This window comes from Vicugna pacos, chromosome 1 (assembly GCF_048564905.1).
Source record: "Vicugna pacos chromosome 1, VicPac4, whole genome shotgun sequence".
Lineage (NCBI taxonomy): Eukaryota > Metazoa > Chordata > Mammalia > Artiodactyla > Camelidae > Vicugna > Vicugna pacos.
In genome coordinates this window covers 25,819,679-25,928,519 of record NC_132987.1, presented here as the reverse complement: position 1 = coordinate 25,928,519, position 108,841 = coordinate 25,819,679, and the positions used below count along the sequence as shown (strand labels likewise).

General features: G+C 37.0%; 2 protein-coding genes and 1 pseudogene across 3 annotated transcripts; all 3 read right to left on the bottom strand.

Moving 5' to 3' along the window:
- Window positions 1–348: 348 nt before the first annotated feature.
- Window positions 349–18,429, bottom strand: LOC102525431 (methionine aminopeptidase 1D, mitochondrial pseudogene; annotated as a pseudogene).
- Window positions 18,430–22,654: 4,225 nt separating this feature from the next.
- CPA3 (carboxypeptidase A3) lies at window positions 22,655–47,964 on the bottom strand. Of its 2 annotated transcripts, XM_006202786.3 has the most exons (11): window positions 47,876–47,964; window positions 47,703–47,778; window positions 44,902–45,026; window positions 37,189–37,291; window positions 36,974–37,075; window positions 35,841–35,942; window positions 34,579–34,689; window positions 33,543–33,633; window positions 31,814–32,016; window positions 29,999–30,083; window positions 22,655–23,207 (listed from the first exon to the last, which is right to left on the bottom strand). In XM_006202786.3, the coding sequence occupies exons 1-11, from the start codon at window positions 47,941–47,943 to the stop codon at window positions 23,020–23,022; spliced, it is 1,254 nt and encodes a 417-aa protein (XP_006202848.1). In that variant the 5' UTR covers window positions 47,944–47,964; the 3' UTR covers window positions 22,655–23,019. The 2 variants fall into 2 exon arrangements, with proteins under 2 accessions (XP_006202848.1, XP_072815041.1); XM_072958940.1 differs by lacking the exon at window positions 36,974–37,075.
- Window positions 47,965–54,699: 6,735 nt separating this feature from the next.
- CPB1 (carboxypeptidase B1) lies at window positions 54,700–85,626 on the bottom strand. The gene is made up of 11 exons (XM_006202785.3): window positions 85,556–85,626; window positions 85,369–85,444; window positions 78,974–79,098; window positions 73,054–73,153; window positions 72,864–72,965; window positions 71,913–72,014; window positions 69,358–69,468; window positions 69,179–69,269; window positions 68,308–68,510; window positions 56,764–56,848; window positions 54,700–55,062 (listed from the first exon to the last, which is right to left on the bottom strand). The coding sequence occupies exons 1-11, from the start codon at window positions 85,624–85,626 to the stop codon at window positions 54,875–54,877; spliced, it is 1,254 nt and encodes a 417-aa protein (XP_006202847.1). The 3' UTR covers window positions 54,700–54,874.
- Window positions 85,627–108,841: the final 23,215 nt, after the last annotated feature.

Sequence of the window (108,841 nt, the reverse complement as noted above, 5' to 3'; positions counted from 1 at the left end):
CCTGAGGAGGCCGTGGCCCTGCAGAGGTGGCCTTCTCGGTCACTGAGTTTGGGCTCCTCTGCATTTCAGACATGAATCTCTTCCTGGCCGCCCTCCTAGTGTGTCTGGCCCTTAGACTGCAGAAGCCCTGTCACTGTAAGGTAACGACCTGTTGATCCCTGGCCTCAGATGGGTGTGTGTGGCCGAAATGGATTTGGGGCCACTGCGGGGTCTGTCAGGCTTCCCGACCTTACCCCTCCTCGTGGGCCTCTGGTAACACCATATCTGCTTCAGCGTATTCCAACGATGGGGTTGAGAGGTGGCCGGGCCGTGGGCCCTGCGGGTCCCGACATGCACGGCCGCCCCTCTCTAGGCTGCCACCCTCACGGTGGGACCGGTCCCGCAGCTGGGTGCGGAGGGCCTGGCCCTGTCCAGCATTAGAGGCAAAGGAAAGGTGTCGCTGCCCATGTCCATAAAATGTGGGCACATTTGCAAACCTCTCTGATGAGTTCCGTGGCTGATTATGTTTCCAGTTAAAGAGATGGGGATGCACTTTGCAGGCTTCAGTTGTTTCATCTCTACTCCTCTTGGTAACCTCCACTAACTTTTTACCACATTTATCTACATTGCCCACCAAAAATGTTTCAGAGGTGTCTCCACAGTGCTCATTGTGATAGACCATGACATCAAAGTTCATAATATCTCTCCAATCCTAAAGATGCCAACTGCCAGGAATATCATAACCCCTTGTTTACAGAGGGGCAAAGAGATTTTGGAAAACCTCATCATGATTGATGATTGCTCGATGAAAAGAGCATCTCTCTCTTCAGTTGTCATGTCAACCTTTAAAGTCTTCCCAGCCAGGAGGAGGACATGACCAGTCCAGCCAAGGACCCCGACAGAGCCCTTGAATCTGATCTTCATTCTTCTATGCTGTCTCTGTAGTCAGGTACAATGCCTATCATCACATAGTCTGGCTTCTTTATGTGCTTAGGGGCAGGATGAGCTGAAGAAATTGCATCCTTCATACTATACTGTGAAATATCTCTTTGTCTCTGGTAAAAGAAATTTCTTCATTATTGACTGCCTGAACTGCTTGTGTAAGTAGATATGATTGAGTAGTGAAGAGAAAATTCTGACAACCTTTGAGAGATGAGCAGGTGGATGCCACTGGCTGCTGCCTGTATTAGCACTGGTCACCAGTATTCCAGACATTCAGGATTTGGGGAGGGGGGTAAATGAGTGAAGAGGTCAAAAGGTACAGACTTCCAGTTATAAAATAAATGTCATGGGGATGTGATATACAGCATGATGTTAGTCTTATATATTATATTCAGGATTTGTAGTTGTATTTAGTTGGAAGATTTGGAAAAAATACATCTATTCTATCTTCCTAGAAGTGGAAGCTGCTTTCCTTTTTATGTAAATTATTTGTAATTCTACTTATTTCTATTTAGATTTTATTTTATGTATTTTTAACTTTACAGAAAGAGTCTCATGTTGAACCTATTCTTGAGGGACTTTTTCACATTAATACTACAATATTAGTGGTCATCCATAAGGCAACATGTCCCCGTGTAGTTTATTAGTTCTGACTGCTCTGTATGTATACTATGGTATATTCATCCAGTCACCTGTGGGTGGATGTTTGTGGTATTTCCAGGTTTATGCTAATGTGAATCATGCTGGTGTGAATAACCTTTTACATGCATCCTGTCTTACATGTGCTAGAGTTTCTCTTGAAATATACCTAGGAGTGGAATTGCTAGACTACAGGCTATGTAAATCTTCAAGTATAGAAGATAATGCTAAATTCTTTTTTAAAGTGGTTGCACTAATTTATGTTACCACTAGCAATGTGTTAAGAGATAACTATAGATACTTACTGAGTGGCAGCCTGAAAACTTTCTTCAGGTAGTAAGCTGGGGGTAATTATGGGGCTCACTTCAAATCTTCCCCTCTCAGGCATCACTCACTGTCACTTGTTGCCTAATAACCAATATATAAAAATTACTGTTCCATATTTTTGTCTTTTTTTTTTTTTTAGTTGTTTTTGGCAGGTGAGTCACTCGGGTGCCTGATTTACTATCTTGCTTGGAAGTAGAAGCCTTTTAAAATCATTTTAGCCTCTACTTTTTGTGTAGTAATTGTCTCAGTTTTTGTTTATAAGATCATTTGTGTCTTCTCTCTACTTTTCATGATTAATTTTGCTAAAGTTTTTTTGTTTTGTTAGTTTTTCCAAATAGCCATTCTTTGGCTTTGTTAGTCTTCTCTACTTTATCTTTGTTTTTGCTTATCCCTTATCTTGTATTTTTTAAAAGTTTTATCTGTTCTTTTTCTAATCTCTTAATTTGGGCAATTAGTTTGTTAATTTTGGGGCTTTCATTTCTTTCCTTAATATTCATGTTTAAAGCTGTAACTTTCCTTCAGATCACTGTTTTTACTGTATCATATAAATTTTGATATATAGTTTTAAAATTTTTAAATCAGTTCTAGATATTTTAAAATTTCTCATTATGTCCTCATTTTAATCCATAGGTTATTTATCAGGGTTTTTTAAAAAACTCAAATAAGTGGGGATCAAAAATTTATATATGTACTATTAATGTCCAACTTAGTTGTATACTTATTTTTGTAAAATTGTTGAGGCTTTCTTTATGACCTAATTTATGATAAATTTTTGTAAATAGTCATATGTACTTGAGAACAATATTTTTATTCTAATTATTGGGTGCAGAATTCAATGTATGTTCATTAGGTTAAGTTTTTTAGTTCTGTCTTAAATGTTCTTGCTGATTTTTTTGTCTATTTGACTACTCAAGAATTGAGACAGGTGTGCTGAAATCTCTCACTATGATGGTGGATTTATTACTCTGTCCCTGCAATTCCAATAAGTTTACTTCATGTGCTTTAATGAAATTTTATTGATAACTGCATGTTTAAAATTACTTCATCTTCTTGGAGAATTGGATTAAGTAGGGAATTGAATTATCTGTCTCTAATAATACATTTTACTTTAACATTTATTTTATCTGTTATTAGTATAGCTACAGCAATTTTGTTTTAGTTGTATTTACGTTATATTTCATTTTCTATCCTTTTACTTTTAACCTTTGTGTTTTCTTATGGTTTAGGTATATCTTATAAATAGCATATTTTAGATTTTATAAAATCCAAAACTATGACTTTTATCTTTTAAAGTTCATATTTATTTATGCTGATTACTAATGTATTTGAGCCAGTTTTAAATATCTCAGCTTATTATTTCTGTTTTTTTCCCCTATTTTTATTTCTTTTCACCCATTTCATCTCCCTCCCTCCTTAAATTGATAGCTATATGTTCTCAAAATACTGATCTGGAAATTGTTTGTTACTGATCCATAAGGAGATAAGGACCTCATGGCAGAACGTAGATTAAAATGCTGCTCCCTTCATTGAGAAAATATGTAAAAATCACGTCAGCTGAACTAAGCAGTGTGGTTGGTGAGGTTCTCTTGTCAAGAGCTAATGAACAGTTCACAGACCAGTTTGGTGGACTGCACTTTGTGAGATACTGTTTAGCTTGTTTTCACATCCCTTGTGAGATCCAACTTTCAACATACTGATAGTATCTAAGATTTTAAATAGGATTTTTTTTTGTGAATATGTTTCTTTTTTTACTTTGATAATAGATTTCCTTTTCACCTTCTCTTTAAGATAGCAACCAACTTAAGGTAACAACCAAGATATTGGATCTCTTTTATTCATATATCACTTACAGCATCTCCTGTGTTTGTTTGTTCTCTTATTTGAGACAATCTCCACCCTGTTTTCAGCATAGATCTTTGCATGGTAAACCTTCTGGCCTTATCTGTCTGACAATATGTTTAGCAAGCCTTTACATTTGACTGATATTGGGGATATAAACTTCTAATTTCTAAGTTCTTTTCCTTCAATCTTTCGGAAATTCTGCTTCCATAGTCTTCTTATAGTCAGTGTTGCTCTTGGATAATTTGATTCGTATTCCTTTGATGTGGATATGCTTTTTTTTTGCTAGCTTTGAGACTTTATCTTTCTTATTCTTAGATTTTTATAATGTGTGGATTTTTCTTTCTCCTCTTTGACACTCTAGAGGTTTTTTTAATCTTAGTTCTCTTATTAAAAAATCTGAGACATTTATGTACATTATTTACTACTCTTTTAAAATTTCTTCCTGTGATTTATATTATTTGGATTTTAGCACTTGTTTCTTTTCTTTATACCTATTGACTTTTATATTTTTCATTTCTTTGCCTTTTCTTTCTTTTCTCAGCATTGTCCTTTTTAAAATGTATCTTATCTTTCTGTTCTTTATTACAACTATTGCAGTCTTACCTTTAAAATATCTGCTTGATTCTTTTTAATGTGTTTTTTCTTTTTTTCACATTGAGACATTCTTCCCTTTTTGAAAAAAATATTTTATTAAGCTGATTTAACATTATTAGTTTAGATATTTTTGCTTCTGATGGAATTTAGAATCCAGATAGTTGTACTCCTCAAATATCTTATCCTCTAGGTTTGTGGGCTTGTTTTTCCTGGGGTGTTTTTGACTCTATCAAGCCATACATATAGGGGAAGGTCAGACCCTTGTCGCTGTCACTACAGTCAGATCAGGAGGTGAAAGTAGGGTGTGTGCATAAGGGCTAGTGTGGACAGGCCTAGGCAGTGAAAAATTGAATCAGTCACTCTTCACTACAAAAAAAGAAATTAAAGCAGGGCTTTGCTCATTGCCCCTCAGGAAAGAGCAGCTTTAGATGGGGAGTCTTCCTCCAGCATAGCAACTTCCTAAAGTCATGACCTTGTTTTTTATACCATATCACAGCGGTTTCTGCCGTGGGGTCTCCTTTTTTATTTTTTTTCTTTTGTGATCACTTGGACCAAGTCTGAGTTACTGTAGGTGTGGGGTTTGTATTCTTTGTCCCAACAGTACCTTTTCTGTTTTATTCTGGGCTGCCTCTTGTGCTGGCTGAAGCCACTCCTCTTTCACAGCAGTTCGGAACAGCTCTCTGTCATCGTTTCAAGGATTTCTCATATCTTGGTGTCTTTGGTTGATCTTGGGCGTGAGAACCAACAGTAATGCCTGTTCACCTTCCTAGTAGAATCTGGAAATGGATCTACCTCCCTTTGCTACTATTTTTAGGGACCAACTTTTTTTTTTTCTACTTTTAGTTTTTTTTTGCTAGTAACATATAGTTTTGTATTATAGTTTTATTTTTACAAAGAATGTTTAGAATGTAAATGTAAGTGTAGAATTTAGAATACTATATGCAAGCTCTTTGTGTTCCATTTCCAATCCTTAGCCGTACACAGTCACATTATTTTATGCTACAAGTTTTTTTCACCTTGCATTATTTTGAGTGTACTTCTTTTGGGTTATTCTTTTTGTTTATTTTAATGGTTCTACACTGTTTATTTTTAATACATTGCATGATATTCTAAAAAAATTACACAGAATTTATCAAAGCTCTCTGATGTTTAGGTTATTTTTATATCTCACTACTAGAGACAAGTATAACATCTTTAAAAATATATCTTTTTCTTTTGATTTATTGGTTTACATTTATTTTAAGAATGAGATTTCAAGGTTCATGGATGTAAAAATTTTATGGCTCTTGATAAGTATTGCCAAATTGCCCCTCAAAGAATGATGCTGTTCTTTGAATGGTTTTCTATACACTTATTCTGATGTATACTTAATTGCATATGCACAAACTTGTCGTATATCACTTGAAACAAATCCTCTTCTGACTTTTTACACTACTCTGATTACATTTTTAAGGATACATTAAATTAAAATGGTGATAGACCATCTTCTTTTTTTTTAAAGCCACTATTACTTCCAAATAGCCCTGTAAAATCCTCTTAATTCTAATTCTAATTTAAGTAATTAGGAATATAAATATAAATTAAGACAATGGGTGACATTTACTCCCTCAGATTCTAACAACATAGACAGCATGCATTACTTATACAGTTTGAAGTCTTAGATGTCCCAGAAAGGTATGAAATATTTTTTGAAATCACTGTTACTTCCAGAAATTTTCTAAAAAGTGTGGCCTTCCCCCTCTGTTTGGAACTAAGTAAGTCTTGGGGTTTTGTATCGTAGAAGAGAGGGATGGGGATTGAAAAAGGACAGCTATTAGCTCTCTTGCTAGCCCTAATGCCTGGTAATCAAACTAGATTTAATTTGATCTAGAAAAATGCAAAGAGGTAACATTTTTTAACTATTGAAGACCTGCTATTCATATTTGTTATTATCTTTAAACAAAGACTCTAAATATATTACTTATATTTTTATTGTTCAGTATAATTTATAAGATTCCTGAAAGAATTGTGGTTAATTAGTGCCAAGCACCATTTTACATACTGTATGTTTAATCCTACATTAATTTTTGCTGCATAATAAATAATGTCAAACTCTTGGGATTTACAATAATAAACATTTATTTTCTCCTCCACAGATCTGTGAGTTGTCTGTGGCTCGGCTCGGCTCTGGGATTGGCTAGCCTTGGCTCCAGGCTGTGAATCAGGTTCCTGTCTGCTTCACTGGTGCCAGCGTCTCTCCAGGGGCATGCTCTCCTTACTGCAGACCACAGAAATGTAAGTCAGTGGGCCAAAGCACACAAACATATTTAAAACTTCTGCTTGTATCACATCTGCTAAAATTCCATCATCCCATGCAGATCACATGCCAAGCCCAACTGCATAGGCTGAGATAGATACTCTGCCCACAGTGGGAAGCACTGATAAGTCACGTGGGAAAGAATACAGAGGTGCCACTTTATTGGGGAGTGAGTTAAGAATTGAGAATAATAGTCCTAAGCCTCAGAATCTTCAAAGCAATGGTGCAGGTTGTCTGTTGTTAACTTAACCATCATCTGCATCCCCTATATTATATTAAAGGTACTGATTGCGTTGCATTTTAGGGGAGAAGCCTAGTGTATTAGTCAGCTATACGGACTTTTGCTCCCCTAGACCTTCCCATGATTTGGTAAGCACTTGCCATATTTTATTGAAGTTGAGATGCCATCAAATTGTGTCACTAAGAAAGAAAAAAGTTACTAATTAGATTAAAACTTTTTTAATACTTAGGATTTTTATTCCATACTTTAAAATCTTTTAGACAGGTTTTAGAAAACATACATTACAATAGTACATACATAAAAATACAAATATGAGCACAATAAATTTGCTGTTGTTCTTGAAATAACTTCACATTCTGAATTTTGCTTTGGTGAATCATTTTTTTTTCCACTTGGAGGCCTCAGTGTGTGTGTTTTCCACTCATCAGGAGGCATCAGGAGCATTGGTGACAGATCATTTCTTAAAAGAGTGCTCTGTCATTATCTCCTGTCTTTTTTCTTCCAAGCTGATAACAACTATTCTGCCAGTTTGATTGGAGTTATCTTGATTTTGTCTACTCATATTGTGTTCTCAAAGAGTACTTAAATGGTCTATGGATTCAAAGTGTGAGGATTTGCAGTGGCTCAGCTATGCTACTGGGAATGACCGTGAGGTTCCGCCCTTCTCAGTGAGCTTGTTCTTTACTTGTCTGAATATATATTTCTGCCATGTGTCAAGAACTGACCTAACTGGTGTGTTGTGTAGGATTCCTGGGTATCTATTCTGAGGACTTTTAGCTAGCTCACTGGCAATCCACCTGTTTTTTTTTTTTTGAGCACATACTATAACATTTTGAGGGAAGGTCTCATTTTTGTGTATCATTTTGCAATTTAAAATTAAATATAAAACCCATGGACTGTACAACAGCAAGAGTGAACTTTAAATAAGGGCTTTGAGTGACAGAGATGTGTCAGTGTTGGTTCATTGATTGTATTAAATGTATATCCTTGTGCAAGATGTTGATGAGGGAGGCTCTGCATGTGAAGGGGCAGGAGTTATATGGGAACTCTCTGTCCTTTCTGCTCAATTTTGCTGTGAACCTAACATAGCTCTAAAAAATAAAGTCAATTAAAAATTAAATATAACAGCAACAGTTACTGGCAATTATGCATAGCTTTACAGGCTTAGGCTGTTTTTTATAAGCTTTGTCATGATCTCCATCTCTTTAGCACCTTAGCAGTGATAATATCATCATTGGTGTTTCTTTGGTGTTTTCTATTTGACTAAACCAATTGTTTTATTAATTTCCTCAAGTGAATCACATATCGCTGGAAATTTGGTAACTTCTGTTCACAGTCAGAAAAAGTTTCTGATAAATTGATACTTAAGGCCTTAAGAATAATCCTGGATGCTGTATGAATTATCCACATAAGCCTGTCTTTCATCTCTTCTGGATGATTTGGCCATTTCTCCTGCCTTCATTTCCCTCTTAATTTGTGTTCCTCTAAAAGCAGAGGCTGAGACAAGGACGTAGGAGCATAAAGAACATATTTAGAAAGTGATCTTTGGAGGCAGGTGACCCTCTAGGGGCACTAACTTCACCCCTGGGGGTGGTACTGTCCCCTACACCCCAATTTCCAGGCTTCTCTGAGGTAGGAAAGCAGAGACATCTGTATTGTTTTGAACAAAAGGTAAGAATGGCGATGATGACAGAGATGGCTGCTGGGAAGCACTGTGCTGGCTTGGTTTTTTCCATGATACTTGCTAGGCCAACATGCATAAAGTTGAGACTTAGCATGATCTTACGACGTTTGTTTTCCCAGCCTGTTTGCATTTTTGCCTCTTTAACAACTTCTTGGGTTGGATGCCACCTGTCTATCCCAAGTGTATCTACTCTGCGTTCTCCAGTTCACCCCAACCCCATAAGCCTACATTAAGTTAATAATTTGGCATTCTCGTTGTAGAAGTCAGACCATGGTGAGCTGATTGACACACATTCATTTACCAGAGCCTGTTCACGCCTAATCACATTTTTGCATGTTGGATTCTGGACAGTGGTCACCCCACCTAGGCATTGTTATCCCAGGAGGCCCTGCTGAAGCAGCTTGCCAGCATTGGTCTTATTCTTTACTATGTTATAGATGTGTTAGGTGCTCTGAGGAATAAAAAATAAGTCCATGCAATAGTGGCTGATTTCCAGGAGTACAGATGCATGCTCAGGAGTAACCCTACACAAATAATTTACCAAAGTCAGCGGCTCAAACTCTGGGAGCAACTGAGAGGGAGGAGGCTCGCTTAGACTGGAACCTTTTAGAAAGGCTCTGTGAGGGTCTGAGCAGTGAATTTGAATTGAGGAAGCAATATTGATAAAGGCTGCTAGGACACACTCTTTTTGGGACCTGGGTCTCCCAAGCAAGTGCCATTTTAAAATTCGATCTTACTGCTCTCTGGTCACCAAATTGTCTTGTAAGTTAGTTGAAGTCTATGGACTCTGAGAGCAGGCAACTTGACTGTGGGATTGAGGTTTGAATGTAGGGCCAGATGCTATGTTTGCTGAGGAGATGGGTGGCTGGCATTTAGCAGTCCTTGTAGAGGCTTGTGTACGGGAAACTTAGTTTCTGAACGCCTGGCAGCTCTGTATAAGAGCTGTAGATACAGTGGGATGCATGAAGGGGAGAACCTGGTGGCTTTCTCTTTGGGGAAGCCAGACGAACTATGGTCCACACACCAGGGTTCAAGCCATGGTGTCACGTCTGCTGGATTGTTGGGAGAATTACTGTCCCTGGCTTGTTGGATGACATTGACTAGCTCCTGGATGAACCTGCACCCTATGGAACAGTGCCCCCATTTTCTTCATTACTAGGGGAGAGCTGTAACCCTTTGCCTTTTCGTGGGCTCTAGTGGGATGGAGACATGGATCTAAGGTGGCTGGAAGGAACATCATTTCCTCATTCCTTGTGAGTCTGTGATGTAAACTTTCCCTTGTTAGACAGGAAACAGTTCGCTTTCAACTCCAGAGGCCTTGAATGATGGACCACAAGAACTTACGGTCACTTTTGGAAGCCATCGTGTTTGGGTCTCAAACCTGGGTTCAAATACTAACGCTGCCCCTCTGGTGAAACCCATGGGTGAATCTCTTAGATTCTTTGAGTCTTAGTTTTCTCCTTTATATGGTGGTTATTTATACCTGTCACATAGCATTGTTGGGAGATTAAATAAAATGATGTGAAGCGTCTGGCATGGCGCTCCAGAAATGTCAGTTCCCTTCGAATATAGCCTAATATGTCACTTGTGATACCTGAAGCTAAAGCCTTAAAAATCCAACTTAAATTTAATGAAAAAATAAGATATTTATGCATTATTTAAAAAAAGAAACACTATGAAAAAAATCTTTAGATATAAACTGAGGAATTTTGAATATGGAATTATAGTCTTATTTTCTAAATGCAGTTGTTTTCAGTGACTATTTTAGTCAGTTTATATGGAAAAAATATGTCATATAGTAGAGATAGCCTTGGTATAAAGGCATCTGATGAAATGCAGCTAATTAAACACATAATTTGGTACAGACTGTGTACCCAACATATTTTGGCACAGAAAATATTTACTCTGATAGACTGAAGCTGTTACTCTGAACTGGGTCTGAGTTGTTATTGAGACTGAGTGTTTTTAATCTAGCAAACGATAATGACTTCATCACTTCTGACTTTGTGTGTCTGGTTTCAGCCTGAAATGAGATTTTATTGCCATGCTTTCAGCTTTCGATAAGAGTGCTTGATAGACTGTCTCTGCTAAGATCTTGGTTTTGAAAAGAACATTAAATACTTGCTAATTTATATTTGTATTCAAAACTCTAAATCTGTGCTAAACATAAGCAAGTCTCCTAATTATGAATTTTGTTCCTGTTTTCAGTTTTATATAAAAGCCAAGAACTTGCATGGCACAAAAAGTAGATCAGCTCAAGGTTTCTTTTCAAAATGCTTAGATGTTTTGGTTTCTGCTTGCCCCACTTCCTGATACATTTGTATTAGAAGAAAGGCATAGTTTTGGTCATGTTCTGAGTAGGTGCATTTTGAGGGGAAAAAACTCCAAACCTGAATTTTAAGAAAGCGCTGCTTGGGTTTATTTCAGTTTCAAGAGTGCTCAGTGTAGCTGAGTCTCTTGCAGAGATGCAAGTTCTATTTTAGTTCAACTTCAGTTTCCTTCACTAAGTCTCTGTGTGGCTTTTAGAGGTTCTGGGCTTCAGATCTGTGACCTCTCAAATTAGGGGCATGGAATGAGAATTTGCTCGTGTTATCTAAAGCTCAAAATTCAGAATTCTTTCCAGCTGTAGATGTCTCAGGCGCTGTAGCACAGTGTCTCAGCACAGATGGTGGGTCATTTAGTCCGGGGTGGGTGTGGTGCTGAGAGTCTGCGTTTTTAACAGGCTCCGAGGTGATCTGAGGCTGCTGGTCTGAGGACCACACTGAGTGGAAGGAGTTCAGTGCACACATTTTAAAATTTGACTGCTAGGGTTTGAATGGCTGTTGTTCCGTTTATTAGGTCTACGACCTTGAGCAGGGCATTTAGCTGCCATGTGCCTCCATTTTGACATCTGTCAAAATGGGAGTGATTAAAATGGCATTTAGCCCTAAGGGTTCATTTAAAGAGTAACTGATACAATCCATGTAACGTATTTAACACCTAATAGCAAAATGATAACTACTAATAAATATTAATATATATTTTATCAGGTGAAATAGTTTTTAAAAAATTGGAAGGGGAGAGAAAGGAGTCCTAATATTTATTTACTTTTGCTGGAGAGACATTTCAGTGTAATTCAGTGGCCAGCTGTCCCAGTTTTCCTGGGACTGTCTCTGTTTTAGCACTGAAAGTCTCACGTCCTGGGAAACCTCTCACTTCTGGGCAAACTAGAACAATTGGTCACCCTTTTGTTTTATATAGTTATTTAAAAATCTTCACAGTAACCTTGTGATATAGGTGCTATTATCTGAATTTCACAGATGGGCCATGACTAGTAAGTGATGAAGCCTCCCTTCAAACTGGCCTTGGAGCGACTTCAGGGTCCTTATCTGCTCTTTTGCATCTGTTGTACATTCAAATGTTGTTCCTGTATTTTTCATCCTTCAAAATGTATATCAGACGCATATTTGGTTTAGAATAAGATAAAGTAATAACAGATCTTTAACTTCCATAAGGTTATTTTGATAAAAAAATCAGTAAGTAGTAAATAGGAATATACTGGACACGCCAGAATCATGGGGCTGCCCTTGTCCACAGTCTGAAGAAAGCTGACATCTCAAAGCCTTACTCTTTGTAGACTGAGTGGAATGGATGAAATGGACAGTGAGGTTAAAATGAAGCTTAGAGGCAGAATATTTAAATAATTTTGGAAGAGGGTGGAGGTTTGGGGCAGTGGCTAAGGAAAATCTGATTATACTACTTTTTTCTTCCTGACTCTTTTTCTTTCTAGTCTTCTGCCAAAATGACCAGACATGTGTTCTTTACCTTTCTTCATTTCTCTGCCTTTGTGAAAGATTAATTGTAGCAGATTCAATTGAGTTTTGTCAAGTGACAGCATCAAGGGATGCATGAGCAGAAGAAAGTTCTCAGATTATCCCATCACCCCATCGAGCTTTCTATGTGTCAGCCAAAGAACTGTATCGGCTGGGATTCTCCCACTAGTCTTCACTGAGCCAAATGCTGTTAACTCCAAAAAAGGCTTCTGCAGATACTTCTCATAGAATTCGCGCAGTTTCACTATTAAGAAAGCTCCTGCTCATTGCTGAAGAAATTTTTCCTCCAAACCAAACCGGGGTTTCCTCAGTTGGATGTAGCTGTAGTGAACCCGAGCCTTGGCAGAAGTCACATTTTTTTGGTTCTAAAAATGAATTTGTATATGACATTTAACATAAAAACTTCAAACATTTAAAAATTCAATAAATTGGTAAATAAAAATATGATATAATTATAAATAATAGAAATACATTAATGCCCATTATCTTAAAATCTGTAGAATCAACATTTCAAAGGAGGGACCCTTTATTATATTTATTTATGTGCATTTTAAATTGTTTTAATGTGTAATGGATTTGAAATATGTAAATCTTTGTTTAAACACTTGGGTTTTGTTATTTACAAACGTTATTTATAGTAGATAGAAATTGAAAGGAAGTATTATCCCTATTTCATCTATTTGATTTATCTATAATTTTAATTGAAAATAAAACTTGTGGGTAAATTACTTTTGCAAATAAGCCACACACACCACACACTTCAATAAAGATCACTAAAATTATTTAAAAAATCATTGAAAAGTAGAATTATTTTTACTTTAGAACATTTAGAATTATTCTATGTCAGTTTTTCTCAAAATGTGGTTACTGGACCAGCAGCCATAGCATGATCTGAGCATTTCACTTGTTAAAAGTGAAAATTCTTGTGCTCCACCCCAGATCTATTGTTTCAGAATCTCTGGGGGAGGGCCCCGCAATCTGTATTTTAATAAGCTCCTCAGGTGATTCTGATACACATTCAAATCTAGACCATTCAGATGAATGTCCGATGGGTCATTAAAATGATACACCTTTGGCAACGTTTGAGAATTAGAACCTAAATTGGTGACTCACAAATTAGATAACCTCTTTATCTCTCTGCCTTCCAGGAAAGTGATAACCATTGGACATGTAGTATAAGGAAAATAATTTGACTTTTTAAGTGCCAAGATCTAATTTCAAGTTGCAACTTTACATATACAGGTCACTTAAGTAATTTGAGCCATGGTTTCTAATACATAAAATGGGGTTAGTACTAGCCTTCCCCCAACTCAGTCTCATCGAGTTGTGATCAAATGCAGACATGCAAGTGAGGGCAATTTTTATATTATCCAGTGCGATGCAAATGTTACTTTTCATATGATCATTACAGTATGATTGCAATTCCCAAAACTTTTCCTTCTCACCTCCCTGCTCTTTGCCCCATTTAAATTTGATTACCTCTTGAAATTTGTTTTGCAAAGCAGAGATTTAAGAAAAAAAGGAATTGGAGACTTTTTTAATAATAAAAAAACCAGTGTTCTTGCAATTTCTTTTATATGTGACATGATACATACGGGTTTTTTTCTTTGTTTCACTAACAGTCTTTTAAGCCTTTAATCCACAATGTAAAATGAATCACACTTCAGGGATACCATGGCAATAATAATGCATTTGGAACGTTAGGTGTCAGATTTCCCTCACATATTTCAAAAATTGTTTTACGTTTTTCTGGTTTAACCTCTCTTGACATCAGTGAACTTAAGGCTTGTAATTGAAGGATAAGTGAGCAAAAAAGCAGTTCAAGTGTAATATATCCATTTCAATTCCTATTTTCTGGACGGAGACCTTTTATGCTAAGTTCATGTGAGAGTAAATTTTTATGACAAAATTATAACCCTCAGATAGATGTTACTCAGGCAGCCTGAGATCTGTCCTGATATAATGGATTTTGTGACAATGAAATGCAAGATAGTCTCCCAAAAGCTTTGCCTTAGGAATTTCTGACAGTAGCCTATATGCTGCCAAAATTTTCAAGATGCTATTATGACTCATTATAGAAAAATGGCTTGGTATTTTAATCATGAAATACAATTGTGTTGAAAAGGGGAAAGAAGTATAAAGGATAATCTGAAAAAAATGCCATGTATTTATTAACTGCACTACTTAATAAATGTTGTTTCTTTTGATGTGGTTTTATGTAATAAAACCTTCAAATTTGGAAGGTTGGATGTATTTGTTACTCCTAATTTGAGTTTCACTAATAATTTTGTGTATGTCACTAGATGAATGAAAAGAAGGTGTCCCCTGCAACCAGAGTTAATTTGAACTTCCTGTAATTTTCTGTAAGATCTTTCTTTCCTGAGTGATAGAATACTGCCTCTTCTCCCATTTCAGTGGATTAATTTTTTTGAGGAAAATATGTAAAGTTATCTCAAAATATTGTAATATATGCAGTTAAAAATATCACAGCATCAATAAGGGCCAAGTATTTTTTCATTTTCTCCCCCTAGGTTTTTTTTAAATTGAAGTATAGTCAGTTACAATGTGTCAATTTCTTGTGTACAGCATAATGTTTCAGTCATACATGTACATACATATATTTGTTTTTATGTTCTTTTTATTATAGCACAGGGAACTATATTCAATATCTTGTAGTATCCTCCTAGTTATATTGAAATATAATTGATGTTACACTGCATAAGTTTAAGGTACAACCTGCTGATTTAATATGCATATATATTGTGAAATGATTACCATAATAGGCTAGTTAGCACCTTCATTGCTTCACATAATTAGCTTTTTTTTTTTTGTGGTGAAACATTTTAAGATTTACTCTTTTAGCAGCTTTCAAGTATATGACACAGTATTGTTAACTGTTGTCATCACGCAGTCCGTTAGATACCCAGAAATTACTTATCTTATAGCCGGACGTTTGTACTGTTTGACCAGCGTTTCTGCATTCCCCCAACCCTCAGTGGCTGGCAACTACTCACTCTTCTACTCTATTTCTATGAGTTTGGCTTTTTAAAATTCCGCAAGTAAGTGATATCTACAGTATTTGCCTTTCTCTGTCTGACTTATTTCACTTAGCATAATGTTCTCAGGGACCATCCATGTTGTTACAAATGGCAGGATTTCCTTTTTTCTCATGAATAATATTCTTCTTTATCCATTCATCTATAGTTGGACACTTAGGTTGTTTCCACTTCTTGGCTATTGTGAATAATGCTGCAGTGAACATGGGAGTGCAGGTATCTTCAAGATCTTGTACAGAGAAGGGGATATGTACAGAGAAGGGGAATCATATGGTAGTTCTATTCTTAATATTTGAAGGAACCTTCATACTATTTTCCACAGTTGCTGCACTGATTTATGTCCCTACCAACAGTGCCCAAGGGTTCCCTTTTTTTCACATCCTCTACAACACTTACCTATTGTCTTTTTTGTAATGGCCATCTAACAGGTGTGAGGTGATAGCTCATTGTGGTTCTGATTCGCATTTCCGTAATGGTTAGAGATGCTAAATGTTTTTTCATGTACCTGCTGGCCGTTTGTATGTCTTCTTTGGAAATGTCTGTCCATTTTTAAGTTTGATTGAGTTGTACAATTCCTCATATATTTTTGATATTAACCCACTATCAGAGAGATGGTTTGCATATATTTTCTCCAATTCCACAGGTTGCCTTTTCATTTTGTTGATTGTTTCTTTTGATGTACAGAAGGTTTTTAGTTTGATGTAGTCCTTCTTAGTTATTTTTGCTTTTATTGTTTGTGCTTTTGGTGTCATATCCCCAAAATCATTGCCAAGACCAATGTCAAGAAGCCTTTTTTCTAAGTTTTCTTCTAGGAGTTTTACGGTTTCAGGTCTTATATTTAAGACCATTTTTTCCATTCCTTCACTTTGAACCTGTGGGTGACCTTAAAGCCGAAGTGAGTCTCTTGTAGGCAGCATATTGTTGAGTCTTGTTTTTTTAATTCCTTCTATTTTTGACTGGAGAATTTAATTCATTTACATTTAAAGTAATTATTAATAGATAAGTACTTACAAAGCCAAATTATTTTTTTCTGGCTGTGTTGTAGTTCCCTTGTTCCTTTGTTTCTCTCTTGCTGTCTTCCTTTGTGAATTGATGATTTTCCATCATGGTGTGCTTTGATTTCCTTCATTATCCTTTGTGTACCTACTGTAGGTTTTTGCTTTGTGGTTACCATGAGGCTTACATAAAATATCTTACAGATGAAACAGTCTGTTTTATGCGAGTAACAACTTAACTTCAATTGCATACAAAAACTCTTATCTTTTTACTTCCCATATTTTGTTTTCAGTGTCACAGTTTACTTCTTTTATGTTATGTATTCATTAAAACATTATTGTAACTATAGTTGTTTTTTCTTCTTTCATTTTACCTTTTTTTTTTTTTAACTAGAGTTAAGTAGGTTAATATGCCACCATTTTAGAGAGAGTATTCTGAACTTGACTGTGTATTTACCTCTGCCAGGGTGTTGTATATTTTCATATGTTTTCCTGTTACTAATAGTGTCCTTTTATTTTAATTTGAAGAACTCCTTTCATCATTTCTTATAAGTCAGTCTAGTGGTGATGAATTCCCTTAGCTTTTGTTTGTCTGGAGAAGTCTTTATCTCTCTTTCATTTCTGAAGGAAAACTTTGCTGGATGAAGTGGTTGTGGTTGGCAGTTTTTTCCTTTCAGCAAATTGAATATATCATTCTGTTCTCTCCTGGACTATAAGTCTTCTGTGAAGAAATTACCTTAATAGACTTAGGGAGGATTCCCTTGTAAATGACAAACTTCTTTCTTCTTACCGCTTTTAAGATTCTGTGTTTGTCTTTGATATTTGACAGTTTTATTATACTGTGTCTTGGATTCCTGAATAAGGTCTTTTTGAGTTGAATTTGTCTGGGGACTTATGAGCTTCATAAACCTGGGTGGGCAAAACTCTCCCCAGATTTTGAAGTTCTCAGTCATTATTTTTTTAAATTAGCTTTCTGCCTCTTTCACCCTCTTTTCTCCTTCTGTGACTCCAATAATTTGCGTATTGCTTCTCTTAATGGTATTTCATAATTTATTCTTTCTTCTTAATTCTTTTCTGGCCATATAATTTCAAAATTCCTGTCTTCTACTTTACAGATTCTTTTTTCTGCTTGATCGGTTTTGATGTTGATGATCTCCATTGCATTTTTCATTTAATTCATTGTATTCTCTAGCTCCAGAATTTCTGTTGGGTTCTTTTTATGATTTCTATCTCTGTTAAACTTCTTATTTTGTTTGTGTATTGTTTTCCTAATTTCATTGGATTTTTTTTGTATTTTCTTGTAGTTCATTAAGCTTCCTTAAAACAGCTATTTTGAATTCTTTATCAGATAAATTGCAGATCTTTATGTCTTTGGGGTGAATTACTGGAGTATTATTGTTTTCCTTTGGTGGTGTCATGTTTCGTTGGTTTTCCATGTTCCTTAAAGTTCCTTGTTTCCATGTTCCTTGCAGTTTTGTGTTGCTCTCTTCACATGTGAAGTAACAGTCACTTCCTCCCATCTTCACTGACTGACTTCAATAGAGAAATGACCTTCCTTTAGCCCTTCTAGGGATTCTGAGACTTTCTGTAGATACACCTGCTCCACACTTTTTGCTCCCTCTGTGGCAGAATTATTAAGCTTTATATGCCTTCTCTTGATCCTGCAGTTCACTGGGCTGGGTTCTGGCAGCCTCCCTTTTGTTTCCCAAAGGAAGTGCTTGAAGTTTCCCTTTGGCCCACAGACTCAGGCCTGCTCTGAGTGTGTGTTTGCTACCTGTCTGCCAAAGCTTGCTCTCGTTACTACTAAGCACACATGGGGAGCCGACCATGAGTGTGGCAGTGCATATGTGAAGAGTTCGAAGCAGCTGGGCTGGCTGGGGGGATCTGCAGGGAAGGCATCCCAGCAACTCTTGGGCAGGCCTTCACGATGGAGTCAGTGATACAGTTAGTAGCATTCGTGCCACTTCGATATGTTCCAAGCCCTGGCTGTTCTTCTCCCAGATGCTCGCTACTCCCATTCATGCAGCTCGTGACTTGGTACTCTGGATGAGATGAGAGGGAAGTGAGCCTCTGTGGTGGTGTCCCACACACCTGGGGAAGACATTCTCTCCCTTTCCTCCGTGGGAGAAACTGCAGGCCAAGAAGAGCTCTCTTAAGCTGAGCTCTGCCATCTTGGGGGAGAGGTGATATGGATAAAGTCGAACTATTCCTCTTACCCTCTGCAGTGTGTCCGGTCTTGGACTTTTTTTGCTCCGGTAGTGTGCTAGAACTTCTCCATTGAACTCTTGGACTTCACAAAGTAAGTGTTTAGCTGTTTAAGTCAGTATTCTCCAGGGGCTTCCAGACTGTGGCCAAGAGGGGCTAGAGCCAGTTCATGGGACCCTTCAGGGTCCGCAGCTGAGACTGAGGTCTGTATTTCTGTTACCCAATATGTGGGTCTCTTGGCATTTGGATTCCACAGCTCCCACAGAGACACTTTTGTCCACCTATGGATGCCAAATTGTTGTTGAGGGAATACTAGTGAGGGACATCTTATTTGGCCGTCTTGTTCACATCACTTTCTATATACTATATTTGGACAAGCACCAGCTGAGAGTCAGAACAACTAGGGAAACTGTAGGTGGCCCTATAGAGCAGGGAAACATTCAGGCCATGTATTATAACAAATAGGTTGGCATGCTTTAATCATTTTGTAAAATTTTAGGATACCTAATTTTCTTGTTTTTGATAATTGAAAATATTCTTTATTTTCCAGCTATCTAATAGACATTTTATGTATTTTTTCTGAATATTGTTAAAAAACAGGAAATCAATAGTAATACAACAACAAAAAAGAAGCTATACAAACTCTGAGATCCCTGAATTGGAGTTAATTTTTACTTTTATGTGTGCAGATATTTTTCAGATTATGTTGGAGTTTGTTTTTGGTTGTGCTTATAAACTTTTGAGGATCAATAACCCTTAGACTGTAACAATCTGTTGAAAACTTTACATTCAGGAAAATGTCATATGCACACATCACTTTGTACCCCTCATCATAGCAATGCCTTGAGTGAAGAACCACACTTGAGAGAAGCAATTGTGCCATTGTTTCTGAACCACCCAAAACCTATCTCAGTTGTGAACTACCTGAGCCAACTCTCTTTAAGATAGGTGTACTTTGTCTCAATTATACACAAAATGGAAATCAGTGGCTTACTGTGGTGAGCATCTATTATCTCAAATACTAACAAAAATCTAGGTGATAACCAGGGCAGGCAAAATGTGATTGTGTCTTGCTGGATATCTTTCAGTGGATTCAGGATTCTAATCCAACCTCCTGATTTCTAGTTTTGCAATTTTGTATAACACCCTCCAAGGATTTTCATCCAGATCACACCTGGAACTGTTATGATACCTCCTCTTACCATATTTTTTGCTGCAGTAGTCAAGAGCATTTTATGGTCCAAGATGATTGCTCAGCCTCAGTCATCACAATTGTATTCCAGCCAAAAAGAAAGAGAAGGTTAGAGAAGAAGGACCAAAGTGTATATGCCAGAGGTCTTTGAATTTAGCTTTGTACACTTTGCCACATGATGTTTCTCTTGCAATGCACTGGCCAGAACAGTCCAAGAGCCACCTCTATTTGAAAGGAAAGCTTGGAAATTGAGTCCTTATTTGAGTGGCTATGTGCCCAGTTTAAAATTGGGAGGCCTATTACTAGGGAAAGGGGAGAATAGATTTTAGGGAACAACAAGCAGTTTATAAGGTTGGGCACGGTTTCTAGATGCCACTGCTTCTTAAAGACATTTGTATAAATGAGTGTTCAACTAAGATTGCTTACTGCTACTGCTTTTTATTTTATCCTGGGAAATCAACATCAATTTAATACTATTATATTTCATTGTAGATATTTGGAATCAATGCATATTCCCTTTTAGAAATACTCCCATTTACATTTTCTATGTTCAAGGTTAAGGATTAGTTTATAGTACTGAGTACCACATGGTGGAATCAAGAAGTAGGTCTCTTTCTTTGATCTTTTCTTATGTCCACAAAAGCCCAACCTTCATCCTTTTGGAATGATCAAAATATTTTAAACACTTTTGTGAGAACAAGTCAATGGGGAGAACCTGAAAAGAGAGAGAACTTGTTTATTTTCAGTGATCTGTTGCAAGTTTCTCTGGGAATTACTTGTTTATTTTTTCATCTAAAGAAAATCAGATGTTTGTTTGTCTTAAATGGGAAACCTAATGTTTGTCATTATCCTAATGTTTACTTAGCCAAGGAACACTTACATAGTTATAGAACATATCCAATATGTAGGATGTGGAGAGGGCACCTATGATACGACATTTTAAAATCGGTTTGGGGTCATAATGCCCACTGGAAACTCAAATTTATTTACATTACTAAAATTTTTTAGTAAGAGGTTTCATTTTCTTACATAATGGAGATGTATGTCTCAGCCACTAGATCATTGCCAAAAAAAAAAATTCAAAATGTGAAACAATGTCCCTTGAGTGAATTTTATAGTATGAAAACTAGAAAGGAATGATGATTTAGAAGATTTTTTTAAATGAGACATGTTGTCAAGAATATTTTATGAGCCAGCACTGCTTGTAACTTGGTACAAAGTCCTTTTGCTGATAAACGAGAAATGACAAGGGAAGACTCAGGCACTGATCTCTTAAACTTTTCCATAAGCACAATGAAGTTTTAGTTTTTTATATTTTAATATAGATATTTTTCTTCACAAGTTTATTTTCATAATTCATATGAAGGCAAGCAAAATACCCTGAGATGCTATGCAAAAGCTAGTCAATTATGATAAGGAATGATCTTGTTGGGAATTTTGATTTTTAGCCACTCACATGTGTTTTCTTTGATTGGTAAAAGAAATATTAAGCTACACAAAAGCTCAAATAAAATGGTGAGTAAAACTTTTGTGTTTTTTTATAAACGGATGAACACTGGATGATATGTAGCAATGGGGATTATCCCTCTTACCTCCTCTACCTGAAGACCTAATGGAATTAGAAATATTTATGTAAATTTTGAGGTTATAATTTCTTCCAGTCCTTTGTGTAGGTAAGTATGAATGAGTGTATAATTCCTATATGGCATTTTTGTTTGTTTGTTTGTTTGGGGGGATGGGGAAATAATTAGATTTATTTATTTATTTTAACAGAGGTGCTGGGGATTGAACCCAAACCCATATGGCATTTGTAATGGAACACATTTACACTCCCATGTTCTGAGCCAGTTTTGAAATATTTACATACAGTTATTATATTTTTTATAAGGGACAGTTTAACTTCCTAATTAGAGTTTTATCTTTTACTTTTTTGCCTCTGTCACCTTTCCCTCCCCCACCTTTAAAGTAATGTTACTAGTTTATAATGGTTTCCACTAGACAATTTTGCAAGGAAAACTTTTACCTACCTCATAACTATCAGAAGTACCATCACCTTGTAGATTTGATGGCACTCTTCCTTTTATGGGCCCCTAAAGCAGTCATGAGGAATCGCCCACATTATTTGTTAACCTGCTTTCTGAGGCTTTTTTGAGATCCTCAGAAATTTTATCCAGATTGTTCTGAAAAGTAAGTTTATAGAAAGTCAAGGACTCTCTACTTGTCCCTCAAATTCTCGTCAGGCATCTGTGTTCTGGATTTCTAGAGTGTAGATACCATTGTTGTCACATGATGAAGTACTGAAAAATCAAGTTTGGGGAAAAGATATTTTGTAACACTATCTTCTGCAATAGGATTATAGAGAGTATAAAGGTAATAAGTTACTCTGATTACCCTTGTTCAACATGACTTTCTCTCTTCAACTTGTACTCTATTTCCAGACTTCTTTTCTACCCTTTATGAGGGCAGGGTGCACAGTTCACCAGGTGTCCTGGCCATGTCTGTAACTGCCAAGAGAAGTTTTGGCAGGTAGTTCCCTCTGATTATGTCATGTTAAATTACAGTATTTTCAATTTAATGTACACTATATTGATGAGAACTGGGTTGGTTGTTTAAAGCACTGAGATTCATCTCTAAATAAACTACTTTATTTCCTGATAGGACATCCTTTTGCTATTGTGAAGATATAAACAATGTCTACTTGTATTAAAGATATAAATATAAGCAAAATATGTTTTTAAAAATAGATGATATTCTTTTTTATAAACAGAATGCATTAGAAGCATTAATGCATGATTATTAATGCTAATGGAAGAATGTAGAGAATATAATTTATAAAAACCAGAAGGTACATTTTGAAATATGTCTTATTTTTATTATATTAGCACATGAAATGATGAAGATACACGGTGAAAATCTGATTCTGGAGAAGGTGAAAGTTCTCATTTCTTTCCTGTGATCCACTGCATATCACCTTTCAAAATACTCCATACTTTGTGCCAGGTTCTAACTTGGTTAAAACTTTCACTGAAAGCTATTTGTTAAGGTGGTTTTGAGAGTAAATAAAACAAAAAGAAATAACATAGGACTTAAGTGAGCAAGAGAGGGACCTATTTGGGTGATAGGGAAACTACATCTAAGGACAAAGTGAAGATTGACTTTCTAGTGGAAAACAAGGGGAAGGATTAATTGGCTTATCCCAGACAGAGGGCAGTTCTTTAGGAAGAATGCTTGAGGATATGCTTGGCAATAAATGTGACAGCTAGCATGGTCTCTTTACAAGTTGACTTTATCTGAGATTCTGGAAGGAGAAAACCAAATTTGCCTTTATCTCCGAGCCCAAAGGCAAATGCATGTTTGATGCCCAAGCTGTAAGCCCAGTCTACAGAAGAGCCTGATGTCGGGTCTGTAAAACATAAGCAGTAAATATTTAATTATAAACAAATGCTAACATTTTTCTTGAAATGGAAATTCACTGGTATAAAATTAGCAATAAAAATAATTATGTGTATGGCTAATTGCAGTAATGAATGGGAGTAGTGGTCTGCATAGTAGAGTGTGGAGTAAAAACAATCATGACTTTGGAATCCACCACACATTTTAAATATGTGCTGCATTTTCAAAATTCCATTTTTCTTGGGCCATTTTGAGTCTAAGTTCAGTTTGTCTCCTGGGTGCACATTGTCATAGATGGAGGTGGTCTGAGCAAGTGCAAGCAACCGAGGAAACCAGCTGAGGGGGGTCACTGGTCACTGAAAACCTATCAAGGAAACCTATACATACAAATGATGCAAAATTACATTCTTTTTAATAGTTCAGGCCTCTTTCCATTCATGTTGCTAGGGTAAACTATTTTATAGTTAAAAGACCAAGAAAGAGTAAACCAGTTATTTAAAGGGTATATTTAATCCCCTAATCCAACTTCTGCATGTTCATTTTTAAGAATGTTATTTGTTAAAAAGATTGAAAATATAAACACCTAGAGATTATATATATATATAAGGTTTGTACAAGTGTACATAATACTATAAACATATTTATGTATATTTTGCTTTACATAATAGAAAAACTATTTTTGTACATAAAATTATTTATGTTTTAGAAAAATTAATGAATTTAACTGATAATAACATTTTAGGTTTGAAAGACAAGAATTCAAAGCTGTAGTGAAGACAGAGAGAAGGAATATTTTGGTAGAAAGAGATAGGGTTGGCTCTAAAATTATTCAACAAATCTTTATTAAACCTTTAATATGCATAGTGCACATTCCTTGGCACTGTGGAGGGTGGGTGGTGCAGGTTGCAATGATGAAGATGCTAGTTGTGTCTTTGGGAACTTACAGTTGGGGAGAGAAAAGTCAAATATGCAAATCAATAGAGATATGGCAGAATATAAAAGTACCATAGAAAAGGTGTAATATCTTATGAAAATTTAAAGGAAGGAGGAGATTATGCCTGGTGAGGAGGATGGCATTTCATGCTCAGTACTTGCTGAAATACCACCTTCCTGATGGAGTATGTATTTGAGTATTTTTCCAGATGGAGTTTGAAGAAAGGCATTCTGGCCAGTGAACTACAAGGACAGAAAAGCATGGAGGCATTTTTAGAGACCAGTGAGATCCAATTGGACTGGAACAAATGGAGCAGTAAGAGTTTGTGGGCAAAGCTCAGAAAACCTGATAAGTCAGGAAAGATGTTTTGTTTGGGAAGCAGTTATAGCCATTTCAGTGCTGTACTTAGGACAGGTTATCTGAACTGGAAAGAGTAGAGACCAGTTAGCAAGTATTGTGAAGTGAAAGCCTGAACTAGTGTAGATACACAACATTGGGAGTAGAATTGATTGGGCTCTATGTAAAAAACTTTGGAATGGAACAGTTAGAAATTTGATGCAAATGATTGAGATTTCAATCTGGGTGACTGAAAAGAAAGCCCACAGATTATTAACAGAAACAGGAACTCAGAATAGTGATGGGGAAAAGAAAGGGTAAAGGAAGGAAGACAAAAGGATATATTCAGCATCAATGAGACATTCAGGAAAGAGCTTGGGAGAATGGATTTTGAAATTATTAGCATCGTAGGTGAAATTGGCTTGCACACATCCAGGATCATTATGTCTTCTTGGTGGATTGATCCTTTTACCATTAATGTTCCTCTTTGTTTTTAGCAAATTTCTTTGTTCTGAAATTTATTCCATCTTGCATGGTGATTTAGAGTGTGCTAGACATTTCAGTAAATGTGGCCAGTTTCTAGCTGTATCTATCAGCTTTCCATTTGACATTAAGTAAATTGCTGTGATTTCAAAGAATTAAAGAATACGGGTATTTTATTTTGATAAATTTACTTAATGTGAAATTTCTCATTATGATTAATAGTGGTAATTGAGAATATATGTAATTTGTGATTTTTCATAATTGTGTGATGTTTTTGAATGTAATACATTTTCCTTTATGATACCATTTTTGTATCTTTGAAACCTTAAATTTGCAAACAAAACCTATATTAAGACAAAATAAATACAACATTGAAAGCTTTTTACTTGTAAGAATATGTTATTGTACAACTTAATTTATTGAACATACTGCTTAGCTTTTTGTTTATCTCCATCTGTACCCTCTAAAATATGTGTATGTATTTATAAAATATAATAATAATCACTTGCTAAATGCCAGGCACCCTTCTCAGTGCTCTATGTATGCTAACTCATTTCACTAATTCCTGTCACAGTCTTATGATTTAAGTACCAATTGCTGTTTTACAGGAGAGAAATTTTCGTACAGAGAGATGAAGCAATTTACTCAGACACATAGCTAGATGTATAAAATAGATAATGAGGATATACTGTATAGCACAGGGAATTATAGCCATTATCTTATAATAACCTATAATGGAGTAAAATCTCTAAAAATATTGAATCACTATGCTGCACACCTGTAAGCTAATATACTTCAGTTTTAAAAAAAGGGCACATAGCTAGAAGTGGTTGAGTCAGGAATCAAATCCAGGCTGCCTATCTTTGGAGTTTGTGCTGCTAATCATTGTACTGTACTGCCTACCATATGTCAATCTGTAGTCCTCTCAGTAAAAACTTTTCATTGAGTTTTACAAGATAATTTTTTTGTTGACATCTTCTTAAAATATTAAAAATAGGAAAAAAATCTGCCACTCTTTTCAAGGCACATTAAGTGCAGGGAACTCACTGTAATATAGTCAAAATAAGTCAAAATAAAACTGAACTGATTAACAATCTGGTTTCATCCCAAAGAAATCCACGTCAAGTGACACTGGTGACTTAACTTGTGTGTTTTTAAAAAAAGTGTTATTGCTATGCATTAAACATAGTAACCTGCACTTTTATATCAACACTAAGTGAAAATTCTATTTAAAGCAAGAACAGGAGCTAGAGATATATGGGCATAAACTGAAATATTCTCTTTGCACTTCTGCTGCCCTTAGTATAATCTAAACTTGAACGTCTTTTAGTGGATACATATTGGATGTTGTGAGCTACAAATTCAAGGGCTTGATTTTCTCCTTTTCAAAACGTAAAGTGGTACAGAGTATAGAAAACAGTATGGAGTTGACAAGGGAGAGCAGAGCTAGCAGTTCTGATATGTGGGGAAGGCAACAAGAAAGCACATTAAAATTAACTTTTTAATTCATGATGTGACGCATATATGGATGACATTAATGATGTAAGCTCCCTGGTCCCTATCAGTTCAGTGAGCTATTCTTGCTAACTAGATACTATGTTCAGTTATTTCTAAGATGGTAAAGGATTGGATATGCTGCCAATGTGCAAATATAAGCATTTCACAATCTTTTAATATCAATTTTTGCTCCATCTTAATATTGCTGCTTTGTGGCAAAGTAGTTGGTATACAATTTGTGGCCGGAAATGCTGATGTTTGTTCCTGCTCTGCCTCAAAGTGATAAAATCTTTCTGTGTCTCAACTGTACAGTCTATAAATGCGGGGTTTAGCTCAGATCAGTGGTTCTCATGCCTGGTTTCATCTTAGAATCACTTTGACTACTTTAAAAAAATTCAAGTGCCTGGGCCCCCACAGACTAATGAAAGCTGAAACTCTTGGTTTGGGACCTGATTGTGTGCATATTTTAAAAGCGCTTCAGATGATGCTAATGGGAAGTCAGGCTTAAGAACTATGAACTAGATCATCTCCTAGGAAACTCTTTGGTTCAGATTTTATGGTTTTAACTTATTTGATTATTACATTCAAATTGCAAACATACTTATATTTTCTGGAGGTCAGAGATCTCTCCACAATCTGGGTTTTAAAAATGCTCCCCCAGTCATTTTCTTTTGTCTCCATTAAATCAAAGAGATAAAAATATCTGTAAGTGCTCGATGGTTTCCCCAAATCCTGGAGCTTGTTAAGTGACACTTAGGATATTGGAATGACTAAACTTTAATCGTGAGGTGCTCCTATTTTTTTCTGTTCTTAGCAAGTCAACCACTTTGCTACCCTCTGCCTCTCGTGAATGTTTGATTAACATTTAATCAGCTTTATTAAAGCAGTCACTCCTAAAATTTTTGAACATCTATCAATCTGCTGCAGGCCCATATGGAAGAGGCAATTCTAAATCTGAATTGCTTGAAAAAAATCTTTAATATAATATAGTAAAGAAGTTTAAAATACGACTACACAGTTATGTGGAATACTAATTCCTCTTCACCTGTCCTCCCATTGTGAAAGTGACCCATGATAGCATGGAGCTGTGTCATCTTTGCTTGTTTGTTCCTCCCAGTTACAGTGTAGCCCTTTGAGAGCAGTTATTGTGTCTTTACTCTTCTCCCTTGTCTCTCAAAGCTCCAAGTGCTGGACTGTTTATTAGGTAGATGCTCCATAAATTCCTGCTCATTAAATGACTATGATGCAGTGCCAATGCGTAGCTCTACTATGCACATAATTTGCATTATATGCAAATATACATCATATATATAGCCATACATACATATATAGATAGAAAGTGTGAGAGTAATAATCCTTTGATGCCCTAGCTACCATTGCAAAGCTTGTTCCTGTTTGGATCCCTTTGTTCTTTGCTGCCAAGAATATCTGTGTGTTTTTCCTGCTTATGGTATAGAAGTTGCTCTTACCCCATATTGGGGTGGCTTATCTGGCCCTGCTATTTCTCAGTATCCACTAAGTAGGGTGCCATTTTAAACTAGTGTTCTAGTCTGTCCTCTGGTTTTTTTACTTTGCTTGTGTTTTTGTTTTTTGGTCCACTCCTGTAGCTGGGTATATCATCTTTTTTGAAATCGTGTCACCCACTTGTATGTGTAATGAATCTCTGGCATGGCTATGTTGCAGCAAGATCTATTTGGATGCTGGAGATTAGCTGTGTCACTGTACTTTCTCTTCAGCCCTTTAAAGCACACAACTGGTTGACAGGTGATTGCTGTTAAAGTTCTCTGGGAATGGGACTTCTCTGTTTTTTTAAGTCATTTTTCCAATTCCACCATGGGAACCTCCAGTAAATGGGCTCCGGAAGTTGTTTGTGATGAGTAAAGCTTTTTCAAATTCCATAGCAATTGTTGAGGGTGTAGACTTTTAGTTACAGTTTATACTTTCAGATTGGATTAGGGAAGTGATTTATAAGGTTTGGCCAAGTAGAGTTACTGCAAGAAATCCACAGATTCATGTGCGCATATTTATTTTTTCAATCCACACATTCTAAAAGTATAATGGAAAATAATCGTGTGTGTTTTGTGGTGGTGAGTTGTCCATGAAATGTTTAATAGTTAAACAGCAGTCTTCGTGCTAAAATTTTTGAATATTATGGCTCTAGAGAGTGATACCGGTTAAGTCAGTCTAGTTCTATTGTGGCTTTAATCCATGTTCACTCCTTCTGGGTGAGTTAGAACACCATTTTCACTGAGCAGGTTTATGGGAATTAATTCTGCTGTTCTTCCCTGACCTGTACTAGACAGTGTATGGTCTGAGAGGAGATCTGAAGTGTTATCCTTGCTTTTGAGGAATTAAATTTTGTTAGGAAGTTGATGTTTTATAAGCAGTTTCATTGGAATTTTCTGTAAAGTCTGGGCTTGAGAACAGAAGCTTGGAAATGGTTTGGAGAAAAGACGAATTTTACTGAAGTATTTCCAAACTAAATTCAGTGAGATCTGAGCAGAAATGATCCCATTTCCCAGGGTCTGCATTAATGGTCTTTGGTGAAAACCAAATGAACTTCTTTGTATTAATTGTAAATAGAAAGTCCTGGTTATTTCAGCCACAAAAACCAAACGGGAAAGCAGTATGCACAGTAGCAAAGATCGTGGACTTTGGTTTTGTTAAAACCTGGGATTGAATCTCAGTTAAGCTAGTTACAAGTGCTGCCCACCTCATAAAGTGTGGTGAGGATTAACTGAGGTTGTGAAAATCAAGCTAAGCATAGGGTCTGACTTGTAAGGAATCTTAATCAATAGCTGAAAATGCAAAGACAGTTTAAAAACAGTGAAGAATAAGAAATGGTGCTGAGACACTAAAGCAAAAGAACCCAAACTAGAACCTTGTGACCTCCTTTCTTAATCCACCATGTAGATTTCAGCTGAACCCAACAGGAAAGGGCTGAAGAGAGGGACAGGAGACTGGTTTTACATAATCAAAGTGGCTGAAACTGTTGGCCTGACCGTTTTCCCACCAGGAGCTAAGGAAAAGACTGCATTGCAGTGGGAACGAGGCCAAGGGAGAAGGAGTCCAGTTAAAGTTAATGGTTAAAAAAATATATTGACTCTGCCCCAACTAATTCTTGTTAGTTCCTGTGAGGATAAAATGTTAGTGGTGGTGGTGAAAACAGGCGGGTGGAAGAAATAAACTGTAAATCTGTCTTGGTATAATTACTTCCATTGACCTTGTAATTTCAATGTATAATTTGTTTCTAGAAAAATCTTATCCTCCCAAAAGGGTTGAACCTCTCCCCTAGATTCACACAATCTCTTGTTTGTTTGTTTGTTTATTTATATTGAGTTGTAGTCAGTTTACAATGTTGTGTCATTTTCTGGTGTACAGCACAATTTTTCAATCATATATGGATATACATGTATTCATCCTGTTAAAACTGAAGTTTAAATTAGCAATTCTGGATGTTCTAATCCTAATTTACAAATTCTATAATTTTCTTAAATATCTATAAAAAAGAATTAGGCAAAATGACGTAGCAAATAATAGGAGAAACTTACAAATTGTTGATGCTGTTGGGCCAGAGGTGTAGTTTGTTTCATATGGAATTGATAGCACATTGATGCCGACCTTTGCAATTTTGGCCTGGAGAGAAACAGAAGTTAGAGTGGAGTAACAGGGTACTATGTAATGCCATTAAATTACTGGGGATTAAAAAAGCCAGCTTTACTGGTTACTTGTCATTTGAAGATCAAAATAAAATAAATGATTAAATGAGGAATTTACTTTCAGTAAGAGATACCTATTGTTATTGTGAAGCCCTCTAAATGGGAAATCAGTTATATACAATAATGTCCTATCTCATTTTGTGTTTCTGCCCTTTCTTTACACTCTCTCCTTTTTCCTCCCTCTTTCCCTCCTTTTCTTCCTTTTTGTCTTCTGACTTTCCTTCTCAAAAAACATATTCTTCCTCTCACATTTTTTTTGGCTTCAGATATTTTTCTCTTCCAGGCCCCTCCTTCCTTGGTTGTCATAGGTTCCACACTGCCACAGGTCTTTCTCCACATAGGATTTTAGAAGAAATGCAGAGGGATGAAAGGTGGTTGACTCCTCTTTAAAGTTGTTCTGTTAAATTAGAGTTTCTCTTCTAGAGTGGCATCTCATCACCTTTAATACACATTAGTGTTCTGTGCTGTGAGAATGATTATTTGAATTCGTTTTAATGGAGTATAGTAACTAACATATTTGTACTCTAAGTGAAGATTTCTTTTTGTCTATATGTATTATGTATATAACCAAAAAAAGTTATTTTCTTAATTAATTTAGCTGCTGTGTAAGGACACTTACTTTACTCAGAGTTGTTTGTTTTGTATATTTGAATTTTTTAATCTGTAATATCATTTTCCTAGTGATAGATTGAAATTGCATTGCTGTACCTTTGCATATACTAATCAGATTCATGGGTTCAGATTCTTAACTAGATTAATTAAATAAATGACTCTATAGGCCACATATTACTTGTGTTTTTCTTTGTTGTATACACAGAAGATTTTAATGACTGAATCAAATCTCTGCTCAAACTTAAAACTGAATGCTGGAAACAGTTGACTGAAGTCAAAATGATAATTGTGACCTCTTAAAAGATTAGAAAAAAGTCTGTGAGACAGTATTTGAATTACAGCTGTCCCTGCATGTTATATTTGCCAGCCTCCATGGGATCTGGGACACTGAACATTACCTGCTTTATTTCTTCTACAGCAATTACAAATGTTTATCTGCCATATGCAGACTTTTTTTTTTTAAAGTTAACTTGATCAAATTAGTTTTCATAGAAAGGAAAAGGATGTTTAGTGGATCGTAGTTTTATTAAGAGTGTACTTTTAGTGCAGAAGCTTCACGTTCATGATATCTTTTGTTGGTTAGTAAAAGAATTAATAGAATTTCCAAGTTCATCAGGAGGAGAAAAATACAATGGATCTCCTTAAATCTGGTGTTTCGGGGGTAGAATAGCAGATGTCTTTGCTGTTGTCTTAGGCTTTTGCGGTGTATGGTTTTTTGCTATGACCCATGTTAACTGTTTAACTGCACAACCATCTGGATAGTAATGGAATTCTACTCTGGATAGCCTAGACATTTCTTCCTACTGGCTTTATCTTGGAATCACATCGATAAAGGAATATACACCTTATTATCCATATACTTTTATCACATGAAAAATTAATCTAAGGTTATGATTTTAACTCTAAGGTAAACTTCATTAGTTCTCTTCTTTAGTTTTAAAAAGTGAAATTCTTTCAAGATAACCCAAGTTGTTAATGACAAACAGACTTCAGTAATAGTGTCAATGCATAAACCACAGGCTTTTTCCTACATACCAGGTCCTCGTAGTTAGGTGGCAGTTCTGATGTATATACGTAGGGAAACAATAGCATCTGGGAGTAAGAATGGAAGGTAATATAGGCCTTGATTGATTTTAGGTGGCTTCGAATGAAGTCGGTGACAGCTTTGGTCTCTTTCTCGGACTCTGGTGCGGGGCCCCGATAGGTCTCCTCACATGGGTCTTTGGTGTAAGGGAAAGCTGCAGAGGACATGGATGGATGAGATCACAATCTGCTCCCCCATCAGTACAGCCCCCTACCTCTTTTTTTTGTATATATATATTTTTATTGAAGTATACTCAGTTTAAAATGTTGTGTCAATTTCTGGTGTACAGTATAATGCTTCAGTCATATATGAACATACATATTCGTTTTCATATTCTTTTTCACCATAAGTTACAATAAAATATTGAATGTATAGTTCCTTGTGCTAAATAGTATGAACTTGTTGTTTATCTAATTTATATATATTAGTTAGTATCTGCAAGTCTTGAACTCCCAATTTATCCCTTCCCATCCCCTTCCCCACCTGGTAACCATAAGTTTGTTTTCTATGTCTGTGAGTCTGTTTTTGTTTTATAAATAAGGTCATGTCTTTTTTTTTAGATTCCATGTATGAGTGATCTCATACAGTATTTTGCTTTCTCTTTCTGGCTTATTTCACTTAGAATGACAATCTCCAGGTCCATCATGTTGCTGCAAATGGCATAGTTTTATTGTTTTTTATGGCAGAGTAGTATTCCATTGTATAAATATATCACAGCTTCTTTATCCAGTCTACCTCTTTTGACATAGATTCACAAAATGTTTATAACATTTTAGTCTCCCAGGTTTACAGGGCTGCCTCTATGTCCCTGGTGTCACAGTCACTGCGGACTAACTTTGTACACATAACTCAAAGTATAACAGACTTAGCCCACTTGAATATTCTTATTCTTAGCCTTGTTTAGTTTCCCTCCATTTCCCGGGGTCACAGGAATAATACATCAGAAGCAGCCCAGGGACTGGAGCCAGTTCCAATTCAACCCCAGCTTGAACTTGCTGGATTTGGTATAAATTACCTGCTTTGAACATGGGTTTCTTCAATCTGTTTCAGTAGGCAGCTCTCACTTAGGGATATATGCAATTATATTCATTATGGTAGAATAGAATTAGATGCTGAGATGGTATTTTTGACACATTAGATGAAGAAGAAATTTATGAATTGGGGTAGTGGTAATTTCTCCTTGAATGTAAATAATGATAAAGTCATATTTGTGTAGCAACTGCAGTATCATCTGATGTAGCAGTTCTCTCTTATCATTGCATTTCCATTAAACCTTTTCACTTTCTTTCCCCCAGTTGTTTTTTTTCATTAAACATCTGAAGAACTACCTATATGTTGGTTCTAACCACTAGTATTTCTCAGATTTTATCAGATCAGAAAGAGGAGGGACCTGAGACCTCTGTTCAGATTACCTGAATTTCTGGGTTGTGCCTGATTTTTAGCAAGCTAGATATATTAAGTAAGAGATGATTTGATAAACAGCCCTACCTCCACTTCCTCCTATTCAACCAAACATTCATAATACTTCTGTAGGAGTGATGATTGTCTTTCATTTTTTAGATTAGAAAATTAACACTTAGGCTATACCTATCTTCACTGAAGTAAGTAGGTGGTTTAACTAAATACAGTGTGTAAACACTCTTTATAGCTGTTTCCCTTGGGCTCTAGTCTGCTACTCACAGTTCCATGAGACGTTAAAGTTCCTGTTGAGGTCAGTTCCAACGCAATTGGAGTTTTGGTTCTTGGAACGATTTTTCTTCCACATGCGGTTCTGCAGGATTGAATGATGAAAGTATTTACACAAGATCAGTTTGTGTTTTTCAGTTTGGTCATTTCAGACTCTCTCTGCAGGTATCTACAGCTTTGTTTGAAATTTATCTAGTTAACCTGAGGCTCATGATTATAAAGAAAAAAAAATCTCTTTTTCCTGTAACTTGTCATATTTTCAGAAACATTCTTTTTTGGGTGGGTTGTTTTTTTTTTCAGAAACATTGATTTTAATATTAATATTCTAAGGCTTTGATAAAAAATTCAGTTAGCTTTAAAAACTTGATTAACTCTCAATATTAGAGAATGATGAATGATGTTCTCAAATTACCTGTAATTTAATTTTAACTGCATTACATCTTTCGCCATTTACAGACTCAGGTATAATACGTGTCAGGTTGTGGCTGTTGGAGCATAATTTTCAGTAAAGAACTTTTTGTGATAGTGTCTGTCTGAAATCTCAAAGTTAATCGTATTTAGCAATAGCAGGACATAAAGGATTCTCTTTAAAGACAGATGTATATGTGTCACTGTTAGTTACTTTTTGATGCAATTTTTCCATCCACAATTCTATCCCAAGTTGATGGAACACAATGACTTTTGTTATGAAGTCAATATATTTGTAATGTCTCTAAACGACTTCTATTCTTAGCTGGAATATACTTTTGCCATATCGTGTAACATACATCTCCTTTATAATTACTGTTTCATTTCATTTTTCCACATTTCTAGCTTCAGCAGCAAAAATTTCATGTTATTTCAAGGACTCTATGTAACTAGGAAATCATGCTTTCCTTAGTCAGAAATTGAAATTTAAAAATATATATACTTTTCTGAGTTAAATTAACTGCTTAACCAAATGTCAAACTTAATTCATAACAATCAATGTGCATTAAACTCAGTAGATAATACATTATTTAAATGCAAATAAGAGATTACAGAGCAGTACCTGTGTCCATGACCAAATATATCCATCAACATTGAACACGGGAAGAACATAAAAATTCATTCGGTCCAGGAGTTTGGTCATAATTTTGTTTTTACCGTAAGTTTTGGTTGCCTGTAGGGGTAGGAAAAGAATTAAGCTGTTGGTGTAAAGTTCAGCTACTGTCTGGAAAACTGTAGTTATAAGCTACTGTGGGGAGAATTCATGAATTAATTATAAGTAGGATTAAAGATAACCTGTAATAAAAAGAATATGAAAAAGAATATATATATATGTATATGGATGATGGAATCACTATGCTGTACACCAGAAACTAATGCAACGTTATAAATCAACTATATTTCAATGAAAAAATTTAAAAAATTAAAAAATGAATAAGGTTAAAGAAAAAATACCCTATTAAAAAATTAAATTATTTAGAATGACCAACTTTTTTCCTCACATTGGATTGACATTTCTCTAATTATCAGGACTTTCTATGGCTACCTAAAATCTCTCATTATTCTTGGAAAATCTCTTCCAGGTATATCCGTACTGGAGCCAAGATATTTCCTGTAGCCCTGTCTTGTGTGTGCCTTTATGGCCTGAGAAGGCAGAGCTCCAGGCCCTCAGCTGGAAGAACTCAAACAACTGCGGGGATAAGTCAGTTCTGCTGGCAGATACATTCCTAGTGGAAGTATCCTTGCCCTGAAAGGGATTGTGATGTTCCCGCAGCATGTTGTATACAAAAACTGGCAGAAAAGAAAGTTAAAAGATAGTAGGCGTCAGAATATAATAGAAACAGAGCGAGAGAAACAACAAACTTATAAGATTGGTTTAATTTTTTTTTTAAAAGTGAGTTATTTTTCTCTTGGAAAAGAATCTTAAGTATGAAAATTCCAAGTGTGTGTGTAGCCAATTCAACATCTAAACAGGAATTAAAGTTCTGTGCTTTGGGCTCATTGAAGAAAGGCCAAATTTGTAGGTTGTAATATATAGATAGTTTCAGATTTCCATTAATAACTAGAGGAAAAACCATATTGTAGGGAATTTTTTTCCTTAGTTTTATGAACTGTCAACTGGAGTTCAAGAAGTTAGAAGGAAGGTGTCAATTTTATAAAAACTTCAATGGTGAATAAAATCCAGAGTGTTTATTTCCTGACAGCACCAAATGTGGGCTCTTCTAGTTAAGTGGAACTGTACTCATTTGTAAAGGGGTGTTGCCACTTGGAATAGTGCTGGAGCTTGACAATCAAAGAAGTGTGTGAATGTTCTGATTGACTTACCTGATGGACAAACCACTGACAGAATGCTGGGGAGATCCATTCTCGTGCATGAATGCCACAATCCATAAAAATAGCTTTTCTTCTTTCATCCTTTTCCCCAATCTTTAAAAAAATAAATTCGATGTATTATTTTACATGAACTCATGCACTGATCCTTTGTTGTCCAATAACTCATTCATAGTCTCAAAGCAATTCTTTCACCTGTCTCCTATTGCATGAGTAACTGTGTATGCACATATTATTCTCAGGGAGGACCATGGTGCATATCCTTAAAATAAATAATTCATAATATATTTCATAATCTATTTTTAAAAAAATTTTCTTAGTGTCGGAGTTGCTTTTAGGGTTAAAAGTCACAATATATTGTTTGTCTTATTTCATTGCTAACATCCTTTGGTCTGAGAAATAGATTATAAAGTTGCTTGTTTCTGCCATTTCCTTTTGTTTTTATTACTTTGTAAACATGGTGTTTAGTCTGGAGTGGAAAAGATTTTGTATTGGTCTTTGCAGTGAGGAGGAGGAATAGTGGCTGGATGTTTGAAGGGCTGTCATTCTGAAGAGAATTTAGATTTGTTTTGGGTGGTTGGAGAGAATGAATGGATGGGGCTTGGGTAAGGAAGGGCTTCTCAGTTATTAAGGGGATGCTTCAGGGAGCAGTGTCTTTGGATGTACAAAAATCCAGCAGTAGCTGAATGGCAATTGTTAGCTCGGTTATAGAAGGAAATTCCCTCTCAATACAGGGTTGAAATGCCTCACTCACTGTATGGGGATCCTATAGTTATATAATATTTAATTTCTCTTTTCTTCCTGACATTTAGTCATCAGTTTCACTGGATTTTAGTAGATGGAAAGCTGTTTTATACACCAGGGACAACATAAACTCTTCTAATAAAGATACGGGATGAGAAACTTCTCAGAATTTGTCCACTGTGTCTGTCAAATGGCTTATTCAGGGGTTTTCTTGGTTCTACCTAAAACCACGTGCTGCTTCTGTTCTTGAATGGATGTCTAGAGCTTATATATTCTTCAAAAGGTTAAGACTTTTTATTGTCTAAAAATTAGCTAGTTTTGTAACTTTTAAATTCATATTTTTCAACAATAGTAAGAATCAGTAGTTCTTGGATTCTTTCTACCTTGAGAACATACAGTGGATTGTTTTCAGCAGTAGTTCCAATTTTAATTCGAGACACCATTTTAGGATTCTTACGCACCATTTTTTCAGTCCAAGCAACAATCTTAAGAAAAAAAAAAACAATGTTTGAGGGATTAGAATAAAAGAAAACTAAGTGACATCGAATGTTTTGGGTGACATTTTTCTTTTTGGAAGCACTGGCATTTTATACTGTACCTTGTCCCAGTTATTGTATTTTGCATAGCTGTGCCTGCCTGGGAAATCTTCTTTAACATCAAACTGTTTCTTAACCTCTTCTTGTACATCATGCATCAAAATTCTGTTTGACAGGGGGATGATAAAACACACATTTACCAGAGAAAGAAAGAAAAACAGTTATCTTCCCTTTGCAGAAATTTCCTCTTCCTTCCTGTCTATCTTAGATTGTTTGCTCTGTTTCTTCATCATTCTCTAACCATCTCTTTTAAACATGTCTTGTGCCTGGCTTTGGATCTTCCCGTTTATCTAGAACTGTGCTGTTCTCACTGACTGACTGACCAGAGTTTAGAGGAAAAGCATAAATGAGGTATATACTAGGTATACTGTATTCAGAGCTTATTTAGCATTGAGACCAAGTACTGCTCATGAATATTGATTCCCGTTAGCATCGCTGAGAAGCACATTATTATGCATATTTTATCTAACTCACTATATGCTTGGTTTTGACTTGTGATGAATCTGGGATTTCTAAGAAAAAAACTGTAACAATGAATTTGGAGTCAGATGGGGCATGTTGCACTGAAACTCACATGGAGTTTGAGAAGTTGGAAATTATACTTTGGTTTGTCCCTACAGAGATAATTAATTGTTTTAGGCTCTAAAGAGGGCATGTGGCTTTTGCTCCACCTGCATTAATAGAAGTAGAGGACAGGCAAAAGATAGATTTTATGGTCTCGGAGGTTGATTCGTAACATAAGGCAGTATTAATTAGTCACAGGAAGCGCCTATCTAAGAATATTTTTAGACTTACACGTATCAATTTAGCTCTTGTGATAACAGCAGCAAAAGAAAGTCGTGTGAGCTGAAATACGACCTTTCCACAAGTACAGCTGCTTGAGGACATCAGAATAGTGCCAGATTGTTGCTGATAGGGACTTGAAATTAAGCCTAAGGCTGGAAATTAAGAACCACTGCCAGATGTTATTTTCATGAGCCTTTCCACTAACTAGCAGTCATATTTAAGTAGACGAGACCGAATTATTTTCTCTCAGATATTATTTTGGCACTTCAAGATTTGCTTAATTTGTTTAAAAAAGTTCCTAGATATAGATAAAAGGATAAATAATAATTATCACTGAGGATTTAATTTTATAAATGGCTAATGTTTATTGAGTTTTTCTTATGTTGCAGGCACTCTGTTCAGCATGACAGTTACATTTTATCATTTAATCTTTACATCAACACTATTAATTGAGTACCATTATAACTCTCATTCTTATAGAGGTTAGGTAGATTTCCAACATTGACACAACTGGTAAAATACAGGAACTGGGATTTGAACCCAGAAATGTATGACCTTCAGTGCTCTATCTGTGAACCATTACACAACAGTGCCTCCAACACAAGGAATGAAATCCCTGGGTGCTGCCATCAGACCCATAGTCTTCTTAATCTCCTGAAGTTTGTGCAAAGTTTGCCCAGTTGACCAGCTCTCCTGGAAGCCTTAGTCCCAAGATCAGGAAGAGGTAAACTCAGAGAAGAGGCAAAATGAATTCTGTTTTGACAACTTAAAGCCTTCCTCCTTCTGCTGCTTTTAGAGAGTAATAAAGAAGGGATGGAGATTGCTTTGGCAATTTGGGGTCTTTTGTGGGTCCATATAAATTTTAGGATAATTTGTTCTAGTTCTGTGAAAAACGTCATGGGTATTTTGATAGGAATTGCATTAAATCTGTAGACTGCTTTGTGTGTTATGGCCATGTTAACAATAGTAGCACTTCCAGCCCAAGAGCGTGGGTTTTGTGTCGCCCTCAGTCTCCGTCATCACTGCTTCATAGGTTTTGGTGTGTAGGTCTTTCACCTCCTTGGTTAAGTTTATTCTCAGGTATTTTATTCTTTTTGATGTGATTTTAAAACAGAATTTTTTTTTCTTTCCGATAGTTCATCATTAGTGTATAGAAAAGCAACAGATTTCTGTATATTAATCTTGTATCCTGCAACTTTGCTGAATTTATTTATTAGTTTCAATAGGTTTTGGGTAGAGACTTTGGGGTTTTCTATATAAAGTATCATGTCCTCTGCAAATAGTGATAATTTTACCTCTTCCCTTCCAATTTGGATGGCTTTTATTTCTTACTCTTGTCTGATTGCTGTGCCTAGAGTTGCCAATACTACGCTAAATAGAATTGCCAAGGGTGGGCATCTGTGTCTTGTTCCTCAATTTAGAGGAAAGGCTTTCAACATTTTACCATTGAGTATGATGATAGCTGTGGGTTTGTCATAAATTGCTTTATTATGTTGAGATATATTCCATTTCTACCCACTTTGATGAGAATTTTTATCATGAATGGATGCTGAATTTTGTCAAATACTCTTTCTGTGTCTATTGAGTTGATCATGTGATTTTTATCCTTCCTTTTCTTAATGTAGTATATCACATTGATTGACTTGCAAATATTGAACCATCCTTGCACCCCTGGAATAAATCTCACTTGATCATGGTATAAGATCTTTTTATGTATTGTTGGATTCAGTAAGCCAGAGGCTAACTGAACTTCCCTGACTTCAGACTATACTACAAAGCTACAGTCATCAAAGAACATAGTACTGGCACGAAAACAGATGCATGGACCAATGGAGCAGAATAGACAGCCCAGAAATACACCTATGCACCTACGGTCATTAATCTATGACAAAGGAGGCAAGAATGTATGATGGAGAAAAGACAATCTCTTTAATAAGTGGCACTGGGAAAACTGGACAGCTGCATGTAAAACAGTGAGATTAGAACATTTTCTCACACTATATACAAAAATAAATTCAAAATGTATTAATGACCTAAGTGTAAGACCTAAAACCATAAAACTCCTAGAAGAAAACACAGGCAGAACACTCTTTGACTCTAGTAATATTTTTTGGATCTGTCTCCTAAAGCAAAAGAAGGCAAAAATAAACAAATGGAACCTAATTAAACTTAAAGCCATTTGCACAGCAAAGGAAACTATTGAAAAAACAAAAGACAACCTACTGAATGGGAGAAAATATTTGCAAATGATATGCCTGATAAGGTGTTAATATCAAAAAAATGTGTAAACAACTCATACAGCTCAACATCAGAAAAAACACATAACCCAGTCAAAAAAGGGGCAGAAGACCTAAGTAGACATTCTTCCAAAGAAGACATTTGGATGGCTAACAGGCACATGAAAAGATGCTCAACATTGCTAGTTATTAGAGAAATGAAAATCAAAAGAACAATGAGATATCACCTCACATCTGTCAAAATGGCCATCATCAAAAAGAACATAAAGAACAAATTTTGGTAAGGATGTGGAGAAAAGGGAACCCTCCTACACTATTGGTAGGAATGTAAATTGGTGCAGCCACTGTGGAAAATAGTATGGAGGCTCCTCAAAAAACTGAAAATAGAATGACCATATGATCCAGCAATTCCACTCCTGGATATATATCCAGGAAAAAAAGATAAACACTAATTTGAAAAGATACATGCACCCCCAGTGTTCATAGTAGCACTATTAACAATAGACAAAATATAGAAGCAACCCAAGTGTCCATCAACAGACAAATGGGTAAAGAAGATGCAGTATATGTATACAATGGAATATTTCTTGCCATAAAAAAGATTCTGCCATTTGAGACAATGTGGATGGACCTAGATAGTATTATGCTACGTGAAATAGACAGAGAAAGACAAATACTGTATGATATCATTTATTTGTGGAATCTGAAAAATAAAACAAATGAATATGTATATAGCAAAACAGAAACAGACTCACAGATTTAGAAAACAAAGTACTGGTTACCAGTGGGGAGCGGGAAGTGGAGTGGGGCAAGATAGGCATTTGGCATTAGGAGGTGCAAACTACTATGTATAACATAGATAAGCAACAAGGATATATTTATAGTGCAGGGAATTATAGCCATTATTTTGTGATGACTTTTAATGGAGTATAACCTATAAAAATACTGAATCACTAAGCTATACTCCTGAAACTAATATATAATATTTTAATTCAACTATACTTCAGTTAAAAAAAGAAGGAACTGTGGGCCAGTGTATGTGATTGCTAAGGGCTTTGAGTGTGTGTGTGTGTGTGTGTGTGTGTGTGTCTAAGTGGGGAGGTGATGTTGCAGGAAGGCAGAGTCATTGTTGTGGTGCCTTATAAACTGGTCTGAACTGCCCTTCCCTAATGCTCACATTCCTGCAGGATAGGAGCTATTCACAAAGCATGATTTCAGGTTTCCACAAGATCTCATTTGTCTCCAGTAACTCCCTAACTGGTTTACTTTGTATCAAACTTGGCACAGACATGGATTTCTGACTATTTGAGGCATACCTCTGTGTTGGATAATAAACTTTAAGGCACTAAATGTATTCACCAGGAGAGAAAGGGAGCATCTGATGATAGTCTCTAGTTATCCTGTTGCACAGTGTGTGTGTGCACCACTCATGTAAGCACATGTATAAGTGGTCTTTCCTCCACTTGCATTAACAACAGTAGTAAAGGAACCAGGCAAAGAACAATTTTATGGTCCCAGCCAATCTTCATGGAACCCCTATGAAACATCATCTTAAAAATGAAGAAAATGAGATGAAGAGAAGTTAAATAAATTGTCAATGTTAAATAATGCATGGTTTAAATGGGACTAGACTCAGACACCCTCACTCCAGAATCCACATTCTTATCTACCACACTCTTCTGCTTTCCACTGTGACCAACATCTCTTCGATATTTGTAGCAAGTATTAATTTACCCATTTTATTCTTGGGTAAGGGATGTATAAAAATGTGGAGTAGAAGGAAAAATGAATAAGATGAAACATTAGAATGATTTATTTGCTTGAAACACTTATTTGATAGGACCATGAATATACTTGGAATATGAATTTGTATCTAACTGAACATTATTAGGTAATTAGACATTATTATGAAGTGTTGATGATCAGTTTGGTATAGATCTCTGTGTTTCTCACATAATCTTTATGTGAATCTCGGTAAGATTTTACTTAATTGTATCATTTGAATTTTACTATTAATAGTTATTTTCTGAATTACCTTTAATTAATAATTATTTTCTAATTTTAACTTTTGGTCAAAGAAAAGATAATCTAAAATATATCTAAAATACAAATATCTACAAATGTAAAAAATTAGTTAAAACACTGGTTTTCAACTGCTGACTCTAAATATGGCATCTGCTCCTTAAGGCTCAATCCAATAGGTGCTCATTCCTTTAGACGTTTATTAAGCCAGTCTATTCAGGTTTGTTAGTGTATACATTTTATTTGTTTTTTGGACTTGGCCTTTTGTGATTCTGTAAAAGTATAAATAAAAAAGGGAGCAACACGCAACTTTAAAATCAAATGTCTTAGTAATTTAATTTTCTGAAAATTATTAAAAAATCACACAGATGCTTTAAACTAAGTAGTGGTTTATATGCACTGTGTAATGAAGCTGTCTAAGTAAATCATTGTGTCAAGCCAGTCTCTAAATGTGGCTTTATTCAGACTGGTGCCTGGGTCCAACCAGATGTTTCTGTTCTTAGAACCCTCTTCTGTTACTGACACCAAGTAGCACGTGTAATTAATATGCAAATAAAATTATCTTATAATTAGTACTTGGAGACAAGATTTTAAATAGTTCTTATCTGTGCAGACAACTTTACATATTTATATTTCTGAGGAAGGTAACTACGTAATTATGTGGCTTTCCCACGACTGTGGCTAATTTGGGCCAATTTCTAGAAATCATGTTCTAATTAGATAAAACTAATTTTTATAGGTAGTTTAACGCTTTGGTTCTTGATGTAGGTAGCAAGGAAGTATTTGGCAAAAGACAAAGTGAAAAACACTATTTGTTAGGATCTCGATTTAGACCTCTGTCTGAGTCAGAATTGTTTCAAACTAGGAGAGGACCAAATAGAAGGGCTGATGTGAGCTATTTGATAAAATGGAAGGATGGTAGCCCCTCACCTAGGTGTCTTCTGTCACAGTGATTTATTCTGCTATCTACACTCAATGTCGGGCAACTAGCTTCTTGTCTACCTAACCAAGACATTAAGGAAAATGTACTACATTTTTACCCTGCCGTTCAAACCAGATTATATGAAGTTGACCAGCTAAAATTTATTTTAGCTTGTGCTAGATACTTTGTAAGAATTACTTAATCATAGGAATCTGGGCCAGGTTTATAGTAATGAAGGAAAGTGAAGATTGTAGTAATCGAGGCATACATTTGAGAAGTCTGCTGTGAAGTGAATCAAGAGACACAGTCATCAGGGAGTATGTAGGGAAGAGGAGTGATTTCTTTTCAGATGAAGGAATCAGACATCAATGTTAGCATAAGCATAGAGTCCACAGTGCACTACTAATTTCTGCAGTCTTGGAGGCAGAGTTACAAAGTGTCTATTTCTGATTTTAGTGGTGTAATTTATAAAATCATACAAAAGAACATATTGATACATTAATCAAAAAGGCTTAAGTGCTGGTATAAATTAATTTTGAATATGTTCTCCCCATTTATTCACTTCTGCATTTGTTTCACAACCCCCTTGAAACAACAACAAAAACAAAGATAGTCAGCAACAGCAATCACTTTTTAAGCCATTAAACCACAGTCAAGAACATTGTTTATTTACTTGTCTCATGTATGTGTTTCCTTCGTTTCAACATTGTTTATATGTATTAGGGATACTGTAGCAATGTAATAAATACAGTCAAGTCGTATGAGCATCAGTAAGCCCCACTCTGTAATATGACATAGGATCCTTGAGCCATGTGAGTGACAACACTAGGTTAGGTGGCAGAGGCATGAAATAGCAAATCTAAAAGATAGAACTAGTGTTTAGCAGTGTTTTGAGTGGTGGGGGGCTCAGTAAAGGGGACTGCTGGAATAACAAGGACTGGGGGATTTAAAACAGGACCCCTCAGTATATCTAACTGCTACATGTTTTAAAGTATAAAAGCACATGTTGTTTTCTGTATTGTGTGCTGATTTGTGATGCTCATCTCTGGGCTCCCTTCTTATTCGTTGGCCCAGGGCCCAGACTATGTGTGCATGACCTGTAATTGGTGCTCAGTAAGTTCTAATTTCCCCTTATTTCTCTGTGGGACCACAACGACTCATTTCTGCATCTCTGGCCATTCGAGAAATCTCTTCTCTTAGATTTAAGTCTTATTTTTATTGCATTGTTTTTGTTTTCTCTGAGGAAGAATTTCTTTCATAAAGAATTATTTATTTTGTTATATATTTTACATTCTTGCATCTCTGACTCAAAGATAAACACTGTTATTTGGGTCTCCTTTTATGTGTCAGGAGAATTCAAATACAAGAGTGTGGTGCTGCCAGTCATCAGCAGTGCTGAGCGCTGCGCTGATTACCTGTAGGGGGCGTTGAATGTGCCCAAACCATCCATGCCTGCTTACGTGCACTCTGTCCTTACTAGGGGCTGGTTTTTGGAGATGGAAGATGAAGGTAATTGTCATTCTTGCAGATCGCAGCAAACATATGATGGGAGTTGAGTGGCCAAGTTTGAACTCATCACTTTTAAAAGCAGGCTTCCATAGTTTGTCTGGAAGTAACTTTAAATTTTATTTCATAGATAGAGCTTTCATTCTGGGGGGGCCCAATTTAAAAATAGTACTTCCCTCTCAATTTCAAGACTCCTCAAACTTTGAGTATCCAATACATTTGAATATTTGCATGGGACTTACTCGTAGTGCACTTTATTTTGATCCAAAGCAGACTGAATGAGCTGGGATTCCTTTTCACTAACTCGGAAATCCACTGTCATGTTAGCAGCTACATGGTAGGTGGCGTCTGGATACCAGAAGTCAAGCTGTGGAGATAAGTTCAGTGTCAGTCACAGCTGTTTATTTGCTCATCCAACACATTTATTAAGAACTGACTATGTGTCATATGCCATGAAAGGAATTTCAGTGTGACTAAAGTACGGACCCTTCTCTGAATAAGCGTATGAGATCTTAAATATATTTAAGAACTGTTGAATATTAGGGAGTGGGGAAAAAAACCCACTGTATTGATCACTTTTTTTAGGTCATGGTACCTACAAATACAAAAAGAATGAGCCGCTTTTGGTTAATCTGTTTGCTTCCGCCACCTTGGGGTTGGTTGGTGTTGTTTCACAATTGATTTAGCCACAGCAGCTGTTTCCCCCTCCCCAGTGCCCACTCCTGAAGCAGACCTCAGAACCAGATGTCCCTGTGAACTCTGGAATTCTTAGAAGGTTTGTGTCCAATGAAGGCATAACTCCAGCCCTGTCATTTTTCTAGCAGTGTGTCTTAGGGCAAATTACTAAAACTATTTGAATTTCAGCTCTCTCCCCTAAAAACTGGGACTAACAGTGCTCTACTGGGAATGTTGTGAAATAGCTGTGACGTCTGGGCCATGCAGGCATTTAGCAACTGCTGGTTCCCTTCTCTTCCTCTGGCTCAGAATTTCAGAAATTTGGTGAATGGGACTATAAAGATAGCATTCAGATTAAAACAATTCGAGAAGATTCCAATGCTTCAAAATCGGATTCTTCAAAATCGTACCCAATTGTGAGACCAAATGAAGTACAACTTCCCAACCTAGGAAATGTGTAGAAAATGCCCACTTTCCACCCATTATGCCAAACTTGTGGACACATCTAAGTCTATCTGGCTGTTTTGTAGTTGAATCCCACTCTACCTCTAGGTCAGTCAGTTATATGCCAGTATGAAGCTGTGATGAACCAACTGATATTTATTGGTTTATTTTGATGAAAAAGAACAGCATGAATTAGACATATGAAAGATAGAAGTGTGATTTAAAGGTGAGTTATATAGGGCCATCTAATCACAATAGCAATTTCTCTGACAGGGTAAATTGGGCTAACAGTTTAGGGCTCAGTGAACTTTCGTGAGCATTTATTAAGCACCAGGCGCAGAGCTGGGTGCCAGGATTGTAGAGACTAATAGAAGAGAAGCAAGAAGTTTAGTGTGGGAGACAGAGCCGTGTATGCATTTCCTGTATGCTGACCAAATGCCAGGGGCAAGCACAGGTGTTCTAGGAGCCAGCTATCCAAACTGGCTCAGGAGAGTGGATGAACAGAGAAGGACTTCCTTCAGGAGACACTGCCTGAGCTGGGTCTTGAAGAATAAATAGCAGTTAGCCAAGTAAAGAAGGAAATGCATTCCTCCTGAGAAAAAGTGAATAGGGCCAGAGTGGGTGAGTTTTTGGTGTTTATGATGATTGAAGGGTGAGAAAGAGGGTGGGGGGTGCAGAGGTTGGCAGATTATGGAATTCTTGGAATGCCACACCAATATGAATCGAAAATACTTCTACAGTGCTTGTTATGGCTAGGCCCCCTTCTGAAGCTTACTCAAATGTTAGTGCATTTAGTCTTTACAGCAGCTTTAGGAAGTAGGTATGATTATTACCCCCACTTTACAGAGGAGGAAATTGAGACCCACAGAGGTTAAGGAACTTGCCTGAGGACACAGAGCTAGTGTAGAGCTAGGGTTTCAACCTCTGAAGACCATGCTTTTTCTGTACGAGGCCACCTCTTGCTAAAAAGCTTCAAATGGAGGAATGTAATTGTCCGGTTTTAGAGAGAGCAATCTGGTTACAGTGTGGACTTGGCTTTGTGGGAGGCAGGATGAGAACCCAGAACACCAGAGAAATCGAAATTGTCTATTGAAATTGTCCCTGTAAAAGACAGGGCACACATGAATTTGGCACTGACAAGGGGATGAAGAGGAAAGAATGGATTTGAAAAACATCTGAGAATTAGTATAGGCAGAACTTTTGATTGATTTGATGTGACTAGAATAAATCCCAGATTTGGTTCTGGGTTTAAATCTGATGTATCATCTTGGTTATTTAATTTACTGTCTTTGAATTTCAGTTCTGTTTTAAACAAGTTAAATTATGACAGTGACACTAAAAATCTGATGGAGAATTTGAAATGATGTATGTAAGGTGGCTGGCATATGTGTCTTGTGTGTCCAGGAGCAGCTGAACAAATGATAAAATGTTTATTTTAATCCGTTGGATTTTAAAAGACTGATCTAACTTTAAGAGTTTACTTTTAAAATGGACCTACTCTTGGAAGGGGGTCACATCTTGATATTATCAACTAGTGCATTGATGTCATCAGTCACCCAGTACCTTGATATTATCATGATTTTAACAGAAATTATGCTACTTTACAGATCAGAGGAGAATGAAGCTGGCAAGGAAGGAAAGAAGCCATGATAAACGTGTCAGGAACGTCTCCCTATTTCACAGTTTCACCTAGAAAAAGCTGTTGTCTGTAGAGCCTTTGGGCAGGAAAACAGAAGGGGTAATTTGGGGAAAAATAAACAGAAACAAGGAAAGTATTGGCGATTGGCTGAATTAGCCAAGTAGCTCCTACCACTTCCCCCTGCCTTTGTCTTTGGCAGCTCCGTGGGCATTAAAAATACGAGACCAAAGAAGCAGTTGTCAGGGAACAGAAAGGAAAGATAGGACAGCCCTCTCCATGCCTTACCTGGTTGGCTTTGGCCAAGTCCTTTATGACGTTTGCTTGCTTTTCATCCTGGGGCTTCACACGGAGCACCTTCTCCCTGTAAGAATGAAAAGGATGAAAAATGTGAACTGTGCAGAAGCATTTCTTAATCCTCTGCCCACACAGAGTCTGGAACACAGGCCAGGGAGATTTACCTGTCAAAGCGGACAGGAGCAATTGCAAAGGCGGTAGCGATCAAACCCACAGGCAGGATGAACCGCATGGTTCTTCTTTGCCTGCCTGGAGACCATCTGCCAGTTTTATGCCTCAGCTCTTATCTGAAGGAGCAGCTGATTTCCTCTCAGGGTTCTGGTGGGTGAAATGTCCCCCCTCCCCTGATGTTTTCTAGTTGGGGAGAGGGATAGGGTGGCAACTGTAGCACTAAATGCCCACTTTGTGACAGGCGAATGCCATGCTGCTCATAGACCTTTTACAGTTGGGAATACCCATTTTACAGAAGGGATGGGAGGCAGAGTCCTTGTTTAGCAAATAACTTACCCAAGGTAGCAGAGCTAGTATGTCCACAGAGTTAAGATTTGAACCCAGGTCTTTGTTCTAAAATACTACTCTACTGTATGCTTGAATTTAATGGTGGAAGGAATTGGTTGAAATTTGCACTTGCAACCTGAGATGTGTTTGGGTATCTGGCCACGGAATCTTGATGGATGGTCCCTTAATAACAAAAAGTATGTTTTTGAAATTTTGTTGTAAATTGTTAAGTTAAAAACATTTAAATTACAAAATGTTTTGAATATACTAAAAATACTATAAGTTATCTGGAAAACGATGTGTCCACTGTCTAGATTTTATACTTTTACCATCAGTGCTCAGAGCCTCTCTTGGTAAAGCAGTGAACGTTGCAGAAATTGCTAAAACACTTACATCCCCACTCCTTTCCCCTTTTCCTCCCTCTGTCCTTCCCTCTGCTATTTGTAAAGCAACCCGAGGACATTTAGAAGCCAAGATAATATGGTTGCTCTAATGTTTGTTCACTGGCTGCTCTCTTCAGGGTCCAGATGCTGTAGGTGCCCAATAAATGCTTTTTAAAAGTTGAACTAATGCAAGTCATTTATAAAGAATTTTAAACAGTGCCTTGGCAGAGGAAGGGTCTTTAATCTTTAAACACAACTCAGTTAATTATGGATTGTTTGGAAGAAGGCAATACCATCACCCAGAATTATAGGTAACTTAGCAGAGTGAGTGAATTTAATCAGATAACTTATTAGAGTTTCTTTTTAAAAGCTACCTCTTTACGTTGACAAATGTATAGATGGTCATATATGAAACTTCTCAGAGCCACGGTTGTATACCTTTCTTATCAAAGTAATATTATTGAGGAGATGACCCTGTTATATGCACAGCAGCGATAGTTTCATTACTTTCCATCTGATATGTAATATGGCATGTATCCCTTGCCCCAACCCTGCACATAAGGCAGAAGATGGGTTTACAAATGCCTTCATGTTCTTGACATTGGACAAACTTACCGGCACTAGAAAATCCCAAAGCAAATGCTTACTTCATTGCTTCAAAGGGTGTGCTTGGCAGGGATACAGAGGAAAAGGAAGAGCTTGACTTTGGACTTAGACAAATGTAACCTCAGAGTGGCTCCCAAACACCGCCTACTTTACCTGCAGCAGGCTGCTTAGTTATTCTAGACCTTGGTTTCCTCATCTGTAAAATAGGGATGCAAATGGGACTCTAACAAGTGGCTCTAAGGGCAAAATGAGATGCATGTGTAAGGGACTTGGTGGATGGTCGGTACTGAACAACGTTTCCATGTCTTCTCGGTAGTTAGTACAATGTCAGGCTCTATAGATGAGCTTACTGGCCACTGTCAGGCTGCAGAGCTGAAGAGTGTCAGCATATATCATGTGGTAGATTCAAGTGGTTGCTGTGTCCTGTGGGGATAAAATATCTCTCTGTGTTTGTTTTAATGTGGGCTGCTTTGAGAAGAAAAATTATGCTATAGCTTTGATTTTTGGAGTTTTATTTTCTGATTCTAAAAGTAATAAATGCCTACTGAAAATCATTTAGCAAAATATGAAAGAGTTGAAAGAAGAAATTAGAAATCTCTCAATTCTAACTTTCTGATGTATTTTCTATATTAAAGCCTTTTTCTGTGCAACCAGTTTTAAAACTGTGTAGAGAAGGCCTCTGGTCTGTTTTTCAGGTCAGCTAGGAAGGACACTTTTATTTTGTCTGGGGATCTAAGTAAATGTTTGAAGGATCCTGGTATTTTTCAGGATAAGACTTTGATGATAAATAATCTTTGGCTTCTTAACATCTGTTGCATGTTGACAGTTCCTTGTTTCTGGGATAAGATATAGACATGTGATGCTTTAAGGCCTCTTCCTCCTCCCCAATCTATTTAGCCTCTGAAATACAGTACAATAGGTGGATTTCAAAAACATTTTGAAGCTTTTTCTCAGAATAGGTGTGATTTCTTGGCAGGCATAGTTCTGTACAACCTTATATTACTGCATCAAGATTTATGAAAGGCCTTGGCATATGTATAGAGTAGGATGAATAGTTGTTAGACACAATATCATTTTAGGATTGATTATGTAGGATGGTTTGATGTTTCATAGGTTAGATTAATCTCTTTAAAAAGATACCTAAGGTTGAATGCTTCACATGACAATGGTTTTCCATCTTTCTGGATCTTTGTACTCCTAGGATTTTTGTATGTCTAGACACAGTTAAAAATGTCACTTTATTGTTTTTAAGCTATGCATTTTTGCATATTTTTCAAACATCATTACTGTAAAAGACATGTCCTAGAAAATGGAAGTGAAAGTTCTCTTGTGATTTACTAGAATCTTTCAAATAATACCCAATCTTCAAATCAAATCTAGTAAACTACTGGAATACCTCTAGGTACCTCATAAAGGAAATGTTGAAAGAAAAATTTTTTGCCTTTAGTTATGGATATTGGATTTTTAACATTGAAATGAAACTGCCCTGTGAAATGCAGAAAAACTTGTCTTCATTAGTTGCAGGAAAGGTGGCATTTCTGGACAGAGATGTGGCTGTGTGATTCAGGCAGTGTCAGAACTGTCTAGAGGGGGTGTGACTATTTGCTCAAATAAGATGACCTAAGAGGTTCATCAAGACCCCATTTGCCCCCAAATAACCTCATTAACTGTCATGGTTCCTCCTGTCTTCCTTCTGTGCCTGAAATACTCTTTACCAATTCAGACAGGTTGTCTGGCCAGAGCAGGTGAATACATGTGATGCAATTCTAGATTTGTAGAACTCCCATGTCCCTCACTGGAAAACCAGTCTTACTATTTTAAAGCAGAAACACTGTTTGAGATAGAAAATATTCAGGGGGCCATTCCTGTGCTGTTCCTTAGTTGCTGCTTTGGGGTGGTGAGAGCTTGAGACTGAAGAGAGAGCTTAGAGCCTGTCCTAGGTTCTCAGGGTGGGATTAAGTCAAAGGAAGGAAGAGGAGAGGTGCCCTCACAGCCAGGGGCTCCTGTGTGGGCAAGGCTAGGCTGAGTCTGGTCTGGCAAAGCAGCAGTCTCTGGTCAGCCAGGCAGAAGCGCATACAGTACTACTACACTAGAAGGGACCAAAGCAGGCGTCTCTTTCTGTTTTTTCTCAGTTAAGCTCAGGCCTATGGCTACTCCTAGCCTGCTGGCTGTTAACTTTCAGTTGGCAAGAGAAATAGCAAAAATGTCTCCAGTGTAGGAATTCTCAGATACGTGGGTTTTAGGAAAGAATACTTGCATATTTGCTTTCCTTTTCCTTATTCTTCCCAAAAATTCCTTGGAATTTTAGAAAAGCCCATGCATATTCCTAGTTTCTGTTTTAAAGCACTGAACTTTGGGCTACAGCATCCTTTAGTTAGAGGTTGATGCCACATACTAGAGACTGGTAATGGAGTGTCCTGTGGAACTGTCTGTGAGTTGAATGATACACCTCCAACAAGATAACTTCACTCAGCTAACTATGGTTGAATTAGCCCTCCAATTCACATGGATGTAACTTAAACATAATAAGGGAAAGATAATTTTGCTAAATTAAATCTGTTTTTAAAATTAGCATCAATGCTGCTTAAAAATTCACAGAAATTTCTTTCTTTTTCTTCCTTTCTTTTTTCCTTTTCTTTCTCTTTCTTTTTTGCACTTAAGTCTCTTTTTCTCTGCCTATTTAAATGATGTATTGCTAAAGATGATTGCTTGACAAATTGTAGAAGCTGCACTGCTACCATCTAGTGGACAATTAATGAAATTAATCATTCTTTGGGTTGACAGCTAAGCAAATCATTGTGACTTTAATGGATTGTTTTTGAATAGAACACTGTTATAGATATTTCAACATATTATGCTAGATATGGAATCCTGTTTTCAATCTTGAATCCACATGGAAAAGAATGAGGTAATCTTTTGTTCTATGATTTTAAACTAAGAAATACTCCCAAATTACAATCTAAATACATATTATTATATTTTGAAATTTGAACTTTGCACAGTACTCTTCAACATTAGCACGTTCAGTTCTAATTCTGGAAAACTTCAAGTCATGTTTGATATACAAGTCATAGAGTGATTTTTGCCTCTTTCATTTAAGCCCAACTGATCCAGCCAGGGTCCCTGGCATCCTCTTGTTTCACTTCAATCTACTTTCCACACCTTAGCCTGGATGGTGTTTAAAAAAAAAACCTCTGATCCTGTCATTTACAAGTTAACATCTTTAATGTCTTTTAATTGTTCTTTTTTATTGAATGAAAGATTCTTTAAATTCTATAGTGCTTCATAATTTTCAAAAGTTTCACACACATGATTTCATATAATCCCATAATAACCTTTTTTTTCCCTTACCACTATAATGCCCCTCCCTCTTTCCTCTCCCCATTGGTAGTCACTAGTTTGTTCTCTATGTCTGTGAGTCGGCTTCTTTTTTATTTTATCACTAGTTGTATTTTTCAGATTCCACAAATAAGTGATATTATATAGTATTTGTCTCTCTCTGTCTGACTTATTTCACTTAGCACAGTGCCCTCCAAATTCATCCATGTTGCTGCAAATGGCAAAATTTCATCCTTTTTTATGGCTGAGTAGTATACAGTTGTATATATATATATATATATAAATACACATATTTACACATCACATCTTCTGTATCCATTCACCTGTTAATGGACACTTAGATTTTTTTGATGTCTTGGCAAATGTAATAGTGCTGCCATGAACATTGGGGTGCATGTATCTTTTTGAATTAGTGTTTTTGTTTTTTTCAGCTATACATCCAGGAGTGGAATTGCTGGGTCATATGGTAATTCTATTTTTAGTTTTTAGAGAAACCTCCATACTCTTTCCCATAGTGGCTGCACCAGTTTACATTCCTACCAACAGTGTAGGAGAGTTCCCTTGTCTCCATATCCTCGCCATTTGTTTTTTGTGTTCTTTTTTGTTTTGTTTTGTTTTTCAGCTTTCAGTTTTATTAGGTAGAATTGTTATAATTTGACCGCACATGTACGATATATTGCATATAAATACATATATAGAATATCCTACACTTAAAAAATTTACATATGTGTACTGTTCATTGTTCCTAAGAATGTTTAGAGCTTTAACTTTTTAAGTTTACCTAGTTATCAAAGGAATAAAGCCAATCACAAAATAAGAATTAATTTAAAAAGATACATATACCCCACTATTAACAGCAACATTATGTTTTCTGTTTTTTAATGATGGCTGTTCTGAAAGGTGTGAGGTGATACCTTATGGTGGTTTTGATTTGCATTTCCCTGATGATTAGTGATGTTGAGCATCTTTTCATGTGCCTGTTGGCCATCTGCATTTCCTCTTTGGAAAAATGTCTATTCAGTTCTTCTGCCCGTTTTTAAGTTGGGTTGTTTGTTTTTTGGTGTTGAGTTCTGTGAGTTGTTTATACATTTTGAATGTTAACCCCTTATTGGTCATATCATTTGCAAATATCTTCTCCCATTCTTTTCATTTTGCTGATGGTTTCCTTTGCTATGCGAAAGGCTTTAAGTTTAATTTGGTTCCATTTGTTTATTTTTGCTTTTGTTTCCTTTACTTACTAATCTGTGACAAAGGAGGCAGGAATATATAATGGAGAAGAGACAGTCTCTTCAATAAATGGTGCTGGGAAAACTGAACAGCTAATTGTAAGAAAAGATGAAATTAGAACATTCTCTAACACCATATACAAAAATAAACTCAAAATGGATTAAAGACCTAAATATAAGACTAGATACTATAAAACTCCTAGAAGAAACCATAGGCAGAATACTCTTTGACATAAATTATGGCAATATTTTTTGGATCCATCTCCCAAGGCTTCTTATTGTTCTTAGACAAATGTACTGAATCCTTAACATGACCTCTAAGCTCTGCTTGACATGATCCCCAACTCCCTCCTTGACCCTTACACGTGCCTCTCTTCCCTCAACTGTCTGAGTTCCACCCTCTCTGGCTTTCTTCTCATAGCATCTGTATAGTTACAGGGCCTGGAAGGGGTGCTCCCTTCGTCCAGCTAATTGTGAATCATTCCTGAGAGCAGTTTCTCCCTCACGAGGTAGGTAACGTAAATTAAATCACTAATTATTAAATAACTAGTTAGATAATTATTTGTTTCGTGTCCATCTTTCCTAATGGCCAATACAGCCATTGAGGGCAGAAATGTTATCTTTCTCTTTCATTGCTCTGTCCAAATTGCTTAGCAAAGTGCTTGGCATGTAGTAAACAGCTCAGAAAATAACTCAAATGAGCTGAGATGAAAGCTATACCACACTTTACAGTCTTAAATTTCCCCTATGTTTCTTCTTCCTCATCAGCCCCTGGCTCTAACCTGTGTACCTCTGCACTCTGCCAGGACTGGCCAGCACCCCAATGACTGTTAACACCTATATGGCTGACCTACATCATCAATTTTGCACTGCTTGTTTAGTCCTTTGTTCATATCTTTTTTTTTTCCAAAGAAGTGGACAATCTGTCAGGCTTTTCAATTATAATGATTCACTTTTATTATGATCAGTATTAAAGATCCAAGTAGTTTCATAGACCCAGAAGCTTAAAAGAAAGATTGGGATCTGGAAAATATCTAGGCAAAAGTCGGAGTTCAGGGTAGAAAAGAAAGAAAGAGTGAACATTTAGAAATAAGGCTCTTAGCACTCTGGACTAGTACAGATGTTCCAGGACATAGCTGGTAACATGGTTGATCGCCAGCATTGTCTCCTCACAGGTTGCCTGGATCTGGGATTCAGGGAGGGCAAAGCCGTATCTCCCTTTGTCTCGGAGTTCAAAGGTGAAGGAGTATTTGATTCCTAGGTCATAAGCCCAGTCATCAGAGCCCCCAGCAGCAGGGTCTAAAATGAGCAAACAGAAGAAAAAAAAGATCTTTACATCTAGGAAGGAGATTAAAAAGCCCACCAGCTTCCTTTTATAGTTACAGATGTTTCACTGCATAAAATTGCATAGGTAGGCGAATTTCCTAGTAAACTGGATCATAAAAGCTATGGGGGCTATTTTAAAAATCAGCCCAGCCTTACTACTAAGTCTGCTTTGTGGGAGTGGTGTCTTTAATATCCCAGGAAGTATATACTTTATAATATTTAAACTTCTCAGTGTGCTTGTGTGCTGTGGTAAACTATGCTGTATAGTGTGAAATTTGTTTATGAAATATATACAATTTCTGGGAAAAGAATGTATGTTCCTGGAAGAATAGGAAAACCTGCATGATGATTGTGAGAGGAGAGGACTCCAAACCCTGCTGAAACTTGCTGAATAACGACATTGGAGCAGCTCCAGGGCAGGGCTGTGCCTTCAGTTTTGTATCCTCAGGCTCTAGCATATGTCCTGGCATAGACTAGGCACTCACTCAGTTATTCATTCAATGACAGTTATGATGTCATTCATTTATTCAATCACTTGCTTATTTATTCATTTATTTATTCAGTCAACAGCAGTAAAGCTCTCACTGAGCAGCAGGCCATGTGCTCAACTCTGGAGATGCCAGGACAAAGGAAAGACATGACCCCGCCCTCCAAGGACTTACAGTGTAGTGGAAAAAGGAACCTTGTTGAACTAGCCTGAAACAACCTACAAGAAGTTCACAATATGTAAGTAGGTAGGTGGGTTATTTCTGATAGAAGCCCCTTTAAGAAAACAGTATACCCCATCTGATACAGAGAAGTTCAATAAAGGACAGGAATACAGAAGGCTGTAGTCTACATGAAGCTTTTTAAAAAAGCCCTCAAGATTAGAGCCTATCCTCCATTGGAGACCCCTTGATGATAAGAGTGGCCTTTTTTCTTGCATTTCTGGTCCTTTAAGGCTTGGGACAGAAAGAAATCGTGCAAAGGCAAAATATATGTAGAAATGGAAAATGGGGCCTGCACAATGTGCCTTCCCAGTAGAATCCAAGCAGCAGCATCCGAGGCTCTGGGGTCTGGCCCCTACCTAACCCTCTTGCCACTTACGTCTTTCCCTTGCAAGTAGCTTGAGCCTGAAGTAGCCCTTGCAACCTGCAGTCTGTTTAGCCAGGAAAACCTTCTCTCTGTCCTTCCAGATAAAGCTTCTGTGTCATCATCCTGAGAAATCATCCCTGATACTGTGGGAGGGGTGCTTAGTCTTTGAGGGTGCTCTTTTCTTGTGCATCCTTCTGTCACAGCACTTAGCACCTGTATGACAATTGACGGTACCTCTTCCTGCTTCCCTGCTGTGGGAGGTTTGAAGATTGCTCCCTGGTCTCCCACCTTCCTTTCTCCTCTCTTGTCTTCCCTTCATCTTTCCTTCCTTTCCTCCCCAGCACCTACTGAGGGCTGGCACGTGGTAGATGCTCAATAGATGTTCCCAGAGAGCAAATGTTTCTGTGGGCTAAAAGGGATATTTCCCTCCCCGCCTCCCCGCCCTTTTCCTGAACAGAAAACCAATTACATATTTTGTAAAAAAATTCACTGTCAGGCAAAAGCCATGTGCTTTAAATGATAGAAAGGAAAGACTCTGGGAACCATTTGTCGCCTTTTAGCCACGTGGATTCTTTGCACAGTTCTGAAGCCAAAACTCACAGATTGTTGAAGCTCCTGGGCCATACGTGTACTTGGTGCCATGCAGGGTGGCAAGTTCTTCCACGGCAGCTTTGGCCAGGGCATTCTGCAGAAGAGCCAGCAGTGAGTGAGTGAAGAAATAGAAGCACACACTGAAATAGACAGCTGTACATTATTTTTAAGATGAAGACATGTAAGTCACAATTCAAGAGTGCCCATCCCTATTTAGTCGTGTGATCCAGGTGATTCTTGTGGGATGTCTTTCCTAATCCCCTCACCCAGCACTCGCTCTGAGCTTCCCTTTGTCATGCACACAGCGTGTCATATTGTGTCAGTACCATCAGCTGTTCTCTGAGTTCTCAGTGACTTTCTGTCCTTTATCTCAGTGTCCCCAGGGCTTCACTCCTTGTGGTTACTCAGTAACTCTTTGTTGAAACTCTGAGGATGTTTAGCACACTTCTTACCCTATTGTTTGAGAATTAGGTCCTTACATTTATTTTAAATCATTGTTGCAGTAAAATCTGGGTCCTAGCTCTAAGTTCTGTTTTAGTCAGAGGACAGTGATTTACTTCATCTTCTTTTTTATTTACATGGAATTTAGTTGCTCTTTTTTTTTTTTTCCTGGACTTATTTAGTCTTGTTAAACTTTTTTTTTTTAAACCTCAGTTACGGCTAGAGAAATGAGGCTATCCTAGATATCCCATTTATTGACATAGTAAAATGTCTCCCCCTGTGAAGAACTATTTATAACAAAGGATTAGTTTGGCAAATTTATCTTGTCTCTGGAGCTTGTGAGAGAAAAGCAGGAGGCAGGGTCTTTATGGCTGTGCAAAGAGGTTGTCTGCCTATTACAGGCAAGCAAACACCAAATGCATACAAAATAACCCCAAACAAAACAATGCAAAAAGCACCTGGAAATATAGCAGGTTATAAAGCCAAGATTAAGTCATGATAGGATTATGTGAGTTGGGGCAGGAGTGTTAGAACCCACTCATAGGAATGATTGACAGTCAATGCAACGTTCAGTGGTAACAAAAATGCTCAAGACTGGACAGTTCCAAGGAGGAGTGGTAGTTCCAGCATGGAAGAATTTTTAGACTGAAAAATTGGAGAACATTTGTTTCATTTCAAAATACAGAACATTTGAGTTCCAGAATTTAAAAAGTAGCAAGTATTAGCTTATGTGTTTTTTTTTTTTCTTAGAAGCAGCATCAGACTTGTTGCCCTCCCACCCTTATACCCAAATCAAGGAGAAGGGCTCTACACCACACCCCCTCCCTGCACCGTCAACTCCCGAATATTCATTGACATACTGTCTATTTAACAGAATCACTTGAAAAGCAAGACTTGACTTAGCTGTCTCTGATTGTTTATTGCAGGAGAATTAGCTATGATTCATTCTGGCTATAAAACTAGCTATATTTCATATGTTGGCATTGTAATTGTCTTGTACATATGCCTGGAAGCTGTGAGGCAGGTGATGACATCAGAATAATTCTCTTTTTACAAAGTAGCAACTTCCCTTAATTCTTGTTCTAATATTAAAACTGGTTTAGTAAAATCTTGAGTCAACTTGATGAGGGCGTGGCTCATTCAAGGATGGATTCTAGCTCTCAAAGATTTCAAGGATTCTGGCTCTCAAAGCATTAATGCTTCATCAACCAAGTGGTAAGTTTGAAAACTTAAAAGGAATGATTAAAACTTAAATTGTGTTTTTCTGGTCTGGTCCACTAAATGATGCAATCAAATTCTTGGAATTAATTTATTATTCCCAGAGTTTTGGGAATTTTCCTTTTTTTTCCAAACTAGTAAACTAATATGTGCTTTCTCATACTGTATGGAATCTTTACTGCTGTGATCTAATTGTTTTTGTTTAATCTTATTCTAACCAACATACTAGAATTAGGTCTTCTCTCCACCCTGCAGTATGGGGCTTACTGCCAGTTGAAATCAGAATAATCTGTAAACATTGCACAATGCTCAGGATAGATTTAAAACCATCTTTTAGAGTTGTGAAACATAGTGAGGTACCAGTTCTTCTGGTAGGTAAACAGCCCGTTTCCTACTGTTATACAGTTTCTTTAACTTGCCATTCATCCAAGGGAACTTCTAGTTGTCTTTCTGTGAGGCAGAACCTCTGATCCTAGAGTACTCTTACTCCTTCTCTAGCTACCCTCCTCAGGCTTTCTACTTTTCGGTTTTTTATTTTTTTCCCTTAAGCATTGAATTCTTACTTTTAGTAGAAATAAGATTCTAATAAGTTCCAGGCATGTCATGTACGGCACTGTGACTATAGTTAACAATACTGTATTGCGTACTTGAAGATGGCTATGAGGATAGAGGTTTAATGTTCTCACCATAACAACAAAATGATAATTATGTCAGGTAGAGGGTGTGTAATCTAATGTGGTAAACACTTTGTAGTGTATCAAGTCATCACATTTTATACCTTAAATTTACACAACATTATATGTCAGTTATATCCCCGAAAAACTGGGAAAAAAAGGAAATGTGATTCTTCAGGATTGGTTCCAAACGTGGGAAGTTTTGAAGACTAGAGATGATTTAAGACAAGATCACAGTCATTATCTATTAACTTCTCGTATGTCAGATGACTTTCAAGTCTCTCAATATCTTTATTGGTGTAACGTAATATTTGAGTTATCTAACAAAACCGAAGGGGCTTACTCGTAATCTGTTATCTCTTTTGGCTTACCAATTTACCCGTTTAGTCATAGCTACAGTTAGGGCCACACAAAAATGTTTAGTTTGCCTTTCCTCAAAGTGATAACCAAGTGCTTTCTAAGCCTTCAGAGACGTATTTTGGAGACAGTTGCTCTGCCTTTGATGCTAAAGCAATGTCTAAGATTGATGTTAGCTTAAAAAGGCAGTTATTTTGTTCCTGTCACTGGTGCCCATTGAAGGAAGTTTGTGCCTCAGCCTTGGCTCTCCTTGTCCTCATTGCTCTCTCATCTTGATGCCTACCTCATCACCGCATCCTTCAGTGGCTCTCTCACCTTCTACTGAAATCCAGCCTCCTCTCTTGACATGAAGAGTCTTTGTGAGTTAGTCCCTCCCGTCTCTCCCAGGCTGCATCACTTGCTGTGTGACCCCATGTTCCTGAACTACTTTCCTGTACACCCTTCCCTGCCTCTCCTTACCTCCATGGCTTTGGGCATCCTTCTCCCTCTGTTGGAATCCTCTTTCTCTCTTTGTTCACAAGGAGAATTGCCATTGTTCTTCCAGATTCAGTCTAAATGTCCCCTTCTTTGCAAAGCTGCCACGACTCTCTTACGGAGCACTGAGCCTCCCTTCTTTGTGAGGGCTCACATCTTTATCAGAGTTTCTATCACTCTGTGCTGTAATCATTTGTTTTCACATCTATTTATTCCCCAGGTGAGCTCCTTGCAGCAGGGGCGGGGTTCTTGGCTATTCGTTTTGTATCCTCAGCTGATTGCATAGCACCTGGTTGGTTGATTGAGTCTTGTCATAGGACTTCAGGTGGGCTTGATTTGGATTGGGGTGCAGAGTGCTGAGCTCTGCAAAGGCTGGACTGGGATCCTCCCTGAGTGGAGACTGGGGATGCTTGTGGGTAGGGTGGTGGTACCATGTAGTGATGGTTGGTGGGTTACCACTTTTAGACATTGACCTCTGCTGTGCACTTTACTTACTTCCATTAATTAAAAAAAATAGTGAAGTCTATTGACTCTTTCTCTCAGCCCCTCCGAGGCCAAGAGACAAAAAAGTTAGAAGAGACATTAATCAAGCAAAATATATTTTAAATTCCATTTATCTTAACAAAAATCCTTGGAATCAGTGTGGGTTTTTTCTTTTGAAGAGTTCAAATACTTTTACAAATGTTACTCATTTATCTTCCTAACACTATCTGTCCACATTTCATCAGCACAGAATTTTCTAGCAGAATGGAATGCCAAGTGGGGCAGCACGCTTGGTGGGAATGTTCCAGCCACGCTGGGTGACTGACCCCTGCCAGGAATGGTAGAGAGAGGTGATTCCTGCATTTGCTAAATGTTAGAGAGGTAACTCCTTTTCCTCATGTGTTTCTGTTAAAAGGGATGAAGATAGCTGACAAAAGACTGGCAGAAACAATAGAACATCAGAGAGTATGATCCACATCTTGAAACCCCAATTAATGACACTTTCTATATAACCTGTCATTTGAGGGACATCTTACATTGTTGCTCAATGGCTTCAGAATAAGAACTAACATTTACATAAAACCTTAGACTTTATAAAGAGCTCTTGATAAGAGCTAGATATTTTTATCCCCATTTTACAGATAAAAGAACTGAAACTCAGAGAGGATAAAAGAATTTGCCCAAGGGCACGCAGCCCCGTAAGTGGCTGACTTGAGCTAGGTTCTTCTTGCTTTAAATCCTGTGCTCTTTTTCACTTCTCCTTGTGGCCTTGAAATACTTCAAAAGAAGTGTTGCTGGAGCTGGTTTTACCAATTGTAAAGAACAGAAGGAAGCTAAATATAAATCAGCCTCAGAGAAAACTTTGCTTTCAGTCAAGGCCAAACATGGCCAGCCTTTATTAATCCTTAGATACGAGTTTCCGACCACGTCTTATGCATGTTCTCTTTTGTCACCTGTTTTCTTAAAAAGAGGCCTTGGTCATAGAGCAAAAGACAGAGTCTAAAATGTCACATCTAACTCAAAGCCCAGGAGACAAAGGACCAACTAGTGTAATGTTTCCCCAGGCTCTGAGCTCCAGGGGGCTGGTGAGATGAAAAAGGCAAGGGTGTTCTTTTCCGCTGACCTGCGTTCCCAGGTAAGGTGATCAGGAAGCCCCTGTCTCATGACTGTGCTCATGGTCCTCATTGCCACCCCTGTGTACACGGTCAGTGTCACGACAGCGGGGGCTGCCTCTTCTAATCTTCCACTGGTCCATTGTTACAATACAAGAAAACAAAAGCCCCAGACTGACTGTGGGATATAAACCAATTAGAAGGAAATTTTCTTCAGAACTTTGTTTCTAACTTGAGGTTCTGAGTTTAACCATCCCTCGGGGTGAAAACACGTGGTAATGGAAGCATCAAAATGATCTTTAACTGCAGTTTCCTTCCTTCTGTGATAATGGGTAACTTACGCCAAGGGAACAATGAGAAATTTACATTTTTACATTTTGGTGCAAAAGGAGAAGCCCCCAAGGCCTGCAGGCAGGACCGAGGAGAATGCTTTCGGGACTTGAAAAAACAAATATGTTTCCGAGGAGAAGGAGGAGAGTAAACCAGTGCAGGCTCTGGTTGCAAAGACTTGACTTGGAAGTAAGACAAGGAGTTGGGAAAGGCATGCTTCAGGAGAGTGAGCCTGTCTGTCTTGGCAGACCCCACGGGGAGCGTGGCAGTGCTTTCCCTGATGTAAACCAAATTCTTTCTTTGGCTGATCTGCATACATATTTTTACAATTCAAGTAAAATGTGAAGCATGAGTCAGCTGAAGTTGCAAAGTTCATATAATTTTTTTTTTTGTGGCAGTGGTGCTTCTTTCAAATAAATGTTAAAAGATAAATACTGTGTAATGGGGATGTACAGCCCCTCTTGCACTTTAAATTTGCTGAAAATTGTAAACTATTTGTGAGGAGGTGTACGATCCTGTGAAAGCCAGGGACCTCTGGCCAGGAATGAGACTCTTCTTATCTTTGTTTGAAACAGGGTTTCTCAACCTTGGCACCTTTGACACGTGGGCTCGATGATCCTTTGTTGTGGGGGCTGCCCTGCGTGTTGTAGAGTGTTTATCAGCATCTCCTGGCCTCTGCCCACTACATGTCAGGGGCACTCCCACAACCAAAACATGACATATACTATGACAACCAAAAACATCCCCCCAACATTGCCAGACGTCCTCTGGGGGAAGGGCAAGGGGCAAAACTAGCTTACAGGGAAGTCAAATAAAAGATATAATTATGTTAAAGAAGAATGTATTTTTGACAAAAAATTGGAAAGGAAGACAACTGGTTTTAAAGGTGCTCTGAATGCCTGATTTACCTCTGTTGACGATAGTGCAGGTGCCTCCTAAACACCACTGCTAGGTCATTCTTACTAAAATAATACTGCCTGCAGGTTGCCAGATTTAGCAAAAAAACAAAAGCCAGTAAAATTTAAATTTCAGGTAAACAATGAATGCTTTTCCAGTATAAGTCTGTCCCATGCAATGTTTGGAAGGTACTTAACCAAGTGGTTATCTGAAATCAGATGTAACTGGGAGTCTGTATTTGACCTGGCAATCCTGTTTACCAGGTCACTGGCTCCTGGGCGCACTGTGATGCAGGATTCATTCTGACATTCAGGTCCCTCCATAGCCTGGTTACTTCACTCCAACTCTTCCCTCGCGAGAACACTCATAACAGGCTGACCCCCCCCCCCCCAGCCAACTCCATTTTTCAGTCCCACTGTTGCACATTTGTTGGCTCTTCTTTCTCCCTAAAATGCTTTCTTCCTTCCTCTGCCACCTAAATTCTGCCCATCCTTCAAGGCTCCGAACAAACGGCATCTCCTCTTTGTAACCTTCGCTGAACAGCTTCATTGCACATTGCTGTTTTCCTGCCCTGAACTCCTGCTACTGTGCCTAGTTGGAGGCTTCCAATTCTGTACTTCTCTTGTGTGGTTTCTGATATCAGAGTCTTGATATTTCAGTATAATCCTGCATTCTCAATGGCAGGAACCATGGTTTACACCGAGCACTTAATAGGTACTCAGTGGAATTTCTCGTAATTGCCTGATGCATCATGTATTGACTGGGCCCTGCAGAAAAATTTTAACAGGCCAAGAAGTCACTTAAAATGTATAATGGTAAATCAGCAACTGGTTTCTCTAATCAAAGAAATTTTACAGTTGTCATTTAAAATATTTTTGTCTTATAAATGAGATTAGAAATTCTGAGAAAATTGCTGAAGCAAATGTTCTGTGCCTCAAGTCCTGTCTGCCTTAGTTGCTGGCAGCCTGCCTGACAGAGGGACTGTGACCCTTTTACTCTTGTTATTAGGCAGGGACGTGGTGACAGCTGTGACTGAGTGTGTACGTGGCTCTGCAATTGTCCACTTCCTAAACACAGTATTTCTTCCTCTGATTTTTATGTTTATCTCTAATCACGCACTTGCTTCATGCTCACATGCTTGGGTGGAGCAGTAGGTTTCTATCTTGGTGGCTCATTAAGTAAAACACTTTTAATTAAGAGGTAGTGAGGTGCCATGAGACAGGACGATGTTAGATTTTAGAAATAGATTTCTATCTTTTGGTCAAGTTGAATAATTTTTCAGAAACTGTTAGACTGTCATATTTCTCTTGGTTAATGTATATAAACCCATGAAAGTATGGGCCAGGATCATAGAGACTGGGCCCTGAGAAGTCAGGGATCTTAGTGGACTAGTGTGAATCTTTAGATATGTCCAGGGACAGAGGTAATAATCATGTATCTGTAAGGATAAAAGACTTTATTCATTAATGTATGGTCTTTTGCAGACCAGCTGCATGGTGTACTGACATGGCCTCACAGATGTGTGTGAGTGTGTCTCTGGAAATTGGGGCAGCCTAGGAAATTCTTCAGGACCCAATAGCTCCAGACCTAGTGCCACCTCTACTGCTGGTATTGGCTTAGCCCAGTCTCCATTGTCTCAGCTGGAAAATGAGAAAGCAGAACCAGAGAAATTCCAAGATTTCCAGCTGTAAAATTCTGCGCTTCTAATTGCAGGAATGTACTGATGGATAGTGCCCTGGATTGGCACCTTTGTGTAGTGTACATTGGTTTTCCATTTGGTCAGTCTGGGGAATGGGTCAAGATACTTAGTGATTGGTTATTATTCTGAGTTCCTGTTTTTGAACTTAAAAGTGGTATTATAATAATTATTATTGTTAACAGAGCTATGGAGGCCTCTTTGGGGGAAATGTAGACCAAAGATTGGGAGCTTCTCCATGCTCAATAAATGCAAAGGTTTGGATAAGTCTGGAAGCCTTTTCAATTATGCATCCTAATTTTTATTTTCCTCTGATGATGAAGAGGTCATATATTTCAATATTTCATTACCTTTTAGAATTTTGGAAATGTAAGTATATTCTTTTTTTGGGCCTTAAAACTTCTTTTGAGGATACTGATAGCTTTATATCAAAGAAGTCAACACTGAGGAACTGGACAGTTTATGATGCATTGGAAACTCACAGCTCAATTTGTATTCTTTCTTTAAATAATATAATGTGCGTAAAAGCAGTTTGCAATCAGGATAGCATTGTACATGTAAGATACTCTTATGATTCCTCGTACTTTTTACTCATCTGCTGAAGATATATTTTTTGGTAGCCTGTGTAATCCATGGTATTACTTCTCTTGTACGTTTACTTCATTGGTCTTTTGCATTCCCATCTCTGCCTTTCTTCCCTGTAAAGGTTGTCTCATGATATAACTGTCAGGTAATCTACATGTAAGATCTTTCAGAAATGAGGCCATGTACATTTTTATCATGACTCAGATAGCAAAGGGTTGCTACTTATGGTATGTCCTAAATTTGGACTGAGAACGCTGATATTATTATATAGAATAATTTCCTTCTAATTATTTCATTGAAGCAATTTTTTTTTGCTACAAATATGATCCTATATATTTTATAGGTATAAAGAAAAATAAGAATCACATATATATATGCCAAAATCTGTATATGACAAAGTCCATTTTGCATTCCTTTAAGAAAATTCTGAGTTATCTATGATGTGCTATGGTGCCAATAATTCATGTTATTAATCTTTTACTATCTTTTGTTTTCTACAGTGGGTTCATATTTTTCTAATTGAGAATTAATATGGGGCCACTGGATTTGGATGGAGCACTCATCTTTCTAGGGCAATACTTTTATTTTTTTAGTGATATCCTTATTGCAAATAAAAACCATGAAAAAAATAATATTTTTTGTTTTGAAAGACTCAAATTCTCTCTTGGCTATACATGTATTTATAATAACACTATAGTTATGAGTTGTTCTAGCAAAATGTGCTTAGGAAGTAAGTGAATTGGATTTATAAAAAATAAGAAAAAGATTGAAAGGCTCTCTAGTCAACTATTCAAAATATATAAGTTGCTTTGGGGTGCCAAACTAAACTCAGATCCCAAGTGAATCAACTAATCAAATAACATGCATCTTAGATTTTACTAATGACATTTAAGTATTTCTTTTAAGATACTAGGTAAAAGTTTAATCATAGGAAAAAATGATTGGAAGTTAAAGTAACTTTTAAATCAATGTGTGTGATATAAGCACAGATAAGTTTTGTATTTTAGTCACCTATTTTATGCTCTGGCAAACGTATGACATAGCATGTACTTTTCATTCAATTTATTAGTTTTTTGAGTATAAAAATAAACATCCAAAGTAAGATTATTTTGTGGTTTGTGGTTTTTTTTTGAGAATTGATTATGAATATTTTACTTTGATATAATTCTGTTTCACTTCTTTGTTAGAATTTAAAACAATTTTGGAGAATTTAATTTTCTAATTTTTTTCTTTTTCTAATTTTTAAAAAACTATTACCACTCTTTCCTTGCTTTTACATGGAGAAGTGATTCTTAGGGAAGAATGTCAGTGGATCACATTCTGCTGGAATGGTTTCACATCACTTGGGGCACATGTGAATTGGCCCACTATACTCACTCTGAGTCTTGGGTCTTTTCCTGGAGGAACCGTAGGAAGTAGCAAGAGTTATTCATGAGATTCCAAAGGTAGAACTTACTTGATTATTTTTTTTTAAAGGATAATTTGTAAGACTTTTAGAGCAGCCCAGATACTACGTTATTATTGTATGGAGCCAGTGGGGCAACAAAGGTTTCAACATTGCTAAAAGGGTTTAATCTTATTCCCCAAATAAGAAAAAGTATTGAAACTTTGTGAAGCAGCTCAATTCCAAAGAACACTTTCAGCTTTTTTGTTCAGCTTTTTTGTTAGACTAAACACTTGTAGTCTTTTATGTTTAAAAAACTAGTTGATATTGAGCAGACTGGATATATTGGTTGTTGTTATATTTAATACGGTTTCTAATTTTATTCTCAATATTTTACTTATTAACTTGTTAATGCTTGGTTTTTACGGCTTTGTCTCTTCTGATGTGGTACAATTTAAACACTCACAGGAATTAAGCAAACAACATACTCATACCACTTTCCTCTGGTGACCAGAAATCTAGGACTGAAACAAGGACCACACCCATCTCTGGACAGCAGGCCTATGAGCACCCACTGCTGGGAACACTTACAGACTGAGCAGAATTGGAAAACTCAAACATTGAATGGTTCCAACTAATGATGTTCTCCTTTGTTTTTTGGCTATGGTTAGGGAATATGGAAAGCTTTTTAAAAAATAGCATTTCTTTTTAAAGAAAAGTTTAGCTATCAGTTTTCTAAGAGACTGAGTTATTTTTTTGTTTTGCTCTTCAAAAAATATGTAAGCATTACATGTTTTATTTGGTCTCTGAAAGACTGAATCTAAAAGTCCAAAACAACAGTTTTCAGTTTATAAAGTTACTGGGTCTTTGAATTTATTCATTTAGGTAAGCCAAATATCTATGTCATGGGCTAACTGGAATAATTTTTAATTTTTTTGGCATAACTCAAATGCTTTAAATCTTATACTTATTCTTTTAAATCATTGGTCCCAACTTCTGGCAGCCAGATGTTCATAAATTAAAAAAAAAAGTTGTTTGAAAGATTCAAACCTGCTTATTTTAAAAAAATTTGCATTGATGTAGGATATTTGTTAATGTGAATATTATAAAGCTCTTATATTATTTAACTTTATGTGGTTAATCTTGATTCTCCAACAAGATTGCTAATTTTTATTTTTCAGTTTTGGGAATCTTCTTTATTGTTTATTATTTACACTGTTACTTAATGTTTTTATGGTTTTATTATTAATAAAAATTTATTTTATTTATAGTTTGTTTATTTTTACTTAAACTGTAGTCAAGAAGAATGCTAATTTTTTGAAACAAGGATATTTAATTTTCTTTTCATTATTTCTCATATCTATTAAGGACCCATTCATATCATTTGTTCATTGATTAATTTGCTTCTATGTATCGCCTAATCCAACAGCGAAATAAGCAATTTTAGGATCTTATCACTTAACCCAGTATCAACCAAATATGCCAGATTCCTAATGACATCTGCCATACTCTGCTTGTGTCAAATCCAGCTCAAGGGCAACTTGATGAAATTGACTTTCTGATTAAGATTAAGTATGAGGTGAAGGAACTTCATTAATCTGAAATCATCATGTGTGTCATTATTGCGGTGAAGCAGGAGGAAGTGGAACTATTGTCATTTTGAAGACTAGTGAATTAATCATATATTGGGGATCATTACCTGCATCAAAATCATATTTCTTCCACACAATTTATCTAGCCAATTTCAGATTCCTTGTAAATCTATAGTATTAAGTTTTTTGCTTCTATTACCAAAAATCAATAATGGAACTTCCAGAAATTATTCTTATAATAATTTTTTCCAGAAATAGAATTAAAAAATCTCAACAGTGAAATAGTAGATCTACTACTATGACTACTTACCAACTCCTTGTTGTCCTTTGGGAGTACATAACCGTAGGAGTAAGGGTAGAGCATCATCTGGGAGTATGAGTGGATTGTCAGGTATGCTTTGATGGAAGAGAGGTTGTCGCGGATGAAATCAGCCAGGGCCTTGGTCTCTTTTTCAGACTCTGCAGCAGATCCACAGTAAGTTTCATCACAGGGGTTTTGAGAGGCTCCCATTGCTGGAAAAACATATATTGTTGTTAATGGCAAATGGTTGTCTACTGAAGTTCTCCCAGGGCATATTTCAAAATTTCAAACTACAGTGTTCAAAAAATAAGTTGTTTTCACAATAGTTTATAATCATCCTCGCATGTATATGCATTATAAAGTACATTTAGTCCCAAGATTAGGTTGGTTTTAAGCTAACGGTAAAAAGTTGCATGTGAAATCACCAATGTGTCCCTGTGTAGCACTAAACAATGAGATCAATAAAGTGTAAGAAAATTAATAAATAGGGGGCAAACTAATATCCAGGAGAAATTTCTATACTGTTGTAATCATTTACTGAGAATTGAATCACGAAAGTATAATTATATCACAATTTTATTTAAATAATTATTTAATGGTGGTCTCCTCTTGATTGTGCATTCCACAAAGAGGATCATGTCTGGTTTGTTCAATATCATGTTTCCTGCATCTAGCATGACTGGGAACACAATAGAGTAAGCAATACATTTTTATTGACTGAATGAGTAAACTGTTTATTGTCTGTGCTTTCAGAAAGTTAGAATTCTAAAATATAGAATTTTATATTTTTTTCTTGTTTTAGACACTTGTGTTTTCCTCTGTAGTTTTTCTTTGTATGCTTTTCAATAGATGCATGTAGAATGGTCAGCCAGTTACTTACAGCACCAACGAGCATCAAAATTTCTATTGGGGTCTGTGCCAATGCAGGTAGTTCCAGCATTGGTGGAGCGGGTCTTTCTCCACATTCGGTTCTGAAAGTGCACTATATGGTTAGGACAAATATAATAGAAAGTCATTAGTTTTAATTTTATCAGCCCCTCCTGGTATTGGTTCATATACCTTGGTCCAGGTGTAGATGTAGCCATCAATATTGAGCACAGGCAAGACATAAAAGTCTAGCTTGTCGAGAAGTTCTGTCATGTGGCTCTCACTTCCATAGGTGCCAACAGCCTGTGTATAAATTACAAAGCAGAATTTCATGGAAAAGTGGAATGTATTATGGTGTTAAAATTTACATAGACTGTGCGAATATTGACAAATATTAGTAACAAAACTGCTGCCCCTCTTTGAGGTAGATATTATTAATATTTAAAAAGCAATTAGCGAAATACTGCTGACAGTTTTTTAAAAAAATAGTTTCTAATTCTTCTTTGTTTCTAGAATACTCTATTTCATCCATATGTAACTCAAATAATGATTAATTTTCATTTTAACTTTTTCCCTTAGAGATGAACAAAAAATTTAATAAAATTAAAGACTTTTAAAGAGCATTTCCTCATTTGATGCAGTGAGCATTACTCATTTCCTTTGAAATAGAAATTGCAGTCACTTTTTCTCAAAGTTAGTAGGATATGAGGGTAAGACCTATTTCTAGTAAGTAAGGAATGTCTACGGATGTCTATGCATATTCCTAATACTGTCATCTAGAAATTGTTTAATTTTGGTGAGACTGCCTGTAGATGGTTTCATTAGAGGAAGTGGCTGACACAGAAGAAGAATGAAAAAGCCTCTCACTGTGAAGTGAGTTTACACTGATGGTTTTTGGAGAATCTCTCACCAAGTCTCCAATTGCATAATGATGAAAGGCTTCTTCTTACTCCTCTTTCCTGAGAAGGGAACCCTGTTAAGGGTCTAGTTTTCCCTACTAAGTAATATGGACACTTATCTATGAATGACTTCATTCCCCTTTATTGTGTTCTCTTAATCACAGTTCTTCAGCCCCAGGATCATATTAAACTTACATTTAACTCTTCCCCAGGCTTGCCTGAGTAGATTTTAAAATATTTACAGCTTCTATATAGTAACAGTTTTATAGACATTTTGTGACTCTACACATGTATGTTTGTTAAAATAACACATGATAGAGCATTTTAGGTTGGAGGAGCTATAGAATCCTGTTCTGTTAGTGGTCTATAATTGGAGATAACCCAAGGAATATTGAAAGTTCTTTCCTTCTAGAGGGCAGATGGTGAGATACTGAAATTAAATGGTGCCAATTGGATACATAACATGTCTAGAAACCAAAAACCTAGTAAATAGATACAGAAGTGCTTTACATGTTTATATAGTAATATTCTTGTATTTTAAAGCACTTTGATACTTTAAATTTTTACTTTTGAAATAATTTTAGACTTAGGGAAGAGTTGCAAGTATGAGGAGTTCCCATATACCCTCCACCCAGTTTCCTTTAATGTTGCTTTCTTACATAATCATGGTACAATGGAGAAAGTAAAGAAATTAATTTTGGTGTAGTACTATAAACTAAACTATCAGCTTTAATTTAGGTTTCAGTAATTTTTCCACTAATGTCCTTTTTCTCTTATAGGATCCAATGTAGAATCCCACATTGTATTGGGTTGTCATATTTCCTTAGTCTTCTCTTATCTGTGACAGTTCCTCAGTCTTTCCTTGTCTTGTATGACTCTGACACTGTTAAAGAGTACTGGTGTGGTTATTTTGCAGAAGGTTCCTCAATTTGATTTTTTTTTCTTTTTTAATGATTAGAGAGAGGTTATGCATTTTGGGAAAGAAAACCAAAAAGATGCTGTATCTTCTTAGTGCATAATATCAGGGGTTGCATGATATTGATTGTATCTTATACTGGTGATGATCCTGACCCTGCTGTTGTTAACCTTGATCACTCGGTTAAGGTAGTTCCTGCTAGGTTTCTCCTCTGTAAATTTTGCCTTTGTAATTTAATGCATATTTTTGGGAGATATTTTGATGCTGCAAATATCCTATTTTTCTTTAGACATTTACCCATAACTTTTTGTGTCCATTCATAGATTTTCCTGAAGCAGTCATTACTGTGGTGTTCTAGTGGTAACTTTCTATTTCACTCATTTGTCTGCCCATTAGTTGCAGTTCTTCTATAAGAAAGAGTTGTCTCTTCTCTCCCTTTTCTGTGCTTATTGAATCATCTGTTTATGTCAGTATGGGCTCATGGATATTTAAAAGGGTTTTCAGGTCTATCTTATCATTAGAATTATAGGGAGTGACAAACAGTATCATCTAGAACAGGGACTGCATGTACTGTCTTCTTTCATTCTGAAGTAGGGTGCATTGATTATCATCCAGGGGATAATGCTCAAGTTAGGTGTTTATCCACTACCATTATCACTTTTAAATTACCTATCTACTATACTTGCTACCTATTAGTCTTTTCACGAAAGGTGGGTGAGAAAGTTCAGATGAATGAAATTCAAATAAATATAATTTGCTAACTGTTTTAAAATTTTGCCTCATGAAGTTCTCTCGGTGACCTTTATAGCTTTCAGCTTGGAATTACAAGTTTTCTTTGTGCGATTATTCTCTTTTATTATAGCTAGGTTATAAGGGATTGATTAAAAAATGCTTTCTACTTTCCTCTGCCAATAATCATTCTACATACTGACCTCTCTCACAAACCACTGGCAAAATGCAGGGGAAATCCACTCTCTGGCATGGAAACCACAGTCCATGAAAATGGCAGGCTTATTTGACCCAGATGTGCCAACCTAGTGCAAACAAAAGGAAAAGGGAAATGGTGATTCCTCACCTTCAGGAGTTAACATTCACTACCCATCTGGGCTTTGGACTCAACAGGTGAAAATTGACAGCAGCAAGAGATATATCCCATGATTAAATTAAAACATAATACTAGCACAGTATGTTCTTGCCTCTAGACAACTCACAGTGTTTGAGCTGAAAGCTTACATGGCTGTTTATTATTTTTATTAAGCTTGACAAGCTCATATTTTCAGAAGATGCTTGATTACTCTGCTTAATTGTACTCACGTGGAGGTTATTTTCTGCTGCTATTATTAGGTGACATGACCAAGACAACTGGATGAGTAATTAGAAGTAATCATGATTGTTGCTAATCTTGTAAGAATTTTTCCTTCTCTGCTTATTCCTTGTTTTTTCATTTTCTTCATTAGAATTGCATGATAAGAATGGCATTAGAGGATGACAGAAACAAATTGTTGATACACTGTGTAATGTTTTCTGATAGACATGAAGTTTATGAACCTCTTTAACAAATGGATCTGCAGATAACATCTGGGAGAGAAAAATTTCATCAAGGTAGATGATCATTTACATTGCTTACAGGAATGTGGTTAAATTTATAGGACTTCTCTTACTTTTATTGCATTTTTCCTTTTGAATAAATCAAAATAATGACTTAAAAATTCACATATCATAAAAGAATCTGGGGAATCTGTTTGATTCCCTAGGGGATATAAGCAGGAAAAGAGTTATAACAGTGTTTGGGATGAACATGTCTGTGAAACAGATGTTAATGTGTTAGAATTCATTGATTTAAAGCCCTTAGACATGGCAAGGTCATGGTTAAAAAGGATTACCTTGAGGAGGTATATATTGTTTCCTGAAAATGTGGTTCCGATGACACTACGAGAGACGAGGTCTGGATTTTCACTGGTGATTTGTTGAGTCCAAGCCTCTATCTACCAAAGGGAATCATTTGTGGATTAATGTGACATTCTTGGTTCAATTCCCAAAGCAGTATCTGTGTAAATCGTGTGCACGTCGTACCGTTTCCCAGTCGTTGTACTTCTCGTAACTGTGTCCGGTTGTGTACACCCCGCTGTCAAGCTGAGCCTCCAGCACAGATCCCAGGTTGCTTATCAATACCCTGTAATAAACCAGAGAGGGTGCTTCTGTGAACAGAGCCGTGTCTCCCAGTGAATATATGCAAAAGCCCAGTCTCTGCTTTAGCAGATGGCACAGGGAGTCAGATGTGTTCTCTGATTATTCTTGATGCTCTTCAACTTGAGCTACTCATCACAAAGCGCGAGTAAATCACTGAGAAGGATACTGGAGACTGTGAGCAAAGCAGGCTCTTCTTTGTCTCAGACTTCACATATTTGGGTGTCTTTGTACCTTAAACTCAGAAAATGGTTTCCCTGATACCTGGGGCATTCTGGGTCAGGGCCTTGGGCTGCCACACAGAGGCATGCATTCAAGCCCTATCTATGGTCTTTCTTCCTCAGGACTTTCCTGGTTTTGGTACTGAAAGCTCCACGTCCCAGGAACCTACTTAGTCCAGCGTAAACTGGGCTAGCTGGCCACCTGAGGCCTTTCTCTAGGCTTTGAGAAAAATATCTTTGTGCTTGCTTTTCTTTTGGCTGGTTTAAAATAATATAATAATGGTTCTATAGTGAGGTAGTATAAAAATTGGTGACAGAAACTTTGAGGCCTGCTTATTTCTATAAATGACTGTTCAGATTCAAGTTTTTATTATAAGAGGCAGGCATGAAGGTATGGATATGTGTGACCTTGTTTCTCTTGGCAACTTTTGAGTGGAAACTATGTTCTGAAGGGACAAAATTTTATGAGCATTAATGTCCTTGATCATGTCCTTGGTCACTGTAAATATTATGGGCAGTAGCTAGTTTGTAGAATTGTCTATTATCCACAATCAAGCCTTGAAAGGTTTTTATCTGTCACACAGAGAACAGCCGCACATCAAAAGTCTACTTCTCCTCCGGCAGCCCCAAGGGCATTTTGACGAAGTATGTCAGGGACATCTGAATCTCTCTCCTGGTCTCTTCTTCATTTGGTTAACTTGGACATGAACTGGTGTTTATGGGAAATACAGTAAATTAGTACTAAATGATATTTGTTTCCTAGCAAGAGGCAAATACTATCTTAAGGTGGTATTGGGAAAAAAAGAAAAGGGAGAAGTTTTAAAGATTTATTTCTGTGGAAAGAAAATTTCCCATTAAGTACTTTCATTAGTATATTTGTTTCTCTGTCTGCTGTAAGTTACTACAAATGAAGTGGCTTAAAACAACGTGAATTTATTATTTTACAGTTTAGAAATCCAACACGGGTCTCACTGGGCTAAAATCGAAATGTCAACAGGGACATGCCCCTGTCTGAAAGCTCTAGGGAGAATATGATTCCTTGCCCTTTACAGCTTCTAGGGGCTGCCCACATTCCTTGGCTCTTTGCCCTTCTCCTCCATCTTCAGAGACTGTACCAGCAGCTCAAGTCCTTACGTTTCATCACTCTAACCTCCTCTTCTGCCTCCCTCTTCCACTTGAAAGGACCCTGTGGTCAATTTGTATTTATCTGGACAACCTAGGAGAATCTGCATATTTTAAGTACAGCTGCTTAGCAACCTTAATTCCATCAACAACCCTAACTTCTCTTTGCCATTAACATAACATACTCAGATGCTTGGGGGATTGGGATGTAGACATTTTGTGGGGATAGTCAGGAACTACAGTTAGGAACAATTGTATTAAGTGCTATAATTAATTATATTCAACACCCAAAGTGAATTGCTAGGGAATAGGGTGGAATTAGAAAGAATCTAAAATTAGGAATCAAAAGGTCAGAGTCATAGTTTTGCCTACCATGTAAATTGACTTCAGAAAAGTCATTTAATCTCTGGCCCTTAATTTTTATAATTTTTAGAATCAGATATTTGATTAGCTGGTATCCAGTGTCCTTTTCAGTTCTAAAATGCAATAAATTAATTCAACTCCATAGATCTTGGTCATTTACATAGATGTCTTCCAAGGTTTATCAAAAAAAAAAGAGTAAACTATAGTAAAGTTGCTGGTTACCACCCTCATAAACACCAAGGAAACATCTAGAATAGAGATAATTTAAATATAACTAAAAACAAATGAAAACAAAGCAAGTAAAACAAAAACCTTGAAAATTAAATATCAACAAGCAGAAACCTTTAAGAAAACAACTGTATTCCAAGATCATCAATTTGAAAGAACAAATCCTACCTAACAAGGATGAACTTCTCTGATAGAATGGCAAAACTAAAAATCCAAGAGGAAATGGTAAATGACGTCTGCTTTCACTTTAACAAGATTTTCCACTGTTAGTGAGCAAATAAAATGACCATCTTGGTCACATGGCTTCTTAGAGGGGGCCCAGAGAAAAGAAAGCATCAGCTAACTGCTTCTGGGCATTGTACAGCCTCAGGATATTCCATTGCCTTTTGTATTCAAGACCAGAAGCATGCTGATTTCTGACTACCAGGACCGGCTCTGAGTGGAGGGAGAAGTAGAGCTTCTATAGCAAACTGCAAAATCCTATCTTTTGTGCCCAATCCTCAAATTCAAATTATTTGGGAGAATAAGTGACTGTGGAGGTTGCTACTTAGTTTGGTACTAAGAAGAGACATTCCGTTAGAGTTATTGTTATGTTAAATATTACATATTTCATCAATAATCAGGACAAAGAAGCATAATAAAACCAGTTAGATTTAAGATGGCACCCAAGAGTAAAAATGTCCTCTAGTAACTTGCAAACGAGTATCAGAATGAGGATGAAATGTGGTTGCTGACTTCTGCCTGAAGGTGGGGGGATTGACTGTAAATGATACTTCCCAGTCCTATGATTATTTGATATTATTAGATTTAGGGAAAAGCACTACTTTAGCTATATTACAAAATATTATTACTAAATAATGAGTTTCTGTTCTACGAGATTAAAACAATGCCTCTTAATGTAATAGGGACTGCGTTACAGCTCCAAAATATAGAGGCATGTACACTATTTTATACTTTTATATGTTTCTTTTATAGTGCTATCCAACTTCTTTTTCTTTTTTTTTAAACATGCAGGCAAATTAGATAACAGGGACTCCCAACAAAGCCCGAAATAACAATGTCTGAGGAGGAGAGACATGACTTAATTTTCTCCCCCTTTCAGATTCCTGAAAAACGGAGCATTTGGTCAGTTCCCAGACTACACACCCATTGCTGTTGAAGAGCATTACTGTGTATGCATTGTTATCCAAGGACACTTTCCTGTTCGAATCTGAAATATGCCGAAAAATGTTATAGGCAGATAACAATAATCAGTCTCTTCTTAGATTAGATAGGGCACAGACAACCTTCCTGCAGTTTGTAGGAAGGAATTGTGTGAAGGCCCACCCACTGAAAGGTTCTGTCAACTTGGCTTCAATACTGTTAAGTTGGCAATTTACATCATCCAATTTCTGGTCTTTCTGTACCTTGGGTGTGACATAAGCATTTAAAAATAGGTTTTTTTCTTGGTGCACACATTTTAAATTTTTTCCCATGGTGATTCAGAATCTGATTAAAACTACCAAATGATGAAAGTCTTGGTGAAGGAGGTTGGGACCACTGAAAAACCGGAAGAGCTATTTTGGTGGGACTTGTGCAGTAGATGATTCCTGTTATATAGAAAAAGAACTGCAAATTCTTGCCAGCAGGAAGCCATCTAAATACACATTAGTTACCATGTGAGGTAATAATGGGAAGCACAGGGGCTGCTTGCAGCCCCGGCAAGGATATTGCTGGTGTGCTTCTCCAGGATTTCTAGGTACTTATTATTATTTAATATTTAGAAAATCATATGCTCAAATGTGCTAAGCAAAAATTAACAAGATCTTAGCCCTCAGGGAATGTCCTATGTTCTACATGGGACAGCATTCATATACAGTTCCCCAAAAGTTTACCCACTAAAAAAAGAACATGAATTTTCCACCTGGTAAAAGGAGATTGATATGTGATTAGAAGCTGATTTACTACTTCGTGCTGTGAGCAGAATTAGGACGTTATTCGGGTGGCTAGAGTTATCTTATGGTCGCTCATCTTCCTTTTGGTTTTCTTAAAGAATTGTAAAGAAACTGTCATCTTTTTGAGTATTACTGAGGCTCCTAAAGGCTAGGATTTTAGAAGTCCTTCCTAGTGTAATAAAAAGAGCAAAATATCACAGACATGAATCTTAATCACATGTTGAAACTTACTGTATTATGTCTTTGTTTTACAAAAGTCGATTCTTAAGGTCACATTTTGACACTTCCCTCAGGCAGAAGCAGATAGCTAAGCTGTGTAAAGCACGATAACGGGGTTAAACAAAACAGTTTCTGTTGACCTTTAAAAAATGTGTAATCCACCTCTTTGTACAACAGTAAACCATAGCAGCACTCACAGCAATAATAAGACCAGTTGCGATTTATTTACATATTGTTTTATTTCATCTTTACAATAGCCTTCTCTCAAGAGTAGCATTGTATATATCTTCCCTTTATGAAGATATGGTTATAAGGATCCTTTCCCTAGAAGGATGAGGAAACCGAAGCTCGGAAAGGTTAAACAAATGATCCAGGGTCACACAGCCAGGAAGTTGCAGAGCCAGGATTTAAATCTTGTCTGTCTTTTCCCAAAGCATTTGTTTGTTGCATTATGCTGCACGCCTTCTCTTGATGAAAGCGCACATTTTATAGGTCACAATTCTGACCTCTTTACTAGTATAAATACTATTCTATATTTTAAGATGTGAAAAATTATAGAAAATTTCTGTTAAAATTATGTAGGTCACATTTTCTCAAAATATAATGGAGACTTGAGCTTGTGGTAGGGAATTGTTGGATAAACATTTGAATGTTCAGGACTGGAGTCTGAGACTGTCTCTTTGCTGCTTGCTGATCCACTCTAGAGGAGAACCTCTGCTTTAGACTAAAGACCTCACTTCCTCTTTCCCTCAAGTGCAGACTGAGGGAAGTTCTAAGCCTTAGCATATAGTCTGTTCTCTGCCTAGAGCATGACTTTTCCTTGTCTCTGTCTGGCTAACTCCTTATTTTTCAGTTCTCAGCAAGAGCCTCATTTCCTAGGATGGTCCTCCATGATCCCTAGACTTGATCTATTCCCTGGTAGCTCCAGCTCTTTACATTCCTTGATATGTTATGCATATTGCAATTCTTTGTTTAAAGTTCATTTTCCTCTGAAGGATGTGGGCTATATCTGTTTTTTCAGTACTTGTTATATGTAGGCCCTCACTATTATTTGTTGAATCAACAAATGGACAACTGCCTCTATTTAGGGGGACATCCTCATCTTAAAAGTCTTAGATGGACCAGTGTGGTATTGGGGAAGAGATGTGGAATGATCAGCTTAGCCAACTCTACTCTAGGCCTTTGGGGAACCACTTTCCTTTCTTTCAGTCCTTCTCTCCCTGCCTTCTCATACCACTAGAGATAGCTGGGGGCTTTGGGAGGGAAAAGGATAGAAAGACCACTCAGTCTGACTCTAGTCTGGTCCTTAATCTAAAGGAGCATGGAGAACCCTCATGGCTCACAGTAGGTCTGGTGCTCACCTGGAAAGAAAATTTGATATGATATGGGGCTAAAACTGTGTCTAGCTGATAATAGAATATCCACTGGTTTGGCCTGCAGTCTGTATGTCACTTGTAAGCCAGTAGCAGTTCAGATATTTGGCTAAAGATTTGGGATATGAGAGTCAAAACTGTTCTTACTAGAGCAATAACTGAACACAAAATCTGCTAGACCCGATGTCTTTAGATCTGGAATTCAGGGCCAACCCTGCCATGCCTTATTTATCAGGCCCTGGGGGAGCCTGGTCTTGGTCTTATTTTACCTTCCCAGGGTTTTTCAGAGACCAGGATGAGAGCATACATGGGAGAGAATTTTTATAACTATGAAACATAAACTTACTCATATTGTAGTTCATTTTGCTTCAGAAAGTCTTCCACAGTGAAAATATCTTCTGCTTTAACATGGAAGTCAACTGTAGTGTGAGGATTGACTTGTATGACAGAATCTGGTTTCCAGAAGTCAATCTAAGTAAGGAGCAAGATATATTGTATTAGACACGTATAATTCAATGGGTAAATCATCACCAGCAAGCACACTGTTGCTCTATTCCAGTGAGTTATTTTCAGACTCAAATTATCCATGAAATCTCTTAAAAATATCTCCTTTGAGTGGACGAGAGTTAGAATCAAGCAGTTAGATGTCAATAAAAGTGTTTACACATACATACATACATAGCATTAATTGATTATCAGCAAGCATGAAGAACATATAATTATCTCCCATAATGTTAGTTAATTGCAGTATTCTACAACTGCTCTTTTCTACTTATTGATTTTTCTAGAGCAGTTACTTATTGTGATAGCAGCGTTTTTGGTGATGGATAAATGTACTGAATGAATGATGATGAATTAACTGGAGCCACAATATTTAGTAGAGAGAAATTGAGCTTTCCCTTTTACTTTTTGATAGATTTGTTTTATGAGTTTATTTTGGAGCTCAGTGCTGTACAAGTCACAGTAATGTGTGGAACCAGGAGCATCCCTGACCTGTTGAGGATCCATCAGGGAGGAAAAATCTATGTTTCTGCAGTGGTCATCTTGGTACCGTGGTCTGAAACAGAATATTCTCGAGGATCCAATAATGTGCTGACATTTTCATTTGTTCAAATATTACTATTACTGAGGACCTACTATGTGCTAGGCTGTGTGCCTCAGACTAGGGTACACTAGAGAGCAAATCAAAGATGGGGACATTTTAGAGAAAATTATGCACAAAAGTAGGATGACATATTTGATAATTCCATTGTGTTTCGTTGTGAATGTGTGGTTTCACATCTCCCTTTTCCTTGAGAAAGTACTAACCAAGGACATACTGCCTTTCATAGGTATCTTTTTTTCTGTTCTTTCTTTGAGCTGAGTAAAGGCCTAGAAGCCTGTGGTGAGCCTGACATTGGGTCTTTCTTTGCCCATGTGTCTCACCCAATACCTGTTTAGATGTTTATGAGCTAGTCTCAGGCTGAAGGTGTGACCAGCGGTGATGGTTAGGACCATTGCTTTGGAGCTTAGCAGGGAGTTTGGGCAGACTTAGTGGTTGTTAAATAGAAACTGATGATGTACAATATTAAGATGACCCAATTTTAGATAAACCTGTGGAGAATCCTGTAGCCTATATTCTGTTCTGGTAATCTTCAAACCATTGGAGATGTCTAGAATATGCTGAATCATGAGTCAGTGTCGTAGGGAATGTCAGGGCAATGGAAGGCAGGGACATTAGAATTACACAGAAGGAATTCCAGAAGTAGTGTGTGCTGTGGGGAAAGTATATGCACATCATGATAAGAACTGAGAAAGCAAGGGGCTGGTGAAGAATTCCAGTTAGCCAATATTGTAAAGAGAAGAGCAATGAAGACAAGCACATTATAAGAGAAACTATATTTTTAAAAGTTAACCCTGAATTTGTGTTCCTAATAAATGCCTATCATTTCATGGTGGGATGGGAGAGGGAAGTGTGTCGTTATTATAGACACAGAGGTTTAGAATTGGTGAAGCACATGAAGTCCTCCAAGCATCTGTAGTCAACTTGGCCGTGCTCCGCCTGTGCTCAATGCTGCAGCCTTTGAGCATGCTCAAGGGACTGCCAAGATCTGCATCTCAGTGCTTGAAAGCTCCCCCAGACCTGGAAAAAGCCAGGCTAACAGCTTGCAGCAGTCAGGAAGTGCCAGAGAAATGATTCCTTCCAGAGAAGTGCTTAACCAATGACCCTAGAAAGTAGCTGTCTAAATGCTCCAGTTCTCATATTTCTCAGGTGGAATAATTTTGAATCCTGTTATTTGCGCCCTTTCCTAGAGTTTCTTTGTAGGATTAAGCTCTAGTCAACCTCTGTGTTATCTGGCTTAATAGTGCCCACTTTGTTGGCTGCCCTTCCTTTTCTGTATCTCTACTTATGCTTTCCGTGCTTTCTAAATGAAATCTTTCTCCTGCATATTTGTCTAAAGGTCTACTCTACAAGAAACTATATTAAGATGCTAGCTTTCCACTTAGAGTGAAAAAATGCCTGCACAACATCTTTGGTGGTGGATACTTGAATATATCTAGCACTGCTTCAAAACAGCCTAATTGCCTTACAGATGATTGTATTTCTGATATTAATTGAAAGTTGCTTTCCCTAGACTCCTAACCTCTTGCCTATCTGTCCTGGCTTTGACAATGAGAGAGAGAGAGAGAGAGAGGGGGGGGGGATTGATTGATTGATTGAGTGAGTGATTGATTCTGTGTTGAAGAAATCTCATAGGCAAGTTTGACAGAAGACTCGTAGACCCTAACCTGAAGTCCCTTAAAAATTTCAATTTGACAAGGAGAAAATTGATCAACAAACATCCTAACATACAATGTGATGGAGTCTTGCAAAAATGATGCAGACTTACTGACATGGAGTTAGTCCCCAGTGCATCTTAGGAGAAATGGAGCCCCAAATCAGGAGCAGCACTATAGCCTCATAGATGTTTACAATGCATTAAGTAGGGCTACAAATAATAAAATATTGGTACAGGGGATAAATACAAATTTCAGAATTTGCCAACACCTTGTGAATGAGATCTATGTTTAAAATATGGAAGTGAAGTAAAATAAAGGATATGAGATGTGGGGAATTGAATAATATGTTGAAGAATTATAAAGCTGCAAGTTATAAAATTATAAATCTAGGAATCTGAGTGACAAAGAACCATAAAGAGCATTTGTTGGAAGATAAAGAAGTATCTTTAAGTGATAGCACTGTGGGAATGTCAACTTAATCAGCCAGCTGGCTAATAACTACAGAGTCCTTCCTAAAATATATTACAAAACCAGCACAAAAGCAAGATAAAGTAGTGTATTGACCTTAAATTCTTTTGGGAATAAGATGGATATATAAAGATGGAATACTAGTTTTGGGGATTTTGGGTTCTTCACATATTTACACAAATTTATTACTTCACACTGCATTTGACTATAAGTAGAGCATATAATAGACTCTTCATTCATCTTGATGGAATTTTCCTTTCTTGTTGGAAAGGAAAATGGCTTCTACTCTAGGCCTGCTTCCAGACAGCAGGGAAGAACTTACAAGCATAATGGGAGTGATGGAAACACTGGAAGGCTGTAACCATGTTACTCTGGGCATAGATAAACATGCACCTGAAACTGGAGAAACAGAGTTCAGGAAAGTACTGAGAAAAAAGAACAAGTTTTGTGATGAAGATCTCCAATAAAAGAACAAGGAGATAACATAAAATCTTTACTCTACAATTAAACATGAAAAGAGTGAGGCTGCTAGAGTCCAGTGTGGTCACAGGTCTCTCCAATACATTCAGCTTTTAAAAGGACATGTTCAAAAGCTGGGAGGAAGGACACATGGCCAAGGATGAATACAAAGACTAGATGCCCTTGTAGTGATCTTATCAGGAAGGCTACAGTCCAGAATATGCTACACTTGCAAGACTGCTAAGGAGAGTGAAAAATCTCATTTCCAATCATGTGGAAATGCAGTGAATGAAGAAGAAACATGCAGTCCCACTGCTTGGAGCTAAAGCATGATGTTTACAGCTGGAAGAGAGGAAGTAGCCGTATTTAACTTTTGTTTGGCTTTTGTCTTTTCTTAGGAGTTATACTATCTCTTGTTTTTTCTGCTTCTGTTGAGAGGTGAAATTACCATACGTAAAGAATTTTTCTCGTGCTTTGATTTGAGCAGAAATACCTTCTTTGGAAAGAACATTGAGGCCCAGGATGGATAAGGAGAGAGCGGACTGTACCGTCCATGTAAATTGCATTCAAAATCCTGGATCTAATGATGGTAGTAACAAATGCTTACATAGTTTTTACTATGTAAGTTCTTTCCAAGTGCTTCACTTACAGTAATTCTTTTAAATCTCATAACAATCCTGTAAGGTGAATGCTGTTATTCTCCTTATTTGACAAATGAGAATGTTGAGATCCAGAGAGGTGTCCAACATCCAGCTAATTAAGTGGTAGAGCCAGAAGTTGAACCCAGGAAATCTGAGTCCAGATTCTCTGCTCTTGACCACCAGAAAATGCTGAACTTTAGGTAACTAAAAAATACTGAGGATGTGACTGCAGACCTTTCTCAGCAACCTTGGGGGAATCAGAGCTTGAAGGGATCACTGAGGAGTGGAAGGGGCACGTCTTGGATTTCATAAACAGGAAAACAGGTGAATCCCAGAGCTCCTGGGGCCGGGCATGGACTCTGGCAAAGCTGTAGAGTGAACTGGAAGCAGATGGATTATGAATGCTCAGAAAAGGAAGCTGTGATCCTTGGGAGCCAGCACAGTGTAAAGCAAGCATAAGTCAGGCTCAGTTAACTTCATGTTATTGAAAGAGACCTCTAGCCTGATAGAATGCTGAATCTGGATCTTAGCAAAGTGACCAAGTCTCTGCATTTATATTCTGTATAAGCAGGAAGGCACAGTGTTAGCCGTTGGTAACACCACAGTAACATGGGTGGTACAGCAAACTCATCCGAGGAGAGTTGGTTAATGAATCACTTTCAGTGTTTAACACTGTGTCTAGCGTGTTGGTGACTCGTGATAAATAGATATTAAATGAATGTACCATGGCGGGGGCCTCTCATTCTGTGCTGACCCCTGACTTAATATTTTTCCTTTATCAGTGACAAAAATTAAAGTCAAGAAAGCATGTTTATCAAACTTGCTGGTGATGCAGATTTGGGGGAAGAATTATTTCTCTGGATGACTGTATTCATTTTTAAAATAATTTCAATGTGCTATCAAGGTAAATTTTAGCAGAGTAAATCTAATATCCTGCATGAGGTTAAAAGATCAATTAGGCAAGTACAGAAGAAAGAATATCTTGCTTGAGGGTGATTCATGTGAGAAAAAAAATAGCCTAATAGTTTTGATTGGCAATAGGTTTACTATAAGCTAAGAGTATTTTATAACTGTTCAAGATACTTAAAAGAATCTTCAGCCCCATTAATAAATGTCTACTTTAAAAATGAAGGCAGGCAGTGGTCCCGCAGTATGTATTAATCAGAGCATACCTGGAGGTCCACTCAATTCTGAGAGCTACATTTTAAGAAAGAAATATAGACAGAAAGATTGAGCTATATTTAGAAGTGACGAGAATGATCAAGTGTCTGTAAACCAGTGCTAAGAGAAATGATGGAAGGCCTGGAAAAGATAAATCCTAGAAGGAAGACAGTATTTGGCTCAGCTAGGTCCACTGGGTCAAAGTTAGAGAAGGTAGCTTTCAGCTTTGTGTAACAATTAGAATGATTCGTAAGGCAAATTTACTTCTCTAAAACAGCAGTATTCCTACTATCCTTTGAAGTATTCAAACAGATTTTATTAGGGCTAGCAACCAGGGATGCTGTTTCTACTGAGGAAATTCAAATTTGAGTGGAAGGCTGGAATAGATGACTTCATATTCTCTTTCAGTTGTAACCTTCTGAATCTGTTTGGTTATGACACTCTCTACCTTCTTTGTCCCCTCTGTACATTAAAAGCTAAAAAAGTGACTACAGAAAGATAGATGGATAGATGGATGGATGGGTGGATGGACAGATACTTAGGAGCTAGTAGACTATTTGGTTTACATATTCATGAAAAGACAGTTTGGACCAAGCTATTTGTCATTAGCAATATCTTCCTGCCACACTATGTATATAATTAAAAATGTCAGTTTTCATCCCATATGCAGTGGATTTTTTTTTAAAGTAGCCTAGAGATTATGGTTTCTTGAGAGTCAAATGAAAGTATGGAAATCACTCATGCCTTTTTACCTTCCTTACTCACTCATGTCACGTCATTAAGAGGGCCTGAATCAAGGTCATGAAAACTCAAGCTGTTTGATTTGGAATGAAAGAAAATCAGAGAGAACAGATGATACATGGGATGTGGAAATGAATTTCAAGTTGGACTAAAGCCCAGTGTTTCTGTAATATCCAAGTTGATCATTTTTCTCTTTTGCTTTAGAAGAGAAGTTACTGTATGTTAGATGTTCTATGACCTTTGCAACAGTTCCAACTCATCCAGTTGTCATGCCCTGTCAGCTCTTTAAAAAGTTACCTTGGATTTATAATACTGTGGGGCTTATGGCAATCTAATTTAGGCAGAAAAAAAAAAGGTATTGCAGTGCTAAATGTTTTTCAAGTTCTTATTTCTTGCTACAGAAGTGCTTTAGCTAATATTTCATGTCATTCTTTCTTTGATGGAATCACAGTGCTATCTAAGATTTAAAAATAAGTGTGAAGGAAACCTTTAGCATAGAATTGTTATTTACCTGCCTGATGCTGGTCAACTCACGGAGTAAGTTGATGTGATTTTCATCTTCAACATTGACACGGAACACCTTATCACTGAATGGTGAGATAACAGAAGAAGAAGAGAACATTTAAAATTGTGTAGTTGTTCAAATATTTTGGCTAGCAAGGAAGTTACTTGTTCACTTAAACGTGTTGCTTACTTACCCTTCAAAATGCTCACCAGAATGGTGAGCAGATGCTAGGATCACGGTTACGAGAATCAGGAATGCCAGCATTGTACCTGACTAGATCTTCTGGGTGGGTTTCACCTGCTTTTATAATCTGGGTGTTCTTTGTTTTCTTCTCCTGATTGAGAAGAGGCACTATCAAATCTTGATTAATGGTTTTCCTGGCATTGTTGCTTTGGTAGCTGTGAAAAGTCTGAGAGTATATCTCTCTCAACACCTGTGGAAACAGAGCAACTAATCTGAAGTTCAGCCTGTCTAATTTGGATGTCAGACCTTGAATAGTCTGGAGATAAAGGATTTTAAATAAAATTTATTTTGTTGCCCTTAAAATTTTTGACTTGAGTATTACATACAACAAATTCTATAGATTTAAGTGTAAAGTTTGATGAGTTTTGACAAATGTATACACCCATATAATAAATATCCTAATCAAGGTACAGAACATTTTCATCACCCTAAGAAGTTCTTTTGAGCATCTTTCCAGTCTATTTCTCTACTTCCCTCAGGCAACCACTATTCCCATTTCTAGCTTCTTGCATTAATTTTGTGTGTACTAAAACTTTATGTAAATGAGGTCATATGGTATATATTTCTTTGTGTCTGGCTTCTTTCATTCAGTATAATGTTCCTGAGATATATTGATAATTTTGTTTGTATTATTGGCTTGTTCCCTTTTATTGAGAAGTGATAGTTTATTGTATACCACCGTTTATTTTCTTGTTGGTAGATATTTGCATTGTTTCCGGTTTTGTGTTGTTAAGAATAAAGCTGCAATAAATCTCTTATACAAGTCTTTTTTAGACATGTTTTCATTTTGGGTGGAAACAAATTCTAAGAATGGAATTGCTAAAAATAATGCAGGTGACGGTTTCACACCATCAGAGTCTGCCAAACATTTTCCACAGTAGTTGTTATCATTTTAAACTTCCACCAGTATCGAGTTGCTCTGCATTCTTTCCAACATTTTGGTATTATTAGTCTTTAATTTTAGTAATTCAGTGAGTGTGCCGTGGTATCTAACTGTGGTTTTAGTATGTATTTCCCTGACTAGTGACATTGAACGTCTTGTCATGTATTTTTTGGTCATTTGTAAATGCTCTTTTGTGAAGCATCTTTTGAAATCTTTTGTTTTTAAAGTAATTGATTTTTTTGCCTTTTTATTATTGTTTTCTTTTATAATTTGTATATTTTATATTTTTTCCAAGAAATCTTTGACTATCTCAAGGCCTCAAACATATTTGCTTATGTTTCTTTTTTTTTTCCTTTGACGTTTTTAGGTGCTTTTTAATTATTTACACTCACAGAACCAAAATTCAAGATTTAAAATATAGCCTTAGTAATATTTTGAATTTTTGTTTTATTGAAGGAAAGTCAGTTACAATGTATCAAGTTCTGGTGTACAGCACAATGTCCCAGTCATGCATATACATACATGTATTCATTTTCATATGCTTTTTTTGCACAATGTACCAGTTATGCATATGTATATATACATATATTTGTTTTCATGTACTTTTTCATTATAGGTTATTTCAAGGTATTGAATATAGTTCTCTGTGCTATACAGAAGAAATTTTTTTAATCTGTTTTTATATGTAGAGCTAACCTTTGCAAATCTCAGACTCCCAAATTTATCCCTTCCCACCCCAATCCCCCCAGTAACCAAAGGATTGTTTATTATATGTCTGAGAGTCTGTTTCTGTTTTGTAGAAGAGTTCATTAGTGCCCTCTGTTTTTCTTTTTTAGATTCCATCTATGAGTGATATCTTACGGTATTTTTTTCTCTTTCTGGCTTAATTCACTTAGAACGACAGTCTCTAGGTCCATCCATGTTGCTGCAAATGGAATTATTTTATTCTTTTTTATGGTGGAGCAGTATTCCATTGTATAAATATACCACAACTTCTTTATCCAGATATCTGTCAACGGGCATTTAGGTCTCGGCTATGTAAATAGTGCTTCTGTGAACATTGAGGTGCATGTATCTTTTTGAATTAGAGTTCTCTCTGGATATATGCCCAGGACTGGGATTGCTGGATCATATGGTAAGTCTATTTTTAGTTTTTTGAGGAATCTCCATACTGTTTTCCACAGTGGCTGCACCAAACTGCATTCTCACCAGCAGTGTAGAAGGATTCCCTTTTCTCCACACCCTCTCCAGCATTTATCATTTGTGGACTTTTGAATGATGGCCATTCTGACTGGTGTGAAGTGATACCTCATTGTAGTTTTGATTTGCATTTCTCTGATAATTAGCGATATTAAGCATTTTTTCATGTGCCTATTGGCCATTTGTATGCCTTCATTGGAGAATTGCTTGTTTAGGTCTTTTGCCCATTTTTGGATTGCGTTGTTTTTTTTTTTTTTGTCATTAAGTTGTATGAGCTGTGGAAATTAAACCTTTGTCAGTTGCATCATTTGCAAATGTTTTCTCCCATTCTGTAGGTTGTCTTTTTGTTTTGCTCATGGTTTCCTTTGGTGTACAAAAGCTTATAAATTTAATTAGGCCCCATTTGTGTATATTTGCCTGGGTACACTGCCCTAGGAGAACATTGCTAAAATTTATGTCAGGTAATGTTTTGCCTGTGTTTTCTTCTAGGAGGTTTATCATGTCCTGTCTTAAATTTAAGTCTTTAAGCTATTTTGAGTTTATTTTTGTGTATGGTGTGAGGGAGTGTTCTACTTCATTGATTTACATGCTACTGTCTGGTTTTCCCAACACTTCTTGCTGCAGAGACTGTCTTTTCTCCATTGTATATTCTAGCCTCCTTTGTCGAAGATTAATTGACCATAGGTCTGTGGGTTTATTTCTGGACTCTTTATTCTGTTCCATTGATCCGTATGTCTGTTTTTATGCCAGTACCATGCTGTTTTGATTACTGTAGTTCCATGGTATTGTCTGAGTTCTGGGAGGGTTACTTCTCCAGCTGCATTCTTTTTCTTCAGTATTGCTTTGGCAATTCTAGGTCTTTTGTGATTCCATATAAATTTTAGGATTATGGGTAATTTGACAGGGATTACATTAAATCTGTAGATTGCTTTCAGCAGTGTGGCCATTTCACAATATTGATTTAACTAATCCAAGGGTATGGGATATCTTTCCATTTCTTTAATCATCTTTAATTTCCTTAATCAATGTCTTATAGTTCTCCATGTATAAGTCTTTCACTTCTTGGTAAGATTTATTCCTAAGTATTTTATTGTTTTGAATGCAATTTTAAAAGGGATTCTTTCTTTACTTTCTTTTCCTGCTATTTTTCATTGTTAGTGTGAAGAAATGCAACTGATTTCTGTATGTTAATCTTGTATCCTGCTACCTTGCTGAATTCTTTTTATGAGCTCTGGTAGTTTTTGTGGGGGGCTTTTAGGGTTTTCTATATATAGTATCATGTCATCTGCATATAGTGACATTTATACCTCTTCTCTTCCAGTTTGGATCCCTTTTATTTCTTTTTCTTGCCTGATTGCTGTGGCTAGGACTTCCAAGACTGTGTTGAATAGAAGTGGTGAGAGTAAGCATCCTTGTCCTGTTCTAGATTTTTGTAGGAAGGCTTTCAGTTTTTCAGCATTGAGTATTATGCTGGCTATGGGTTTGTCATAAGTAGCTTTTATCATGTTGCAGTAGATTCCCTTTATACTCACTTTGGTAAGAGTTTTTATCATAAATGGATGTTGAATTTTATCAGATACTTTTTCTGCATCTATTGAGATGATCATATAATTTTTATGCTTTCTTTTGTTAATGTGGAATATCACATTGACTGATTTACATATGTTGAACCTTGTGTCCCTGGAATGAATCCAACTTTATCATGGTATGTGATCTTTTTTATGTGCTGTTGGATTCTGTTTGCTAATATTTTGTTGAGGATTTTTACATCAATGTTCATTGATGATATTGGTTTGTAATTTTCTTTTTTGCTAGTATCTTTGTCTAGTTTTGGTGTCAGGTGATGGTCACTTCATAGAATGAGCTTGGGAATACTCTCTCCTTTTCAGACTTTTGGAAGAGTTTAAGAATGATCTGTACGAGTTCTTCTTTGTATGTTTGGTATAATTCCCCAGTGAAGCCATCCAGTCCTTGTTTTTAGGGAGGTTTTTTATTACTGATTCTATTTCATTTCTAGTGATCAATCTGTTCAAGTGATCAGTTTCTTCTTGAATCAGTCTTGGTGGACTGTATATTTCCAGAAACTTGTCCATTTTTTGTAGGTTGTCCAGATTGTTTCCATATGGTTGTTCATAGTATTCTCTTATGGTTTTTTAATTTCTGTGATTAATTTTTAAATTAATTTAAAAATTAATTTAATTTTTAAATTCTGTGATATTGGTTGTAATTTCCCCATTTTCCTTTCTTATTTTGTTTATTTGTGTTCTCTCTCTTTTCTTTTTGGTGAACCTGGCCAGAGGTTTGTCAATTTTGTTTACTCTTTCAAAAAACCAACTCTTGGTTTGATTGAGTTTTTCTATTTTTTAATCTCTATTCTATTTATTTCCTCCTTGATCTCTATTACTTCTTTCCTTCTGCTGACTTTAGGTTTTGTTTGTTCTTCTTTTTCTAATTCTTTTAGATGATGGGTTAGGTTGTTTACTGTTCCCTTTTTGTTGGAAAGGAGGCCTCCAGACTTGTTTCTGAGCTGCAGTGTGTGGTAGGCAGGGTTGGAACGCTTCAAGTACTCTTTATTGATGCTGCCCTTGTCCCTGCTTTGGCCTCAGGAATGTCAGTACTCTGCTCTGGTGTCCCCCAGGTTTTCTGCCCTCAGAGCTACTAGTACAGATTTGCAGACATCTGGGTCACACACCTGGATCGTGGCATGCTGTCAGGTCAATGCTGTCCCCAGTGCCACATCTGCAAACTGTATGCAGGTCTGCTGAAAATTCTGCACCTGCACTTGCTCCCGCTGTGTTCCCGAACTCTGCTCTTTGCTTGTTTGTCTTTGAAGCGCAGGTCCACGAAAGCACCCATGGAGCAAATCGGTCCCCTCTGCCTGGGGCTGTAAACAAATCTCAGTACCACCTATGAAGTTGTGGAACCCCTGGGTACAGATTCTGGTTTCAACACCAGCTCTGCCTGGGAGCCGTGCACCAGTGAATATGGTGGCTGTTGCTGAGCCCTGCCTCTCTTCTCTTGAGAACACGCCAGCAGTGGTGCTGGGGGCCTGCAGAGACAGCGGCTATGGCCCAGCTGTGTTGCACCCCTACCCCCAATGCACACCAGTAGTTTTACCTTTCTTTTTTTCTATTTTTTTTATGGGGGATCCAGGCTATTCTGTTCTGTATACATTCCCAATCACGGCCCACAGCACACTCCAGCCCCCTGAGGCTGCCTCTGTGATGTCGACCCCAGCCCTCCACCTGGCTCGGGCAGCCAGTCCCTGGCCCACACCCGCTAGCTTGCATCTAGGGCTGGGAATTGCAGGGACCTTTTGTGCCGGTTTATCTGTCGGCCAAGTGGCTGATGTGCACTCCTCCAAGACTTGAAGATTCCCCCTTGGTCCCACTGTCCTCTCCACTGGAGAGGGGGCGTCCAAGCTCAGAGCACTATTCTTTCTTTGCTGCTCCCTCCCTGTGGGACAGATCCCACACTAATTTTTTTTTCTTCTTTTTTTCCCCCCTCTTACCATATTTTGTGAGGAATTTTTTCTTTTGAAGTAGGCAATGTTCTGTTAAAGTTCAGCAGGTGTTCTGAGTGAATGGGTGGGTCTGTGGATGTAGCTCTTAGTGTATTCATGGGAGAGCTAAGAGCATCCTCCTACTCTGCCATCTTGGTACCAGCTTACCTATGTTTTCTTAAAGGACCTTTGTAGTTTAGGTCATTATTTATGATGTAAGGTATGGATCAACACATTTTAAAAAATATGGGTATCCAGTATATCCAGTACTATTTGTTGAGAAGGCTTTTCTTTCCCCATTGAATTACAATTGGTGTCTCTGTCAAAATTCATCTGACCATATATGTGTGGGGTAATTTCTGGACTTTGTGTCATGTTCCATTGATCTATTTGTCTAATTTTATGCAGCTATCACAATGTCTTAATTACTATACTTTATAGTAAATCTTAAGGTCAAATAGTATATAAATCCTACAGCTTAGTTCTTTTCCAAGATTGCTTTGGCTGTGCTAAGTACTTTACATTCCATATATATTTCAGTATCAATTTGTCAATTTCTATGAAAAAATATTGCTGGGATTTTTGATTGGTATTGTACTGAATCTATAGATCAATTTGGGGAGAACTGATACAATTACGTGATTGAGTCTTTCAACTTATAAGCATGTCATCTCTGTAAATTATCCTGGGTCTTTGTCAAAAAGTGTGAAGAGTCTGAGATGTTACCTTACCTACAAGATAAAAAGTTATCCAGTCACAGTTACATAGCTGCTAGCAGAAGACAGTACTCCTGGCTAAGAATCAAAGGACTTTATTATGGAAACACAACAGTCAGTGTAAACTTTTTGTTTGTTTTAGTCCTTTTATTCCCCAGTCCTATGGGGATGATGTGGAGGTGGGCCCAGGTGGATGCTGGGTACACAGGTTTGCATTACAGTTGAGGTACACCAAGTTTAGGAAGCTCTCAATCTAATGAGTAAGCTGCTGGCAAATCTGCCCAACTCTTGTGCCAGAGGAGACATTAGCTTTATTTTCCTGGATGGCAAACAGAACTTGCCATTGCCCTAGAGGGAGATGTCGTTTCTGTCTTTCAAGCTGCTTGCTATGCAAACATCTTTGAAAAGATAGTCCAAAATAAAACCTGTTCCAAGACATGCAGAAACAGAGGGATCCATGAAGACTTGTCTACCTCTTTCTACACACTCTTGACTTCTGGTGAATTTTTCCATAAGTATGCTACTCTATTGGTGGTCACTCTTATTAATCTGACAGGCAGGGTTTGGGACCAATTCTATTCAATTTGCCAGATGTGGCATTTAATTAAGGTAAATATCAATAGGACTCCCAGCAGTATGATGAAACCAGTCTGTAATACTGACCTTACCCTTGCCTACCTAGAGTACCAGACCCAACCAGCTGAAGAAATTCCATAAACTATCAGTTCCTGTTTAGAAAATCAGGTAGCTTTACTCTTAAATTGCAATATTGACTGCTCCACTGAGACAATAATACAGTTACAACAGGAAATAGTAGCTATTGCACAAACTCCACCATTGCCTGCAAGAAGAGGGTCGAGAGCAACTCCATCATAACCAACAACCCTGGTCTAAACTAGCTAAATGAAAGAGAGAACTTGTTATTCATGTAACTGAAAAGTTTAGCAATAGTGCTGGCTACACAAGTTCTGTTGATTATGTTTGTTAAGCCTGAGTCTCTCTTTTTGGTCAGTTCCACCATGTGATAATAGAATGGCTTCTTATAGGTCCAGTTTTGCATCCTGCTGGATTGGCAGTCCTATTGGAAAAATAGTTTCTTCTTCTCTGATATTCTAACTCAGGTCTTCAGATTAGATTTCAGTGGACTGACTTGGTACATATGCTTCTCTATACTTGAAGTAATTCTGTTGCCAGGATGATGGGATGTGCTGATTGACCAGGCCTAAGTCACCCCTGAAACCTTGGTATAAGCCCTCCATAAAATACTATAAAACTACGACTGCTGCTGCTACCTTTCCCAGGATAGATCTTGAGCAGTCCTCACTTGTGTTTACTACCAGATCCTAAATCAAAACCAAGGTCAAAGGTCAGGACCTAGCTACAAGGGAGGCTGGGACCGTCAAAGTCTGACTTTTAACTTTGATAGTGGGAAGAGTCTCTGCCTCCTTTGGCTCCTTAGCTAGAGCATTCTCCAAACTTAGAGTAAGAGTTAGGACCTGGATGGCTAAAAAAGAATGACAAATATACATTAAAGGAGGAAATAATCACTTGAGGATGACTTGTGGTATAGTACTTGGGATTATAAACATACTAGAGAATTGGTTTCAACTGATGCTTTGTGGAGGTGGAGGGCAATTAGGATTTTCAGTTGGTAAATAAAATTTGTTTTTGTTAGTTGTAGTAATTTTTTCACAGATATTAAAATTTCTGCTTCTCATCTCATGTTAATATATTTAAATTTTTTATGCATAGCTGGGTGATTAATAAGCCAAGAGGCACCTTTGTGTCTCTTTGTGTTTTATGTAACAGCACGAGATTTTGGAGAGTCTATAAAATGCCCTGTGGAGTTATGATTCATCCTATGTGATGTCTCACTTTCTGCAAGAGCACCTCCCCAAGCATATTCCATGATGTTCAATAGGAAAGGATTCTGAGGTCAAATGTGTTTGCTTTAAATGAAAACAGACACTTCTTTAGTGTAGGGCTTTTTGGAATTGTTAATATGTATTGTAAATCATCAAAAAGGGACTTTTAAAATTTTCTCTTTTTATTTAATTGAGTTATAGTCAGTTTACAATGTTATGTCAACTTATGGTGTAGAGCACAGTTTTTCAGTCATACATGAATATACATGTATCATTTTCACATTCTTTTTCACCATGAGCTACTACAAGATCTTGTATATATTTCCTGTGCTATACAGTATAAACTTGTTTGTCTATTCTATATATACCTGTCAGTATCTACAAATCTTGAACTCCCAGTCTGTCCCTTCCCACCCCCTCTCCCCGGCAACTACAAGTGTGTATTGTATGTCTATGAGTCTGTTTCTGTTTAATATTTAAGTTCATTTGTCTTCTAATTTTTTTAAGATTCCACATATGAATGATATCATATGCTATTTTTCTCTTTCTGGCTTACTTCACTTAGAATGACATTCTCCAGGTCCATCCATGTTGCTGCAAATGGTGTTATGTTGTCATTTTTTAATGGCTGAATAGTATTCAATTGTATAAATATACCACAACTTCCTTATCCAGTCATCTGTTGATGGACATTTAGGCTGTTTCCATGACTTGACTATTGTAAATAATGCTGCTATGAACATTGGTATGCATGTGTCTTTTTTGGATTAGGTTTCCTTCTAGATATATGCCCAGGAGTGGGATTACTGGGTCATATGGTAAGTCTATTCCTAGTCCATCAAAAAGGGGCTTTGATACAGCATTTCTTGAACTTATCTCATAGTAGAGGGCCAGGTTGTTTAAGTCCAGCTAAATTATAAGATTTAGGATTATTGTTACATTCCATTGTGTTTGGTGGTGGAACATTTTCCTTAAAAGCATCACCTAGGACCAGAGATTTGGGGAACACATTCTTGGGAAACTCTGGACTGAATTCACAAATGGAATCACATTAACTTGCAGGTTCTTGGTTTATTTTGTTCAAGGCCAAAAAGTTTATTGTGACTTCAGTATTAAGGTCATGGGGCTACGTGCTATCAGTGTTACTATAAAATACTAAGAATATATTCAGAAGAATGTTTTACAGGCATGTTTTTAATCCACCTTGGATCATAAGTTATACTATCAAAATGGGAATTTTAAGTGCCAGTGAATATATACAAATGTGTATAGTTACAGTAGATTTTATGATTTATGATAATGAAGTATATAACTAATTTTTTGGAGCTATAAGAAAAAAAACTTCATTTAAGGATGAACAGGTCCAAGCGAAAGAGAGATGTACCTGCAGTCTCTCTGTTTCTAAACATTACCTTGCCTCCAGGATGATGTTGTCATGGATGTCAGGCTTTCCTAAGTTTCACCAGGCAGATAAGTCACTCTTCCCAAGAGGGCAAGTAATGATCACACCTTCTGGGAGGAGTGACTCAGAGTGACTCTGAGTAGTCAGAGCTGAAAAAGGCTTGATTCCTGCTCTTCAAGCCCTGCTCTGCCAGGCATGTTAGTGGTTAGGCACAAGTATTAATGGAGTAGTTTTATTGACATGTTCCTTCTTTGTTGTAGAACGTGGGTTAAAAAATTGGGTCAGTTGATGATTTTGGGGAAACCATTCTCACAACTGGAGTGCTACCTAGAACTGATAGGTGAGGAGTAAATAGAGGGCTCTTCTTCACTGTTAAAGGACCGGATGATACAAAGGAAGAGAGAGAAATCAGGAAATATGCAGTTTCTGTTAAATCAGAGAAAACAGTTCTAATGACTTGGAAGAGTTCAAGTACTTTGTACATGTATTTGTGTCTATTGGATATTGAATAGGAAAGAATTTATGTAAAAATTATTCTCTCAGAAGCCCTGTATCATCCTCATTGTTGTTGTCATCGTCATCATCATATTCTGTCATCAGTTGCTAGACGATTTACTATGAAAGAAGATTGTTGCTTTGATTCTGATGTTCAAAACATGATAGGATTTTAGGTGAGAGTGGAAGGAAGCTCCTAAATGTAAATTATTTTTGAAAAGAGTTGGCTTTTGTTTCTGTTTGCATCCAGTCAAAATAACTGATTGATTCAGTCAATTCAGTGAAAATTCTGCTCACATTGTTTTCTTAACTGAACTGGCCAGTTGTTTGTAAGGCAGCCAGAATTTTCCTGTAACTTGAGGAATATGACTGATTGATAACACAATCTGTTGGTATTGCTCCAAGGAGGGCAAAAACAACCTGAAAATGTTTCCAGGTGCACCAGTGTCCCATTAGCTTTCTGTAATTATATTTAATATTGAATAAGCTGCCTTTTTATGGATATGAAGAAACATTTTCTTGGCGACTTTTCTCTCTGACATCGACTGATGTTGGTATGTATGTGTATGTGTATATATTTAACATGATCATCATCACTGATGGGCATAGTCTGCATATCTCTGGTGGGAATGTTGTTTCTTACCGAATTACAGACCAGTATTTTTGAAAGCTGGGAAATAAACAGGACAACTTCATACCATAAATCTTGCCACCTGACTCATCAATTTGAGGTTTCTTACTGAAACAAGGAAAACATCTTTAATCATGCAAATATTTGGAAACTGCAAGCATATCTCTATTTGGAATTTGGGAGGTAATTAAAAAGGACAAGTTATGATTGATTAACTCATGAAGAATGGGTTGGTTAAAAGGCATTTGGTTCTGTTTCTATCCTTACATCAAGACCCATCAACAGGAATTAAGAAAACAGCATAACTATGTTTCAGCTCCTTGCTGAGGGCGATTAGTCAGGACAGAAGGGTGGGGAGATACACTGGAATGGTGCCAAATAAATTAACCTGTTTTTTTCTTGTAGACCATCTAAATATTTTGATCTTTGATTTGTGTATTAAATGATGGATTTTCAGGAAAAATTCCTGGGTATTTTGAATTATCAAATGAATAAATGATATTTGTTATATTTTCATATTAACAGCTTTACTTTATTTGAAACAAACTTGTAAAAGTAAGTACATTTCTACCTTTAATTCAAATATGAGGAATAGTTTTATTTTAGTTTGTAGGATAATGGGGAACTATTTTTGTCTTAAAATGCTGTTAACAGAGCCTTAAAAAAGCTTAAAATCTTTTGAGGAAAGGGCAGGGTTTTACTAAATAAATGTTAATAATACAAAATGCCATATGGGTAGAAAAATAAAACCAAAAAATCAATTCTAAAAAGAAAATGTCAGTATTTTCTGACAACCTGTTTACTCTTTACCTGATATGAATCTTCAAAAAGGTCTGTGTTCTACTTTGCATGGCTCCAGTTCAATTTCAATTTATTCTTAAAATTAGTTTGGAAGGGCAGCCTCCAGGCACCCAGATCATGCAGCTGATGCTGTCATTTGGCAGTCCGATTCTAACTACCAGATTGGTTTTTTCTGTTCTGAGAGTCTAAGTCATTGAGACGCTCTGTATTTCTATTATATTACTATGAAGTAATTTCTTAGGGAAATTTTGTGACGACTACTCTGGTTGACACTTGAGAGTAACAAGCTGACAACAGATTCTCCTGTAGTCATTTGCAAAAGTTAACATGTGAGTGTTCAGAAAGATGATCAGTACAATGGGTGTTAGCACTTGGATTTTCACCCTTCAGAGTGGTGTACATTTTAATGTTGGAGTGTTTCACAGTCTTTTGAAGGACTAGGTTTTTATATCACCATACTTTTAAATACTTTTAAATAATAAAATTCTTCTGAATAACTCTGAGAATTAAATAGCTAAACTGACACCTTGATTGAGATTTAAAAGAAGATTCCAGAATCTTTGATTGTTCAGTTTTTTGTTTTACTTCAGAGTTTTTTTGGTCTCCAAATGCAAGGAGGGTTGAGCTTGCTTCACAATTAATGACCTAATTTTGTAGCACTGCATGCTGCTCCCCAGCATTGATCTGACTTGGAGGCACGTCTGTTAAACATGATGTCAGCAGGAATTATTTTGACAGCTGCCACAAGCGGTAACGTAAGACTCAAAAGGTTTTCACTGTAGAGTGTGGTGGTCTAGAATATTGGTCTGATGTATACGTATTAGTGGACAAAGACAGTATTTAAGAGAAGAACCCACAAAGAAAAGTGATCACGTTAATGGAACATTGGGAGGTAAGGCTGAAACACACAAAAAATATCCCTTTTAATTTCAAATTCGAACAGCAGAATCAAAGCACATTCTTCTTTTTAATGGTCTCTGGTATGAGACCAGAGACTCACTTTACTACCATGAGAAATGATTCCAAACTGTATGAAATACCATCCCTGACACACGAAGTATTGGCTGTTGACAGGTCTCTCTTAATCTGAAGAGAGTACCTCCGTGGATGGGCTACAGTTTTCATTCTCAGGACTGATTACAGCATCAGATTACATGATAAACTTGTTCAAAGCATGGTCTTGTGTTTTCTAACAGTGTTAGATAAATATTCAGTGTCTGCATTTCAGAGGGTAACACAAGGATGACTCAAATAGCAAATTAAATTTAGGTATGCCATCTGCTGCCTTTATGTTATGAATTCCAGCCCATAGGACATTGACTGGGCATGAATGTATAAACCATTGTCTTTTATTGTTGGACTTACTACAAACGTTGGACAAATGTTCATCCATGCTGTTGATCTTCTTGGAAAGGGTAAAATTCAGCAAAAGTGAATTTTTTAAAGTTGTTGTAAGTTTTTTGTTTTAATAAAAATAAACCACAACAGAAGAAAAAACAGCATGTACTTGTTTCTCTGAGTGCAACATCTCAGCAGGCTTTAGGAACTCATCCACAAGGGGTAAATTGTTTAATGCATAATTGTAAGCAGAACTGTAAAAAGCCATATTAGGCTTCCATGATTTTATTCTCTTCTTCTGGTAAAAGATCATTACTTCTCCCTGGGCCCCTAATGGTTAAGCTTTTTATAACTTTTCCATTTCTAAGGAAGTTCTTGATTTCTTCTGATGGTGACTGTAATGCCATGTCTTTACTTAAGAGTAGTTTCTTTAAGAAATTATGTCTTCCCAAATGTTTCTGTGGAAATTTTCTTATTCTTCTTTCAAGACTTACTTTTTAAAAAGTCTCCATTTTGGAGGGACAATGGGTATATTTCCTTTGAACTGTCTAATGTAAAATACGAATTTACAGACATGAAATTACAGTTTGGTGCTATCATTTGGAGGCATTTTTATCTTTTAATATCTGTTGCCAGCCTGGTTCTTTAGCAGCGTTTGCTCAGATGCAGTGGTTACCAGGACCAGTAAGAGCTGCTTTTCAAGGACTCTTGTAGATTTTTAGCTAACCCCGTAAAATGAGTTCTCTATTTCGGAAGCTAATAAAAGTCTTAATGATATGTGCAGCCAACAGATGGGACAGAGGGCTATTTTGGCAGTGGGCAGTTGAAATCTGCCCTGAGTTGTTTGTATAAGGCTCTCACTAAAGTCAATAAAAGGTAATTTTCACACACAATTTAGTTCAGGGTGTAAAATGTGGGAAAGAGTGGCTGGTTTAAGTCCAATGGGCATAAGGGTAGCAGTTGGTTTAAGTTTTGTTTGATGTCAAATTCTAGCTGACAGACTGACAAGTTGATCAAGAGTAATACGGGACCGTGCCACAAACTGTGGACAATGGCAGGGCTTCAGAGACTGAGAGAAGCACATAGCTGAAGTAATTATCCCGAACATCTCTGGCATAAGCTGTGATGATTTTTTTTAGGCTCTCTCTTCTCTGTTCCCAGTCTTCTTTCTTTTTCACTCTCACTCATATCCATTTTAAAGTCATTTCTGCTTAGCATTTTGTCCATCAAACAAAATGCTTACATAAATGAATACCTCAGTGTGAGAGCATCATAATGGCGTCAGACAGATTCAGAATACGGTGTATGTTCTGGCCATACAGGGTCAAGTGTGTGGCTCAAATCTGCTGATATGAAAGACGGACTCCATATATTCTCCCTGGTTATGGTAGGGGATATTATGTTTAATGCAGATAAGACTTTAATGGGGCTGAGAAAGAGTCTGAAGGCTGGTTCATAAGTGAAAATTATGCATAGAAACTGTCAGGACTTTGCTCTTTCATGCACTATTAAATGAATTGTTAATAATTGATGCATATCAATAGCTTACATGTATTTTGAGAATGAAAAAAGACTCAACGATGTTTTTGGCACGCATTATTTTATCTGATGCTGGTGATCTCTGAATATGGTTTAAATGTATGCATGTAGCTGTGCAGAACAGGTTCATATTCTAGCTCTTATTATTGCTCAGTCTTTGAAGGCAGGTGCTGTAAGTACTGTAACTCTATACACCAAGAATACATGACAAATAAGAAATGAGTTTATAGTCATTGAATTGGTGAGATTTTGTTAGACTGCTTCAGAGTTTCTTAATCTTAACATTATTGACATTTTGGGCTGGATAGTTCTTTGTTCAGGGGCTGTCCTGTGCATTTTAGGCTGTTTAGCAGCATGCCTGAACTCTACTTATGCCAATAAGTAGATGCCAATAGTATACTCTTTAGCCTTCTGAGCTGTGACAACTAAAAATGTCTTCAGATGTTGTCAAATATGTCCCTTTGGGGCTAAACCTCTCCTGTTGAGAATCAGTGGTTCACTGAGGGTTAGCTTGCTTCCAAGTCAAGCCAAGACTTCTGAACTTTAGTGAGATTATAGTCCCAGATGGAGAGGCAATTCTGGGAAAAGGTACATGTGTAGTATACTTAGATTAGGCTATAGTCATGGCTTTTTGATGGCTCCATCAGCATCCCTAAGAACCTATTAAAGCATTAAATCACAAGGCACCATCAGCGACAGTGAGGTACTTACGTGGCAGCATAAAAACGATGCTTGCTCCAGTAGGTTATTCTCTGGAACTGTGCAGAGCAGAGAGGTTGGTGGCCTTGTAGGCAGCTTGTAGGCAGCAAAACCACAAGACCTTGTGGTTTTGTGAGGTAAAGTGGAACAGCTGTACTCAGGGCAAAAGAAGCCTTGAAGCATGGCCTGAGGAGTGGAAGCTGAGGTGTGACACACTGGAAAGCAACAGCAATTGCCTGCGAAGAGGGTGGCAGGGACTGAGCGGGAGGCTTTTCTTGACTAGAGGTAACTGGGTTTCTTTAAAGCTCCTTGTGTTTGCTCTAAACATCTGCAAACATTTCCAGTCCCCTAGGGAAGCTGGGTTTCCTGCCCAGTCCGGCTGGCCTGGAGCCTGTGACTGCAGTAAATGGCCTGATACTTTCTTACTATTCGCCATATTTCTTGGGCTCGATTCCCTCTACCCTTTCTAGGTGAAGACAAGCTGGGGCAGGAGCAACTAGGAGCTGTGTACTTATTTCTGTTTTCTTTCTGTTTTAGTTGTGGTACTATCTCCCCAAAGTGAAGTAAAGAAGAGGGGCCCATTTCTTGCTAATTCTTGTCTCTGTATGATCCAATTAAATGATTTTTGTTATGCTTGACATTTTCCCACAGACCATAACACATTCTGGGGTTTGGCCTACCTAGTACTGTTAGTAAGAATCTTTGCAGGCACCAGACATTCATCCTTATTTGTGTATTTTTAAATTTTACATTGAACCCACACTTGAAAAGGAGTATGTTTTAAAAGTACATTCTGTTTATTTAGAATTCTAAAGAGCAAGTGTAATCTGCTAATTTCTAAGTTACAGAATTCTTAAAAATGTGCAACTGCTCACTAGGTGATTTAAAAGAGGGTGGTTTCAAGACCGACATGAATGTTGCCTCTTCATTTGAGATGAGACTACACTCAGTGAGAGTTTGAACGTGGATGCTGAGTACATTTCACAGGTAGGGGATTATGGATGATTGTTGAAAGTCTGCTTACTTTTTCAGATGTTTTTGATAACAGATTGCTTTGAGTCGGTTTTGGTCTTTCCAGGTACCATAGTTGCCCAAACACACAGGCATTTTCAAACGTCCATGCCCTTCTTTGCTCATGCTCTGCCAGCTGCTCGAAATAGCGTCTTTTCTGAAGTCCAGCTGAAGAAATTCTTCACCTCCTTCCCATAGTTCACTGAGTCCAAGGCACAGTGTTCCCTTCCCCATTTTAATGTGTCTCAGTTTGCTGTGATTCTTATGATGAATAGCATATAAGCAAATTGATGACTTCTTTCCATAATGATATATAAAGTAATGGTTGATTTTGTAATTGTTGGCAATTTAGATTTGATGAAATACAGTACATGAATCTGCACTGTCAATAGGTTATCCAAGTAGAAATGTGCAGTAGGCATTTGGAAGTGATTGTCTATGTCTCTGGAGAGGTGAAGGTACAAAATACATTCATCCATCCCAAGATTTCCCCAAAGCCTCAGTCCTTTACGGCATCAACTCTAAGACCTAAAAGCATTCTCCTGGGAGGTCATGTAAACTGAGGATTGATGAGGAACCAGTGAGGGTGTAAATTCATAGAGCTGTGTAACTATCACCAAAATCCAATTTTAGAACCCTTTATTCGCTCCAAGTAGATCTGTCAGGCCCCTTTGCAGTTTATCACTTGTCCCATCCCCAGCTCCAGGCCGTTGTTAATCTGCTTTCTATTTCCATAAATTTTTTTCTGGGCATTTCATATAAATGGAATAATATAATAAATAGTCTTCTGCACCTGGATTATTTCATTTAGCATAATGTTTTTTGAGGTTCATCCATTTTGTAGTATTTATCAGTAGTTCATTCTTTTTTTGCTGAATAATATTTCATTGTCTGCATGGACCACATTTTGTTTACCCATTTACCAGTTCATGGATGTTTGAATTGTTTCTACTTTTTAGTTATTGTGAATAATGCTGCTGAGAACATTCACATAGAAGTCTTTGTGTGGATATGTTTTCATTTCACTTGGGTAGCTATAGAACAATTTCTTGATTGGACTATGGATTCTTGTCTGAGGAGCAGGATATTCTATAGACATCTTTGAAATTTTCTTTTTTTTTTATGGAGTTATATACCTAAAAATTAAAATACTAATGACTATGTGAATATGATAAGAGCAGCTAAAAGGCTGTTAAAATTTACTTGGCATCTGGTACAATTTACTGTCATTCACTAGTAACTACCTCCAGTTTTCCTGTCTGGAATAAAAATGACATATACATTATATTTACTACTCTGCTAATACCACCAAAAAGCCTAGCGATTGACATTTTCTCAGACTGCTCTGAGGCAATGTAGCAATCTAATTCTTTAAAACTGTGTCCTTTAATGTATCATTTAATCTCCTCCCTTTTTGTCCTTTTATGGTTGAAGGACATTTTACATTTAAAAACTGGGATTTAGGTTGATTCTTAAAGGGGCCAATAGAAAAAAAATGATTTGTTTTAAAATCTTTTTAAATCCAGAACATCATTCAGAATAGTTTATTAATTTGCCAGAGAAGTTAAGAGATTAGAAAACCTTGATTTGCTCTGTTCTCTGGCTTCTTAGAACTGCAGAGTAATGTAGAGTCCAATTTTGCATCTGCAGATTTTTAACCGTGTGAATAGGAAAAACGTGATGATGGTGAATGTTAAAATAACATTAACAATAACACTTTTCAGGACATTTCTTATAAATTGGAAGTGATGGATGAAGACTTATAATATAGTCTTCATTCATTCATTCACCTACTCACTAAACTAGCCTCTTATTATTTCTAAAGATATTTACATGTCATCTTCTATGTGCTTGACACTGAGCTAGGCACCCTGATGACAACTGTGAACAGCAGTTTAAATTTTACACAGTAAAGTAAAGCTATTTAGCAGATGATTTTCCCAACTAATTAAAAAACATAGTTAATTCACTTTGGGAGAAGAAATTTGGAACTTTTGGTTACTTGATTTAAAGATCTTTGGAACTTCCTTTCAGCTCTTTTGTGTAATAACTTGGTTGGCATCTTTCCTGAATCACTTGTGGGTTTGGTATTGAGCAGCTTTTAAAATCAGGAGAAACATGACCAAAGACAAGAAGAATCGTTCTCTGAAGTGAAGGTGCCGAGACCTCCAAGATGAGGTCTTCTGAACCCTATGTCTCTTGGTGAAACCTAAGGAGAAAAATATAAATATTGTTCAAAAATAAAACCCCAAGTTTAATTACCAGCATTTCATATAGAATAAAAATATTGTGCTGTGTTCTGTTCATCTAAAATTCTTGCACATTTTCTTACACTATTGGTCTTGTACAAGATGCTTAATGTTGCTTCAGTTGAATGTGACACAAACAGATTTTTTTAGTTACAAATGACTACTCTCTGGTACCAGATTCCTAGGTTCTTACATATAAGAAATATATATTTCATCTTTGTCCCAATTCCTAGCACAAAACTCCTGAACCCTTGGAATTGCCCAAGTGATGAGAGCCATAAAGGTGTCTTGATATTCATAACAAACCCCTTTCAACCACATCTGAGTGTATGTTAATAAGGTGACTTTTGGAAAGCATCTAAGGATGGGGCTGGTTTCCAGAGGAACCAACCCTGTAATTAGAGGGTTGGAACTTTCAGTCTCACCTACTTGACCTTGGGGAGGGGAGAGGAGTGGAGGTTGAATGAATCATCAGTGGCCAAAGATTTAATCAATTGTGCCTGTGTAATGTAGTCTTCATAAAACCCCAAAAGTACAGGGTTTGGAGAGTTTCTAGGTTGACTGATGAACACATGCAGATTCGGGGAGAGTGGTGTTCCCAGAGAGCATGGAAGCTTTGACTCCCCTTCCCACATACCTTGCCCTGTGCATCTCTTCTATCTGGCTGTTCCTGAGTTATATCCTTTTATAATAAACCAGTAATTTAGTAAGTAAAATATTTCTCTGAGTTCTGGGACTGGGGAGCCACTCTAGCAAATTAATTGAACTCGAAGATTGGGCCGTGAGAACGTCTGGTCTATAGCTGTTTGGTCAGAAACACAGGTGACAACCTGGACTTGCCATTGGCATCTGAAGCGGTGGGTAGGGGAGGACTGGGCGTCTGTGAGACTGAACCCTTAACCTAATGCTATCTCCAGGTTGATCGTGTTAGAATTGAGTTAAATTGTAGGATACCCAGTTGGTGTCACAGAAAATTGCTTGGTGGTATTAAAAACACACACATATCGGAAGTATCAACCAATGCCAAATTAGTTAAGTGCACTTTAAAGAATCTCTGTTTGTTACTACAATAGTTTTTCAATAGAAAAAAAATGTGTTTGGTATTGAAATATCAGAATAGGAATACAACTGTGTTTATTGTCTGCCAGGATTAGGATCAGAGATGATCTGAGTTCCATATATATGCTTTCACTAGCACAGGCCCAGTGGAGAAAGTGGGGATTCTGAATACCAGAGGAAATAGGCCCTCAGGAACACTCAGCCTCCTGTTTTCTCCTGGTGCTACGCATATGCTGATGGTGGCCAGGTGGAGGATTTGGCTAGCCCAGCTAATTGCTTCTATCTGGAGGAATAAGCTAATAGTGCAGAACAGTGTGCTACCCCTGGATACAAATTAAACAGCACTAAAGTGCACTTAGAAGAAATTAACAAAGCTCCAGAATGGAAAGTGACTTTAAAAAATTCATTCTCTTTTTATTTCAATTTTACGATTAATGGGAAATGAATAAATGAAGAGACCATGTAGAGAGAGGAAATCGTAAGGGATTATTACCACAACATAAAGCTTTTGTAGGTATTGTATTTGAATGGGCTGAATACAGGAGATGGGTTTTTAATCATTTCCCTGGTTTTAAAGATCACATTATTTTTTAAAAAATACTATTTTGGAAATCTGCAGACTAAGTCAGTGTACTTTGGATTTCAAAATACAGAAATCACAAAATTTTTATGTATTCTCTCCAATAGAAGCAAATGCTGTGGCTGTTCTCTCTCCAGGTGGATGTGATTTTTCTTTATGTTGTATCGAGGCAGATGACATAGAGGCACAATATGAGCTGCTTACACTTGAAGTTAGAGTTATACTTCTGACAACTTTGGAGTGTAAAAAATGGCACAGCATTGGCACACCATTGGTATATATTTCACAAAATGTAAGGAGAACAAAACAGACTCCTAAACAGGTGAAAGACATTCCACAGTATACAGAATTCAACTGTGCTTCCTTCTCATACTTTGAAATGTTATCTGCTCAGTTGGATGGGCCAGTTGAAGACCATCACTGTATTATTTATTGAGCACTTACTCTGTGCCAGGCTCAGTACTAACAACATGGATTGTCTATCTTGATTTTCATGTTTGTTCTACATATTACACCCATATTATATTTGAAGAAACTGGGACTTGGAAAAAAGTAACTGCTCAAGGTCACGCTTGTTCAGGGAGCCAAGAATTGAATCAGAGACATCATGTTTATTTGTACTTCAGGCAACACGAAGGGAGACCTGCGTAGTCCAGAAAGGGATGAGTCATCTGAAAAAAAGAGTGTGGATTCAGCTGTGACTTTCACACAGATACTTCCACTTGCCTCCTGATTGGGTCTTCTTCATGATTAATTAAAAACAAAATAAAAAATTTCATGTCAGAGTATTGAAATAATTGGAATAGATCTCATTTTCTTTGGCTACACAGCATAGTATGAAGTGCTTTCCCCCAACTGGCATTCTTATAAATTACCATTATTTTTTCAGACAGTTTTCTACCCAGGTGGCTGAGTGTTTGGTTGCAAAATTAGTTCAGATGGTTTCACACAAAATTATGTTAAATGTTGCTACATGTGCTTTACTGAAATGAAATATTTAACATTTAATGAATTCCTTTCCTCATTGGTTAAGTCTAATCTATCTGGCGCAATTTAAAAATGGGTTTCATTTATGAGTCTCTTGTTTTCCTATTGTTTCCATATTTATTCAGTATTTTTTATTAACTACTTACTGGGGGATTAAACAGTCTTCTGGTTTACTCAGCTGTGGCCCAGAAGACCAACCAGAGAATTCAGTGGCCCCTAAGAGAATAATCATATAAGATGCTTCCAGAGTATTATTTGAGGAGGAGAGTGGTAAGTGTGTATATGAAGTATTGTTACATTTTTGAGTGCTGTGTGTTTGAGGTATGTGATAACAATTTTAAATGCTTGTGTTTCCTTATAATCTTGACTGCTCAGAAATATTTTTAGGGTTTTGCTAATACTAATTTCTATTACAATGTGGGATTAACTAATGTAACCTTAATTTCTAAAGGAAGAACTTGATATTTAAGTAATAAACATTATGTCTGAAAATATTCTGCTTTGGAGATTGGATGACTTTACTGGCTGTGTATGGACTAAATTAGCAAACAATTGCACATTTTTATTCTGAGCTGTGGAAGCTACTCTTTCTTTTGCTTGTGGCAGAGAGGCCTGGCCTGGAGCAAACTCTGTCCCTCTCATACCTTGGCTGCATTTCATGGTGCATTTCCCTCTGTGCCCAGAACTCCACTGTTGCCATCCACAGACCAATTCAAAGGCCGCTCAAAATGGGCCTGCTCATGTGCTCAGTGTATCGGGAAGGGGATTGTGGAAAGTCAGACAAGAGAATGAAGTGAAGGGAGAGAAAGGGAGGAGAGAGCGAGGAAAGAGGGAAGGAAGGAAGAGACGGAGAAGAAGTAGCGAAGAAAAGGGGACTAGGAGATTCAGAACAAGTGGGTAAAGGAAGGAATACAGAGCAACAGAGGCGACTTTTTCCTCTACCTTCCTCTTTCTAAAGCAGGATTCTCAGTGTGACATCTACGTAGAAAAATCAGGAGGTTTGTGAGTTGGGATTTGAAACAATTACATGCTTATTTCTTCTCATTTGTAACTGAAAGTTGGCTTTTCCTTCAGCTATGAATGTAAGCCACAAGCCACTGCCATATTAGCAACACCCATGACTTTGTCTTTAACAGAAATAACAGATATTTTCATATCACAATGTAATTGTTGCAGATATCTTGAAATATTACTTATCCTCATAACCACTTTGAAATTATGGTGGCTACTGGACTTGCCACTAGTTCTTATTTAATGCTTAAAAAAAAGCACATATACTGTATCATATGTTTGGTTTTAAAACATTTTAGAATTGTATTTCAGTATAACCGCTTTCCTTTTCAATCCTATGCATTTTATTTTATGCATTTATAAATGTTATTCTGATGGCCATCATTCATAAGTCCACAAATGACAAATGCTGGAGAGGTTGTGGAAGAAAGGGAACCCTCCTACACTGCTGGTGGGAATGCAGTTTGGTGCAGCCACTGTGGAAAACAGTATGGAGATTCTTCAAAAGACTAGGAGTAGACTTACCATATGACCCAGGAATCTCGCTCCTGGGCATATATCCAGAAGGAACCCTACTTCAGGATGACACCTGCACCCCAATGTTCATAGCAGCACTATTTACAATAGCTAAGACATGGAAACAGCCTAAATGTCCATCAATAGATGACTGGATAAAGAAGAAGTGGTATATTTATACAATGGAATACTATTCAGCCATAAAAATGACAACGTAACGCCATTTGCAGCAATATGGTTGGACCTGGAGAATGTCATTCTAAGTGAAGTAAGCCAGAAAGAGAAAGAAAAATACCATGTGAGATTGCTCGTATGTGGAATCTAAAAAATAAATAAATAAATAAAAGAACATAAATACAAAACAGAACAGACTCATAGACATAGAATACAAATTTGTGGTTGCCAAGGGGGTGGGTGGGAAGGGACAGACTGGGATTTCAAAATGTAGAATAGATAAACAAGATTATACTGTATAGCACAAGGAAATATATACAAGATCTTGTGGTAGCTCACCATGAAAAAAAACTGTGACAATATATTTTTTTTCATGTATAACTGAAAAATTGTGCTCTATACTGGTATTTGACACAACATTGTAAAATGACTATAACTCAATAAAAAAAGTTAAAAAAAAGTTATTCTGAGAAGGGACCCATAGGCATCGCCAGATACTAGAGGGGTACATGGCACATCAAAGGTTAAGATCCTCTGCTGGATAGCAAAACCTCCCACATCAAGAGCTTACAGTATGC

What these genes read in the sequence shown, in the direction of transcription:
- CPA3 (XM_006202786.3), bottom strand. Translation starts at nt 47,943, where the DNA reads ATGCGGTTCATCCTGCCTGTGGGTTTGATCGCTACCGCCTTTGCAATT. An exon ending in GCTCCTGTCCGCTTTGACAG is followed by an intron (nt 47,779 to 47,875) that starts GTAAATCTCCCT and finishes TCATTCTTACAG; the next exon opens with GGAGAAGGTGCTCCGTGTGA. An exon ending in ACTTGGCCAAAGCCAACCAG is followed by an intron (nt 45,027 to 47,702) that starts GTAAGGCATGGA and finishes TTATCTCCACAG; the next exon opens with CTTGACTTCTGGTATCCAGA.
- CPB1 (XM_006202785.3), bottom strand. Translation starts at nt 85,626, where the DNA reads ATGCTGGCATTCCTGATTCTCGTAACCGTGATCCTAGCATCTGCTCAC. An exon ending in CAAAATGAACTACAATATGA is followed by an intron (nt 73,154 to 78,973) that starts GTAAGTTTATGT and finishes GGTTTATTACAG; the next exon opens with GGTATTGATAAGCAACCTGG. An exon ending in CAAAGGACAACAAGGAGTTG is followed by an intron (nt 56,849 to 68,307) that starts GTAAGTAGTCAT and finishes GCTCTTCTGCAG; the next exon opens with AATGCCCTGGCCAAAGCTGC.